The 122,999-nt window shown below is 35.7% G+C and overlaps 5 protein-coding genes across 11 annotated transcripts in view; 3 read left to right on the forward strand and 2 right to left on the reverse strand.

Moving 5' to 3' along the window:
• The window catches only part of LOC123564488 (actin, cytoplasmic-like), a 2,105-nt gene extending 657 nt beyond the window's left edge, over positions 1-1,448 (reverse strand). The window contains exons 1-2 of the mRNA XM_053537125.1: positions 1,315-1,448; positions 1-739 (exon numbers count right to left, since the gene is read on the reverse strand). The exon at positions 1-739 is cut by the window's left edge and continues 657 nt beyond it. Coding sequence (XP_053393100.1) covers positions 1-734 — 734 coding nt within the window. The 5' untranslated portion in view covers positions 735-739; positions 1,315-1,448. The remainder of the gene's footprint in view (positions 740-1,314) is intronic.
• A 5,463-nt stretch (positions 1,449-6,911) lies between these two features.
• Positions 6,912-31,397, reverse strand: LOC123562336 (diacylglycerol lipase-beta-like). 3 transcript variants are annotated; one of them, XM_053537127.1, is made up of 14 exons: positions 30,870-31,397; positions 30,201-30,394; positions 26,900-27,382; positions 24,865-24,955; positions 23,597-23,724; positions 21,172-21,357; positions 19,443-19,572; positions 15,793-15,876; positions 15,005-15,160; positions 14,299-14,426; positions 11,622-11,763; positions 10,555-10,701; positions 9,950-10,044; positions 6,912-8,957 (listed from the first exon to the last, which is right to left on the reverse strand). In XM_053537127.1, the coding sequence occupies exons 2-14, from the start codon at positions 30,293-30,295 to the stop codon at positions 8,747-8,749; spliced, it is 2,076 nt and encodes a 691-aa protein (XP_053393102.1). In that variant the 5' UTR covers positions 30,296-30,394; positions 30,870-31,397; the 3' UTR covers positions 6,912-8,746. The 3 variants fall into 3 exon arrangements, with proteins under 3 accessions (XP_053393102.1, XP_053393103.1, XP_053393101.1); XM_053537128.1 differs by having other exon boundaries at positions 23,609-23,724; positions 30,201-31,397; XM_053537126.1 differs by having other exon boundaries at positions 30,201-31,397.
• Positions 31,398-47,677: 16,280 nt separating this feature from the next.
• On the forward strand, positions 47,678-54,017 carry LOC128555263 (protein mab-21-like 3). Of its 2 annotated transcripts, none has more exons than XM_053537130.1 (5): positions 47,678-47,810; positions 51,102-51,833; positions 52,318-52,528; positions 52,727-53,109; positions 53,444-54,017. In XM_053537130.1, the coding sequence occupies exons 2-5, from the start codon at positions 51,627-51,629 to the stop codon at positions 53,696-53,698; spliced, it is 1,056 nt and encodes a 351-aa protein (XP_053393105.1). In that variant the 5' UTR covers positions 47,678-47,810; positions 51,102-51,626; the 3' UTR covers positions 53,699-54,017. The 2 variants fall into 2 exon arrangements, with proteins under 2 accessions (XP_053393105.1, XP_053393104.1); XM_053537129.1 differs by having other exon boundaries at positions 47,765-47,853.
• A 9,829-nt stretch (positions 54,018-63,846) lies between these two features.
• Positions 63,847-67,022, forward strand: LOC128555264 (protein mab-21-like 3). Its single transcript, XM_053537131.1, has 5 exons — positions 63,847-63,959; positions 64,310-65,037; positions 65,506-65,716; positions 65,916-66,298; positions 66,741-67,022. The coding sequence occupies exons 3-5, from the start codon at positions 65,530-65,532 to the stop codon at positions 66,993-66,995; spliced, it is 825 nt and encodes a 274-aa protein (XP_053393106.1). The 5' UTR covers positions 63,847-63,959; positions 64,310-65,037; positions 65,506-65,529; the 3' UTR covers positions 66,996-67,022.
• A 10,070-nt stretch (positions 67,023-77,092) lies between these two features.
• Positions 77,093-118,564, forward strand: LOC123564489 (myoneurin-like). 4 transcript variants are annotated; one of them, XM_053537132.1, is made up of 11 exons: positions 77,093-77,186; positions 85,305-85,407; positions 85,990-86,149; positions 87,568-87,672; positions 87,981-88,097; positions 88,807-88,921; positions 89,485-89,549; positions 90,163-90,195; positions 90,582-90,642; positions 91,136-91,286; positions 109,254-118,564. In XM_053537132.1, exons 2-11 carry the CDS (start codon positions 85,342-85,344, stop codon positions 110,730-110,732), a joined length of 2,352 nt encoding a protein of 783 aa, XP_053393107.1. In that variant the 5' UTR covers positions 77,093-77,186; positions 85,305-85,341; the 3' UTR covers positions 110,733-118,564. The 4 variants fall into 4 exon arrangements, with proteins under 4 accessions (XP_053393107.1, XP_053393110.1, XP_053393109.1 ...); XM_053537135.1 differs by lacking the exon at positions 109,254-118,564 and adding an exon at positions 102,160-106,911; XM_053537134.1 differs by lacking the exon at positions 109,254-118,564 and adding an exon at positions 91,817-96,880.
• Positions 118,565-122,999: the final 4,435 nt, after the last annotated feature.

Consider the following 122,999-nt stretch of genomic DNA (forward strand, 5'->3'; position numbering starts at 1 on the left):
TCGTAACTTTTTTCAGCAATTGACGACTTCGCGGCAGAACACATTTCTTGTTCAAATTCTAATGCAGAATAACACATTTTCTCTTTAATATCACGAACTATTTCCATCTCGGAAGAAGATGTAAAATTATACCCACGCTCATGAAGAATTCTGGACAAATATTTTGTCAGATCTCTCCCCGCCAAGTCCATCCGCTGAATTGCATGAGGCAAAGCATATCCTTCATAGATCGGTACAACGTGGGAGACGCCGTCGCCTGAATCAAACACAACTCCTGTTGTTCGACCGGCGGCATAAAGAGAAAGGACAGCTTGTATGGAAACGTGAAAGGCAGGAGCATTGAATGTCTCAAACATAATCTGAGTCATTCGTTCTCGGTTCGCCTTTGGATTCATTGGTGCTTCAGTGAGGAGTACGGGGTGTTCTTCTGGTGCAACACGGAGCTCATTATAGAAGGTATGATGCCAGATTTTCTCCATATCGTCCCAGTTTGTAACGATTCCATGTTCCACTGGATACCTCAGTGACAGGACACCGCGTTTACTTTGAGCTTCGTCACCGATGTAGGTTTCTTTTCCGCCCATCCCCGCCATTACTATATCATATCTTGGTCGGCCTGTTATCGCAGGGAATACGGCCCTAGGTGCATCGTCACCGGCGAATCCTGCCTTGCACATGCCGGACCCGTTGTCAATGACAACAGCAGAAACATCTTCTTCGTATGAATAACTCATTTTGTCTAAATAATAAAAAAAAAACATTTTTTTCAAATAGAAGGTTTTTCCGATGAAATCTGTTTTGAGATAAAATATATTTGTTTAAAGCCATGCAGGATTTAATTGAATGTTAAATAAACTCTGTAATCATATTTAACAGTCTAGCTTTTCAAAGGCAGTTTTATATCTATATAAAGCTTCTATATTCTACATTATGATTTTTATCGTGTTATAGACTAAACACTAAACATGACGTGCTATAAAAAACACGAATCTTTTACAGCAAGGCTATAAGCCTTTTAGAAAATACGAAACAGATATACTAGAGCTTATATTAGAAAATCACATTGCATGAATAATACGAATTTTACGAATACGAATTAATTAAACATATTTTTTTTCAAATGTAATACTAGAAAGGCCATAGTAACAGTGTTTGCATTAGAGGAAGTATATGAATACATGTATTATGTAAAAGAAATCACAATGCTTTATTACAGAATACAGTTTCGTTACATTTTTAAACAATGCGATCTTTTTAATAACAGCAAAATAAAATTCACGCCAATAATCTAGTATGAATAGTAAAATTACTTACAGTTACTTATGTCTGCCTATACTTTGCAATTTCTCTGGTGGAGTAGTTTATTTTGGTTAAATACATAGGATTTATCCATATTTATACCAAAAACTTAAAGGGCGTACTAGGAAAATGCATTTGTCACTTCAAAATTCTACGAAACTTGTCCCATATAAGGTACAAATGTCTTGTAATACTTCTATATTTACCTGTGACAGAGCCTGAGATTTAAACCTGGTTAGTCATTGTATACAACTGGTTTATTCATGAATGAAAAATTAGGTCACTGAACTATGTATAGACGTGATCGATAGTCTATAGTTGTAACTTGTATGATGTGACATTTTAGCTGGACATATTACTATATTGTTTAATAATATTCTGCATTCAGGTTGTTTCCCAGAGGTTTGGACTAAGGGTATTATAGTACCGCTATATAAAAAGGGAGATAAATGTAATGTCAACAATTATAGAGGTATTACCTTATTAAGCAATTTAGGCAAATTATTTACTTCTGTTTTAAATGCACGCATCACGAAATGGTCGGATGATAACAACATGATAGTTTTGATAGCACAGTTTGGTTTTAGGATAGAATTAGATCAACAGTAACGGATCTTTATACTAAACTGTTTGATACAAAACTTTATTAATAACAGCAAACGTTTATATTGTTGTTTTATTGATATGAAACGTTGTTTCGATTCTATCTATAGAAACGCATTGTGGTATAAATTGTATAATGGGTCTTAACGGGAAAATATTACGCATAGTTAGAAGTATGTATTCTTCAGTTAAATCATGTGTTCGTTCATTAGATACTGGTAGTTTTTCAGATTACTTCGAAATTGCAGTCGGCTTACGTCAAGGGGAGATAATTTCCCCGATTATGTTTTCTTTGTTTGTGGAAGATTTAGAATTGTATTTGCAAAAGAGAATAGATGTTGGGCTCTCTTTAAATGAATTATGTTTTATTTTATTGTTATTTGCTGACGACACGGTAATTTTAGCTGAAACACCTATTGATTTGCAGTTGTCTCTAGACACACTTTATGATTATTGTAATACTTGGGGCCTTGAAGTAAATGTAGACAAAACTAAATGTGTTGTGTTTAGAAAACGTGGAGGCTTGCTTAGAGGCGAATCTTGGTACTATGGAAACAACTCTTGTATTATGGAGACTGTAAATGAGTTTAATTATTTAGGGGTTACTCTGAATTATACAGGGAATTTTACATTAAACACCCAGACTATGTACGGAAAAGGCCTTAAAGCTATGAACACGCTAATTGCCAATTTAAAGAAACATGAAACATCACCAAAATTAGCATTGCAACTACTTGATTCCTTTGTGGGTTCCACAGTTAGCTACGGCTGTGAAATATGGGGACTTTCTAAGTCCAAACAGTTGGAAACTTTACATATTAAATTTCGCAAAACATTGTTGGGAGTTAGGCAATCCACATGTAATGTTGCAGTATATGGGGAATTGGGACGGTACCCTTTATATATTAATAGGTATGTGCGCATTGTAAAATATTGGTTAAAATTATGCCAGAGCAATAATATTATAACTAAAACCATTGTAAACTCCGAGCTTAATGATTCCGCCGTGGGCAAAGTAAATTGGTTTACTCATGTTAAAGATCTTTTGTCAAAATACGGGTCTTTATATAAATGGAATGATATTATAAATAATAGGCATCTGATGAAGAATGTAGATTCAGTATTTATTTCTATGTTTAAACAACGTCTGATAAACGAATTTACCCAAGAATGGCGAAATGGTGTTAATAGTATGGAAGTATTGACTCTGTATAAAAGTGTTAAAGAATCATTAGAACTGGAACCATATTTAAATAATATTGTGTCTCGCAATCTGCGCATTGCACTTACAAAACTTCGTGTGTCTGCTCATAGTCTAAGAATACAGACTGGCCGATATGGTCGAGACAGAATAGACAGAAATTTAAGGTTCTGTCAAATATGTAACAGCAATGATATAGAAGATGAATTTCATTTTGTATTTAAATGTTTCCCGTATGAACAAGTGAGACGTAAATATATCAAACATTATTATAGATCTAGACCAAGTATGTTTAAATTTACCCAACTGTTATCCACCAAAAATAAACCAGAACTATATATGTTAGCTAAATTTATCCAGGAAGCACTTGAAATACGTAGCTAAATTTATCCAGGAAGCACTTGAAATACGTAGCTAAATTTATCCAGGAAGCACTTGAAATACGTAGACTTAGACTCTAATATGAATTATTTTATGTATACCGGTAATTATGTTTGTGTTATTTGTAAATATAACGTCTGTTCTAAAGCAGCAGTGTACATGTATAATACTATTCTTGTATTTGAATGTGTATAGTAGACTGCGATCTTGCAGTGAGAAACAGGTTTGATTATAATGAAGTATATTGTTTTTATGCCATAAGGCTACTGTTTACAAAACACTAGAGTTAATGTGTAATATGCCAGATTATAAGACATATTGTGAGTTTTGGGCAGATATTTATATATGTATAATATTCGTTTCTGTCCAAGAGTAGATATTAAACATATTGTATAATGAAGGTGATACTAGTAGAAATATCAGCTTTAGACTGTATGTATATGTTATTGTACAGATATCGACACACATCAAACCGTTGTTAATTATGTATGTCCATCCGAAAATATTTTCCATCCATTCATTTGGACACATCTGTATTCTTAATGTCACATTTTCGTTATCACATGAATATTAAAATGTTTTTGCTTGTCACTAGAAACTCACTGTAATAGTTTTTGTGAGAAATAAAATATGTTCTGTTCTGTTCTGTTCTATGATCGGATATTTATACCCATTACTGTACATGTATATTCTCATATTTAAATCTATAGTGTGCTGTAAACATGATTGATCGAAAACAGAGATCAAAGGGAAAAGTTAAAATGAATATAAATGTGTTGAAATAAGAATGAACGTTAACATCTGAAAGTTTGAAGGTAAAATACAATCTTTATATTGGGACTTTTAAAAGAATGTAGAGTTTTGTTTTATCTTTTCTAACTTTTATTAAAGTCCTAACATTTGGTGTATTGTCTTCACTTGGAAGGAAAAGAAAGTTTTATTAATCAGATCTGTCCATTGTGCACTTTTTGAGGATCTCGTCGGTCGATTGTATACATGTACCCTGTTATCTGCACTTGCGATTCACGAGTGATACTAGTATTTCACACTGTCCTAACAAAAAGATAAAAGGATCAAGAAGGGGCTTTCTTTTCCGACAAGATTGTGACATATGCCCTTAATCAATTGGCTGACTTCAATCACTTTCCCCTCACTCTATAGGCTTGAAACTCCGACTAGGCTATAGAATTCTTATATGTAAGGAAGTCATCAAGTTTGCTTACAGGATGCTAGACGTTCTACCCTTTCCATAGATAAAAGCCAGAGGAGTATTAGATGTCTTCCTCTACCATCCCACCCCAGCTTTAGACACTTCAGTCTTTTAGCTACAATATGCGGAATTTAAACGCACTGGGAGCTAAAGAAATCATCCTTTCTTGCCTGCGTCTGACGTACATATCTGGTATAATTTACATTTTTAATAATCTGCATGAAGAACATTATATTATATCCTATTTTGTGTTATTATGCAACTTTTCATGTGTACAAATGTCCAAACCCTGTAGATTTTGAGGAAGTACGACAACTAACTAATACATTCTGTAGTAACTGGTACTAACATGTATAACCTTGGGGTAAGGACACATGTGTTTAGTACGTTTTCCCGACCGCTGACTTGAATGACTCCCCTGCTGATGCGCCGACTTGGCCTTCATCTAGGCGATTCGCTTACTGCTGCTTTCTTTTACAAAATAAGAGATTTTATACTCTCCAGTGTTATAAGATGGAAAAACAATGCAAGTCTTCGTGTTTCAATGTACTAAGTAAAGTCTTTATGTGCCAAAGTACTAAGAAACGTCTTATACTCTCCAGTGTTATAAGATGGAACAACAATGCAAGTCTTCGTGTGTCAATGTACTAAGTAAAGTCTTCATGTGCCAATGTACTAAGTAAAGTCTTTATGTGCCAAAGTAGATTCTACTAAGAAACGTCTTTATGAACCAATGTGCTAAGTAAAGTCTTCATGTAACAATGTACTAAGTAAAGTCTTCATGTGCCAATGTACTAAGTAAAGTCTGTATGTGCCAATGTAATAAGAAACGTCTTTATGTGCCAATGTACTAAGTAAGTCTTTATGTGTCAATGTACTGAGTAAAGTCTTCATGTGCCAATGTACTAAGTAAAGTCTTTATGTGCCAATGTACTAAGTAAAGTCTTTATATGCCAATGAACTAAGTAAAGTCTTTATGTGCCAATGTAATCAGAAACGTCTTTATGTGCCAATGTACTAAGTAAAGTCTTCATGTGCCAATGTACTAAGTAAAGTCTTTATGTGTCAATGTTCTAAGAAACGTCTTTATGTACCAGTGTACTAAGTAAAGTCTTCATGTGCCAATGTACTAAGTAAAGTCTTTAGGTGCCAATGTACTAAGTAAAGTCTTTATGTGCCAATATACTAAGTTAAGTCTTCATGTGCCAATGTACAAAATAAAGTCTTTATGTGCCGATGTACTAAGAAACGTCCTTATGTACTAATGTACTAAGTGAAGTTTTCATGTGCCAATGTACTAAGTAAAGTCTTTATGTACTAATGCACTAAGTAAAGTCTTTATGTGTCAATGTACTGAGTAAAGTCTTCATGTGCCAATGTACTAAGAAACGTCCTTATGTACTAATGTACTAAGTGAAGTTTTCATGTGCCAATGTACTAAGTAAAGTCTTTATGTACCAATGCACTAAGTAAGTCTTTATGTGTCAATGTACTGAGTAAAGTCTTCATGTGCCAATGTACTAAGAAACGTTTTTATGTGCCAATGTACTAAGTAAAGTCTTTATGTGCTAATGTACTAAGTAAAGTCTTTATGTGCCAATGTAATAAGTATGCTAATGTACTAAGTAAAGTCTTTATGTGCCAATGTAGTAAGTAAAGTATTTATGTGCCAATGAACTAAGTAAAGTCTTTATGTGCCAATGTATTAAGTAAAGTCTTCATGTGCCAATGTACAAAGTAAAGTCTTTATGTGCCAATGTACTAAGAAACGTCTTTATGTACCAATGTTCTAAGTAAAGTCTTCATGTGCCAATGTACTAAATAAAGTCTTCATGTGCCAACGTACTAAGTAAAGTCTTCTTTCTTCTTTACTTAGTACATTGGTACGTTAAGACATTTCTTAGTACATTGGCACATAAAGACTTTACTTAATTAAAACATTGTAATGTCTTCATGTGCCAATGTACTGAGTAAAGTTTTCATGTACCTATGTACAAAGTAAAGTCTTTATGTGCCAATGCACTAAGTAAATGATTTGGAAATAAATATGGGTTCTGTTCAGTTCTGTTGTGATGTAATGGCACATGTATTTCCTTTTCAGAACGTTTTTTCCTAAGTCTTGGAATAGAAGATCCAGTGTCGTGCGGACACACCAACACGTGGTTAAACGTCTCTTCTGAAAACTAAATAGATTTATTTTCATATCAACAAGTCACATAAGGAATGATTGTTTATTTTTTTCAAATACATATCTTATAAATATAACAAATTAAATATTTAATGTAAACACAACCTTGGAATTCTATGAACACAAAATAAAATTTTGTTTCCGTTTTTTGTTGGCCCATTGATTTTTTCGCCTGATATTTAATAAAACATAAAATAGCGACAAGCGTATTTCAATATGCAACAAAGACCATAGAATACTTGACAAAAAATACATAATACTACACACACATGTATATAAATCAGTCTAACTACTACAGAACTGAAACGTTTTTCGACGCCATTTCTCAATTAAGTACTGTACCCACCCCATTCACCTATCTGCGAAACAATTCGTAACATCTTTACAAATTGAAAAATACTTGCTAGAAATCAGAAGAATTACACATACAATATATGCAGTACATATTGAAATGCTTGTAAATCTTAGAACTATAAAGCAACGCATGCAAATTATGCTGTATAAAGTTATACAGCTGTGGCGTACGATTCTAATTTAAAGAAGATCACTGGTTGAAGGTGCAGATGGAAATTATCTGGCTCGAGGGTAACTGTATATGCGGTTACAAAGCTCCAAGTTACCAAAAAGAAACAAGAAAAAAAAACAGAAATCCGAGAGCCAGATATTTTCAACCCACCTTCAATTTGTGATATCGAGGGTTCAACGCAATAAGGGCGTATCTACAAATAATAATCATATGTAGATACGCCCTTATTGCGTTGAACCCTCGATATAGGATTGTTTTTCTTGCATACCGTTTTCCTCAGTTAATAGAAGAGAAGCTTTTCTTTTAAGCACTATTTTATTATAGTAGCGTATGAATTTACATATTCGAACCTACATTTCAGCCATCTTATACTCCGGGGATTGGGGAGGAGAAAGACCAGTTTTCCACACCGGCAAACACATGGGAAAATCCTGTCTGGTATGCAAGAAATGTCTTTCATATAAAGCATGACATGCATTCTTTAAATTTTCTTTAAGTACAACATGATAAAAAAAATATGATACAATTACACCGAAGTAATCATATACAGTCTTTGAGATGAAAATACGTCATGTCAATAAAATTAAATGGTCCACTTCTGTGAATGCGACTGTGCTTATCAGTTTTACAGACTAGAACACTAATTTAACAAACAAATATTCTTACGTGGCCTTCACAGACCATGTAAAGTGTTTGAAGCCAACTCCTCAGGTGAGTTAATTTGGGAAATTTTACCTCATAGGCCAATACTATTCATAACATAGGCTACATACTAAATTGTTCAGAAAAAGAATAATTTATACAAAGGCAAGCCTGTTTTAAAAGTTTTTGTCTTATATCACATGTACATCAACTGTGGACATGCTCCTTTGTAGAAACTACCAAACGTCTTTATTTTTTCATTTGCTTTGTTTTGGTTATGTTTGACAGCTCTACTTTCACTTTCATTTGGCAACTTTTGCAATGTTTTGAAATGAATGTTTTGAAAAACATTTTCAAACACCCAGTGTACCAGGACACAATAATTACAGATATAATTACAAAATAATTGTGAAAAAGAAGTTTGATATTATCTAACAAAAATGGAAAGTGGACAGCCGAAGTACATATGATATAGCAACCGGTATTGAAAGCCTCTTCTACTTGTTCTGAACATTTTGCTATACGTCTTAAGAAAACAAACACCTACGGCGTATAAACCTAAACCGAAAATTCACCCGAGGGAAGGTTCAGGAACTTTAATATTGCTGCACCAGCTCCCAATTGTATGAATACCCATTCTTGCCACAACTTGAAGTGACCTGACACAATTTCTGATTGGCCTAATGTTTTCTCATGTTACTCCACTGTTATTCTTGTATCAATTTTATCTTCCACTTTGGTCCGTGAAACAGGTTGTACAGGAGTATTCTTTTCACGTAATTCGTCAATGGCATCTAACAAAGCGTCCGGAAAATGATGTGCTAACATGTCTGGACTAACGATGATTTCTGTAAAAGTGTCGGGTAACTTCCAGGCTGCTGTGAAAGTCTCGTCACCACTGTCATGGCTGTAATATAAAAAATATTCATAGTTTAAAGAATAATGTAACAAGCATGTATCAATTAATTCAAACAAAAAGAATGACATATATTTCGCGCGGTCATATCCGTGTGAATTATTCCGTGCGGCTTGTGTTTAAAGACCCGCCATAGAATAACTATGTTCTTTTGTGTTTCCATGATGGTATTTATACATGATTTGCATTAAAAGTATCTAGTTACAAGCTGACAGTGGCATATATTATGTGAAGGCAATGTGGTTAATGTCTAAACATTTTACTGAATTATCGCAGCAGTATGCACTGTACTTGAAGTGTTTAATCAAGTTTAGACCATATTTTGTTTCTGTAGGGTGTAAGATAATTTATCTGTTTGAAAAAAGATTGACTGATCATGTGTGCAGATGCAGTTGTGAAAACAGACCTAAACTCTCCACCTATCATCATGTACATACATAAATGTATTATCAGAACTATTTTCATGAAGTGTATGTTGGGTAAAAAGTATGTCGCTAATTTGTGGGGCGTCCCTAAATTTTTCTCTTCATTAATATGTCGATTTTCATCATAATAGTACATCAAATAATGACACACTATTCCTTGGGATGGTGGCTACATGTAGATGGGCGGCATCCTAGATTAACTGGACTGTAAACATTGCTAAAAGACGCTACATTGCACACTGCTGCTTTAAAGTAACCTTTAGCATGTAGTTCAGTGTTAAAGTCTAGAATTTTGAATTCTGATTCCGCTATTCAACATTTTTCGAGTAAAATGTGGACATATTTCTGACAAATGATAAAATATAAAGTTAATTACAGACACGTTTAGATATATTCTGTACTGTGCATTGATACCGCCCTTCATAGCTCGAATATAATTGTAGACTAAGACCTCAAAGCACGTGCACATTTTGCTTGAAACGCTAGAGGACATACTTTAAGTGTAAGACACTGAGTCGTCATTACCACACAGAAGTATATACGCCGGAGCCTTCTTACCTTGGTTCAACATGAAGAATTTGCCCGGGTAAAACAAGAGGTTGATATGTACTTTTTATTTGTTGACTATGCGCCATGCATTCTGTAAGTGACATCTGAAAATTTACAGAAACTGATTTTTACATGCCTATATATACATTATATATAAGTTAAACCAGAAATCAGCCGAGTAACGTGAATCTTAAAAGATACGCCTAGAATATTCATGGGGAGTCTTACTAACACTTATATAGTATGCAATTACATTGCCAGAGGAAGAATAAAATCGACTTAAAATGACAATATTTCTTGGTAGATGATACTGCCACATACAAATGCACTTCTAACTTTTGTATTCAAAATTTACTATTGAAAGAACAAATTAGTTTAGTCATATTTTATTGCTCATATATAACTGTATATACAGAAACAAAACATTTACGATACAATGAAAAGCAAAAGGGTTGGGCCCAAGTTCTTACAACATTAGCGATCGGCCCTCTCCCAATAGATTGAACAAATGGACAAGACGTTCTGCCATGGGTGGCACTTTTATCTTTGTGTTGAATTTCTGTACATTGTTAGATCAAAAATGTTTCTAAGCTTAAATCTCAATCAAAACTTACTTCTAAACTGCATCTGTTCATTTCATATTTATTGCTATCTTTAGTTTTTGTGGAGCCATTTTCTATATGCCCGTACTCAATGTTTTCATCAAGAGTACCTGCTCTGCCACAACACATCCGCCAACATCCACTCGCAAATATTTGATACTAAAAATAAATATTATAAAATATTCTTGGACGATACTGTTTACTTTAAATGTATTTGCAAGCAATGTTATGTCGTATGGATACAGCTTGATAAGGGAACATACCAGTGCGAAAACTGTACCTATGCCGAAAGTAAAAAAAAAAAGCCTGCTCCTCTAAAATATGATTTAACCAACTCCAACGTGTAAGATATATTAATCTATTCTGTAAAGAGTTGACGAGAACCCCGGGGACATCACTGTCTTGGGTAACACCACACTATATTACATAATTAGTAATTAAATGAAAAAAAACCTGTTATGGTAGTATCTGTGGTATATAACAACTAAATTATATTTCTTTAACTCTCGGGATCAGGTACAAATTTTGCACCATTGCGTTAATTTCCGCTATACCAATTGAAAGAATCACATAAATGATTCCATATATATATATATATATAATTATGTTTCCATCAGTAATCAAGTTTCGTCAATAGCATTGATGAGGTTAATATAATATCCTCCAGCGACCGGAAAATATTTTACCTTCTAACGATACATATAGATTTATCTTGGGAAATCTTGCTTTATATGTGGAACTGATCATATGAATTATATGTAGTTACTTTCGGTTATCTAAATACAGGTTTGATGATATGAGCCGCACCATGAGAAAACCAACATAGTGTATATGCGATCAGCATGGATCCATACCAGCCTGCGCATCCGCGCAGTCTGGTCAGGATCCATGCTGTTCGCTAACAGTTTCTCTAATTGCAATAGGCTTTGAAAGCGAACAGCATGAATCCTGACCAGACTGCGCGGATGCACAGGCTGGTCTGAATACATGCTGGTCGCAAATGCACTATGTTGGTTTTCCCATGGCGCGGCTCATATTTATTTTATATAGTTAGTCTACAAATTATTTTGTGTACTTACCTTTGGTAGTCTCGTTTCGTGTATAGATTTGATAATATTAATTTTGAGATCATCCATCATCAACATGCCTTGCCTAGATATAATGTCGTCACCGAGGACAACTGAACACACGATATCTTCTGCATACTTTGAAACTGCAGGACTGAAATATTAAAGATCATGTTTAATTGTTATCGGTACATTTATTGCAAATATCAAAAGTAAAAATGAAATGGATTTTTTCTTGTTTGAAACATTTTTTTTATTCTTAAGCAAAACCTGTTTAACCCCACTCGAAATATATTAGTTTTATAAAAACAAGTAGGATTAGGAGTAGTTTTTTTCATTATCAAGAATATTCCTACTCGTATGTTGCTATCAATTCAATGTAAGTCTAAAGGGGTAACTGTTTCTTTTTTTCTTTTTATTCCACAGTAAGTAGTTAAAACAGAAGTTCTTTTGTTGTCATCTTATTGGAAATATTATAACCCATAAACACCCATTTACTAATTGCCAAAGGTGTTGCTTTACAGAAAATTAATCATTTGATTTAGTAACTCTGTTTCAGAAAGGGATTGAAAGGAAGAGACCATGATAGTGCTTGTGCATTTACATCAGTGAACAGCATGTTTAAATACATCAACAATCGGAATTGTAAAACTTAAAACAATTATGCGAATAATGTAACTATAGGTCAAACATTGTTATATAAAAAAAAACTGTCAGCTGTCATAGTATGGACCTCAAAGTTACATGAGAACTTGGCAGCCTAAGCCGTTTAAACAAGTTGTCCATATCTAACAAAGTACATCTGTAACATCGAGGCTCCAAATACAAATGCTACTGAAATCTGCGCATGTACACAAACATTTATCTGTAACAACGGATAATATTTCCGAATTGAGAACCTGAAACAATCTTGATTAAATATACTTTATAAGTCTGTGTAATACAAAAATACAGTTTCAAATTACAAATTACAAATAATTAGTACTTACTTCTTGAATGACTTGTCAGTCAATTTTCAAAATAATTTGCCCGAGGGTCTTCCTTCAGCACTCGGGCGAAAAGTTTTGAATGTTGACCGGCAAATCATTCAATAAATATTTTATTACATGACATCAGAAATAAACTTCGAAGTTTTTTTTCAGTTCTGACTTCAGCGCAACAAACCTGTGTAGAACAAATATCTCGTTCAAATGCACTAACCTAAAGCCGGCGATTTATGCAAAACGTTATGTACTATTCTTATTTAGTACATGACCGGTCTATATTCAAAAACTGTTTACTGGTCAAAACATTTTAGAAGATATGTGAATTATTTTTCTTTAGGACCTCGGAAATAGTTTTCACTATTTTCCGGCAAGCCAATCAGTAAGTGTATAATATCAACGCATAAAATAGTGTTCTATGTATAGTATTTGTAACTGTACACAAAATATGATACAGTAGTAATTAAAGATATGAGACGCACCATGAGAAAACCAACATAGCGCATTTGCGACCAGCATGGATCCAGATCAGCTTACGCATCCGCGCATTCTGGTCAGGATCCATGCTGTTCGCTAACGGTCTCTCTAATTGCAATAGGCTTTGAAAGCGAACAGCACGGATCCTGACCAGACTGCGCGGATGCGCAGGCTGATCTGGATCCATGCTGGTCGCAAATGCACTATGTTGGTTTTCTCATGATGCGGCTCATATGGAGTAGAAAGTGAAAGTCACCTTACATTATTACACACAACTAACTAAAAATGCTGTATCATGCTGCAATTTCCTCAAGTATTACAGAAATTCCAGAAATGCCGACTCTATAATTATATATTTCTTATATTGAATCTTACAAATTAACGCACAGGTTTCAGTGTGGTTGGGACGAACGAACAGGCAAACATTTTTCTTGAAAGTAAATGTATTTGGGAGGCTTGTTTTCAATTAGTCGATTTAAAGAATTCAGACTTGGTATCTGTCCACATTCTTATAGAAATTGAATACCAGACTGGCCTAGCATTCGTGGAAATTAAGAATTATTATATATTCCGAACAGTGATTTGTCACTGAATAAAATCAATGTTTGGAGCTCAAATGCTGAGGAATAATATCATAAGAGTGCAGCCAAGGTGATAGTAATACGCATCTAAACGATAAACAATAACTTCACTCATTGACAAGACCAAATCACTGTTTAAGATATATTATTTCGATTCTAACAATATATCACGGATTATTATGTACATCCTTCTCGACATCCACCAGCTATTTGCCAGTTTTGTGTGGGTTTCAAATGACATAGCGGTGCACTTGAAAAGAAACGCACACAAAACTGGTAAACAGTGTATTGCTGCGTAATAACACACAATTCTCTGCCTTCTTTGTTTAGTAGGAAAACCAGTTGGATCGTGTTAGAATCCGTATTAACTTTCCTGCAAGGAGTCAGTTTTGCATTTCACCAGTTTTGTATTTTGAGTATAAATATATCAACTTGGTTGTAAGCGGTCTCGCTACATATCCATACATAATTCAATATCTAAAAGTGTCTAGCTGTATATGATCCAAGATGGAATAATTATTGATAATCATATACTAGAACATGTAAATGCACGACTTAAAAGCGGCAAGTTTTTTTATAAAAAAGATACGAAAAATATTTTATTAAGTACGATGCTGCGACACCGAGAAATATAGGTTTCAGAAATACCTGACTAGTTCGCCTGGAGGAGAAAATGCAAAACATTTTAACTTCGGGTACGTGGGTTTTAAAAGAATAGCTAGCAAGGCTGCTGCCCCTGCTCCAAGACTGTGTCCTGTTATAACAAGGTCCGCACCCTGAATGAGGAAAAATAATGAATTTATTAACAAGAAATAATTGCTAAAAGTTTTTACCATTTTGAAATGATATAGCTAAAAAGGAATTTTTAATTCTGCCTTTATTTCTTAAAAATATGACTGAAAACATTAAAAATGTCTTATGTAATTTCTTTCATTTAAGGTATGATGCTGCATGTATGATATATCCTATACAGATCAACCTGAAAACAGTCTGTTTTAAAGGATAGGAGACTATGAATTATTTTTATATGTATCTAGATATGTTTTATTACCTAACCAGCATCTGTTTACGTGATTCAATTCGTTTAGACTCTTATATTTTATATCTTATTTAGCTTACAGATAAAAAACAGACATTAAACAAACACGGGAATGTTTCATTACAAGCATAACTTATCTTTATGAAGTTTATTGTCTATTTTAAAGTACACATCTTTCACGCACAATTTGTTCCCTATTCTCGTCTGGCATTTCAACGTTTATTCACCTGAGGTAGAGATTCTTGCATTAGTTCAGTTTGAGCGCATTTTATTTACTAGAATTACTTCAACTGTAATATAATATAAGCAATTTACCTCTGCCTGTGAGAATGCTGTCTCAAGAATAGCTTTTTTTTCTAGTGTCTGTTTTATGTACATGGCACTTTGCAAGATTCCATTGTGGGCGCACGCGCAGAGAACACCAGTAATGTCAAGGTTACCCCGTTCTATTACCAGGTCCGTGATGACATCCTACGAAAGAAATAAGCATAACATGAATATATGCTTGCAGCGATATTTTTTAATGAAACAGCAGTTTACTAAATCCTTACCCTGCTAAATTTCTTTAAGGAACGTATCCATCTTTCAATCTGGACGTTGCCGTAATGTCTTAAAAGAGCCGATTACCAAAAACGATACTGACTGAATGACGAATAGTGCAGAGTCTTGATCAGACTGCACGGATGTGCAGACTGGCCATGATCTACACTGGTCGCAATGGCAGAATCAGTCGTGTCCAAAACGATAAAGGTTAACGACAATATACAATTTTGCTCATTGTCGTTACGAATCAAAATGCATCTGTAAAGTATAAAAGACGACTGTCTCATCGTTCTATATAGATCAGATTTCAACCAAATAACGTGAAATACTTTTAGTAATGATAAATCAAGTTCTGAGGAATGAAATATGAGGCGTTTTAATTTAGCAAGGTAATACCAAGACTAGAATCTCATCTTTTACGCATGAATATTTGACAATAATCAAGTCTGAGTGTTTAATAACAGACGCTATATAACAGCTAAAGCGTTGTTCGGTAGAAGAATAAAGTAACTCGCAGTATTCTGTCTGCTTCATCCTTGTTTCTAAGGCACGTTTCTCACCTGCAAAGACAAGGTCCCTCTGATCGCAACCACAACCGAGTTTGAATCTCTGTCTATTACTACATAGAATGGCAGCTCATAAATCTAAAAAAAAAAAAACGTAAATATTATCAATTTATTATACAAAGTCCACACTGTTAACATTTTTCAAAATAATTAAAGAGACCTGACTCCAGATTGTGCCTGAATTGATCTCTCTTTAAAATTGAAGTTTGGTCATATTATGAATATTAGAAAATGAGATTTGTTTCTGAACTACATGTTAGTACGTCCTCTAGGATTATGGAAGCAAACTAAATTGTTTTTTTTATCAAAAAGCTAGGGCGTTACGACATCATATATAGCAATTTACAGATTGTGTGACACTAGCCACAAATATTTTATGAACGATAAACTAAATAGAACAGGAAAGATTTATGAAAAACAGATAACTCCATATTTCTTATCACTTTATATGAACAAGAGGACCATGATGGTCCTGAATATCTCACCTGTTCCCACATGACCCAGTTTTGAGTATGACGTCGTTTTTTCTATTATTTGACATAGTGACCTAGTTTGTGAGCTCATGTGACCCAGTTTTGAACTTGACCTAGATATCATCAAGATAAAAATTCTGACCAATTTTCATGAAGATCCATTGAAAAATATGGCCTCTAGAGAGGTCAAAAGATTTTTTTAATTTTAGACCTTCTGACCTAGTTTTTGACCGCAGTTGATCCAATTTCAAACTTGACCTAGATATCATCAAGATGAACATTCAGACAAACTTTCATACAGATCCCACGAAAAGTATGGCCTCTAGAGAGGTCACAAGGTTTTTTTATTATTTGACCTACTGACCTAGTTTAGATGGCACGTAACCCAGTTTCAAATTTGACCTAGATATCATCAAGGTGAACATTCTGACCAATTTTTATGAAGATCCATTCACAAGTATGGCCTCTAGAGAGGTCACAAGGTTTTTCTATTTTTAGACCTACTGACCTAGTTTTTGACCGCACGTGACCCAGTTTCAAACTTGACCTAGATATCATCAAGATGAACATTCTGACCAACTTTCATACAGATCCCATGAAAAATATGGCCTTTAGAGAGGTCACAAGGTTTTTCTATTATTTGACCTACTGACCTAGTTTTTGATGGCACGTATAAACTTGACCTAGATATCATCAAGGTGAACATTCTGACCAATTTTCATGAAGATCTTGTGAAATATATGGCCTCTAGAGAGGTCACAAGGTTTTTCTATTTTTAGACCTACTGACCTAGTTTTTGACCGCACGTGACCCAGTTTCGAACTTGACCTAGATATCATCAAGGTGAACATTCTGACCAATTTTCATAAAGACCCCATGAAAAATGTGACCTCTAGAGTGGTCACAAGCTAAAGTTTACGCACGCACGCACGGACGGACGACGGACGCCACGCGATCACAAAAGCTCACCTTATCACTTTGTGACAGGTGAGCTAATGAAAAGGTGAAGAAACTTCCCACAACGGATTTCTTTCTGGATTAAAAGCAGTGGACCTGCATCGAGGTGCGATCGCGAAACCCCTGACATCACCTGATCAACATCAATCGAGCAATTTCGAAACCACAAAGATATTTCATTCCAAAGTTCTATCACTTGAAAATTCCTGTTCGGGTCTGTATATCTTTCTATGCTAAGCGATATCTCCATTTAGAGTCAACTTTGAGTGTTTCTTTTTCTTCACGAGCATGCACATCATTCCAAAAATAAAACTTTACATATTTACAGAGACTTAATTACATAATTCTAATTTTGATCGCTAAATTATGGAGCTCAACCAAACAAAGAGTCTGCTTCAGATCAGCTGGCAAATCAAACAACCTTCCATTGCTAGTGGATATAACAGTACCAATCATCTTTGATTGAAATGCACTGAATATAACTATCTACTCGTAACTTAAAAGATAAACATATGCGCAGATTGGTTGCATTTCTTTTCGAACATTCCTCGAAGATATTAGTACATATTTTAAATCAAACGAAACTGCGAACCATATCACTATTTGACTGACTGTTAAAGAATGGCTTGCTATGCAAGCTTATACACTATTATGTCCGAGGTCGTGGGGGTATGTAGTGCCGGTGCTTCCACTGCATTGTTCACGTCCTTTGCAACCTTTTTTGACTATTACACGTACAATAAATCATTACATAACAGACGAGTTTTCCGAAATGGATGTATTGAATCTCCAGGCCTTGCATGGACGTTGGATTGGCAACCTCACCATTGAGACGATAAAAGCAACTGACGGCGATTTTTATGTCGTAAGAGCGGACGCAATGATCATGTGGTAACACTGTCTGACAAAACCAGGGGTCGCGAGTTCTAGTCCCCAGTCCTACGACTAAAAATTGTAAATATTGGGATAAGAGCCCCATGGATGGCACGCTTAAGAACCAGGGAAGCTTCTGGAACTGGAGATTCTTCAGTATCTTGTACTATCCCCTCACTACATTATTAGCAGTGTTCTGGAGTAGTTGCTCATATGAGATACCAGTGGCGACTACAAATAAGCTTACAAACACATCATATGTCATATGTTTGAATATAAGATGTCATTAATGGAGATGTTCAGATCATGTTTCAGTATCAATTTACACATCAGAAGCAAATGGTATCGTTATTATCAGTACAAGTGTGACATAATGGTTTGTTTAACAGAAGCCATGGAAACGACACTATATCTGGTCTCTTAAATGGAGATGCGAATGACATAGCAAAGGGCCCTAAAAATATTATCCAAATTTTCCTTTAAAGCCTCAAGATATTTGTCATTTTTCCGAAATTGAGGAAATGCTTTCATTACTTGTATAGTAATTACTGTACAGACATACAGATTCCGTACAGATAAGGAAGAATATTCCTTTAGTTGAATAAATATGTAGAATACTTATTTGATATGAAACAAAACGGATATAGCTGTACTTATATCATACACATTAAAATATCAACGACAAAGGCAGAACACGATCCGAAAATCTATGCTCGTTTAATTCTTGACCACATTTAAGACAGACAATAGAATGTTGAAATAAAATTTTATATTGGTCTATAGACTTTATTTCTTTGGAAACTTGTTTAATGTGTGCAGATGCATTTACGTGTTTACGAAGGCATTTCAAACCAAAATATAATTAGAATCTCCTCAAACCGGACTTGTATCCCATATATACAGTTTTATATCATTTTCACTGTTTATATTGATCTTCCAGGGCGGCATACTCTTTCATTGAAACTTTGAAACACATGAACTTGATATTCAATCAGAAAAAAAGGAACTATGTATCTTGGAAAAATGACCCCCACCTCGCCTCTATATAAAAATGTGCTCTGAAACGACAACTAATGGTGGCTTTTGAAACGGCATCTGGGCGTGAAAATTACGCCGCGCATCACATCGAGAGTTCTCCATGGAAAACATCCAGTAAAATGCACTTATGAAGACAAAAAGCGGATATCCGAGCGAAAGATCTCATAAAAGTTTCAGATTCAGTTCAATATAATTAAATGGATGAATATGGTTTTATTGAGAGAAGCGTATTTTAACTGTTTAACTATAATTATTGAGATATTAATGAAAAAAATAACATCTATCTAGCCGTGTTGAACTTACATCATTTTTAAAGCATGCGTAGACAATATCATCATGACGTAGACCTGTGGTTTTCTTGAAAGCGGCAGTATTGCACATACAACAGTTATCCTTGAACACAGAACCCTGGTCATCCCGACATGAAAAACATCTGTAAAAGTGTATATACATGTATCAATGTTAATTTATCTTTAACCTTGTCATTTGTTACTACTGTTGCTGTTGTTGTGTTTTCTCTTAGTGATGAGGATCTGTTATTAAATATTTCTGTATAAAATTGTTCTATAACAGCTGCTTAAAGCTACTCGCCCACAATTTTGGTGAAATTTCTCAACATGTTCATTTCCACCAAGTTTGACATAGAATGTATATATGACACTGAAAAAACAATAAAATTGAGTTGTAATAATTTAAAGTGTTAGATATTGGTAAATAGAGATGTGTCCATGGGACACAGATGCCCCCACTACGTGACAAAGGACACAGATCAACTTTGGGATTTTCTTAACTAAGTCAGGGGTCATAACTCCTACATGACTGAATGAATCCAGAGCGAAACCCCAGGTGCACAACTGCACATGCTGACCAACATTCCTGTAAACTTTGGTGACTCTAGGTCAAATACTTTTGGAGCTACGCGCGACACAACATTAAAATGAACAATTATTTACTAAGTCAGGGGCCATAACTCCTACATGACTGAATGAATCTGGACGCGAAACCCCAGATGCACAACTACACATGTTGACCAACATTCCTGTAAAGTTTTGTGACTCTAGGTCAAATACTTTTGGAGCTAGGCGCGACACAACACTAAAATGACAAATTTTTACAAAGTCATATGCCATAACTCCTACACGACTGAATGAATCCGGACGTCAAATACTTTTGGAGCTAGGCGCGACACAACATTCTCGGAAGGACGGACGGACGGACAAGGGCAAATCTATATGCCCCCCCCCCCCCCCCACACCAAAGTGGGGGCATAAAAATGCAAGAAGTGTGTAAATTGTCTGCATTATTTCAAAAGCGTTACAACGGTTTACTACCTTCTGCATAACATCTTCAGTTATCTATAAGAATATCTTGCAAAAATCTTAGGTCAATAAGTTTGTACCACTTGTCACTTTAAGAGTACTCATTTTAATGGATTTTGAGAGAAACTATATTTCGCCTAGATGTTAGGGTTAGTCCCTTTAAAGACAGTGTAAACAGTATACTTTAAACTAAACCGTCAACATTAACATGATTAAACGCATCAAAAATATATGTCATATTCTTTCATTCCAAAACAAATTATTATGTTATGACTCGTAAACTCTATTTATCTCCTCGATTAGTTACTGGTCACACGGAGGGTCATAGGAAGTGATCTTCACCGCAAAAAGTGATATTCTTATGTAAACAAAAACCCACGCGATATGATGGGTATATATTTACTTCAAATAGAAATCATACCTGCTTATTTTGCAATGTATGAGGATAAAAGACATCTCATACATTTTTTGACATTTTTTGACATTTCTAGTACATTACCAGCGTCTTCATATACCTGGTGTGGCTGCCTGTTAACATTTTTTTCCTCTTTACTACAAGGTACTAACCATACTGCTCTTTTTTTCAGAGTAGTCATAAAACTAAAATACTTATTACATGATAATATATGTGAATATCATCCACGTTTGATTTTATTGTTATTTTAAAATGGTATAACTGAAATTTGATATATACATGCAGTATAGAACCTTACTTGCACTGGGAACACAGGGAACACGCTCCTAATACCGGATTGACTAGGGTCACATAGAAGGGCCAGCCATAACTCCCAATAGCAAACTTGAGGAAGTGGCTCATATTATTCAACGTCATCCAATCTCTCTGCGCCGGTAAACACTCACAGATTACATCCGGGGCATCTACCATGTCTTCTGTTGGGCTAATAAATACAACAATACATTTATATTTAAAAATAATATATAGGAAAATCGTGCTTTAACGTTATTAATACATGAAAAAGAGGTTATACGTCCGCGGAATAATTTCATGAGGGCATAGCCAGAGTGAATGTTTATGGTGACGCTTAACCGATTTTGTGTGTACCATTAAAGTAAAACACGATTTTGCAATATATTATTTCGATTATAATATGCACTTTATCTAAAATTAACATGACGTCAAATGCATTCCATAAAATTTAATAATGGATCATACAACAACAGATTTACTCATTTGATTTGTTACAGAACTATCTAAAATAAAATGCAAAATCTACAAGCTTGAATTCTGGATTTTATTATTATTTCTGAGCACTGGTAAAATATAGAACAGGAAATGTAGTAAAAGGTCTAGAATACGAAATAAAGATATTTCAATTTTTATGCATTTTTTCAAATATTAACGTAAGCATGCCAAAAGTCAAATAATTAAAGGTTATTAACTTTGTATCGGGAAATATGCACGAGTTCTTTAGCGGAAATATTGCGCGACTTTAGGAGCGCAATATTCTTCCGCTAAAGAACGAGTGCATATTTTCCGATGCAAAGATAATAACCTTTTTATTACATACGCATCTACAAGCATAAATATAATGTTCCTATCATGAATTAGTTCAATAGCCTGAATAGGATTGACAATACTGAAATAAAAAAAAAATAGTGCAACAACACACACTAAATTACGTCAAGCACCCGATATGAAAGTTAGGCGTCAGTATATGGAAAAAATATTGACGTTTCCGGTACCAGTGTAACTTAACGGGGAATAGAAACGAGTATGTAATAAAGTCTGATTATTGAGATGACATACTGAGTAAATATATATATTTTTTCAGAACACCTTGAACCTATTCTCTTTGTTATGAAAAATATCAAAGTTAAATTTTGAATTTAATTATAATGTATTAGAATTAAACACAAATGTAAAAATAAAATGCAAAAAGTTTAAGGAAATGCAGTGTCAACATTATTTGCTTTTATTATAGTTAAACTGTTGTAAATGACAAGATTTGGGTACTTATGTTTGATTTTGGCTAATTTTAGTCATATCACTCTTTCTACCTTATCACAGTATGGTGGCGGTTAAGGAACTGTAACAAAAGAACATTAGTTATAAGGGCGATGATAATTCATCATTTGTGAAATAAAATGGTTCTTAGAAAATGTAATCAATTCTGACAAATTATCTGATAGATAGCCTTTCAATATCCCCTACAAACACTGGTCAATTATTTCTTCCGGGTAAATATGGCCTATCTAACACTAACACCGCAGCATTTGTTAAAAAACACACCCGAACCAACACACCAGATCAAACACACCCGAACCAACACACCCTATCGAACTACTCATACAACGATTTTCTATACAACAGACAGAACTATTCTATTTATTCAATCCTTACTTTCATAATATGTAAATAAAGTGGTTTGGCTTTTGATATACTATACAGGTGTTGATGCTGAGTCATTGGGGATAGGGCTTGTGTTTCGTTAAAACGTAAGTATGACTGAAGTGTTTAGTAATATCAGAGTGATACTGGGCGTATTTATTTGTTTCACTTACGGAATATCATTATATCTATTTGATACCTCTATTCGAACCTTAAGTATTTGATCTTACAAGTTTAGAACAGAGCTGTCAGTCTTCCTACTATTAGAAAGTCTAAGGGAAGGGTACATGGGATAGGATTTAGACAAGCTTTTAGATCTTCTACAAGAAAAAAATACTTACAGAAAAAGAAATACTTACGTTTCAAAATAATCTTTCAAAATAATCTATGTCAAAGACATTAATTTAAACATGTACAAAGGCATATAAAAAAATGACTGACTACGAGATTTATTTTTAAAATCTATCGACAGCAATGTATCAAAACTATTTTTCTTTCAAACTGCGTTGTACAGGATTAAACCTAATCAATGAATACTTTATTTTCAAATTCAATCATTAGAAATAGTAATGCTTTAATTCACAACGAGTATGAAATTATTCTTTTTAAATTTCAGTCACTTGTGAATGCTTTCTCGATTCTCAAAAGATTGACACAGCAAAGTTTAACTATAAAACAGATGTTAAACAAGAAGAGAACAGTGAAGAAGAGAAAAGGGCAGAACAGTATAGTTTAAAAAGGCATGCGGATCCCAAGTGTTTAAACTAGCATGCTGGGTGAGTACTAACACAGAACTATACCCTTTCTTTTCCTTATCGTCAGGGATATAAATTCTCAACTGTTGGCGCTTACGTTCTTGTTGCCGACTGAGGAGAATCAATCCGGCGATCACATCCGTCGGCACTAAATCTACGCCCTATAACAGACATAAGAAGTCAGTAAGGTATGGAAAATATTAACCAGTTATTAAGAACTAAAGCACGTAGAAGCATAATAAATGAATATTAAAGCATTGTGGAACACAAGAACACGAGAATAACTCACTTTATGGTACATACATGTTGTTAACTTATATTTTTAACCTAGGAGTACCATATGCCATAGATGTGGTAATTTTATCATAATTGTATAAAAACGGTATAAGTTTAAGATTTGACATTTAAAACATAGTACATTTAAAATAAAACTTTACTATGTAATACAATTGTATATTTTCCATCTATATTACTTTTGTTGAATTTACTAAATTTGGTGGATCGTGACTATTCGCCAGTGGCAGCCTCACAGAAGGTAAGGCTAGGGTAATGAACTAAGTTCTGTAGATTTAAGAAGTACAGATTCAAACAATTATATTTATGACACATAGGGTCTCACAACGTGATGTTTCATATGACTTAGAAATAACGATATTTTTTCCGCATATTTGATTTAATTCGTAAACGATGCACGGTCTTGCATATATTTTGCACAGTTTGTGGTTATATACATATACATCAATTCAGCATTACTTTAAATCTTTCCATATAAAACTGAATATGAGCGCCTTCCAAACATTTGAATTTGAATGTGACACAGAAATGCAGACTATCACCTCAACAACCAGTGAAATAAAGCTTATCTAAACGAAATTCATTACTTTAAGACTTTAGTTTCCACGGACAATATATGTTGTACACTTGTTCCTATGCATATCAAGCAATGCCACCAAATAGATGCAAACTTTATATATATAATTTTTTTTTAATATAAAATCTCTCTAGTGAAAAAAACGCAAATAATATTGAATTATAAGCTTTTAACCTATACCTTTGTTTTTTTCTTGTTAGATTGGAATTTTATCTCCCTTTTCAAAAGGGCAAGTTGCTAAATCAAATGCAGTCCAAACTTCAGTGATCAACTGTATCATAACTGGCGACCGATACCGTGAGATAATATTAGAATTCATTAGGATACTTGATTTATTAAACATCATGCATATCGAATTATGTATGTCTGTCAATGTTGATAAAACACATTTATGTTGTTAAATACACATCTATGTTGTTAAATACATTACCTTAAAGTAATCAGCGCTGAGCTCAGCCAGGGTGCTGAATACACTGGTACTTCTATCATCATCTCTCGCACAAATAAACATACATTTACACCTATCCAGGAAAGATATAAACATATATTTACACCTGGTGAGGAAATATATATGAGCGTAAAATAGATGTTCAATTAACTGTGTGAATGAGATTTCACTTACAAGGTGTGTATCATAAACAAGAGGGCCATGAAGGCCCTGTATCGCTCACCTGACCTACAGACCAAAAGATCATTAAGATTAACATTCTGACCAAGTTTCATTAAGATATGGTCATAAATGTGGCCTCTAAAGTGTTAACTAGCCATTCCTTTGATTTGACCCCGTGACCTAGTTTTTGACCCGACATGACCCAGATTCGAACTTGACCTAAAGATCATCAAGTTTAACATTCTGACTAAGTTTCATGAATATATAGTCATAAATGTGGCCTCTAGAGTGTTAACAAGGTTTTCCTTTGATATGACCTAGTGACCTAGTTTTTGACCCCAACTGACCCAGATTTAAACCTGACCTAAAGATCATCAAGATTAACATTCTGACAAAGTTTCATTAAGATATGGTCATAAATGTGGCCTCTAAAGTGTTAACTAGCTTTTCCTTTGATTTGACCTGGTGACCTAGTTTTTGAGCCGACATGACCCAGATTCAAACTTGCCCTAAAGATCATCAAGTTTAACATTCTGACTAAGTTTCATGAAGATATAATCATAAATATGGCCTCTACAGTGTTAATAAGCTTTTCCTTTGATCTGACCTAGTGACCTAGTTTTTGACCCCACCTGACCCAGATTTACACTTGACCTTAAGATCATCAAGATTAACATTCTGACCAAGTTTCATTATGATATGGTCATAAATGTGGCCTCTACAGTGTAAACTAGCTTTTCCTTTGATTTGACCAGGTGACCTAGTTTTTGATCCTACATGACCCAGATTCAAATTAGACCTTAAAATCATCAAGATTAACATTCTGGTCAAGTTTCATTAAGATTGGGCCAAAATTGTGACCTCTAGAGTGTTAACAAGCTTTTCCTTTGATTTGACCTGGTGACCTAGTTTTTGATCCCAGATGACCCAATATCAAACTCGTCCAAGATTTTATTGAGGGTAACATTCTGACCAAGTTTCATTAAGATTGGGCCAAAAATGTGACCTCTAGAGTGTTAACAAGCTTTTCCTTTGATTTGACCTGATGACCTAGTTTTTGAACCCAGATGACCCAATATCGAACTCGTCCAAGATTTTATTGAGGGTAACATTTTTACCAAGTTTCATTAAGATAGGGTCAAAAATGTGACCTCTAGAGTGTTAACAAGCTTTTCCTTTGATTTGCCTGATGACCTAGTTTTTGATCCCAGATGACCCAATATCAAACTCGTCCAAGATTTTATTGAGGGTAACATTCTGACCAAGTTTCATTAAGATTGGGCCAAAAATGTGACCTCTAGAGTGTTAACAAGCTTTTCCTTTGATTTGACCTGATGACCTAGTTTTTGATCCCAGACGACCCAATATCGAACTCGTCCAAGATTTTATTGAGGGTAACATTCTGACCAAGTTTCATTAAGATTGGGCCAAAAATGTGACCTCTAGAGTGTTAACAGTCAAATTGTTGACGACGGACGGACGGACGGACGGACGACGGACGACGACGGACGACGGACACAGGGCGATCACTAAAGCTCACCTTTGAGCACTTCGTGCTCAGGTGAGCTAAAAAACAATAGTGCGCAAAAGATCATTAATATCCTATGATATACCAGTATTCTAAAAAGTACTAGAACATAAGCGTTTGAAGCTATAATATTAAAATCAGCGCAGGATTTCTAACGAACTAGAGGATCTTGGCAATACATATCATTTTTATAGAATTTAGTTAGCTATAGTGTAGCTTCTTTTCTATAGAAATTGTATAATCTCCTCTGATATAATACCAACGAAACTATAAGTTGTCAAAAAAAAATTCTAGCTAGGAAACAAACAGACATATAAAACGATATACCTTTTCTCCCATTGCTTTGTGTGCGAAAAGGTCCGTCTTGAACCTCGCCGGAAGCTTCTCATCCCTATCCGCATTTGTTTCTTATTTTTACCCGTGTATAAATTGTATATTATAACACCAGCTATTACACAAATTATGAGAACAACCCAGCCAAAAAGAACTGTTCCTTTAGCGATGTTAACAATAGTCCTGTGACAATCGTGTGCTGTCACAAACGCCCAGTACGTTCCCAGTGCGTTCCAAACAATTTCCGGAACTGCGACGATCAGACGAGCGTAAAGAAATACCGGAAGTTTCCGACGCTTACCACTGTCTGCGATGGTTCCCTGCATACTGATGTGAACAATGGCTGCTCCAAGTACTGCCGTAATGACCAGGAAAACAAAAAGTCCGATGAAGTAGACGTGAAGGTATATACCGTTACTGCAGTCGTCATCTATGTCATTATTGTACACACAGTACATTACTAACACAACCACAAACCTAGAAAAGAAAAAAGGTGATAGTAATTTTATCATTCTGAGGAATGATCATTATGGACAGATTTGGTCCAACTTGTGACATAACTATCACTTTCATTTCAGTTCAGCCTGATGTATAAGAAAGTTCAGTCGTATAACGAATTTACCGAAGTAAAAAGTTTACCCAAACAGCTCAAATTTGTTACTGGGCGAAAATGGGCTACCTTTGTTATTAAATATAGGTTGAATAAAACCATACAATTGCAACCTGGAATGTTTTGGTGAATAGTAGCAATATATTTATATAAAAGTGACAAAGTTAAAATGTCGTTCTAGTATTAAACAGGACTGTCTTAAATGTAACAGGTTTTCGAGAAAGACAAAAAAAAAATATGTTGATTTTAGATTTTCTTTGAAGGTTCTGATATGTCAAGTGTCTTGTAATTCTTATTAAAATGACAACAATTAATGTTTTTATAAACTGTGTATTATTGTGTATACAATAATATATTACGGTATGTAATTGTGAATGAGACATAATGTGTAACGATAAAAAAATCTTTGCGTTCCGTAATACTACTCTCCAGTCTGGTATGGTGTAAATATAATAGCCGAATCTCCAGTCTGGTATGGTGTAAATATAATAGCCGAATCTCCAGTCTGGTATGGTGTAAATATAATAGCCGAATCTCCAGTCTGGTATGGTGTAAATATAATAGCCGAATCCAAATGTGAGTAGCCATCCTACGACTTTTGTTCAGTATTTTTCAAGCAAATACTTTGACATGGTTGAGATTTCGTTCCGGATGTGAGAAAAAAGTTTTTTGGAATGATGAAAGAAATAGCATCAATACATTTTTAAGGAGACAGGCTCTGATCAAAATGTCTGCGGACTGATCAAATGATAGTGTAATGAAAGGGGGCGCGAATAATACGGTTCCATTGCGGGTAGTTTTTTTTTTTTTTTTTTTTTTGTTTTTTTTTTTGTTGTTGTTTTTTCTTTTTAAACCGGAAAAGTTTCTGAAAGGATGCGATCTGTTTTATATATTACGTTATCTCTTATTTGGACTTTTTTCTCTCCCTTATTACACAATTAAGCAGTTTCTGTTACAAAATATCCGTGTAGATTTTATCAACAGTAACCTCGAGATATGTACTTTGACCTGAACCTAACATAAAGAATACATTGATACGTTACATAGCAACAAAGCAAAAAAATGTCCTACAGCTCAATATTGTCTGAATGAGATAGAGATAAACCTATCAACCGTAAAGTGTCATTGATTTCAAAATATTTGGGTAAACATAAGTACATGTATAAGGAAGAGGAAGTACAGTTCGTGTTTGTAAACATCGTGTTTGTAAACATCGTGTTTGTAAACATTAAAGATTACGTTTTGTAACCTTAACTCCGGCTTCCATAATTTAAAGTTTCTAGTATAAGAAAAACGTGAGCTCAAGTTAAAACAAAACATAATCAGAAAGTAGAAAGATCATTTTGTAAGTAGAGAAAGTTTAGTTTGAAAAAGTGTAAATACGCATGACCTAGTAAACGAACTGTATATCTTTGCCTAATGTACCTTCAATCAGGGTTTGCCTACAAATATCTAAATCTTTAAAGATTTAAAAAGTCTGTAAAATAGCTACAATCATATATAAATATTGCTTAATTAGTATCTGAAGAGTATAATACATAAATCTCCATTATATGGAGACGTGTCCTTTAACTGTGCTGCAAAATGAGTCGTGCGAAATGAGGTTTACAGACCCTTTGAACTTTATTTGTATTTCGTTGTATCATTAATAGTTTATATAATAATTTGCTTAACTATATGACCGTAGTATTGCCGATATGCCCTCTATAGAACTTACTTTGTCATATATGTGTTGAATACAATGCAGATAGATACTTCCATCTTAACCCTTATCATGCTGGACACGATTGATTCTGCCTTTGCGGCCAGTGTAGATCATGATCAGCCTTGCACATCGGTGCAGTCTGATCAAGATCTGCACTGTTCGCAAAGGCAGAATCAGTCGTGTCCAGCATGATAAGGGTTAATGGTACTGTCCAAATTGAAAGATGAACAAGTTCATTATAGAAACTTTGCAGGGTAAGGGTTAAAACAACATCTAGTCGGAATAAACTGAGCATAAATGGCGGTGTGTTATGATGTAGGTGGAAGATAGTGAGAAATAGAAGTACTTCGATCATAATCTGACATCTCAATAACACACTTGCTTTCGTTCGCTTGGTTTAAGTTTAGATTTACTATTTATACCTGAATTGAATGTATTTTGTCTTTAAATTTACATGTATTTGCATTATTTTGAAATCATAATTACATAGAGTTTGTTAAACACTTGCAAAGGTCATATATAAAATGTATATGAATACAAGCACGGCTTTTCCTCTCAATTATAAAGTCATTTCCACTGTTCTAATTAACAAAATTTGCATAATTAAACATTATGTGCGTGATAAAAGAGCTAGTGGTAACTATTTTTTCGCTTTACCCTCATCAGTGCAGTATTATTGTAACTGAAAATAAATGAAGATACAGATAAAATGGTTTCGCGCTGTCCAGAGCTCACACATTAAGTTAATATATCTATCGAACTTCATCTTTCCTGCAAGGGTCAGAGGCTAGTCAGAGTGAATGGACGTGGAGGAATGACAATGAATAGACTGAAAGGAACTGTACTTAAGTTAATTCGCGTTTACTGTAATCATTATACTGTTAAACACGCGTATTTAAAAGTCACTTGACCTCATTTAGCATATTAAACATCAATTATTAGAAAAACAGTGTAAGTAGAAACTAAATAAGCACACTTACCATGCAATCCTCAGAACGCAGTCAACCACTCCGGAAAAGACGAAATCATCACTGCCAATGTTCCAGCTCCGATTGAACAACACTAACTGTGGCATATTTTGATCTTCAATGAACCTTGTTAAAGGATTTAGACCACATCTAAACTGTGTATCAAGTATAATTTCCGAATCATCTTACAATGAATTATCTCTGTTCTGTAAAGGTGTTTTAAACTATAGTGTACATGTACAGCGGCGCGTGTTTTACATCGGGTTATAACCACTTTTGCTCTACAGGTACATACTTATTTTCCAAATAACAATACCTTTTTATTGTTGTATTAAACACTTAAAGATAACTGAAATATGTATGTCAAATACCTAAGATAAATAATGTCTACAATTTACACTTGTTCGATTGTATTAATAATTCCACTACGTTCTGCCCGAGTTCTGCTTGAGTTCTGCTAGATATGTTTGTATAGCTGATACTGGTAAGCGTCAATAATAAGCACCTCCCCTGTTAGAGATTCCACTAGCCTTTAATCAAAAGGTTAACCACTGATATTTCTCCAGCTATAAAACGTAAACATGGAAGTTCTTTCTCTTTTAAGTCCAGTTTTATAACTATCAATGAATATGTTATCTTATTTCAGGTATATAAAGAGATTAATTTCATAAAATAGAGCACCTGTCCATTAAACGGTTGTAAAATAGAAGTATTAATTAGCCGTCTAGCCGAAATACCACCGTCTGTCATTAATTAAGGCAATTTAAACCTTAAATGTCCATTGTAGTATAAATATCATGATTTAATAATCCAAACACTATAACAGAGAAACTTGCTTTTAATCCAGCAATATCCAAACCCAAATTTTACATCCGAATAAAGCAATGACCGTTAAATATCGTGTTTTTCCTTCTTTCTTTTTTTTGTAAACTAACCTCTAACCAATCCTTAACTCCTACTATAATCCTACATGATATTCAAATATCTTTGTAAACTTGAGATACTAAGGTAGGTAAGGTATGTTTAAACGTTTCAAATTTCACACTAGTAAACATGTATTTTTAGGTAATAAATTCTGTTTGTAGTATTTAAAACTTTTCGTCTAGAATTTTATTTCGAAAATCGCACGCATTTCAGTACATACATTGTATTAAACAACACCTTTGGCGTTAACACTTGCCAGTAATTACGCAACATTTTTGGTAATTTTGCAGTGTTTATTGATCAAATTTGTACTTACAATACAAAACAAACCAATAACATGTTTTCATCTTGCCCACTTAGTGACAGTTCAGTAGCATCCTGCACTTAAGTTATCTCTATAATCTTAATCTAGCCGAATATGCAATACTTAAAAACCTTGTACTTTTGAAATTGGTTTAAATATAATTATTATTATTATTTATTTTTTGGGGGGATTTAACGTCGCACCGACGCATGATAGGTCATATGGCGACTTTCCAGCTTTAATGGTGGAGGAAGGACCCAAGGTGCCCCTCCGTGCATTATTTAACACCACCGACCTTCCGTAAGCCAGCTGGATGGCTTCCTCACATGAAGTCAGCGACCTTAACCACTCGGCCACGGAGGCCCCTAAATATAATTAGTAGAGATAGGCCCTAAAATTTTCAATGATAGAATTACATTAAATAAAGTCTAGACATTAATTTCCAAGTCCTTGAAATAATCAAAAATGATTTCACAAATGTGAAGTTTATGATAGTTTTGTTAATATCAATAACAGAAGTTTTAATTTTTAATTTAAAGTTGTGATCCACAAAGAATGACAACTCTTGCCTTGGACTAGTACTTATAAGTAGAGATTTATTAGTTTACTTCCCTTGCAATTACACAATTGAGTGGAAAATGAAAACTGTTAAGACACAATATCATACTTTTTTGCACAACAAAATCATTAAGGATTTATTTATTTGTGTTTGATTTACCCCTCAAGACATGGTTCCTATGATTCTGTCAACTTACATATGGTAAAAAATTAACTTTTAACAAGCCAATAATAAAACGAAGTACCAGTAGGTAAATAATAGTGCAGATAATACAGTTTTGCTTGTATCAAAATGTCACAATAGATCCACTTTTGTAATACAGAACACCTGGTAGGATTAGTAAAGGTGCAATTATATTGATCTCTATTTCCTATGCCTAAAATTAGGATTATAGATTGGCTTATATAAGTTATTAAAGTGTTTTCTATTTAGGTTGTCAGCAAAATCGGCAAATGTGTCAACTTGGACCCAGGGCATATAAGATCTGCGGCGACCTGTTGGAATATATAGACTCTAGCCGGTTGGATCATGGTAAACGTATAACACATTGCAACAAGACGAAATCGTAACAAAAGCTCATGCAAGGAACAAACTTGGAAAGGGTGAATAAATAACAGATGAATGATGACATTTACTACAAATTTCTTTGTTTTTTGCATTTTCTTCTTCGTTATTCAGAAAGTTGCTTGAAAAGTCATTGGGCCTTTGTGCTATTCTATTCGTTACTGTTACCAATAGTAATAATTATATATCGTAATAAAACCTTTTGATTACCTGGCCATATAAACAATTGATAAAATCCAGATATAATTGTCATGCTGTCTATCTCTAATGGATAAATTGATTATTACGTTACAATTAGAACATAACGGGAACAATCAATTCTGTCCCCCTGGGGCAACTCTACATTGTTTTTCAGATTGTTTTACTGTGCTGTCCGGTCAGAGTGGACGAATGTAACCAACCGAATAGACTTTCCTATACAGAATATGCATTCAAACTAACCCATCTACATTTCTAAATTAGGATGCGTTGTTGGACTGTATATTATAATGGTCCCTACGGATAACGCTTCCAGGTGAGCGTCATACGTACCTCACATGGTAGCATACCACCAACTGTTTTCTCATATACTTCCATTATAATATTACGGCGTGTACGGCCTTCCTTTCATTAATCGAAACATGTTTATCTTTCCAGGAACTATCTTAGTTCTTCCAAAAAGATGACATGCATTTGCTTAAATTACTGAACATTTTTTTTTTTTTTTGGATTTAACGTCGCACCGACACATGATAGGTCATATGGCGACTTTCCAGCTTTTAATGGTGGAAGAAGAGCCCAGGTGACCCTCCGTGTATTATTTCATCACGAGCGGGCACCTGGGTAGAACCACCAACCTTCCGTAAGCCAGCTGGATGGCTTCCTCACATGAAGAATTCAACGCACCGAGTGAGGCTCGAAGCCACAACGATGAGGGGCAAGTGATTTGAAGTCAGCGACCTTAACCACTCGGCTACGGAGGCCCCGTACTGACCAATAAGAATGGACTAAACATTACCGTGTTTATGTATCGTCACATTTATGTCCGAATTACTGAAATTGTGTCTTACTATCTGCTAACTTACGATCATAATGTACCTTTTTCCATAGCTCCAACTTTACGAAGAGTGGATAATATTGGCTTATGTCCACTTACCGAACTCGTTAAGCAAAGTTACTGACGATAGTTCTTTAACTACGACAGTGACAGGTTTACAAGCTGTTACAGAGGAGGAACTATATAAAACTGACCAAAATATTGAGTGCTATTAATTGTTTCAACTTAAAATACGCGCAAGGTTTATAACTATCTGTCACTGCAGTTTTCGACCCGATATCGGTGCCGTATATCATGTAGGGACTAATACACGTTCTTTTGTGTATTACGTCTGCAGAAGCCCGCGGATTGTTTGTGACCGAGACCGAAGTCGAGTCACAAACTATCCCAAGGGTTCTGCAGCGTTAATACACAAAACAAACGTGTATTGTCGCTATTCTTGCATAAAAAACATTACACGCAGAAAATGCATTGTTTTATATGTGATAACTTGACGATTCCGGTACATTTTTTATATTACCATTCTTGTTGTTACTTGGAAACAGTAAACATGTTTCAATATCCATTACCGGGGCACCATAACAAACAACACAACTAAAGGCGTGATTTGAAGGTTTTGAGCATCTTATTTTTTTTTAAGTTATTACAAACGTTACATACATATATTTTTGCAATAACTAAAAAATTTGATAAACAGGAACACAATTATTTTAAGAATAACAACTTTACGTTCGAATTATTTTGAGTACGAACAAACAGAGTACGGATGAGTACGAAGCTAGTGACTAGCTTTCGATGTTTATTTTATGAATTCTGCGAACAATCAGGTAAAAACAAACCGACTGATACTAACAAAAACCATTAATATAATACCTAAAAACGGGCAATAGCACAAGTTACGCGCGATACTTATTTATTCACAGTTATTTACAATAACTGAACAGACGCTTTGTAAAGGGAGTAAACTCTAAGAGAAGCTAGTGCGTACATTGATGGGGGCAGTACGTTTGGGGTTGGAAACTGATACAGCTAAACATACTATGGATTACATTGTATCTATAATGCTACAAGAAGAGGTTATTATGGAAGAAACAAGATGCAGATGCCAAATATCAGTCTGCGCAGAAATACATACATACGTCCCTGGCAAAGCATTTCAAAAATAAAAATCATGTATTAACAGCACGTGAATTGCCTTGTTTGCACACGATTTTTCTCCCGTTTATACATGGGCGGATCCAGTGAAAAAAGTAGTTTTTATGCAAGAATCTTGATATACCGTCAGTTGATCATGTGACCAGTGATATACGGTCAGTTGATCATTTGACCTTATGGTCGATATTGTTGTCATAAGAAATTTTGCAACGAAACCATCATCATTGTGTTGGAAATGTCCGAACTAAGAAAATGAGTGGTCAAATAATGAGTTTTTATTCAAGAACGAAGAAGTTATTGCGATTTTGCCGGTAAGCACGTCATTATATAAGTGACGTCATTACGAATATGACGTCATTAAAGCGGTTGTGGCACACTTATTTTTGTAAAATAAATTGCCAAATATCGGATAATGAAGTAATGACAAGATAAATAGAATAATAGGTTAGTGCCTAAGATGGAGAAAGTTTATCTGGCTCGGCTCCGGACGTTATCAGGTTCGCCTTCGGCTCACCCGATAACCTCCTCCACCTCGCCAGATAAACTTTCTCATCTACGGCACTCACCTATTATTCTCTATTTCTTAGAATATTTAACCACAACGCGCTTGTCTTGATTACAGGAGGATGAACACACATTATGGAATAATTGTGACAAGGTAATGAAACCAATGAACAGCGAGATGTTTTCACAACAAGGTATGTCTCCCATGACTAAACACGCAGGCTTTCTAAAACGCCCCTAATGTAGCGCCATAACCCCGATGAAAATCACTGAAAAGAAAAAACACCATTCGAGCGATACACCCAACTAAGCTTGGCACTGATCACTCCTGTTAAATTTGGTGGAATTACAACCAGTGGTGTAGAAGAAGTAGCGGAGTCATCATAGAATTTGACGAGTCAAGGGTCATAACCCAACTGAAAATCATTTAATCGAAACATTTTGATGATATGCACAACTATGCTTCAAACTGATGGTTGAACTTCAGCCAAAAGGTATACGTCAAGTTGAGTAAAGACTATGAAATACAACAAATCAAGGGCCGTTACTGCGCTGAAAATTAATGAACATGCAGACAGTATGCACATTAAGGCTTAGCAATGATCTCTACTGTAAGCTTTAGTGGACATCCGCCGAGAAATATAAGAGAACTGGCCATAACGTCATGCAATTTGACGAATCAAGGGTCATCAGATCACTTAAATTCATCGGACCTAAACATAATGAAGATCTGCACAGCTAGGCTTGGCAATGATCACTTTCATGAAGTTTGATGTAAATCCTCCTGGTTGTATCAGAGCAGTTGTGCGGACAAGGTGAAAATACGATAGATTAAGGGCCATAACTCCACTGAAAATCACTGAACCTGAACATGCCGATACTATGCTTAATGAGACTTGGCACTGGTCACTCGTGTAAGGTTTGGTGAAAATCTGCCCAATTATATCAGAGAAGTGGCAAAACATCATAACATTTGACGAAGCAAGGGCCGTAACTCCACTGAAAATCACCGAACCGGAACATACCAGAGATATGCACAACTAGGCTTGGCAATGCTCATTTTTGTGAAGTTTGGTGCAAGTCTTCCTCGTGGTGTCAGAGGAGTTGTGCGGACAAAACTTTGTGACAGACAGACAGAGAGACAGACAGTACTAAAACAATCTATCTCCCTGGCATGTGGGAGACGTAATAGTTAAGATATATATCTTAAATATTAAGACATACCTTTCAAAGATCTATTGGCTTTATAAAACAAAAAGAACAACGGGAAAATACGTACAGTCACAAATCTATAATTCTACTGACCACATGAAGGAAATGCGTATAGTTTTATAATCACAGACATTTATTTGCAAAATGGTATGCGATTTTGTATCCATGGTAATTTAATGCTTTGGCATTACAATCACTTTAATAGTTTGTTTCCACCTGTATACGAGTTTGACTTTTGGTTTGATATGGTGGCATATTTCTGCCAACCACATATCCACTTTTTTATGTAGACAGTTTTCTCTAAAAATGTCACATATCCAGTTATTATCTGGCAAGTGGCAAAATTGCGTGTTACCCAGATAATTATGTTAACAGGACAAAACTGCCTGTAAGTGCCAACTTCTGCCATCCACATATTCACATAAATAAGTGGTTATTGTGAAAGTTTTCTTGATATCCAGTTAATATTCGTACCCAAATTTGCGATTAACGGTTAGACTTTGCGTCCCCTATACGGAATGAATGAGTGTATATCCACCTCGTCCCCAATCACTACCACCTATAATGGTTTGTGCAACTTACAGATATGATTTATAACATTCAGAATTTATTTTTTTTGGTTGAGTTTAACGTCCCACCGACACAACCATAGGTCATATGGCGACTTCCTAGCTTTGATGGTGGAGGAAGACCCCAGGTGCCCCTCCGGGCGTTATTTCACCACGAGCGGGCACCTGGGTACATGTAGAACCACTGGCCTTCCGTAAGCCAGCTGGATGGCTTCCCCACGCCCCAAGTGAGGCTCGAACCCACATCGATGAGGGACAAGTGATTTTGAAGTCAGCGACCTTAACCACTCGGCAATGGAGGCCCCTATAACATTCAGAAGGAATGATAAATTTGCATATCTATTATGCCCATTTATGTATTTCATTCATTCCGTAATGATAGGGGACGATTACGGGATATTACCAATCATAACTGACAAAATTCAAGATATCTAGTTAATGTAAATGAATATGTAGATGGCAGTAGTGGGCACTTACAGGCAGTTTTGTCCTGCTAAGATACCAAGGTGAATAACAGCAGTTTTGTCACTTGCCAGATAATAACTAAATAAGTGACATTTTACGAAATATTTCGAGATAAATAAGTGGATATGTGGTTGGCAGAAATATGCAACCATAGTTTGATGTTCGCCCCTCTGGTCAGATCGCTCTTTGTCTGTACTAGTAGAGGATGAATTTCGCGCCCTGTGTGGCTGCGTTTGCAATATGTAAAGCGCCTTTGAACGTGTTTATCATGAAAAGTGCGCTATATAAATCTGGTAGAATAATAATAATAATAATGTTCGATGTAGATCACCTCAGATATGCAAATGCTGTAGTGATTATTGCTCAGTATGAAACTGACTTGCAAAGAATGGTAGATGCTTTGGACAACTGGTGTACTATGAATCCAGCGTTTATGAATCCGGATAAAAGCAATATCGAATATACAGACAGCTAAATATATCAAATTCAGTTGTTGTTTTTTTTTTCTTGTGATGGTCGTACTATTCAAATTTTAGGACGATATACGTACATGTGTCTTTTCCTTAATAAATATTTAGATTTCAACAAACATATGGGAAAATTAGACCAATCGATTTTTCACACGAGTGAAAATATTTTATATAGCGCAAAGAAGGAGCCCTTTAGTTTATTTAAATTCATGGAAAAAGTATTATAGGTATTTTAGCTTTGCAAACGATGTGATAATATTCGATGCATTGTCTTTCTTATGAATATTTTATTTTAAAAATGAATTTTAAAGAAAATGGTCTTTTCTGCGTATACTTTATGTCTGTCTATCTACAGTTAGAAATATAGTAAAATATGGATAATTTGCTGAAATTTCTTCTGTTTAACAAAGAATAAATAGATTCTTATGTGTGCTTAAAGACCTTTGCAAACGACTTAGTAATCTATATTCATTTAGCTATTGTTTCATACTAATTTCAGTTTTCTAGGTGAAGAAGAAAATGGTCTTTTTTAAGCATTTTGCAGATGAGTAAAGGTTTTTTTTCCTTATCGGAAAGACTCGAACATTCCCGTATGTTTCCGTCAATTCTTACGGAATTTAAGCTCCTTAACGGTAAAGACAGATATCATCTCACCCGCTAAACAGTACGGATTTATAAATTAGTGGACGCTCCATAATATGGTTTGTTTACAGCCAATAGTCAATTTTAAACAGCTTGAGGATCGAAGTTCAAAATTTTAAACAGAAACTTTGAAATTTAAAGCGGCATATTTTGGGCAAGTTAGAAGCAGAAAATAAAAATTCAAATTTTGAAAGGATGATGTTGAATTTCGCTTATATTGAATTTCGCACTCGGAAATCGAAATTAAAATAAAAAGAATTCGTCGAATTGCGAGGCAGAATTGAAATTAGATCCAGCAGGATGACCGAAATTCAAATATTTTGAGGGGAGCGGTCGTCCAGTGAATAATGTGTCGGCCGCTCAACCCAGGGGTCGTGGGTTCGAGCATCTGTGAAAGGGGTCACGACCATGACTTCTCATATGACACCAGTACTGAGTTTTCCCGGAAGCTGGATGTTTAAAAGATAGTTTCATATTCAATACCAGTTTTAAATTCGATTGCTTTGAAAATTCGAGCATGCTTGAAATATAATACCGAGAATAATCTATTTAGATTTTTTTAACAAGGAGCTGTGTTCAATAAACGCTTGATGCCCCCCCCCCCCCCCCCCCCGTGGCATCCTTGTCGATACAAAGCAACCTAAGTCCAAAACGAGGTCAAGTTCAAGGTCAATGTCAAACTGAGGTCAGGTGATGTCTGAAGATGAGGAATTGTCACGGTATAGGACTTTAATATTAAAACGGGGAGAAAATGTGTAGGCGGCCGGGTAGCTCAGTCGGTAGAGCATCGGAACGGTATTCTGAGGCCCCGGGTTCTAGTCCCGGTCTGGCTGCACATTTTTCTCACCCTGTGACATTTGGCGCCCAACATGGGACCGTGACAGCATTACACTGGTTAGTCTCCGACGCCTGTAATTGCTTATATATAAAGTACTCGCTGAAATTCGAGGACGAATTTAAAATGGTGGGGAAATATGTCACGGTATAGGACTTGAATATTAAAACAGGGAGACAATGTGTAGGCGGCCGGGTAGCTCAGTCGGTAGAGCATCGGAACGGTATTCTGAGGCCCCGGGTTCGAGTCCCGGTCTGGCTGCACATTTTTCTCACCCTGTGACAGAATGGTCACAGGTTACATCAGCATTAGTATCAAGTCATTCTAGTAAGGGGTATTGATGCTGGACGAAACGGTCCCATTTGGTTAACCTCGTACGGATGGACGGACGGACAAACGAACGGACGGATGAACAATCACTATATGCCTCCCGCATCAGTAGATGCCGGGGGCATAAAAACTTGAATTTCGATATATCCGATCTTGCACGATTTTTAATCTTTGAATCTTGAGCAGATCGCAGTTTCAGTATTATACTGAAATTCAGCTTTTCAAAATTTGAAGTACGATTTTCGAGATGGCTCGACACTAATTGCTTGCTCGATATTTGACTTTTTCATTTCAATATCAATCTTGGAACAGGCTGTTCATTCAATACGAGATCGAAATTTGGCTTTTGGAATATTATAAATTTCGATCATTGAGCTGGCCCGAAATTAAAAGCTATTTTGCAATTTGACGTTTTTCGATCTTCAGGTGTAGCTTAGGATCAAAATTCGATAAGTTATGAAGTTGAATTTCGATCTTCGAGCTGGCATAAGATTCTAAGCTAGTTGGACACCGCTCACGACATAATAATAAATGTGCAGTTATTTGATTAAATAAAAAACTACTTAAATTCTTTATTTCATAATCATGAACATCAAAGAAAGTATTATAAAACCGAGTTTCCATCTGACTGTAAGAAAGAAGAAATTACTTTTGGAAAGTCATTGTTTGGTTTTATAATAATGTGTTTGTTGAGAATACCGTTATAAATGGTATTCTGATTAAACCACCAACAGCCATTTAGGTTTCTATTTTCTAATCTATCTTTGCAATCACTGTAAATTAGACTTAACAATATCCCTAAATCCATATGATCAAAAGTATTAATGTAACGGTACATTGGCGAAGAAGGGTTAGACATCGGCCTGAAATACGGAGTAGGCCGAAAACTAGCGAACAGTCTCGACAGCCGATTTACCTGGCCAAACGTATTATCGGCTTTTGTGGTGATTTTCACGATGGGTCTAATTTTCCCATATGACAGTCTAATGTTTAGTTTAGTGACCATGATGTTATGGTTGCTCATAGATCGGTATACTTCAATATAATGTTTGTTAAAGTACATGACTTACAGTGCGGCCATTTGAACAGGCTGGTAACATTGCCCGATCAGGCTTATGACACAAAAAGTAATATTTCTTGACAAATAATGAAGATATTTCTTTCAAACTTGGTCCATTTATTAAGCATTACATATAATGATTATCAAGATAGAAATAACTTTGTTGCCTTCAGTTTAGTTAGAATTACTTCCCTTTTTCAGATTTTTATGATGCATAATTTTTGAAGTCCAAAAATATTATGTTTTAATGCAATGTTTAAAACAGAAAAGGGTTCAATGGCTTTCTAGTGCTCCAAACTTGTGCGCCAATACCTTTTTTCTATATATTTAGGGTAAATACTTTGTTTCTAGTGCAGATATATGAGCAATTTTTTTAGGACTAACATTTCTCTATAATGTTGTAAGTGAAAGCAGAGTAAAATGCTTACATTCATGTACTAGCGCAATAATTTAAAGCATTAGAAAGCCATTTTACCCTTTTTTGTATTAAACTTAGCATTAGAACATTGTTTTTTTGAACTTCAAAGATTATGCGTCATAAAAATCTGAAAAGGGGAAATAATTCTACCAAAACTGAAGGCAACCAAGTTATTTTTATTCTAATTTGTATCATTTGTTATGCTTAACAAATGGACCAAGTTTGAAAGAAATATCTTCATTATTTTTCAAGAAATATTACTTTTTGTGTCATAAGCCCGATCGGGCAATGTTACCAGCCTGTTGAAAATATTGTCTATGAGCTCCAATATGGGATCAGAAGTCGTGCTTTTGTATAAATACTATACAGACGAGTGCTTCGAGTGCTTCTGCATACTGGAAGGATTCTGTAGCTAACAGTGAGTTGGTTTGGTGTTGTCTTGAATTTCCCGAACCGATCATGTACAAAAGAAGAATTGCCACTCTTGCTGTGGACGAAATATTTATTTTTTATTTCATTTTTTTTAAAGCTGTTAAACACCTGTGCAGTAGCACCAAAAAGTTATCTTTTGCATTTGTACATAATTATGGAGAATATACATCATTTCAGGTCATTATATGCGTAATATTATGGCAGTTCTTTTTAATACGCAAAATTTTAACAATGGTTCATAATTGAATTCTAATTTTGTACGCATCCAGGCAATTTTAAACTGTGTTACTGTTATCTATGCTAAAAAAGTAGTCCCAATACGTGACTCAAGTTACCTTCCCTGACGGTCCGTCCACAGACTGAAATGAAATGAAAGTGATAATTACGTCACGAGTTGGACTAGCTAAATTGATATGTTTTAAACAAAGTATTGCTTTCATCGTAAGCACAGTGGAGAGGTAGTTGGTACGTGTAAGGTTAATTACAAGGTTTTTAGCCCTCCCGCTGAATTTAAATAGGGAAAGCACAGATCTATGGATCAAGGGGTCGGTAGCACGATCTCCGAGAGTGGTGTAAGATCTCCGAGACGATTTCATAAAAGATATTGTGTCTGAAATCATTTTGTTCTCCATCCCTGAATCATTTGGAGATAATGACAGTTACAATTGGAAACAGGCTAGTATTAGTACGAAATCCAAAAACAGTGATTATTTTGACTACCAGCCGTAACATAACTGAAAGATTGTTTAAAACGGCGGTAAACCTAAAACAAATAAATAAACAAACTGTAGTAAACCAAGTTCCTCTCCATCTGCCCGGGACGAACACAGTTTACCGCGAGCTTGACAAGAAGAACTCAAATAGTTTTTGCAAGCGCGAACTGATGACCTTTTTGTCATAAAAACCTGACCTGCCCAGAATAAACGTGTAGTCCAAGGACAGTAATTAGCGTTCGACCTGAGCGTCTTTTTGTATTCGGATTTTTGGATCAAGTGCTCAGGAAGACCGACACTATTGACTTAATTATTTCAAGGAAAAGTCAAGATTCCTTTAAAAAAAACAATTTCTGGTTATTTCACAGCCTTTATGGTGCTAAATGCTGCAATACTAATTCATTTTTTACCTTGTTACCACACCACTTTGATTATAGCAGATATCAACACATGTAAAAAAACACACAAGAATAAGTCAATTTAATAAATCTGCTGTATTCTTTCATTCATAAACACACACACATTACTACAAAGTTCTAATTATCTATCAATAAATTGTACAATCACTGAAAATAATTAAAGCAATACACAAATTCTGCAATTTCGTTAATTTAATAATATGTATAAACATTATCACAAAATTCCAAAGTCATCACATACCTTTCAGATAATCTTAAGCAATCCACTCATAGATTTGGGTACTGTTTTATCAACCCTTGGATATGGTTCCTGCTTTTACCTTTTTGTCTTTTGACAGTTTCTATCATATGCAGGTTCCATAGCCTTAGATGCTTTCTCTTGATTATACATGTAGTTTGTTTAGTTATGCCCATTGTTTTCTCGTTTAGATTAAAACCCGTTATTTTAGCTGAGGACCGTAAGCCGCTTTTCATGTAATTTCACTTTGTGTATCATTGAATGTTCGATGTTCACCATCGTATGAACATAGCTTTGGATGTCTCTAATTATATTTTGATTACTTTAAACATGTGCAAATGTTCAGTTCTGATCAGAGGTGTGTTCTGTAACCTTCCATGTCCAGTCTCGCTTAAACCGAGTCTGCAAAATTCTCTCTTTTTTGTGTCTTGTTGGGCGACCTGTGGAGTTTCTTCTTTTTCTATTTAAACATTAAACTCCAAAGGTTCTTCAAATCGAAGAAGAAATGTTAAATAAATTCAATGTGTCAACTAACAGAGCAAAGAAATAAGTAATAAGCCCATGTTTATAGACAAGCACCAAAAATGTTGCTGACTGTCAATGACATTTTCTCAAAGATGAAAAATATCTCTCATCAAATGTAAGAAATATGATAAATGCCATTTAAATAAACATAAACTAGAGAAAAGACTCTATGTTATCATTATATTTCAAATTACAAAGAATGATTTAAAAGTGCTTTAAAACGTCAAATTTCTCCCAGAAGAAAAATATAAAAAAAAATTGGGCACCAAATAATGTCTTCATATCTATGAGCCATTTTTACGGATTACAAGAGAACAAGGGTTTTCAAAATCTGCAAAATTTAATATAACCCAAAAATAATATCCTTGACATGACAGTAAAATTTCAGTCCTGAAAAATATCCTTAGATACTTTAATAAATCAATTTCTTTGGTCAGTTCTAGCCATAAAAGAAACTGGCAGAAAGTGAACAAAGAGGCAGTTTTCAAGATTACATAGAACTGTCTAACTTTGGATGTGCGTGAAATTAGCCAGAGCAGCCAGAGTAGCCAGAGTTCAGCCAGGGTTTAGTCAGAGTAGCCAGAGTTTAGCCAGAGTAGCCAGAGAAGTCAGAACTCTGGTTACTCTGGCTAGTCTGAGTTCAGGCAGAGAAGTCATAACTCTGGTTACTCTGGCTGGCCAGAGTAGCCAGAGTTCAGCCAGAGAAGTCGTAACTCTGGTTTCTCTGGCTGGCCAGAGTAGCCCGAGTTCAGCCAGAGAAGACATAGCTCTCGTTACTCTGGCTGACCAGAGTAGCAAGAGTTCAGCAAGAGTAGTCAGAACTCTGGTTAGTTACTCTGGCTGGCCAGAGTAGTCAGAGTTTAGCAAGAGCATCCAGAGCTCATCCAGTATCTAGAACTCTGGTCACTCTGGCTGGCCAGAGTAGCCAGAATTTAACCAGGGTAGGCAGAGTTCTAGATTTTTAACATGTTCTGGCTACTATGGTCAGCCAAAGTAGCCACAGTAGTCCGTGTCACCAAGAAATCACTTGCTCTGGTTACTCTGGCTGTTTCTAACAGAGTAGCCAGAGTTCAGCCAGGATAGCTAGAGTTTCTAGGATTTTAACATTTTCTGGCTACTCTGGTCAGCCAGAGTAACCAGGTACCATGTTCGCAAAATATTTTCAGTCTTAGCTAAGTTTAATTATGAAACTTAATATGTCATTTCTATCTTAATAGCATATTTATTTTCATGTACATGTGTATTTTACTTTCAATTTGGTGCCATTTTTTAACAGAAGGAATATGAGACAATACACTGGGGATAAAATATGCCATGAATAAGATCCAGAATGGGTCAATGCAAAACAAAAGACCATGACAGCCAGGTCGCACTGCACTAAATCACAGTACAGTGTGGTATGGCATCAGCCGTATAAGTACTGAAGATCCAGGATGGATCGTTGTCGCTTCGTCGTATCTACCCTTCGTACTTTGTAAAATTACAACTTATATATACGATGTCCGACTTTCTACGGATTTACCCTATAAAAATAAAACATACCTAAGCATTATTTACACTGTATATAAACAAACAGCCTTTGCATAGACCCGTTTATTTTATTTTATTTTATTTTATATATGACCAGAGTAGCTAGAACATATTAAAATCCTAGAACGTCTGACTACTCTGGCTGCTGTCTTTTAAAAAATAAGACAATTTTTTGAAGTCCGTTTTATGAATCACTTGATACATATAAAATACTAAAAAATCAAACCTGAGATAACCAAAAGGGTCATTTCGCAATAGATATTACAGTATTTATTTTCTCTGGCTATTCGGGCTAGCCTGGGTAGCTAGAACCAATGGACATCTCGGAAATTCTGGCTGTTCTGACTAGCCAAGGTAGCCAGAGCAACTGACATCCTGGTTACTCGGCTACTCTGGCCAGCTGAAGTAACAAGGTTTCTGGCTACTCTGGCTACTCTGGCTGAACTCTGGTTACTCTGGCTAAACTCTGGCTGAACTCTGGCCAGCCATAGTGACCAGAGTTCTGGCTACTCTGGCTACTCTAAATAGCCGCTTGAAAACAGTTATTAACTTGAAATTCATTTTTAAACATGCTATTTAGACAGAAATGACATATGAATCGCGCCATGAGAGAACCAACATAGTGTGTTTGAGACCAGAATGGATCCAGACCAGCCTGCACGTCAGAATCCATGCTGTTCGCTGACAGATTCTCCAAGTCCAATACGCGTTTAAAGCGAACAACATGGATCCTGACCAGACTGCACGGATGCGCAGCCTGTTCTGGACCCATGCTGGTCGCAAAGCCACTATGTTTGTTTTTTTCATGGCACGGCTCAATTATTAAATTTCATAATCAAATTCAGCTAAGACTGAAATTTTTTTTGTGAACATGGGACCTGGTTACTCTGGCTACTCTGGCTGACCAGAGTTGCAAAAACATGTTCAAATCCTACAAACTCAGGCTACTCTGGCCAGCCAAAGTAACCAGAGCAAATAAAATCCTGGTGACTCGGGCTACTCCGGATACTCTGGCTAACCAGAGTAGTCAGAACATGTTAAAATCCTAGAAACTCTTGCTACTATGGCTGAACTTTGGCTGAAATCTGGCTGCTCTGGTTGAACTGTGGCTACTCTGGCCAGCCAGCCAGAGTAACAAGAGTTCTGGCTACTCTGGCTACTCTAAATAGTCACTTGAAAATATTAATTAACTTGAAATTCAGTTTAAGCATGCTATTGAGATAGAAATAACATGTTAAGTTTCATTATCAAATTCAACTAAGACGGAAAATGTTTGTGAACTATGTTACTCTGGCTATTTCTAAAATCCTTGAAACTCTGGCTACTCTGGCCAGCCAGACTAACCAAAGCAAATAAAATCCAGGAGACTCGGGCTATTCTGGATTCTATGGCTGACCAGAGTAGCCAGAACATTTTAACATCCTAGAAACTCTGGCTTTTCTTGCTGAACTCTGCCAGCCAGAGTAACCAGAGTTATGACTTCTCTTGCTGAACTCTGGCTGAACTCTGGCTGAACTCTGGCTACTCTGGCCAGCCAGAGTAACCAGAGTTATGATTTCTCTGGCTTAACTCTGGCTACTCTGGCCAGCCAGAGTAACCAGAGTTATGACTTCTCTGTCTGAACTCTGACTACTCTGGATGAACTCTGGCTACTCTGGCTGAACTCTGGCTAAACTCTGGTTACTCTGGCTGAACTCTGGCTACTCTGGCTGCTCTGGCTAATTTCACGCACATAACTGTGGAGCCAAATATTTACAACATTTTTGAAGATAGAAATATCCTGATGAAGTATATGATATTAATTTGAAACATGTATCTGTTTGGCAACTAGGTGGTTCCCAATCAGGACAAAGATGCCATTAGCACCTGTCTTTGACCATTACTTTATCAACACGAATCCGCACCAAAACAGTAAAAAGGTATGAATTCGCACAAAAAGCCAAAACATTCTTAGTCAACAAACATTGTTTTCAATACATTTATGTTGAAACGTTGTAAAAATGTAGGACTTGGCAATTTGAGTTTCACCGAAGTGTACTATAGAAATGTATCAATAAGCCATTTTATGTAGTTGTTAGAAAATGTAGCAGCTTATTATGAGTTTATGACTATAAGACTAGAAAATAAAAAAAACATGCATTGAATACACACTGTGTTAATAAGCAGAAAACGCTGCCCGAGTATTTCTCAGCTAACAAGTTACATTTGATATTTTATATAAATATGTGGTAGAAATAGGTTGCATGCTTCAAAACTGAACAAAGACATCGATGAATAAATCAATGTCCGGTACGTTTTTTCTAAGTTTGATTAGTTCTCCAATGATCTGGTTTAGCTATATGTTTTGATCTTATATACTGGTATACATAAATATCTATTATCTATTGTACACTGATAAAATGTAAATAGAATATTAATTTAACACCTTTAGATAACGCGTTTAGATAATGCGACCGAAAGTAGAGTTGTAATTACTAGACATGCACAGTTTCAAAACCGATTTAATATGGCATTGCACTTTAGCTATATGTTTCGCTATCACATATACATAAATATCTATTGTACACTGTTAAAATGTAAATACGTATATCGAATTACATTAGATGAACGCGACGCGAAATTGGAACCGAAAGTAGTGTACGTTCAACGGTAATTACTAGACATGCGCAGTGTAACAGTAGCTCTTTCTAAACCGAAAGTAGTCGTGCTGGCATTTTGGTGAGCGTAATTTTCTTCCAAGCCGAAAGAATACTGCTTACATGTTGGTGAAACTTTGATGTTCATTCATTTGAATGCAAATTATCTCTAAGTTTGCTGCATACGTAGTTACTTTTAGGCAATATATGTTTAAGTATTAATTAGGCAAAATCTGTCATTGTGTTGACAATAGATATAGATTTTAGCACATATTTTAGAATATTCAAATTATAGCAGTAACAGTTTAAAGGGCGTTTTCGCATTTCTTTAAATGTGTCAAATTTTGAACAGCGTTACCCAGTCTGTCAAAGTGTTATACACAGTGTTGAGTCCAAGGACACAAGCATCAAACTTTCAGGAAATCTTCATCAGGCCATAAGGTAAATTTTATTTACCGTCGCTTTGTGAAACAATGAACATAAGCTCTGTAGAGCTTTTGAGCGACCCTATTTTAAGAACAGATAAAACCAATTATACCTTACCCCTAGCAAGATGCTGGTACCCATTTACAGCTGGGTCGACTGAAGCAATCGTAATAAAGTGCCTTGCCCAAGGACACACCGCAGTGGGAGTAGCCAGAAATCGAACCAGGGGCCTTCACCTCCGTAGGAAAGGGTCTTGGCCTTCTCGACCAATGCGTCCACAGGCCCTGGTCCAGAAATATTTGATTTGGGTGGGGGACCAGTTTAGAACAAATGCATCACCGGCGAGCATAGCGTCGAAAGGGGGTCGGGACGGGAGGTGGGGTGGCCTCTGTCCGTATTAGGGAGGCGGGGTGGGGGGAAGAATCGGGTCTCCTCCTTGAAAGTGTTTGATATACAGGTATGAAATTGTGGCCTCTGGTGCTTTTTTGTCTAAATTTTGAGGTACTAGAGGGGTACATCCCCCATTTTAGGGGGGGAGGGGTCAGGTGGTTCCCTCAAGAAAATTTTTAAATACAGGTATGAAACGCTGGACTCTAGTGCATTTTTTGGTATGAATTTTGATGTATGGGAGCGGTATACCTGTTATTTTAGGAGGGTCAGAGGGCTGTCACCCTCGAAAATTTTGAAATACAGGTATGAAATGGCAGCATATGGTGTATTTTTTGTATAAATTTAAGGTTCTGGAGGGATAGTCCCCTCATGGGACTTAAGTGTATTTTTGGTATGGGAGGAGGTATCCCGATCATTTTAGGGGGCTCTCCCCCTGGAAAAGTTTGAAATACAGGTATAAAATAGTAGCCTCTGGTGCTTTTTTGGTCTAAATTTGACGTACTGGAGGGGTACTCCCCTCATTCCAGGGTGGTCAGGGGGTTGTCCCCCCTGATTTTTTTTAAATATAGGTATTAAATGGTGGCCTCTGTTGTGATTTAAATATTTAGGAAATACTATTTCTTTGCCAAAATAGTTTGGTGCAACTTTGAACTTTGATGTGTATAGGTCACTTCTCAGCCAACTGGGGGTGGGGGGGGGGGTGGGAGGCACGTGCCCCCTCGGCCTGGACCTGCGTGGGAGTCTCAAAACTGGAGTGGACCCAAAAATATTCCCTTCATTCAAGATGGCCGCCATTTTCAAAATGGCCGCCTAACATAAATACAAAACTATATATACAGATGGGATAAAACTATCGACAGTACTTGAAATTAGCTGAAATGGGTTAGATATGTCAAATTATAAAAGGAATAAACAAGTACTTTGAAATATAAAAAAAAAACAATATCAACATGTCCGCCATTTTCAAAATGACCATCAGAAATAAAACCTTTCAGTTTGTTATACAAAAAAATATGTAACATTTTACCAGATATTCATTGCTGCATGTAGAATTGTTATTTTTTCTAATTAACATGCATTGTTCACAGAATAAACAATTCTGTTCCAGATCTTTTTCTTATCAACATGGCTGCCATTTTTAACTTGACTATAACAAAAATATTGAGAGGGATCCTGCTCGCCATAGTGCCTGCGTCCGTGTTCTTACACTGGTTCAAATTTCGATGCCCTTTCACTATATCTGTGTTATTACTTGATGGATTTGCTTCAAACTTAAAATAATTTTTCATTACCCACATCATATAACACAAGGGCCACAACTTTCACACCACTATTACATGAATTATCCACCCTTTTCCTTATAATTTCTATTTAATGTTATTTTCACTCTATTTCTGTCATTAAAAATGTATTAGATTCAAACTTAAAATAATTGTTCTACAACATCATATGACACAAGGTTCATAACTCTTGTAACAATATTTTATGACTTATGACACTTTTTAATTAGAATTTCAGATTTAAGTTGTGATGCACATTTGCTTTATCTCTGTCATTTCTAAATTGATTTTATTCAAACTTAAAATAGTTGTTCCACATTATTAGCCACATGATATGATACCCAGTGCATGTTCCATGAATTATGTCCCTTTTATACTTAACTAATATGTTGATACACTTTCACTCTATCTCTTTTATTATTAACTACTTTTGACTCAGACTTAAACTATGGTCCAATATCGTCATCCACATTTGAGTCATTAAACACCTCAGTGGTTGCTCCAGCTTCCTAACACATGGCCTATTTTGCTATCCAGCACAGATATAATCAAGCACACTGTCACCTGTTACAGATCTTATTAATATAGCTGACTGATATTAGACCAGAAATATACATGCAATATATATGATCTTTCTCAAAATTCAGAATTATAAAACATGTCGCTTGATTTAAACAAGTTAAATTGTATACAAGCTAAAGAATTAAGCTATGACAGTAGTTATAAACAAGATGACTGCCTTTCACACAATAAATATAATTAAATTAACTGAAGCTGTGTCTAAATGTGACTATTTTTGAAAAGAAGTTTAACATTATAACAATTAATACTGAAAAACTAATATAATTATCATATATATTAAATGCGTTACAATTTAGACAAGTTATATATGTTGATGTATACATAAAGTTGTCTAAATTTTGGCAGCCATTTTTAAATCAGTGGCCATCTTGAATATAAGGATCTGTTATTCTATAATTACTTTCACTTGTTTTAATTATTTAATTAATTCTGAGTGATTTTAGAGCAAAAATGAATATTGAGATAGCTTTACCCCAGCTATATATCAAGTTTGTGTCTAATTTCAGGCGGCTATTTTGAAAATGGCGGCCATAGTGAATGAGGAGAGATATTTTGGGCCAACTTCACTTCTGAGGTTTCCAGGGTCTAGTGAAGAATTCCTGGAAGTTTCATTCTTGTATCACCATTTGCACTGTTTTCCTAATTTCTGCCCCACTATAGGTCAAAAGTAGTGATCACTCCCATATACATTTCAGTTTTATACAACATTTCTGTGGTCGGAATCAAGGATTGGGACTACGTCAAAAGGTTTCAAATATAGTTACAGTGTCTATATAAAATGCTGCAGAATAGATTCGTCAGATTATTGTTTGTGGTACTTGCAGTCCAAGGGTTGCTGATCATAGGTATTTTAAGCAAAAAACACTCCCGCAAAAACACTGAGAATGAAACCAAATTTGATATAAAATCGAAGCCAGGACAGTACACTTGTCCGTGTGGAAAATCCTTCAAAACACAAGATAGCCTTGCTCAACATATGTCAGCCACTGGACATGATAAGAAATATAACATAAATGTCAAAGACGATCCTGTTGTAAGAGAGAATCATCAAAAAAACAGATACAAAGCGACCAAAAGTGCAAAGGTCAAATAGTATCGACAGAGACGAGAAGGTTGATTCAACGAAGGCCCGAAGGAGATCTATTGATGAAATAGAAAAGGAGAACATAGCAATTGATAAAGAAGAGAAAAGAAATGCGAATGCCGAATACTCATACCACATGCGCAAAATTGTAGACCACATTCGTACCCAGAAGAATGGAAAGATATACTCTGCAGATTTTCGTAAAGCTGGGAGTTACTCCGTTAAAACCAAAGTTGGAAATGCTGATGAGTTTGATACGAATTTGGTACTGACGATCGATGTAGAAGAAGTGCTTACTGAACGAACATTGACATACATTTATGCTGATAAGAAAACATTCGACGTACGTATTGTTCAGACTGGAATTAGTTAATGTCAAAAATAACCTTTTTTCTGTTACAAAAACTAAATTTGTAACTTCAGATCCCTTCTCTAAATTCCAGTTTGTTTAGTTCTCTTCATTGTTTTCTCTAAAGGTGCAAACCCAAAATTTTAGACCATACGTCGCTTTTCACTGAACTGCACTCTATGTATCATTGAAGGCTCCATGTACAACGCCGTATGGGTACATCTGCGGAGTTCTCTAATTAGTAGTTTTGTCTCTGTAACATGTATGTTGGGTTCTGCTCAACGTGCGGGTAGAGGGCGTAGTCGGTAGCTTGCATTTCCGCAGACTCAAACAAACAGATCCTGCAACATTTACATTGATGTCGTGCTAGGCGACCTGTGGTTTTTCGCTTTTCCATCATATAATGACACATTTCTAAATATAACATACATAACGAAGATAGATCACTTGTACATGTTGAAAAAATATATATTTACAGGACAAGCGGTCGTTGCCGCGGCAAATGGAACATGACCGTCAACTTAAAGATATTGAAGAAAGGCGAATTCCTCATGGGCAAGCCGTAGTTAAAGTTAAGGACCCGTCGGTGCTACCACATCTAACATACAAGTCCGACCTAATACCCCATAAAGTACTACAAGATCTATATAATAAAGTGAAAACAGCTATTCGTCATCTCAAACTATCAGGCATGCGTATTTTTATTTTCTTTCAGAATGTTCCGATTTGTAAACTAATTTATTTAACTACTGTACGATATAAAATATAAAAGATATGACGGCTCACCAAATATCAATTTTTATTTAGCCTCGGGCAATAAGTGTATTGTTTATTTGTTGATATTATATAAACGTTTCTGATGCTCAATTTTGAACATTTGCTTTTAGACGTAAAACTGTCTCCTACGGCACAAGGACCTGCATTGACTATCACAATTAAACAAAAAAACTACAAAGACATCAGTGTGGACCTTGTACCATCACTGCCCTGCTCTCTGCCAGTAACAATGAATGGCTGGCCGAGGAAGGATACAAGACGTGCATTCGGTAAGAAAATCAATGCAATCGAGAAGGCGGGTCTCCATTTGGTGCCTAAAGGAGATGAAACTTGGGCAATTTCTTATTCCAAAGCTGAGCGAGAACTTCTGGATGGCATTGATGACCGGAATGAGTGTAGAAGAGAAGTCATGAAAATAATGAAACAGTTTCTGGAAACGTGTAAGGAGGAATCGTCAAATGGACTACCAGGGTTGTCTTCGCATATTGTCAAGGTAATGTTTAAAAACCTTAGTTTGATTACTATATCTATTATTCATCCTTATCAATGGCCATCTCAAAAAGGGCCTGAGGTCTTCAGACACAAACTACGGTAGTATTGATATGTTTACGCCAGATATAAAGGATATCAAAATTGCATCACAATGAATGAAATCTAGTAAATAATAAGAGGCTATTTCTAACTTCGGATAGTTATCTATGCTTGTCGCTAATTATATTACATCGAAATGCTGTTTTGTCACACTAATTTTTAACTATTTATCAATAAGCGTTACTTTTTGTTTTTTCTCAGCACTTTATAATTATTTCGCTTTGTTTAATTTTTAGACACAAATATTGTGGTCAAGTGAGAGGAAACTAGCGCCTGGATACTGGTCACAGAAATACAAGGACAGATGCCTTCTTGAGACAATCGATGATATGGTGTTGTCGTTAGAATCAGGAAACTTACCAGAATATTTTGACGAGAATATAAATATTCTTGCTCGCAAAGAACAGTTTGAGCTGCAGTATTTTGCACAGTGCTTGAAGAAACAAAAATCAGACATTAAAAATGTAGGTAAAATAAAGGATGAACTGTAGCACTTTGCACTTTTTATTTTCTAGTCTTCAACCCGGGCTATGTTATTAGACGATTATAAGACTGCTGATGGTATTCATTCATTCCTTCGTTTGGCTATAAGTGTTACTTCGTGAGTATCTACCTTCGGATCACTTGTTGACCATCACTGTGAGTTCCAGCCTATAAACAGCGGATGGTTTCGTTCATATGAAACTGAAACGATATTCAGATAGCTCTTTTGCCTTTCGTTCACCACAAATACATGTATATAGTGTATGCCGTTCATTATATTAGCTGCGTTTCCTGAATAAAAAAACTTACTTCTTGGAATCCAGAAAATCTATAACAATTTGTTTTAAACTTCATTTTTTTTGTTACAAATCTCTACATTTTACATTTTTATCTCACGGTAAGAAAGTAGTTTATGGACCCATATATGATCCATCCGCCCTTTCAGACACAATGAAGCAAAATTTCATTAATCTTAACTCCAGCTGTGTTACCTAACCTGTCATGTATTTTTAGCTCAGGGTGAGCTATTAGGATCGATGAATGTCCGTCGTCCGTTCACATTTAGTTTGTTTACATTCTAGCATCCACAATTTTGAAGCAATCTTAATTAAACTTGGTCACAATGTTTTTTGTCACAAGACCTCAGACGAGTTCGTTATAGGCTAGATCGGATCCGTATGTCCAAAGTTATATGTACCATTGATTGACAAGATTTGCTATATTTCACTTTGTTTACACTCTATCACTTTCTCATTTCTTCACCAATCCTAATCATATTTATACAGAATGTGTATGACTTTAAGATCTTGGATAAGTTAGATTATTAGCGAAATCGGGTAGCTAGGACAAGAGTTACGTGCCCTTGATTGACACAATTTGCTCTATTTTATCTTGTTTTAAGTCTAGCATCTTTATTCCTTCACCAATCCTAATATTAACAAAGAAAATGTATAACCTCAAGATGTTAGATGAGTTCGATTATAAGCAAAATCGGGCTGGTAGGACGGGAGTTATGTGCCCTTGATTTACAAAAATTACTATATTTTACGTTGTTTACACACTAGCACTTTCATTTCTTACCAGTCCAAAACATATTTACAAGGTATATGTATTGCCATAAGATCTTGGATGAGATCAATTCCGAACAAAATCAGAAGAAGGACCCGAGTTATGTGCCCTTGATTTTGCAAAAATCCCTACATTTTACCTTGTTTACACTATATCTACTTCATTCCTTCAGCAATCCAAATCATATTTATATAGAATGTGTAAGATCTCAGATGATCTCGATTATGAATGAAATCTGACCATTTGGACTAGAGTTACTCGCCCTTGATTTTACAGAAATTGCCATATTTCCCATTGTTTACACTCAAGCAACTTTGTGTATAATTAAAAAATCTTGGATGAGTTCCAAGAGCTAAATCAGTTTAGTTGGACCAGAGTTATGTGCCCTTGATTTACAAAAATTGCTATATTTCGCTTTGTTTTGCATTTTTCTTAATTTACCAGTCCCATTCATGTGTATGTGATTGATTTGAAAGTTCAAGTATATGTCTTCAGGTGGTCTCAGATTATCAGGGTAGATAACTCTGGACTGATTTTATTTCAAATTATCTCCCTTTGTCTTTAATTAAAATGAACATATTTTGGTAACTACGTGTACTTGCATGATTGGTTCCAAATTTCATTTATGAGATCAAGTGGACCCAGACAATCAGGGTAGACAACTCTGGGGAGAATTTTTGACATAACCTTCCTTTATTTTAATTTGAATGGATTCTGGCAAGACTGATTTGAAATTTCAACAGTGTCATCAGGGTACTCAGATGATCAAGTTAGAAACCTCTGGACAGATGTATGTCAGATTTGTTTTTTGCTCACGATGATTATCACTGTATGGTAACTACACCGGTAGCCGTGTGTTTGGATCTGTCCATTATGGCCTCTCCCGAGCAAAATAATGTCAAAAACATCATGTAAGTTTTGATGTTTTTTATGATTAAACACATATTTTTACATAAAGATTTATTCCGTTTTCAGTTCTCAGTCTAAGGTTTAAGTTATTCAATATAAAAAGATCAGATTAATTCAGTTTTAATTACTAAGTGATAAAAACGCGCAGATTATGGGAATCAAGAAGAGAAAACGAAACGTTTAAATGATGTTATCAAACCTCTTGCAACTGTATCATCAAAACAATTAATTAAGATGAAAGAAGAAACATTTTCCCATATCTAGTGATTGGTCTCTAATCTGAAAGTATAGTATTTTTTGCGAAAACATATCATCGTAAGTCAATCATATGTATCAAGTGTGTAACGGTTTCGATACAAGTAATTGAAAAGCAGTTAACGGTTTGGATTTAGTATTTGCACCGGTTTGGATAGCAACTAAATTCACATTCCTGCACGAAAAATCGGTATCAAAGTTGATAAAACCATATACAACCACATATATAAACCTCATAAACCTTAATATCTAAGCAAAAATTAAGAGATGTGTATAAACGATTCGAAATTGACACTGTACCTAGAGAAAAATGTGTTACGTTCAATAACGAATTTATTTCATGGAATATTTTCGAAATGAAACACTATATATCCTGATAGGTAGGTAAAACGAGTTTTAAAAAAGCAGCGTAAGAACGATTGAGTACCGGCTGGTTAGATATTCATGTCGATCGTTCTTGAAACCCTGGGTTCCATTTATCGTCTCCAGGGTTATTTGATTTGAATTCTTTTACAATAAATGTTCATTTGTTTATCACATTTGTAAATTGCTTGTTTAGAAGAGGGAATTAATAAATACTTAGAAAATAGGCCCAAATTAAACCAAAACGTTTATTTGCCCTAGCTTTCACCACTAACTTAAAAGCAACCCCTGTACTTCCGCATACTCTTTGTTAATTATTTGTAAGATGTTATAATGGGAAATTATTGAAACTAATTGTTCAATGTGATGATCTGACATGCCAAACAAATTTTCTATAATTCTAGTTTGCTTTGTTTTTACAAAGGTATGACTCTTTTTCCCGATTCACTAATTTGAATTTTGTTAGAATGGATTGTCTGCGAGGATCTAACATGCAAAGTAAGGATCAGTAAGTCGGACTTTAACTTCATTGCAGAGTTATGCCGCTTTATTGAGCTTTGCCTTGGTATGTAAGCAGGTACTACACATACCACTTTTACAAATGAAATGAAACTTCAAACACTTGTTCACTCTGATTGTGCGACATGCAATGCACAGGCTCAAATATTCTCATGTTTTTATTCAAAAAAGATTATCTCGCTATTTTGACTTGTCTTAGCAAGTTATGGTTCAGTTCATGTATGTAAGTATGTATCTTAGTGTTATTTAGCAGCAGAAGAGTGGAAATTTTTATGACTTAAACATACGTCTAAACAATATTCTTGGCCGTTTTGTAAGTGTTTATGACATTGATTCATTAAGTTAACTTTCTTTAGTGACATGGCATTTGAATAGTCGATCTTTATTGCCCCCTATTAAACTTGATACTGGCTCTTTTCCATCGGAATGTATATAAACAGTCGTAAAATTAAAACGGAAGTCAGTATATTATTAAACAACCTAGTGAATCATTCCTATTAAGAGCTCTGTTTAGAAATGTGAGATCGGGAGACAGGAAACAAAACTTTTAATGTGACCTATTGAACTAACAATCATACATAATCAACAGTAGTATGTATTCTTGCACTTGCGGTCTACCCTACTTAGTAATAGGCCTGTGAGTCATTGCTTTTCGTGGCCATTCCTCTCCCACTGGTGTTTTATATTGGAAAATTTCACTGCTACGCTTGAGAAAAGAAATTTTAAAAAGGGAAACATATCCAACAAGACAAAAACGCGAAAGCCTACAGCAGTGTATGCATAGATGTGAAAATTATTTAACTTTACTCAAAATATATAGATCTAGAGGATATTCTTTTGTTTTGAGTGAATATGGAATATATCTCACTGAGAAGTGAGAAAATTTTTTAATATTTTTACGAGCGCGCCATATTCACGAAAACAAACAAATTTTCTTTTTATTTTATGCTCAATTACGTTGAGATTGCATCTTGCAACTATTTTTAAACCGATGTAACTCATTGCAGACTTGGAGCGGTCTTCTGCTCATGCCCGAAAGTGATTATCAATTGTAGTGCACGGCAAAAATATGCATATTTTTGCATGTCCTCATGCATTTAGTGTACAATATGCATAAAATACTGACTAAAGGTTAGGGTTAGTATCACCATGGTTACTAAATATATACATTTATGATATTTTCGTTCAAATTTAGTTAATCCGGTATGTACCGAGTCTGTAATTTATACCGGCGCTCCAAGTCTGCATTGAGTCACAGTCTTTTTAAACTCAGGGCGGGAAACAGACGCGCGTAAACAGATATGACGTCAGACGTGCTGTGACGTTATAAAGATGCATACAACATTAAGTTCCATTTTATTTTATTTTTTGCTGCATAACGTTACGAAATTCTCTTTAGGTAAAATAATTTGAATCGAGAAATAAACTATAAAGAACAAAGTGCGACTACAATTTTCATCCTGTTTTAAGCAAACAATTTAAAATTCATACACAATGTGATTAGGGGGTGGACCTATATCTCTCACAGAGTGAAAATATAGATTTCATATTTTCACAGTGTGGCTGATGAAATATGAACATATTTAACTGATAGAATACAGTATTTTATTAGTTAGCATAAAATAAATAGACATACTATAACATATATTCAACGTAGGAGAAAGAAACAAACAAACATCTGGGCGTTGCCTTGGCACTGTCAATAGCAAAGCCACCACTGGAGTATAAACCTGAAAGGTGATAATGTGTACCAGTCGTGTGTTAGCCCTGTATAGCAAACATGTCGCTTTACGTATTTCCGGCAGATCATGGAGCTATGCTCGAGGATGTTCATTTGGGCAATTGCTAAAGAAAATATTTCTTGTGAGGTGTGCGTCAATATGTAGCGAACTGAGGTAATCTTCAGCATGCATTGACCGTTTGCTCAGTTTTAACACATTTTTTCTGGTCATTAGCAAGGATATGTGTATACTCAATTAAAAAATTCTTTAATGAAAAGTCTGGTTTCATAATTGTTACCAGCAACATCAGTTTGATTAAACACAATCTTAAAATAATCTAAAATAAATGCTTGATGGCCATTTTGGTTTGCCGGAAGACATATTTAAACATGTACCATTGTAAAAAATGAAAGCATTACTTAGAAACAAACATTATTTTAAAATTAGCAGTTAAAAGTGTTAGTCCAAACCGCAAACATCCAAAGAGATTAAGTCATCCAAACCGATGTACAGTTGTTATCCAAACCGTTAGGCCTACATTCATGTTTTCACGACACTATACGTTTCGTGTCCTGTTGAAGCTTAGGTGCTATGTACACATCATAGTTTATGCATACTTATACTAGAGCTTATCGTATGATATAAATATTGCATTCCTGAGAGGGTGATATGAATATTGACCGAGGCGCCAGCCGAGGTCTATATTCATATTTCGAGGGGTGAACATTTTTCATATCACCCTCTCAGGAATGCAATATTTATTTTATTATACCGTAAACGTATAAGGGTCAAAGCATTTACTGGAAAATCAACATAATAATGTATTTAACATTAAAAAGTAATTACTAACCAAATAATGAAGACAGAATTAAAGAGTCTTTACTTGTTAGCACCCAAAATTTGTAGCGACTTTGCTGTGTAATAAGAATTTTTTGATAGATTTAGTCGAGACGTTTACATATCGCTGACTCCTACAATCATTCTAATATTTCAACAATGCGTCAATCAGTAGCATTCGAAAAACGGCGATAACTTTCTGTTTTCTAAATGAAACATACAAGTGTGAGCACTCATTTTCTTAGTTAGATCATTTCCAAACTTATTGTGGTAGTTTCGATTCAATATTTGATGAAAAATTGTTTTTGAAATATTTTGCACGTAGCATAAAAAAGAAAATTCGGCCGTGTTTGCACATGCACGAGCACCAGAAAATGGTAATTTAATCCTAACTTATTGTTATATAAGCGCCTCGTCTGAAAATTTATCAACTCCGTCCTTTAATCAATGCCAAAGTATCAATCTCTCAACGGGTGATATGAAAAAATAATATCACATGCACAGAAAAAAACAAAATAACGCTGTTGCGCATGTGATATGAAATTATGGATCATATCACCTGCGCAGAAATTGAAAATAACGATTTTGCGCAGGCGATATAAAATCACTGGGGAATATGATATATTATTCAAGTTAAACTGATGGGAAATTTGCATTGGACATTTATGTGGGGTATAATAAAGTATATTAACATCCATTTAGTCCAAATAGTTTGATTTTATAAATAATAAAAATTAAATTCTGGAACATCTGACGCGAAATTGAACAATTTCCATGAGTTAATAAGATGTATTTATGCTAAGTACCCCTTTAAGTCAGAAGACAAAATCACAAACTCACTATTTTCTACAAAATGAAAAATCATTTAACTCCACAATATCTGCCTTCATTGGTACCTGAAACTGTTGCACAAACATCCGTATACAATCTTAGAAATACCGGCGATTCCAGAAACCTGCTTTGTCACACTCGGTTCTTTGCTAATTCCGTTCTGCCAGCAGCTACTGTTAGAAAACAGAAATTCTCCAACATTAAGTATCTTCAAAAGGCGGCTTTATTCTGATGTATTGAAAGTCCCAAGTCATTATTAATCAGGTGAACGTAAATTCCAGATTCTTCATGGCAGACTTAGGACACACTCTTAATAACATCCATTTTCAAAACATATTGTAAACAGTCCATTGGTGTAAACAATATTTTATTAATCACAATTCATTTACAACATGTATATTTATAAAAAAGCATACAGGATTGAGTAGGAAGCTGAAAGCTTATTTGAAACTCTCTCCTTAAACAGTCCATTTTGTGTATGTGGTGAGGTAGAAAATATGTATCATTTCTTTTTCAGCTGTCCCAATTATCAAAGAGTGAGTGAGTGAGTTTGGTTTTACGTCGAATCGACACAAAATGGCCATAATTATATCGCCGAGAAGAAGTTATATTGAAAATGCCAATTGTAAAGCATACCTTAAATCATTTATGTAAAAATATAAAGCATATATAAACTCATTTATTAAAAATGTAAAGCACATTATGTTAAAATGTAAAGCATATCTAAAATCATTTATGTAAAAATGTATATACGTATGTGTTAAAGTATCAGCTCCAAACATAATAATATTGCAAAAGATGTGAACAAAAATATGAAATGTTAGAGTTTTTGATAAATTCCTATCTGCTTTAAAAACGATAAAATATTTCCGATTGAAACTTTTTCAAATAACTCTTTCAAAAATTGAACGTCATAGTATGTACTGCGTTGTGGAGCAAAGTCCACACAGTCGATTAAAACATGTTTAATAGTTAGCGGTGTTTGACATTGTACACATTCGGATTGATCTTCTTTATTCAAAAGATAAGAATGAGTCAAACGGGTGTGACAACTTCCTCCCTGCGAACAGATCTGTTCCCTTGGTGTCATTCCCCTATTTCAACCTATTTTTAAAATTACAGTTGACAAATTTATGTCAAATAACATATAGATAAACGAAGAAACTGCAAGCAGAACATGGATGATGCCGGATTAATTATTTTGTTACCGTTGAAATTACATTATGTATACTAGGGAGACAGTTTCTAAAACAACTTTTAGCTTCCTACTCAATCCTCTATGTTTGTATATTTGTAAAACTGTAACACTTGTATCTATATCAATAAAAACTCCTTAAACAAAAAAATCTTAGTCACCAAACATTGTTTTCAATGCACATATGTTGAAACGTTGTAAAAATATAAACCTTGGGAATTTGAATTTTACTGAAGTGTTTAGAAAATTTATCAATAATTCATTTATATGTAGTTATTAGAAAATGTAGCAGCCACTTAGGGATTATAACTGTAAGACTAGAAAACGAAAAACATGTACATTTTGTTCATACTAAAGCAATCAGTGTTTACCAAATCATCAAATTTGGAAACCGATTGTGTTTGTAAGCAGAGGATGAAAAACTGATCCAAGAACTTAAAGGGAAAAAACACTGCCTGAGTATTCTTAAGCTTACATTTGGTATTTTATATAAATAGGTTGTAGAAATAGGTTGCATGTTTCAACACTGAACAAAGACATTGATGAATAAATCAATGTACAGTACATGCAGTTTGATTGTTTTTTCTAATTTGGTTGGTTCTCCAATGATGTGGAACCGTATTCATAAGTCATCTTAATTAATAAACAATATCAATAAGATCAGAATTTATTCTTGTATTTTAGATTTACAGTTTATGGTTTTTGGGTTGAAACCTATTATAACCGTATTCTGGATACTGCAAGAATTCAATAATGACAGTTTTCACTGAAGCAGATTAATCCGCCGTTCTAATTCCGCACTACTTTTATTGACTATTTACGAGAATACCGACCGCTTATCTCTCTACATAATTTCTATGTAAAAGTTCCTGGTCAGGTTTAACAATCATTTCAATGCACATGATAAGAGAAAATATATCAAATGATACATCTTTGAAAAGCCCTGATCGCAAGCTTTCTAAAGAGAAACTATGACACTCTTGCAGTTTAAAAATAGCAAATCTATAGATTTTAGCGTAAAGTAACCTCAAGATTTTGGCTAAAAATATCTTTCATCTCTTTCTTTCAAATTGAAGTTTTGTCATATTATGAATACGAGTTATTTTAAAATTCCAAATCAAGAAAAAAAGATGACCGCGTCGGGAATCGAACCCGGACCGTCGCGACAATAAAGAAGTTTTCCGGCTGTCGTTACCAATAGAGCTATAGGCTTTAGTGTTTAAAGCGTGTTAATATAGATATGTATAATGGAGACAGTTTATTTCGAGTAAACGCTTTTCGATTTCATTGTAAAAAGTAGTAAAAATATTCAATTCTCGTGTGTTTCCGTTACATATAGTCTGCCAGTAATTATGTTTCAAAGCATTCTTAAGAAATAAAGTATTTATTTCCAGATATCAAAAAATCTTCTCTTTTTTGTTGTCGAACGATCTGGAGGCCAGTGCCTTTAACTGTTCAATTTGTATACTAGTATCTAATATTTCTATTATCTATATTCTCTTTGTGAATATTTGTGTTTTAAATGAAACAGACACTCTATTTCTCATTGGTATCATTATAGTAAATTTTAATTAAGCCGATATAGGCTCGTCAGTGTGTTTCAAGACACTTGATGGTTTTAATCAGAGCAGAATTTAAAGTATATAATGTAACATGGATGCAAATGGTTTGAATGTTATACTGTTTCATGGTTCCAAGTGACTTGAACTATTACAGCGGAGTGGTTTATTGCACATCAAATGCGGGTTTCGCCCGCCCGCTTAGCTCAGTAGGTAAGAGCGTTGGATTACGGATCGCAGGGTCGCGAGTTCGATCCTCGGGCTGGGCGTATGTTCTCCGTGACTATTTGATAAACGACATTGTGTCTGAAATCATTAGTCCTCCACCTCTGATAATTCATGTGGGGAAGTTGGCAGTTACTTGTGGAGAACAGGTTTGTACTGGTACAGAATCCAGGAACACTGGTTAGGTTAACTGCCCGCCGTTACATGACTGGAATACTGTTGAAAAACGGCGTTAAACCCAAAACAAAGAAACAAACAAATGCGGGTTTCAACCTTTCTGTGCCGTCAGCGCTTTGATTATCATATTTTAACGGAAAAGTAAGAAGGTATATACATTTATCGATTATATTTATAATAAATTTGAATATGTATTCATAGAATTTGATTTATAAAAATTGTATACATGTAAAACATATCTAAAGTAAGATTTAACCAAGCCAGTACTTCTACCAAATAAAAACTTCTACTGTAATAATTTCCATAGTTTTACTTTATAATGTATGTTTGTATAATACAGTTGTGGTAACAAGTCTGCTATGATTTAATATGACATTGCACTTTCGCTATATGTTTCGCTATCACATATACATAAATATGTGTTGTACACCACTTAATATCGAATTACATTAGATGAACGCGATGCGAAATTGAAACCGAAAGTAGTTTACGATCAACGGTAATTACTAGACATGCGCAGTGGAACAGTAGCTTTCAAAACCGAAAGTAGTCGTGCTGGCATTTTGGCGAGTGTAATTTTCTTCGAAGTCGAAAGTAATACTGCTTACAGGTTGGTGAAACTTTGATGTTCAATGCAAATTATCTCTAAAGTTTGCTGCATATGTAGTTAGTTTTAAGCATTAGTCAAAAAACTGTTAATGTATTGACAATAGATTATAATTTTTTAGTATGTTTAAATTATAACAGTAACAAGTCAAAGGCCATTTTTGCATTTAGGGTTACTAGTACTTGTCAAATTTTGAACAGTATAATCCAGTCTGTAAAAGTGTTACACACTGTCACAGTGTGTTAAGTCCAATGTCAATTTGTTTTCAGATTGAACTGTAATATTACAAAAGTAAAAGTGAAAAGTAATCCAACGTAATTGTGTCGTTGTGATCACTCACATATACATTTCAGTTTGATACCACGTCTGTTGTCGAAGTCACGGATTGGGTCTACGTCGAATGGTGTCAGATGTAATTACAGTGTCTATATAAAATGTCGCAAAATAGATTCGTCAGATTATTGTTTGTGGTACTTGCTGTCCAAGGGTTGCTGATCATAGGAACTTTAAGCAAAAAACACTCCCGCAAAAACACTGAGAATGAACCCAAAGTTGATAAAGATTCGATGCCAGGACAGTACACTTGTCCGTGTGGAAAATCCTTCAAAACGCAAGATAGCCTTGCACAACATATGTCAGACACTGGACATGATAAGAAATATAACATAAATGTCAAAGAAGATACTGTTATAAAAGAGAATCATCAAAAAACAGTTCCAACGCGACCAAAACTCCAAAGATCAAACAGTATCGACAGAGACGAGAAGATTGATTCGACAAAGGCCCGAAGGAGATCTATTGATGAAATAGAAAAGGAGTATATAGCAATTGATAAAGATGAAAAAAGAAATGCGAATGCCGAATACTCATACCACATGCGCAAAATTGTAGACCACATTCGTACCCAGAAGAATGGAAAGATGTACTCAGCAGATTTTCGTAAAGCTGGGAGTTACTCTGTTAAAACCAAAGTTGGAAATGCTGATGAATTTGACACCAATTTAGTACTGAAGATCGATGTAAAAGAAGTGCTTACTGATGGAACATTGACATACATTTATGATGATAAAAAACTTTCAATGTAAGTATTGTGCTAGTGTTCAGATTTTTAATTAGACCCTGGAATAAGTTTATGTCAAAAATAGTCTTTTTTCTGTTACATAAACTACATTTTATAATTCTATTACCTCAGATCCCCTCTCTAAATTCTAGTTAATTAATGGCAGCCCGAGAGTAAAATTCCTAAAATGGCAACGGTACTATCCTTCTAAAGTTAAAAATGATGTCAAAACATCTGACACGTTAAATAATTCAAAATAATCTTTTATGAAAACTTGCGAGAGGTCTAAATTTTTCAAACCAGTCTAGCAAATAATCAAGCCCACGACCATAACTTTTTTGTTTGCTGAATTTTCTAAGTATATTCTGAAATTTTGAAAACTCAGGGTTTAATCAAATTTTACTTTGTAGAAAAACATTTGATATCTAACATAATTAATGAAAATTGATCGCTTGTTGAAGTACATGTTGCAAATATATATATTTACAGGACAAACGGTCGTTGCCGCGACAAATGGAACATGACCGTAAACTTAAAGATATTGAAGAAAGGCGAATTCCTCATGGACAAGCCGTAGTTAAAGTTAAGGACCCTTCTGTGCTACCACATCTAACATACAAGTCCGACCTTATACCCCATAAAGTACTACAAGATCTATATAATAAAGTGAAAACAGCTATTCGTGACCTCAAACTATCAAGTATGCGTACTTTGTATTTTCTTTCAGAATGTTCTGATAAGTAAACTTTTTAATTTAACTACTGTACGATATAACATATACAAGATATGACGGCTTACCAAATATCAATTTTTATTTAACCTCGGACAATAAGTGTCTTGTTCATTTGTTGATATTATATAAACGTTTCTGATGCCCAATTTTGAACATTTGCTTTTAGACGTAAAACTGTCTCCTGATGCAAAAGGACCTGCATTGACTATCACAATTAAACAAATAAACTACAACGACATCAGTGTGGACCTTGTACCATCACTGCCCTGCTCTCTGTCGGTAACCATGAATGGCTGGCCGAGGAAGGATACAAGAAGTGCATTCAGTAAGAAAATTAATGCAATCAAGAATGCGGGTCTCCATTTGGTACCTAAAGGAGATGAAACTTGGGCAATTTCTTATTCCAAAGCTGAGCGAGAACTTCTGGATGGTATTGATGAACAGAATGAGTGTAGAAGAGAAGTCATGAAAATAATGAAACAGTTTCTGGAAACGTGTAAGGAGGAATCGTCAAATGGACTACCTGGGTTGTCCTCGCATATTGTCAAGGTAATGTCAAATAAAAGTATTTTCATAAAACAGGTTTTGTTTCTTCTGTCTTGACAGCATTGTTTACTTTCACGTAGGAAACCGAGCAAGGCGAAAAAGTTGTAAACCTTGGTTTGGTTTGATGACCATTTCCGGTGTGCAGCTTTGTCATTGGCCGTCTCAAAAAGTGTCTGAAGTCTTCAGACACAAACTAGTATTGATATGATTACGCCAACTATAAAGGATATTAAAATTGCATCACAATGAATGAAATCTAATAAATAATAAGAGGGTCCTTGCTATGTCTAACTTCATGATCAGATAGTTATAGATATATGCTTTTCGCTAATTATATTACATCGAAATGCTGTTTTGTCACAATAATTCTTAACTTTTCATCAATAAGCGTTACATTTTGTTTTTCTCTGCACTTTATGAATATTTCGCTTTGTTTAACTTTTAGACTCAAATACTATGGTCAAGTGAGAGGAAACGAGCGCCTGGATACTGGTCACAGAAATACAAGGACAGATGCCTTCTTGAGACAATCGATGATATGGTGCTGTCGTTAGAGTCAGGAAACTTACCAGAATATTTTGACGAGAATATAAATATTCTTGCTCACAAAGAACAATTTGAGCTGCAGTATTTTGCACAATGCTTGAAGAAACAAAAATCAGACATTAAAAATGGAGGTAAAATAAAGGATGAACTGTAGCACTTTGTACTTCTTATTTTCTAGTTTTCAACCTGGCCTGTTATGAGACGATTATAAAACTGCTGATGGTATGCATTTAGTGTTTCATTTGACTGTAAGATTAACTTCTTGGGTATCTACCTGCCCGCCCGCTTAGCTCAGTAGGTAGAGCGTCGGTCTACGGATCGCGGGGTCGTGAGTTCGATCCTCGGGCGGGGCGTATGTTCTCGTGACTATTTGATAAACGACATTGTGTCTGAAATCATTAGTCCTCCACCTCTGATTCATGTGGGGAAGTTGGCAGTTACTTGCGGAGAACAGGTTTGTTCTGGTACAGATTCCAGGAACACTGGTTAGGTTAACTGCCCGCCGTTACATGACTGAAATACTGTTGAAAAACGGCGTTAAACCCAAAACAAACAAACAAACAAACCTTCGAGTACTTGTTGATCATCACTGTGAGTTCCAGCCTATAAACAGGGGATGGTTTCGTTCAAATGAAACGACGATTCGTGTTTGAAACAGTTGAAACAGTATTCGGATGGCTCGTTTGCTTTTCGTTAACCACAAATACAGAAATATAGTGGATGCCGTTCGGCATTCTATTAGCTGTATTTCCGGGGAAAAATGACATACTTCTAGACAAAATCCAGGAATTCGATAATAATTTGTTTTCAGCCTCATATTTTTGTTACAAATCTCAACAATTTACATTTTAATCACGGTAACTTAGAAAGTAGTTTATGGACCGAAAACGTCAGGCGAAACTGCATTAATCAAGTCAGTGTTTAAGTTTAATAACGGTCCATCAGCCCTTTCAGGCATAATGAATCGAAACTACATTAATCTTAACCTAACCTAAATGTAGTAAATTGTTTCCCGTCTCCATGTTTTGACTTTATTTCCATCAAAAGGGCTTGGTGCATAAGAGTATATATGCTGTCATTAAATGAAATATGCCAATGTAAACTTAGATACTATATCTGAATTTCTACCGTTCAATTTTTTCATTTGTCTTAATAAAATGTTTGTTTAACTTCTATATTTCTTAATTTCAAAATTTCCCGAACGGGAAATGTTGCTTTCCAATAGGGAAACATAGGTATGTGTGTTTACATTGAATTGCATAAAGCCAGAGTTATGACCCCTTTTCCACTCAGAAAATCTTCAGATTTTTCTCCAGGTCCGTATGAAGCTTTTAATGATGCATACTATTGCATAAAATCATTTTTGGCAGGTATAATTTTAAGCAGCATAAAATTAAAAACAAGAACTGCCTAGCTGTGTACGAGTATAAACTGCGTATTTGTCAGAAGTAAGTGTTGAATCATCAAGCAAAGCAATGTTAAAAAGTGTTTTCTTAGTGTTATTTGTGTAACTTAAAGTGAAGCAGTTCAATATAAATCTATATAATGAGCTTCTCAATCGGGAAGTTAAGTTTCCAATGCGGGAAATTTTGAAATTGAGTAATTTCAATGTTGAATAAATTTTCTATTAAGATATTTTTTTTTTAAATTGAATGTGTAGAAATGTACACATATTTCTCAAGTTTACAATGGTGTATTTCATTTATTAATGATGTCATGCATATTCTTATGCACTGGGTCTTTTGAATAAAACAAGTGAAAAAAAAGTGATTTTACTTCCCGTACGGGATGCAAATTACTATATTTAGTATCAAGTTTCCCGTCAGGAAGTAGGTAAAATCCCAGTGGTTGGCTTCCCGAACGGGGAGTTTCCCCTACTGCTCTGGAATAGAATTTATATTTGTGTACTATTTTTGTCAGTAAATTATCTCAAATATACATCTGTGTCTGTGCTGCAAAGTTATTCTACACATTTTTGTCTTAGTTTTGAAAGCAACCTAATATCAATTTTAAAAATTAGTTTTCTATTTTGCTTTATGTACTCTACACTAACATTTACATTATTGACCTGACCGGTACCTGCTATATACCTGTCTGAGGCAATTGTTGCCTTTCTTTGTACTCACAAGCATTAATTTATTCATATTAACAAAAAGAACAAGGAAAAACTAGAAAATGCTTTTGTAAAAAAGCGCATGTCTCCCCCAATGCAAAGTCCTATAGGCAAGAAGTGTATAGGGGTCAGGAGCGAAAGTCAAAGAGACACTGATGGTTGGCTGCAATAGGGATCATCTACTTGGCATGTCCAGTCATCCCGCTAAATTTCAACACTCGTGGCCTAGTGGTTCTCAAGTCACTGTTCAGGCTCCTGTGACCTTGACCTTTGATCAAGTGATCTCAAAATAAATAGGGGTCATCTACTCTGCATGTCCAATCATCCTATTAAGTTTCAACATTGTAGGTCAAGTGGTTCTCAAGTTATTTCCAAAAAATGATTTTACATGAACACGCCACTGTGACCTTGACCTTTCACAGAGTGACCCCAAAATCGTTAGGGGTCATCTACTCTTTATGACCAATCATCCTATGAAGTTTCAACATTCTGGGTCAAGTGGTTCTCAAGTTACTGACCGGAAATGGTTTTCAATGTTCAGGCCCCTGTGACCTTGACCTTTAATGGAGTGACCCCAAAATCGATAGGGGTCATCTACTTTGCATGTACAATCATCCTATGAAGTTTCAACATTCTGGGTCAAGTGGTTCTCTAGTTATTGATCAGAAATGGTTTTCAATGTTCAGGCCCCTGTGACCTTGACCTTTGACGGAGTGACCCCAAAATAAATAGGGATCATCTACTTTTCATGACCAATCATCCTATGAAGTTTCAACATTCTGGGTCAAGTGGTTCTCTAGTTATTGATCGGAAATGGTTTTCAATGTTCTGGCCCCTGTGACCTCGACCTTTGACGGAGTGACCCCTAAATCAATAGGGGCCATCTACTCTTATGACCAATCATCCTATGAAGTTTCAACATTCTGGGTCAAGTGGTTCTCTAGTTATTGATCGGAATTGGTTTTCAATGTTCAGGCCCCTGTGACCTTGACCTTTGATGGAGTGACCCCAAAAACAATAGGGTTCGTCTACTCCAGCAGCCCTACAACCCTATGAAGTTTGAAGGTTCTAGGTCAAATGGTTCTCCAGTTATTGCTCGGAAATGAAGTGTGACGTACGGACGGACGGACGGACGGACAGGGCAAAAACAATATGTCTCCTGGGGGAGACATAATATCCAACAGGGAAAGCCACGTTCCAAAAACGCAGCCTTCCCAAACGTCAAAGTCAGCACGCGGACGCGCACACAACCAACACACACACACACTCACACAAAGCAAACTCGGCAACACACACCCACACACAATGCAAACACAAACATAACGAGCAATTAAAGGAACATAGTGGGGCACCGCCTTGGAACGGTCAATGGCAAAACCACCACTGGGACGCTTAATCCGGTTTATGGTGCACCTAACCTCGCTCTTACCCCCACAATGTTCCAAAGTCACAGGACTGTGTAAATAAAAGGTATCCCTGCCAGGTGAAACCCTAACATATATGCAATAGTAACAGAAGGCATGTTATGTAAAACACGCACAAAAAACTTTCACATAAATAAGTTGGTAAAATAGTATTTTGCTAATTTGAGAGGTTTGGAAGTCCATTTCTGAGCTTTATGTCCTTTTTATTACTTCTTTTACATTTTAGATCCTGTTTTAAATATATAATTTATGGCTGCATTCAAACAAAGGGGGTGGGGAGGGGGCAACATTCATTCATATTTTTGCATATAAACAAAGGAAAACAGCTTTTATACATAACTGTTTAGTATCAAAGAATAAAAGTAACATCAGAAAAGATAATGTTTATTAGCAATTCGGACAATATATTCAATATGTCTTGTATATTATCGAGAGAGAGAAAAAACAACAATTAAGTGTCCAGTAGTGAATCCATAAAACGATTCATAGTACTTTGAATTTTGTCTCAATATAGATGTCAGGATTATATGAGTGTATATATTTTTATTTTTCTGTTCCAATTAACATCCCTTTTACGCGATGTAAACAATTATTTCACCATTTTCAAATATTTTTTGCGGCAATCTTGGATTTTGGCAACCATTTCGATTTTTCAATATTAATTGTAGACTCATTTGATGCGTAGTATAATATTCCATACTATACCAATGTCCAAGGTTTTGTTGGTTTTTTTTTGGCGTAATACGCACTTGTTTCAAATTGCCAAATTCTTACAAAAAAAAAAATGAATTATGGCTGCCGTCTTGTATTTTGGCAGTCATTTTGGATTTCCGCAAACCACTTCCCAGACTTAAAAGAAGCGTATTATATTTATCTACAACCGTGTCAAGTTCCATGCTTTTCACAGGAGGCGCACAATTTGCCTTTTTATGCACGGATTTCTTGTGAACTTGGTCAGTAATTTGCAAACTAAATTGCACGCAACTGAACCGCTGAGTTTGTTCAGTACAATAATTACATGTTGTTTGTTAAATTTAAAGTTCCTCGGTTGTCTCAATAGTCGCTACTTGATTTCCAAGATTTTATTTACAATCTGCACAAGTCCCACAATAATGGGAAACATCAGCATAGCACACAATATAACGTCATGATAAAACATCACGTGTAACAATGGAAAACGGCTACTTAATTGTAGTTAATTAACAAGTATAATGTGTAGCCTTTGTGTTTTATACAGAATTAATATAATCATTTGAACAACATATCAATTTACAAGAAGAAAAAAAAAAGAAACTTCAGACTGAAATGAAATGAAAGTGATAATTACGTTACAAGTTGGAAACTTCAGACTGAAATGAAATGAAAGTGATAATTACGTTACGAGTTGGAAACTTCAGACTGAAATGAAATGAAAGTGATAATTACGTTACGAGTTGGAAACATCAGACTGAAATGAAATGAAAGTGATAATTCCATTACGAGTTGGACTACACTACACTACACTACACTACACTTCACTACACTACACTACACTACACTACACTACACTACACTACACTACAATATAATACAATACAATACAATATAAATTTTATTTACTGTCGGTATGGTATAACAAATCAACATTAGCTATGAATAGCAATTGACCGACTCATTTAACAAATATATAACAATTAATACACAATTTTAGTATGAGTAAAAAGCATTTGCACACATATTATTGAAGCAAAACAGTGTAATAGCACAGAAAACCCGAGGTACTGGTGCTAAGCTTGATCGTAGCATAAAACTTGCCTTAAGATAAACATGGGATAAAAAACTGAAGATGAAAAACAGCACAAGTGTGTCTAAATTAAGAAAGTACTAAAACACCTATCTATTTAAATTAGATTCAAGGTGACCTGAGTAGCACCAGCATCTCGTTAGTTGCAGCAAACATAGCGTTATATAGCATGCATACAATCATAAAGCATAACACAAGTAATGCAGGTACAACAAAGAAGCAAGGAAAATCCTGTAATAAAAGACTATTAGAAATACTATGCATAGATAAAAGAAAGCACAACAAAATAAAAATCAGCAAATGCAAGATAAAAATAAGCATATAACAGAGGTTAACTCAAAACAGCACATAAAGAGCATCTGCAACTCTGTCCGCTCCAGGCATTGACCAGACTCCGGAACTGACTCCGGTTTGTTTCTTCGTGGAAATGCTGAGAGAGTGAGTTCCAAAGTCTGGGCGCTGCCGAGAGGAAAGTGTTTAGGCCATACCTTATGGTTCTAACTAGTGGAACCTCTGCAGTGTTGCTGTAACTAAAAGATTATGAATTTGTTTTTACTGTAATCAGGTCATGAAGATATACTGGAGCATGTTTGTTAATAATCTTAAATGTTTCTAAGGCAACAGTTCTTAATCTTCTAATCTTTAAAGTTGGTAGGTGGGAATAGAGATGTATAGCTTGATGTATAATCATTGTAAATAAACCGTAAAACTCTTTCTTGAATTTTCTCTATTTTGTTTGTATTTACTCCACCACAAAAATGCCAAGTTAAGGGGCAGAAGTTGAAATAAATAGTGTGGCATTGGTCTGCTGATGCGTCAAGTGTGGTGTGCTGTGTGTTGTGTGCTTGTCAACTTGAGAACTGCAGGGGACTCGGAGGAGATCTGCCCCCAGACATGTGGCATGCTAGGCCCACCGGTGTGTGGACACGCCCTGATGCCTATGAACAGACCCCCAGCTATGGGACAAATAGCTCCTATGTTCCCAGGATAGGGTTTTAACTCGGAACTAAGGGTGAGGTAACCCCGAAAGAAACCTAGAGAGTTGAAGACAGAGGTGCTGGGCCATTGGCACTCGCTTAACGAACAACAGCACCATGCAATATCGCTATGACTACACAGCCATCCGGTATTCAACAATGTGGTGCTGAATCTTTGAAGTCCCTCCAGGGGGATTCAGTGCCGGGCTCTGAGCCTCGACAGAGTCCACCCACAACTACTGGGGGTCCCTCCTTCAATCCACAACATGCAAAGAGAAGGAGGAGGAACATACCAAGGAGTAGAACCAATCCGCATCAACCTTTCAGGCTGATGCATTGGAATGCGGAGGGTGTCTTCAACAAGAAAGCTGAACTTGAACATATCCTCCATGAGAAAGACATCAATGTCTGTTGTATTCAGGAAACTCACCTACAGCCGGAGAAATCCTTCAAAGTCAGAGGATACCAGTGTTTTCGCTGTGACAGAATTGGCAGACGAAAAGGAGGCATCATGACATTGGTAAGGAACAACATCAGTTCTGTCCAGACCAACACGCATATGGATGACTCTGAGTTCCAAGTTCTGAGCCTCAGAAAGAACGAGTTAAATTTGAAACTTGTGAACATATACTCTCCAAGTGACAAAGCTCTGTCCCTTGACAAAGTTACAACTGATGAAACCAGGTTCATCATTGTAGGAGACTTCAACAGTCACTAACAAAGCTGGGGATATGACCACCTGGATAAACGTGGAGAGGAAGTGGAGACCTGGCAAGATGATAACAAGCTAAACCTCATCAACAAGCCAGATGATCCCCCAACCTTTTACTCCAGAAGCTGGCGAAGAACATCAACCCCTGATCTTGCTTTATGTACTGATGACATACATGGACCTGTCAAGCGGGAAGTCAATTAACAACTAGGAGGTAGCGACCATCGCCCAATCCAACTTACTATGGACCGTATCGCCTCTAATTCACCTAACATCCCCAGATGGAACTACAAGAAGGCCAGGTGGACCTTTTACCAAAGTCTGAGTGATGAGCTCTGTAAAGACATTAGAGTGGAAGGTAGAGACATCAACCGGGTTGTCAAAGACTTTAACGCCAGTATACTTAAGGCTGCTTACAGCGCCATTCCAAGGGGAGCAAGAAAGGACTATAAGCCCTACTGGAGTGATGAGTTGGAGAATCTACAGGCAAAGTTATCAGAAGCCAGGGAGGAAGCAGAAAACAATCCCTCACAAGAAAGTAACCTCATTCTACAGCAAGCCAAGGCAAAATTCCTTTAGGCACAAACGGGAAGCACAGGGTAAGAGCTGGAGAAACAAAACAGCCTCGTTCAACCTAGAGCGGGATGGCTAAAAGCTGTGGAGATTGACGAGACAGCTGAACGATGAAGAAACAGGAAGAGGCTCAGTAACATTGGAAGAGAATTGTGAACTGTTGACGGGTAAACAAGCAGCAAACACTTTAGTCACAAATGAAATGCTGACCCATCTAGGCACTGCAGCAATTTGCAAACTCCTGGAAATTTACAACTACAGCTGGACACAAGGACTGCTTCCTCAGATCTGGAAAGAGGCAGTTCTGATCCCCATCCACAAGAAAGGGAAGGGTCCAAAGAAGGCTGCAAGCTTTCGCCCAATCAGCCTTACCAGCTGTGTTGGAAAGACCATGGAGAGGATTGTGAATGCACGTCTGAAGTGGTACATGGAGACTAACAACCTATTCGCAACGCAACAAGCTGGCTTCAGACAATTTCGCTCCACTGAGGACCAGACCACTTGTATATCGCAAGAGATAGAGAACGCCTTCCAAGAGCAGAAAGTTGTGCTTACAGCATGGATTGATCTGCAGAGGGCGTTTGACAAAGTCTGGACTGATGGACTCCTCGTCAAGCTGATGAGGACTGGAGTAGGAGGTCACATGCTGAGGTGGATTAAGTCATACCTCCACAACAGGAGAGCAAGAGTCAATTTAGAACATGCCAGCAGTAGGAAGTTCCTGTTGCGTCATGGTGTCCCACAAGGCGGAGTCTTATCCCCTACACTCTTCTTGCTTTTCATCAATGATATGGTGTCTGAGCTACCGAAAGGAGTTAAGGCTGCTCTCTACGCTGACGATCTGGTGTTATCGTGGAAGGAAGAACATGCCACTACAGGATGCAAGAAGCCATCAACAAGCTTTCAGCTTGGGCTGAAGATTAGTGTGTATCGATCAATACAGAGAAATTGTCCACCACACTATTCTCCTTGTCGTAAAAGCACAGGGCGGGTAAAATCAATTAGTCAAGCAGAAGGGAAGGTCCGTAGGAAGCTTGCCATGATGCGCAAACTTGCTGGAACAACGTGGGGAGCCAATGAGCAAATATTAAAGACAGTATATCAGGGAACAGTGAGACCCCATTTAGAGTATAGCTCAACTGCCTGGTCCACTACTGCCAAAACTAACCAACAGGCTTTAGACAAGGTTCAGAACCAAGCATTGCGGATCATGACAGGTGCTACAAAGTCTACACCGATCTCCTTCATGGAGAAGTTAACAGGCACACAGCCGTTACAAGACAGAAGACATGCAAAGATTTTGCTTCAAGCAGAGAAGTTCAGGTCTTTTCAAGACCATCCCATGAAAGCCAAGTTAGATGGCTACACAAAGAATCGGCTCAAACGTAACAGCTTCGTACATGAGGCAAAGAAACTCAACCGAGAGTTCAAAACTGAGCTAAGCATACCAACGACTCCCCTAGGTAGTGAAGACAAGAGGGAAGCAAGAGGATGAAGGCATTCGGAAGAGCCTCACACTTGCTATGATCAATGAAGACTATCCTCCGGAATCATGGACTCATGTCTATACAGACGGATCAGCCACATACGCCGTCAAAGATGGAGGAGCAGGAGTTTTCATTCAATACCCATCTAGCAAGAGAGAAACACTACATGCAGCCACAGGAAAACACTGCAGCAATTACAAGGCAGAGACTGAAGCACTCATGAAGGCCGTCTCAATGGTTGAAGACTCGGCAGAAGAAAGCTCCTCAGTCGTCTTTCTCACAGATGCACTGTCTGTCATGGAAGCTCTGATCAACAATAAAGTTCCGCAGCTAGCCAGGAGAATGCAGAGCCTGTGTATAACCTGCAAAGTAGCACTTCAGTGGATTCCGTATATGAGGATAGGCTAGGATTACGGAAGTATTTAAGAGACATCAAAAATATGTTAGGACATGCATAAATGGTGTTGTAAAATTCTTATTTCACTTTATTAAAATAGTGATTTTTGATGCCACCTTATTATTCCGTGTTATCTATCCGCCATTTTGGGTTAGTATATAAACGCTATATTAATGGCGGCCCGCGGAAATATTATAGGAATATGAGGGTAAAGGTTATGTTTAAAAATATTCTATACTTTATTTTTTTTTATTTATAACCATATTGTATGTTATTAAAGACCATTTGTGTTAATTTGATGACAAAAATTGCAGGTATATATGAAAAATAGATAATTCTATAATATTTCCGCGCGCCACCATTAAGATTATACTAACCCAAAACAGCGGATCGATAGCACGAAATAATAGTGAAATAAGTAATTTTACAATGTCAGTTATGCATGTCCTAACATATATTTGATGCCTCTTAAATACTTCCATAATCCTAGCCTATCCTCATAGGGTTGTCTAGGAATACGGAACTTCCGTAATCCTAGAACCAGAGGCTAGGATTACGGTACCGTAATCGTAGCCACAGCCAAATTTAAATCTCCAATTAGCAACAAATTGCCATATTTATTTAAAGATTTGTCTAAGATAATATCACAATTACTAATGACATGCCAGTGACAGATTCTTATATTAATTCTGGAACAATGACCTCCAAGATCGCGAAGTTTGCGCTGAATAAGTAATGGACTACACTGTACGGTAAATATACGGTATGGTACGATACGGTACGGAAAATAAAACCAAATTAATAAGCAGAGGGCGCCAAAGGTCGTTCAAAACCCGCATTGTTGCGTGTCTAGCCCAAAGGAGCTTACGGTGTTTATTGGTAATTTCTGTATACAATGCGGAATTGTTTTTGTTTTGTTTTTTGATGTGATAGTATTTTTTTCATTGGGTTGTGATAGTGTTTTTAAAATCTTGAGTACTAGAGTCGACGACTGATAATTTTCATTCAAAATTTTCAACTGCCGTTTTCCGCCATTTTGTGTGTTTCCATTTCTTTGGTTTTGTTTCCTCAAAATGAATAGTTGAATGTTTCAATAGCGCCTTGTTGTTGATTATTTCTTATAGATTGTTTCATGTTTAATGTAAATAACATACTTGTATCATCTTTTAAGGTAAATATTGTTTTGCACGCGTTTATTTATGTTCTCCACAAAGGGAGATAACTACCGTCTCCTACTAGTCCCAGTATCTAGCTTTCCCAGGGGCGGCGAAATATGATTTTGACTTGCTTGTCCGTATTTGTAAATTGCTATTTTGTACTTGACCGTATGATAGTTATATAGTAAATTCTGGTCAAGTTTCACTCCTCCGTACAAGCTTTGAGATGACCTGGGCAATACGGACAATTGAATTTGCCGTCCCTGTTTCCTCAAACACAACACCAGTCTATATAGAAAAAGAAAGACCACCCTCAGTATAAAAACACCAGGAAATCTCCCTACAATATTAAAGGTCGCATTGTGAAACGATGAACATAAGCTCTGCTCAGGTGGCAGCCCAGCTAGCAAACATACATGGGACCCATATGGGTTCCCATATGGGACCTATATGGGCTACCCACATGGGACCCAGATGGGTTTTGCAAACCATTTTGGCATGGGTCCCATATGGGATATACAATATGGGACCAATGTGGGCCCCTTATGGGTCCCAGATCTTACAACCCATGTGGGACCTTTCTGGGTCCCATGTCGTATATATATAGTATGGGCCATTTAGGGGCGTTCTGGAATTGTATGGGTCTTATTGACTGATTCATATTGTCAATTGTCCGAAATATTGTAGCTGCCCATGTAGTTGTTTCAGAATCATTATGGGCCTTTTTATCTTGATCTATTGCATTTCCAACTCACTTCATCAGATTCTTTGTAAAGGCATTCTGTAAAGTAGAAAAAATAATGTCAGTCTGAGCATTTGTCCATGAAAATTTAGACTATTTGCAAAAAAGTAAGTCGTAATTTATAGCTTTAATATCACCTGAAATATATAAAATTGGAGTTTTTTTCATTTTTCAATTATAAAGTTTATAATTATCATTCATCATTTTCCCGTAAATTAAATAGAAATGCAAAAACAGTTTTGATAAATAAAGTACTGATTAAACATTTAATGGAAGCATTTAAACTATTATCAACATTTTCTGAGATGTTCTCTCTAAGTTTTAGTACGAGATATTTTTAAGGAAATAGAATGCAGATTAAAAAAAAAGGCTAATGATGTTAAAATAGATATCTTACAAATACGTCAAGTTATTGACGAATAATTATATAATTATTATGTTATAATAATGTTTAAAGTATTGTACTCACTTTTTCTGCATCGGTCCCTTCTGTACATAATGAATAAACTTGTTCTGTATTGCAGCTTAAACCTCCATCAAGTTAACTGAATAGTGTGTAAACCATTGGCGTGACTAATAGATAACATGTGTATAGAGAGATGGACCCTTAGTTACCATGGTTACAAACATGTATTATAAATATTCCCAATGTCCAGTATAGCTTTCTTGAATATTTTAAAATGAATGAATATTATTATTAAAAAGTAATTACACAATTTCGAAATAGCTCAGACAACAGTCGAATTTTGATAACAATTAGGAATAATTTCGAAGTGCAAAAAAAAAAATCATTTACTTGTATTAGTCAGTTTTCAAGATTTTGTCACCCTGGTAATGGGGATAATAAGCCAGCTACTCGCTAGGTGGCGCTAGTAAAATAAGGGGTAAACAATGCTGACCCAGATTCTTATCTCAAATGGATTCTTAGAGGAAATCAAAATATTTTGGATGGAAAGTTATACAATTACAGAGAGAATTAATAAAAAGAAGGGCATCAATCAAAGGCAGAAAGGAAGATTTGTTAACAAGGTATATTTTTTATGTTGTTATAATTAAATAATTCTCAGACAAATAGTATTAATCCATTTAAACCTTGAGAAACCAGTACACAGAGGCAAATTATTATGTCTTATATTAAATACATGTAGGTCATGGTGTGCATTGCAAGTTTTATTGGTGATATCTTTATTGCATCTTATTATTTGTAGATTTAGTGTTGCTTATATCAAGCAATAATACTGGAGAGTAGCCCTTTGGTTAACATTTTACAGGTTAATGATTTATGCTAGCACTATATCTTGTTTGAGGAATGTATGGTGTCTTTCTTTTTCTTACTTTCAGACTTGAAGCATATGACAGAAATCAAGACTTCAGGAATGAACCTATTCTCCTACCAGAACCTCAGGATTCAGACTGGTCCACTGAAGGGTTTCATCAACTGCAAGCAGACCATAGGATCCACTTCCCTAAATTGGGAAGCAATATGAAAAAACAGCAATTAAGAAACTTGAAAAGCATACGGAATATAGTGTCAACAACTGCGGTTTATTCACATGTAGAGAAAGTCCATATCTGGCTGCAACACCCGACGGAGTCGTCAATGACAAACAATAGTTGAGGTGAAATGTCCATATGCTGGGAAAGAGCAATTATCCAACTTGAAATTTTTTTCCATACTTGGATTATACGGACGAAAAAATGGAGCTAAAGAAAACTTCAAACTACTATTATCAGATACAGTGACAGATGTATATATATATTGCTTTTTCGTTGTGTATACATTCAAGGATATGTTTGTACAAAAAGTTGAACTAGATCATGAGTACTGTAAACACACCATTTTACCAAAGCTAGAGCTGTTCTACAAAATGTATCTGTGGAAATATATAGCTGAACATTTGTGAAATAACATTGATGATGATTAATGTAGACATTTGCAGTACAATATGATGTTCAGTCTATGAAATGCTATTACGCATTTGATAAATAACTGTTTGTAATTGAAATAAATATATAACAGTCCAGCATCAATAGTTCATATTTCTTGGTATTTCTGCACAAACAATAATAGTTATGCAAGTTTACCAAAAATACATCTACCGGGAATTAGCTATGTTGAAGTACACGAATGTAATCCTTGATTAAGTTTTGTTTTTGGCAAGTTCAAGATCTTAATATTTTGAAACAATATCGTGTTTACTGGGTTGCCACAGTTTTGTCTTATTCCCAGGATCTGCTTTTTTTACTGCTACTATCCATAAATCCTTTAAATGTTGTTCTTTTGGAAAATAAATTCTCCATAACCCTTACATAGTGGTACACAACAATACTGAACCATAATCAAATTTTTATTCGTTTCATCTATGAACTACTCAAAAATCCTTTAAATCAATGTATTTAAGTACTTATTTGACTATTTTCTAAAATTTTATTTTGTTCTGGGTCAAATACCAAGGAAATTGCAAATTAATTAGTGTTTAAGGTCAAATACCTAGGAAATTACAAATTAATTAGTGTTTATTATGAAGAATCTCTACAACATTCTATAGTAAATCTGAGGTCAGGCGGGATAATGTTTACCCTTTATTTCACCAGCGCCCTCTGTGGAGATAACCAGAGGTAACTCTGTTCTTATTATCCCCATTTTATTTTGAAAAAAAAAAAAACAATAGAAATGCTATACCCGTCCTTTCTATTATGAAGTAAGAAAATAATCAAACATTCGATCCAACATTCCGGTATGTCTAATAGCATAGTTGTTTTCTAACAGTTTATATTGTAAATGTTATTGCAGCTAAGAAGAACGAAAACTTGCATTTTCTTCTAGACAGAGACGGCTTTAAAACGTCTTTTAAAAGCCGTCTTTATTTCGTAGGTAAAACTACGAAAAAGATGACTTGACCATAAAACAACCAAATAAAGACGTCTTCAAGACGTGTTTTGTTTGCTGGGATGGGACCCATATGGGACCCTTCTGGGAAACATATTTTTTGAGACCAGAAAAAAGTACATGTATACAACACTTATAGTCTTAAAGTCAAGACGTTGCTGTATCACTTCAATGGGTCCCATATGGCTCTGATGTGTGCAAATATTTACAATATGGGACCCAGATGGGACCATTCTGGGAAACTTGTTTCTTTTTGAGAGAAAAGAAAACGTAGAGACATTCAGAGAAACCATAAAAAACTAGTTTCTATGCTAGATACACCACTTTTAAACTTAAAATGAATGCATTGGTATATCCATCGCTGAGTTATTGTGTATGGGTCCCATATGGGTCCAATGTGGGCAAATACTTACAATATGGGACCCAGATGGGACCCTTCTTGGAAACATGTTTCTTCTGATTCTTTAAAAAATGTACAAATTTTCGAAGAAAACTTAAAACATGAACTTATATACTGGTCACATCACATATAAACTTAAAATGAATACATTTGTAATTCACATCACTGGGGCATTATATATGGGTCCCATATGGGGCCAATACTTACAATAAGGGTCCCATGTGGGACCCGTATGGTACATTTACCCAGATATAGCCCATATGGGCCCCATATAGGCTTGCGTGCTGGGAGTAGTCCAAATAGGACGTTTCGGGACAGTGTGATCAGCTTGATAACTTTTGATTGTTGCTGTCTCCGTCATTCTGCATATTTCTGTTAGGAAATCCCCAATGAAACGTATGTGTATATGAATGTATATTTTGTGTTTTGTTTTTGCAATTTAGTGTCATCGGTAGTCTGTTGGTTATTGAAACCGCTGTCATGGTAGATATCTCCTCGCACCTGTCACTAATTTTCGAAGGTTTACGTCTCTGATTTAAAATTATGAATTAAATTAAGCCCATTTGAAGTTTCTACATGGATAATAATGTAAGGCTAAGGTATCTATGTATCTCTACTGCTTGACACCCCTTTCGGGTATAACTAGCATGTGCGTGTCTGTGCCAGAATAAAAGTTTAAAGAATGACAATAAGACGTCAAAGGAGGATATTGCAAGATAAAACAGTATTAAAATAATTAACAAGGATAAAAACAGGGTGTGGTCATTAAGTAGTAGTGTGATGCGTTAACAGCCTGTCTGAAATGTTCAGGATCAGGCTGTTTAACGATAAGGGGTGGCAGTTGATTCCATATGGTAACCGTAACAGTGTATGGAATGAAGGAGAACTTGAAAACATTAATGTTTGTATGGATCTGCCTGAGGGAATGGTCATATGCATATGACGAGTTTGTCTCAATGGCTGTACTAGATATGGAGGGATTGAAATAGCTACATAACCATGAACGATTTTGTAGAACATGAAAAGTCTAGCAATCGTCTGTCTGTCCTCGAGTGTCTGCCAACTAAGATCATTTAACATGTTTGTTACAGGTGGCAGTAACATACCAAGGATACAGTATGGGTCCATGAGCCATATACATTTCAATATGTTACAATTAGAATGTTTTCGGTGAAAAAAAAAGGCTCTTAATGTGATATTTTTACTAAAGCCAAAAATAGTCACAAATTTGCAGGGTCTGTTTCATTGCTAAGTCTGTTATAGATAGGTATGTCTAGCTCCTGTGAATGTTGGGGCCTGCATATAAATAAAATTTATCATTATTTCCAAAGTAGATGTCCAAATATAAATGATTTACAAGTCACAAAATGTCCTCTTGTGGATGAACAGACCTGGGATGAAATGGATATCTCTCGATACTAGTGACAGTCATGGCAAAAGCAATTCAAAATTTGTCTAACATTTGGTCAGATAACCTCTGATAATCTGTCTGACCAAATGGAAGCTCATCTGACTGAAAACATGTCGTAAAGAGTAAACAAAAACAATTATATTTGTTATTGGTCAGTGGTATTTTGCAGGAAGTAATGAAAAATAAACAGTTGCTAAAAAAACTGTTGTAAAACAACACTGGCAGTAGTACATACCGACCCACTACGTACGGTATCAGACATACTGACTGTCAGACACCCGACTCAATGCCGGACCTAGCCATTTTTAGTTCGACTATTCAAAGAATAGTCTAGCTATTCTACTCACCCTGGCGTCGGCGTCGCACCTTGTTTAAAGTTTCGCATGCAAGTACATATGGCTATCATTTAAAGACATATAGCTTTGAAACTTATTTTTAGCTCATCTGATTTTTTGGGAAAAAAATTATGAGTTCTTGTCATCACTTGATCGGCGTTGGTGTTGCCTGGTTAAGTTTTATGTTTAGGTCAGCTTTTCTCCTAAACTATCGAAGCTATTGCTTTGAAACTTGCTACACTTGTCTACCATCAATAGCTTACTCTGTACAGCAAGAAACATAATTCCATTTTGCTTTTTGCAAGAATTTATTGCCCCTTTTGGACGTAGAAAATATCAGAATTTTTGGTCAAGTTTTGGGTTTAGGTCAGCTTTCCTCCTCAATGGTCAAAGCTATTACGTTAAGGCTTAGAATTAGGCTTTCAGAAACAAAAATCAAACAACACCAAATCATAGAAAGAAAGAGTTGTTTGACATGAAAATTGAACAGTATGTAAAACATGTATATTACTTTACGAAACAAGTGCCAGGATTCTGATATAAACATTGAATTCCGGAAAAGGACTACCTAAAGGGACCCAACTTCCGGACAGTCAAACGCCTTTTAAAACTCACATTACAAAGAACTGTTCACCTGTTCATTTTGATGCATTTGCAATAGCGTGCGAGTGTGAAATTTACATATGGGGTGGAACACAGTTTTCAGCAATTGTTTATCTTTATTTCTTACAAATGGCATTCATTTTCAAGGGAGACAACTTTTCCGAATATTTTAAGTACAAATGGCATTTATTTCAAAGGAGACAACTTTTTCCGAATATTTTGAATATCAGTCGAGAAAAGTTTTCTCCCTTTGAAAATGAATGCCATTTGTAAAGAAATAAAGATAAACAATTGCTGAAAACTGTGTTCCACTTTGTTAGGTGAATTTTCACTACTCGCACTCTATTGCAAATGCATCAAAACAAACATGTGTAACAGTTCTTTGAAAATGGTGAGTTTTTAAAGGTGTTTGACTGTCCGGAAGTGGGGCCCCTTTAGGCAGTCCTTTTCCGGAATTCAATGGTATATCAGTATACTGACACATGTTTCGTAAGGTAATATACATGTTTTACATGCTGTGCAATTTTCATGTTAAACACCTATTTCTTCCTATGATTTGGTGCTGTTTGATTTTTGTTTCTCAAAGCCTAATTCTAAACCTTAAATCTTGGAGCAGTTATTCGCCATTAAAAGCTGCACAGCAAGTACTGTAACTCTACATCACTTTTTGCCAGAATTATGGGTCTTTTAGACTTAGAAAATCATGGGTAGGACAATATTTCTATTATATGGAGTAAAAAAAATCAGATGAGCGTCTGCACCCGCAAGCCGGTGCTCTTGTTTCTTGATCTCACAAGGTCAAGTCCCTTTACTCTGACATGTATTTTGGCCAATTTATGCCCCCTTTTGGAGTTTAAAGTTTTACATGCAAGTTTCTATCTCCAAAACAATTGAAACTTCACTTGTGGCTTCAGGGTTATGAAACTAGGTGATAGCATCAAGTCCCATAACTCTGACATGCAGTTTGGCCAAATTATGCCCCCTTTTTGACTTTGAAAATCCTGGTTAAAGTTTTGCGTGCAAGTAGAACTGTACATATGGCTATCATTTAAAAGCATATATAGCTTTGAAACTTATTTTTTCTTTTCTAGGCCAATAACCAAGCTCACTGGGTCAAGTCCCATAACTCTGACATGTATTTTGGGCAAATTATGCCCCCTTTTGGACTTAGAAAACTTCTGGTTAAAGTTTTGTTTGAAACTCTATTGATATTTTAACATTAGGTTAATATTCCTGCTTCTGTGACAACGATTTGAACATTAGGTTAATATTCCTGCTTCTGTGACAACGATTTGAATAGCCGAGCACTAGCTTTCTTATGGACAGCTCTTGTTTGTTGGACAGGTCGGACGGGATTTCACCATAATTCATAAATTGTGATATAGATCTAGACTAAGACTAGTCATGGATAGAACTGAAAAAGAATTTACTAACTGTAACAAAGGAAAATCTTTTACAGATTGCTACAGATTGTATTTGGAAATTCAGGAACAGTAATGGAAGACTCAGATGAATTCAAGTGGGCAGTGAAAGTTGTCATAAAGAGACAGATGAGGGACCTGGTAAGATTTAAGTGGACCTTATAGAGATACAACATAATAATCAGCTTTAATCTTATTAACCTTCATGTATGTACCATTGTTAGTTTGTCTATTCAAAGACAATTATTGCATAAAAACTTAAGACATCCTACTCATCAAATAACCAAGTACTGTACACATGGGGAATCTTAGTTGAATTCAGTTCAGATTGTTTTGACTTTGAAAATTTGGTTAAAGTTTTGTCATTGCCATTACAAAATTTTGATTTGTTATAATATTTTGAAATTAAAAGAGTTGTTTTTCCTTATGAAAGAGGCTGACGGTGATGGACAGCTTCTGTATTTTAATGACAAGGAAAATGATTTTTTTTTTAAAAAGGGTCTAATACATAATTATGCAAGTCTTTAAACTTGTGAACTTCAAAGGTTTTCTTGTGGCAAGAAAATATAAGAAATTAAATAAGACTGGCACTGACAACATTGATATGAAACATAATTTTTGCAGATTGTGCATTACACCTTATTAACCCCCAAAACAATTTCTGGTATTTTATAAATATTAAAAGCAGATAATATAAGTTAGTAATGCCAAATTATCTTTCAGATGGAGCAGTTGCGAGAGCGAGGTGAAGAGATTGCAATATTGACTGTAAACCTTGATGACAACTCTTGTTCTCACTTCGGATCACCCAGTGGTGAATGGTTCGTATCAGAACAGAAGAACCTGGCACAGAATTTTCTCAAGTTCTGCAAAAAAGAAAAAAGTGAGTCTACTGTTTATTGTTAATGTTATATGTTAAAGAGACTTTTATATAGTTCTATAAAATAATATTTGCAATTTGTTTTTTTTAATCTAGGACATGAAAATGGACTGGTTTATGAGCAAAACTATATTCTGTTTGTCATTTTATGTTTCAATTATATTTTAGGGATTTAAGCTTTTTCTCTTTTGTTGAATTTGTGTTCTGAATCGCCCTACTATGTACTTGAATGCATGATCAGGTTGTAGATTGGGACTTGCAATGGGGCAGATGATGATTTTGTTGTCTATCTCACCTTTTTGTTATACTTCATGAAACAAGAATGTCTTTTGCAAGTTGATTTCGATTGAGTTTTTAGCTCGACTATTCATAGAATAATAGAGCTATTGGACTCGCCCATGCGTCGGCGTCCGCGTCCCGATTTGGTTAAGTTTTTGTATGTAAGCTGGTATCTCAGCAACCATTTGTGGGAATGGATTGAAACTTCACACACTTATTCACTGTGATAAACTGACTTACATTGCACAGGTTCCATAACTCTGTTTTGCTTTTTTACAAAATTATGCCCCTTTTTTGACTTAGAAATTTTTGGTTAAGGTTTTGTATGTAAGCTGGTATCTCAGTAACCACTTGTGGGAATGGATTGAAACTTCACACACTTATTTACTGTGATAAACTGACTTACATTGCACAGGTTCCATAACTCTATTTTGCTTTTTCACAAAATTATGCCCCTTTTTCGACTTAGAATTTTTTGGTTAAGGTTTTGTATGTAAGCTGGTATCTCAGTACTCACTAATGAGAATGGATTGAAATTTCACACACTTGTTCACTGTCATGATCTGACATGCACAAACCAGGTCCCATAACTTTATTTTGCTTTTTTACAAAATTATGCCCCTTTTTCAACATAGAAATTTTTGGTTAAGTTTTTGTATGTAAGCTGGTATCTCAGTATCCACTAATGGGAAAGGATTGAAACTTCACATACTTGTTCACTGTCATGATATGACATGCAGTGCAAAGGGTCAATAACTCAACTTTGCATTTTACAAAATTATGCCCCTTTTTCAACTTAGGAGTTTTTGGGTTAAATTCTTATATGTAAGCTGGTATCTCAGTACCCACTAATGGGAATGGATTGAAACTTCATACACTTGTCCACTGTCATGAGCTGATAAGCACTATGCAGGTTCCATAACCCTATTTTACTTTTTTACTAAATTATGCCCCTTTTTCGACTTTCTTATTCATTCAAGCAACAAGGCTGTTAAATAGTCGAGCGTTGCTGTCCTCCGACAGCTCTTGTTTGTATTGGGCTTGCAGTATGAACAGATTTGCTTTGTAGTCAATAAATGCTGATAGAGCAGCTTTGCCTCTTACTTAAGATTCAGAGTGTCTGAAAAATCTTTGTCATATAGGAGGAGGTCGAAATGCTGATTCAGCCGCATCATCCCATACAGGCTTTGATACATTCTCAACTCCTCGATCCTCAACATTCAAACAGCGGACTGCACAATCTGCAGGTAAGTGATCTTACAGAAATAAAGATGATAAATGTTGTTGATTTGTTATGTTTTATCACTTTAGCTATATTTGTCCCTGCTGTTTTGCAGTAGCAGAGGATAATCAGACTGCTGAATTAGTTCGTTTGTGTTCTCTGCCAAGAACGTCATGTCACTTATGGAAGGACAAGGTTGTTTGTTCTATCTGGCACCTGGGATTGTGTATGCCATCAGAAACTGGAAATTTGACATATGACCGAAAAGTTTGCAGGTTTAACTTAAATTCAAAATCAGATCACTGTAAGATAAAAATCATGTATGTTTTACAGGGGCCCCAATATTAACTGTAACAGTACCAAAACAGTTGGCTGGAGACATTACAGAGGAAGAACTTGCTGCTCTAGTTGGTAGGGTAGTTGCCTCCCAACTGGCTGTACAGGAGAAAGGTAAGGTTATAATACATGAGACTTACTAGAACAAAGGAAATTGTCTATCTAATATACTATAGCTTTATGTAAGATTAAACCCAATATAGATTTTCAAGATATTGCTATAACAGCAAAATGAAAGGAATATTGTCAGTATAAATGGCTGAAAAATTCTGACATTTGTTTCTACTTATATTTTGCATGATTGCTCTTGATATGGTTTATGAAATGATTTTATTTAATGATGATAAACAAAGAAGTAGAATCTTGTTCAACTTGTGAAATAAGTCAGTTTGTGCCAGTGATAGGTGCTAGTTACTTTCAATTACAATCCAACATGTCAATATTTATCTATGAAAGTATCGTATATCAGTGAAATCAAAGTCTCATGTGAATGACATTGGACTAGCTTGTGATTTTGTACGCTTTGACTTTGTTTATGTAAAGGAAAGATTGTTGCTTGACTTCTTGTATAAAAATTGCCTGTCCATAGTTTGTGCTATTTTCGACGCCGGTTGCAATGTTTGTCAACACTTGAGAGAAGAAGGTTTGAAATTTACTTCTGATATCATTTAACAAAACACTAAATAACGTACCAGTCAATAGTAAAAAACTGTGAGACTTTGGGCAAAAGTTGTGGCTATTGACTGAGAAGACATTCATTAAGTATATTCTTTAATAGTTAAAGAAATGAATAGAAGTTAACCAAACAAGTGGACTGTTGTAGGTGATGGCTCTAGTGGTGGTACCAAGTTTGATTTATTAGTTGAAGCTGCAAACCAGTCCAAGAGTAAGGAGGGAACTGGCTCTGTTTTGTCTACACCATCAACAAGATCTACCAGGTCAGTTAAGTTGTCTTCGTAGAACTTGTGTTTCCTACTCTTCATGAAAAGGAGTATAAAGAGGATTGAAGGCTGTGCAAGACTGTAAGAGAGATGCTTACTTTGCAATCTGTAATTTAATACTGTGAAATCATTTAAATTCGCTGACATGAAATTTCACGCAAACGTGAGAAAGGACTGTTTCGCGCGGGCTTTAATTTGCGCATTTCAATAGAAATAAAAAAATATAATTAAAAAATAATAATATCGCGGTCTTAAATTCTTGCATTGGTCCTAGCGCGAAATACGCGAAAATTTGTCCTACGCGAATAAAAATGATTTCACAGTAATTGCTGTTTCCAGCTTGTCTATGCAAAGTATATGGAGAGCTATCCTACTCGACCTGGCATCTGCATCTGTTTTGCGACGTCTTCTGTTGATTCAAAGCGTTGCTGAAGTTGAGTATTGAAGGTTTCATTCTATGAGATTCATACAGACCGTTTGGTTTAATATTTTGTATAGATTGTTTACAAAACGTGTGTATTACCTCTATGCAATTATCAGTTTACAATAATGTATTGCAGGAAAAGGAAATTCACTCAGAAATACAAAGAAGGTATGAGCACACTCAAGAAAGGCAAAAAGTCAGGTATGTTATGCCAGCTATTGTAGGTTATAGTATTGTTGTGTACAGTTATTTATAAGGTAGTGGCTTATTAGACAGCATGCAAGCTTAATGTCTACAATCACAGGTTTGATGTCTGCAGGCTCAGTCTGTTTTTTGTTACAGCCTTTACCTGTTAACTTTCCTGCTTTTACATATTTTGCAAGAGCTTATAACTAATTTTAAGTCAGGATTTTAAGTTTCTGTATGAAGATTTCTAATGAGTATTTGTAAGAATACTGCAGATATGAATTTAGTGAATCTACCACCCCACAAGCTATGGATAAGAAAAACACACCCGAGGATATGCCTCAGGGTGAGGATGGGATTTCTCGTCCACATCCGAATTGTAGATATATTTTCTCACCGTTCCATTTACCATTCTCATGTTTATATATGTGAAATTGCACCAAATAAATGGCTTATTTAAATATTGTAGTTAGTAACACGTGCAGGTCAAAAGATGGGAGACAAGATTATCTCATTGGTAATTTATTCAGAATATTCTGACTCTTAGGTGAGAAAATTATATGAAAGTCATTGACTGATAATGTTATTTCACTGTATAATACTAGATTGTTTACTATGTATATTTCAGAGGAGGAGGATACTGGAAGCGATTATGAAACTGGTAAGATGATTTCCAGAAATTTGCATTTTTGAAAAAAATTGAATTTGCCTAAACATAATAGGAAATTGTTCATGGTGTACAAGTTTAGAATGTTTTCATTATTATTTAAACTTCTGAAAATCATTAAACTATCAAACTTTTTTAATGTGACTTATTATTAAGCATTATTTGGTTGAAGTATCAGCTATTCCTTCAATGCTGAATGTTTTCTTTATACTTAACAGCCTTCCGATACTATAAATATTAATTTCAAAGCAAACGAAAATCTGTTTTTGTAAAGTGCATTTAGTTTGCCCTGAAACTCTAAGAAATGTTAACTTCTGTAAAATAGAAGAAGAAATCTTTTTATTGTGATAAAATTCATACAAGTTATTAAATATTTGCAGGACACGATGAAAATGCTATTATCAACATCTTGGCAGAACTGAGTACACCTATCCTGAAGAGGTATGTTGTGCATATATTCATCTAAATTTATATGAAAAGGGTGTCCTTGGCAAGTAGTGAAGTTGGATCAGTATTCATGACATGCCTCACCAGAGATAGTATTCTTTCATGTTATAAAAGTTTTCTGGCTGTTGCTTTTCCCAGTTGCCTTAAATATTTGCAGACATATTTATGTAGGCGTAAACAGCCTTACACATAATGCAGAGCTTAGAGAATTTAAGTCTCCAGGGGAGGGTAATATGGTGATGGTATGCACAATCCCTTACGAGGTAACAAGTACTGGTCATAGTTCTAGGAAGTACTCATTGTATTGGATTGTGTTGGACATAGAGTGGTAAAACATCCTCTTCTGTTAGTGTAAACCTTCATATTGTAATACAGAAGTCTTTAGAAGGTATTTCTTGCAGTAAAACTTTCTTGATTGCCAAAGTTGATTGACATGAAATTGATGCCAGTTATGAAATGTCCATTAATGATGTGCACATTATTGTAGAGTGAAGGTGAAAACATCAGAAGAGGTACCAGTTAGCATTGAGAAGACTGTTTTAATGAGCTCAGATAACCTAGAGAGTCTAGCTGTACTGCTGATACAAGAACTGGATGAGATGGCTGGTGGTCTCCTTACAAAGGAAAAGCTGATACAGGTATGATACCATAATATTTCAAAACATCAGTTTAAACAATGAAATTTTGTAGAATTCTGTAACAAGTGGGGTATCTGTTACACAGAGATTGGTTTTGAAATACCTTGATTTATTTTTGCGTATGTTGCATTTTCCTTAAAAGCATATGGAACTTATTCTGTAAAATTTCATTGTATAGTTTTAAATAGTAAAGTTTCTTCTTTGCGACAAAAATGGTCCTACTTCTAAATAATGGGAGACATTTTTGCATTGTAATATCCTGAAAACATAAGTTTCGGTCTACTGTGCTTTTTAATGACAACAACTGTTGATGGTATTTCAAAAGTGAACTCTGTGTGGAGTTTGCCATGCTTTTTCAGATATTTATGCAAAATTTCATTGTTAAAAACTTAACCTGTTGAAACAGCTTGTGTTCTACAAAGGTCATGAAAAGCACAGTATGCCAGAAACAAAAGCATCAAACTCAATGATACAGTCATTGGAGTTTGTTTCGTGTATTTTCACCAACTTAAGTAAAGCAGCCATTTCAGGTGACAGTTTGTCTGGAGGAAGAAAATGCGGATACTAAGGTCACTGTAGAAGTAGAAGGTGTTGGTTTTGATAAAGTAAAGAATGAGGATATGGATGACTCTGACATGGAATATCTTGACCTCGATGCTCAAGCGGAAGATGAAGAAGAAAATAGTTTTATGGACGAGACAGATCCAGACTTTGATCCAAATGTTATTTCTACTGTGAAAACACCAAAGCTGGCAGCTGGAATTAAGGCTGGATCTAAAGATTTCCCGAACTCACTTCCTAATTCAGGTCTTAAAAGAAAGAAGAAAAGCAAAAAGCCGTTGTCTGAGACAATGCCAACCCCTTGTGAACATTGTGGAGTACATTTAGCAGGGAAAAGTAATCTTAAATCTCATATAAGACGTGTTCACTTAAAGCAGAAAGATAAAAAATGCACTATTTGTGGAAAAGGGTTTTGGTCAGGAACTGCTCGAGAAAGTCATATGCTTTCTGTGCATACAAGAAGATGTGAAGCATGCCAAGAGTATGTTGTGGAGTCAGTGCCATGGAACTCTGGTATGGATATGAGGATGAAGAGAGATGTTATCTGCACTTGTGGTGCCATTGTTAGCATTTACAGCACATTTGGGCGCAAAAGACAGTATCTCCGCGACGATGAACCAGACGAGGATGGCAACCTGCCAGAACCAGAGTCCAGAAGGAAGTCGAACACAGGGACCAAGTATGCTTGTGGTACATGTGGTAAATTGTTCATGAAAAAATCAAACTGTGAACGCCATTCCCGTGCACATACAGACTACAAAGGTATAGAGTGTGAATTGTGTGGCAGTCAGTTCTCGTATGAATCATCTCTGAAGAAGCATCTGCAGACGGAACATGGTATAACTAAACATGTTTGTGAAATCTGTGGAAAGAACTATAGTAATGAAACAGCTTTAAAGGTTCATTATGTAAAATATCATGCTCAGGAGAACTTGACAATAGGAGAGAATGTTGTCATGATAGTGAAGGAGAAAGGAAATGACACAGCTGACCTGGAGCAGCAGATGGAGGAGATAATGGAAGGTGAGGACGAGGGCGAAGAAGAACAGCACAATGGACAGATAACTCAGTTAGGAGAGGGGACAAGTCTAGTTGTAAGTGAGAGCGGACAGGTGGTAGTTACTCGGGGAGAGGGAGGTCAGATGACACTGACCACAGAAGAGGGTCACCCTGTAGGAGATTCAGAGGCAGCTCGAATAGTTCAGCAGGTTATACATGATGGACAGGTTGTAGCACAGGAAGGAAATATGTCTATAATTATAAAACAATTACCAGTGGATGAAATGGAATAAGCAGGAAAATCCAGAAATGATATAGATTGAAAATGCATGCAGATAATATTATAAAATAACGGTTGAAAAGTGTTTGTATGTTAAGTCTTTCTATTGAACCTTTGAAAATGGAATTATGTTGTTTGTTTGTTTTTTGTCAATTTATATTTAAGTTATTATTTGTTAACAGCAGTGTTTGATTGACAACAACATAGTAACAAACTGACAATGATCAGGTTTACAATATCATTGGACTGTGTATATGTATATAAAGATGGTAGTTTTAGTTAATGAATATATTTAATTCATTTAGGATATTATGTACATTTGATGATAAGACTTCCGCTTTGGAAATAAAATGCTGCACTTGTACTTAAATGCAGTCTTTGGCTTGTCTTCCTCACTGAGACAATTTTTTTTTTTTTAGCTCACCTGTCATGTAGTGACAAGGTGAGCTTTTGTGATCATCCGTCGTCCGTCCGTCCGTCTCGTGCGTCCGTCCGTCAACAATTTCTTGTCTGCACAATAATGGTTTCATTTATGATTTTATTTTAACTAAACTTGCACACAACTTGTATCACCATAAGAACTCGGTTCCTTTCTTGAACCGGCCAGATCCCATTACAGGTTCCAGAGTTATGGCCCCTGAAAGGGCCAAAATTAGCTATTTCGACATTGTCTGCACAATAGCAGCTTTATTTATAATTTGATTTTTACCAAACTGGCACACAACTTGTATCACCATAAGATCTCGAATCCTTTCTTGAACTGGTCAGATTCCATTATGGGTTCCAGAGTTATGGCCCCTGAAAGGGCCAGAATTAGCTATTTTGACCTTGTCTGCACAATAGCAGCTTCATTTATGATTTGATTTTAACCAAACTTGCACACAACTTGTATCACCATATGTTCTTGGTTCCTTTCTTGAACTGGCCAGATTTCTTTATAGGTTCCAGAGTGATGGCCCCTGAAAGGGCCAGAATTAGCTATTTTGACATTGTCTGCACAATAGCAGCTTCATTTATGATTTGATTTTAACGAAACATGCACAAAACTTGTATCACCACAAGATCTTGGTTCCTTTCTTGAACTGGCCAGATTCCTTCATGGGTTCCAGAGTTATGGCCCCTTAAAGGTCCAAAATTGGCTGTTTTGGCTTTTGCAGCCATATAGAGACTTCATTTATGGTTTGATTTGATACAAACTTCCAAAATATCTTCAACAACAATAAATCTTGGATTCCATGACAAATCAGATCCATTCATAGGTTCCAGAGTTATTTTATATCTGATTACCTCCCCTGATTGTAATCAAAATGAATTTATATCAGTAAGTACTTATAGGACTTATTTGAAATTTCATTATTGTCATTAGTTGGACTGAGCCAATCAGGGTAGATAACTATGGACTGATTTTATGTCAAATTACCTTCCTTTATTTCAAATTAAAATGGGTATATCTCTGTAACTAATGAAGATACTGATCTGAAATTTCATTTATGTCAACAGATTTATTTGGCAGATCCTTCTTTTGTTAACTTACAATCATTTTTTTTTAATTACTTCCCTTTAACGTTACTATAAATAGCTTGTTTTTAGGAACATTTTTATTATTGGCCGTATGGAAAAACCAAGACCACTTTTATGTGGTACAACATGGATGGTACCTCCAATTTTTATGTGTATTTTGACATAAATCTACCTTGTAAGAATTTTTTTTCTTTTTATACCCCCCCCCCCCGCAAACATGTTTGAGGGGGGTATATAGGAGTCAGTTTTGTCGCGTCCCGTCCCGAAATCTATTATCTCAGTTATTACCAAATGGATTTGATTCAAACTTAAAATACATGTTCCACCTTATCACCCACATCATGTGACACAAGGTGCATAACTCTTGACACCAAGTTTTCATGAATTATGTCCCCTTTTACTTAGAATTTAAGGTTAATTTTGTTGTATTTTCACTATATCTCAGTTATTACTAAATGGATTTGATTCAAACTTAAAATAGATGTTCCACCTCATCACCCACATCATGTGACACAAGGTGCATAACTCTGACACCAAGTTTTCATGAATTATGCCCCCTTTTACTTAGAATTTAAGGTTAATTTTGTTGTATTTTCACTATATCTCAGTTATTACTAAATGAATTTGATTAAAACTTAAAATAGTTGTTCCACCTCATCATCAAGATGATGTGACATAAGGTGCTTAACTCTGACGTAAATTTTTTATGAATTATGTCCCCTTTTACTTTAAATTTAAGGTTGATTTTGATGTATTTTCACTATATCTCAATTATTACAAAATGGATTTGATTCAAACTTAAAATAGATGTTCCACCTCATCACCCACATCATGTGACACAAGGTGCATAACTGACACCAATTTTTCATGAATTATGCCCCTTTTTACTTAGAATTTAAGGTTAATTTTGATGTATTTTCACTATATCTCAGTTACTACTGAATGGATTTGATTCAGACTTAAAATAGATGTTCCACCTCATCACCCACATCATGTGACACAAGGTGCATAACTCTGACACTAATTTTTCTTGAATTGTGTCCCCTTTTACCTAGAATTTAAGGTTAAATTTGATGTATTTTCACTATATCTCATTCTGATTGGCTTAGAGCCAAAGGGAAGTAACCTTTTTTAACTTTTGTACTGAGTTTCTTCCCCTTAAATTTCAGGAATAAGTCTATTTTTAGAAATCCTACTTTTAGATTTTCAATATTTTAGGTATTTTTCTAACTTTTTTATTATAAGTCCTATGTAAAAAGTAAAAACATCTTTCTGTGGTAACATGGGTCGGTAAGACACTTTTTTGTATTCACTTTTAGTGTATCTCTAATATTAGAGATTTATTATATTTACTAGTATTACTATACTAGTATTATACTAGTATTATACTAGTATTACTTATATGTGGAAGCCCAGGATGAAGTACTCCAAAGTATTTTTAAGATTTCTTATGGTTGCCATTCTTCTGTGACAAGACCGTATGGTGGGGGTATGAGTCACTCCTGTGACAGTTCTAGCTGGTTTAATTTCTTCCCTTTGTTGTTCCTGTCCTTTGGACTTAGATATTTTTTCTGAGGACCTTCTTGGTCCTCAAGTGCAATGATAACAGGTGAGCGATATAGGGCCATCATGGCCCTCTTGTTACTTTAGTTACATATGAGGAAATTTTTGAAAACAGAATTCACCATTATAGTAAAAAATCACCAAATTATAATAACATACATAATTAGGATTGATAAACAGTTTGAGTATGTTGCCTCATTCCTTTGAAGAGGATTTCATATAAGCACTCCAAACTTTTTGCTAGTTTAAGAAATTTCACCTCAAAATATATATTTTGTATATTGGATTGCAAAAGAATGTAGATAAATTAACACCACATGATAAAAATTGGCAAACTCGAGTCTGCCCAATACATGAAATATGCACACTATATAAAAACATCAATCAATGCATACTTTGTAAAATTATTGTCATTGAATGCATATTTACCATGTTTACTGAAGATTGAAAGTTGAAAGAAATGAAAATTGCCATCATTTCCATTACATTGTTTGCACTTGCATTTTTCATTTTTCACAAGCATTATGTGATGCAAGCTTAAATTCTAGTACAGGCTGTATCAGAAGATATTTGTAATGTTTTGTACACATCTTATGAAGAGGTATCTTGTCTCTGTTTTAATGTGTAAATGTTTGTAATTTTGATTTAAATATATTAAATATAAACATAATGTCATTTTTCTGTTTTTATTTTCCATTGATTAAAAGCGACTGTAGACTAATCCCCCCAATCTGTGGCTAAATATGAAATTATTTTAAAATTCCTTTTGATTTATCCATGTTTTCTTGAAATAGGATTATTTCGTTGCAAATGAGTAGATACTGGCCACAAAAATGATTGTATAATCAAAAATTATTTCAGCTTGTTTAAATGTAATTTGCTCGACTATTCGTAGAATAGTCTGAGCTATTCTGCTCACCCTGGTGTCGGCGTTAGCAATACCTAGTCGAGCATTGGCTGTCTTGCAGACAGCACTTGTTTAAGAAACAGCCTTGAAATTTGGATGACATGTACAGTTTTGTACACCGATCTTAAAACTTGATTTTCAGTTACCATGAATGTGACCTACTGACCTACCTTCTTAATATTTTAGCATCAGTTTGCCATTTGAAACATGTGGCTCAGATTACTCAGGTGAGTTATCCAGGGTCATCATGACCCTCTTGTATGCTAGATTTAGATGCAACTTGGCTTATGACAAAAATGGAACATTTGGGATTTTGCTGTGTAAGATTTGAGACTGGAGCATGTGAATGAATGTTGCATACTCATCTTCAATTCAGATGTTTTTGGGGTGAGCTATTGTGACCAGTCATTGTCTGGTGTGCGGCGTCTGTCAACATTTGCCTTGTGAACACTCTAGAGGTCACAGTTTTGACTCAATATTTATGATCAGAATGTTTGTCTTGATGACCTCTAGGTCACGTTCAAAACTGGGTCATGTGGGGTCAAAAACTAGGTCAGTAGGTCAGATGAAAGGAAAAGCTTGTGAACACTCTAGAGGCAACAGTTGTGTCTCAGTCTTTATGAAACTTGGTAAGAGTGTTTGTCTTGATGATTTCCAGGTCAAGTTCGAAACCGGGTCATTTAGGGTCAAAAACTAGGTCAGATGGCCAGATGAAAGGAAAAGCTTGTGAACATTAGAGGCCACAGTTGTGACTCAATTTTTAGCTCACCTGTCACAAAGTGACAAGGTGAGCTTTTGTGATCGCGCGATGTCCATCATCCGTCCGTGCGTCCGTAAACTTTTGCTTGTGACCACTCTAGAGGTCACATTTTTCATGGGATCTTTATGAAAGTTGGTCAGAATGTTCATCTTGATGATATCTAGGTCAAGTTCGAAACTGGGTCACGTGCCATCAAAAACTAGGTCAGTAGGTCTAAAAATAGAAAAACCTTGTGACCTCTCTAGAGGCCATATATTTCATAAGATCTTCATGAAAATTGGTCAGAATGTTCACCTTGATGATATCTAGGTCAAGTTCGAAACTGGGTCACGTGGGTTCAAAAACTAGGTCAGTAGGTCTAAAAATAGAAAAACCTTGTGACCTCTCTAGAGGCCATATTTTTCATGAGATCTTCATGAATATTGGTCAGAATGTTTACCTTGATGATATCTAGGTCAAGTTTGAAAGTGGGTCATGTAGGTTCAAAAACTAGGTCATTAGGTCTAAAAATAGAAAAACCTTGTTACCTCTCTAGAGGCCATATTTCTCAATGGATCTTCATGAAAATTGGTCAGAATGTTCACCTTGATGATATCTAGGTCAAGTTCGAAACTGGGTCACGTGGGGTTAAAAACTAGGTCAGTAGATCTAAAAATAGAAAAACCTTGTGACCTCTCTAGAGGCCATATTTTTCATGAGATCTTCATGAATATTGGTCAGAATGTTCACCTTGATGATATCTAGGTCAAGTTCGAAACTGGGTCATGTGGGGTCAAAAACTAGGTCAGTAGATCTAAAAATAGAAAACCTTTTGACCTCTCTAGAGGCCATATTTCTCAATGGATCTTCATGAAAATTGGTCAGAATGTTCACCTTGATGATATCTAGGTCAAGTTCGAAACTGGGTCACGTGGGTTCAAAAACTAGGTCAGTAGGTCTAAAAATAGAAAACCTTGTGACCTCTCTAGAGGCCATATTTCTCAATGGATCTTCATGAAAATTGGTCAGAATGTTCACCTTGATGATATCTAGGTCAAGTTCGAAACTGGGTCACGTGCGGTCAAAAACTAGGTCAGTAGGTCTAAAAATAGGAAAACCTTGTGACCTCTCTAGAGGCGATATTTTTCAATGGATCTTCATGAAAATTGGTCAGAGTGTTTACCTTGAAGATATCTAGGTCAAGTTCGAAACTGGGTCACGTGGGGTTAAAAACTAGGTCAGTAGGTCGAAAAATAGAAAAACCTTGTGACCTCTCTAGAGGCCATATTTTTCACGAGATCTTCATGAAAATTGGTGAGAATGTTCACCTTGATAATATCTAGGTCAAGTTTTAAAGTGGGTCACGTGCCTTCAAAAACTAGGCCATTAGGTCAAATAATAGAAAAACCTTGTGACCTCTCTAGAGGCCATATTTTTCAATAGATCTTCATGAAAATTGGTCAGAATTTTTTATCTTGATGATATCTAGGTCACATGTGCTCAAAAACTAGGTCACTATGTCAAATAATAGAAATAATGACGTCATACTCAGTTCAACACTGGGTCATGTGGGGATAGGTGAGCGATTCAGGACCATCATGGTCCTCTTGTTATGAAACTTGTTCAGAATGTTTGTCTTGATAATCCTTAGGTAAATTTCAAATCTAGGTCATGTGGGGTCAGAAACTAGGTCACCCGGTCAGATCGAAGGAAAAGCTTGTGAACACTCTAGAGGCCACAGTTGTGACCCAGTTTTTATGAAACTTGGTCAGAGTGTTTGTCTTGATGATTTCTAGGTCAAGTTCGAAACTGGGTCATGTTGGGTCAAAAACTAGGTCTCCTGGTCAAATCCAAGGAAAAGCTTGTTAACACTCTTAGAGGCCACAGTTGTTATCGTGTCTTTATGAAACTTTGTTAGAATGTTTGTCTTTATGATCTCCAGGTCAAGTTTGAAACTGGGTCATGTGGGTCTAAAACTATGTCACTAGGCCAGATCAACTCTGGTGAGCGATCTTGTTTTTTTTTTTTTTTGTGTGTGTTTTTTTTAAAATTATATTTTGGGGTTCTGTTCAGTTTAAAGACAATTTTAACTTGTATGGTTATTTTCGAGTCTCATTGTAGAGGCATACACCAGGTGGCCCTTAGAGTTTTGTTTTGTACAGACTTGATCTTCAGAACATGGTCACACTAGTTAAGCTGTTTAAAGCAAGTGCTTGGAGCAAATCTTTGGTTAAATATAGCACTGTCCTGTATAATATCAAAAGAATATTAAAATAGAATTGGATGACATTGAAGAGCTGATATAACATGAATGAAGGTTATTCAACAGAAGAGGATCCATAAAAAACTTAGGTAAGGACAGCATGTAGCAATGAAATTGTACATTATGCTCAACTGGTTTGAAATACTTGAAAAAATTTGGACTATATCACTTTCAAAATTGAAACTTACATATTGTTCTTGTGTTAATAGTAAGGAGTGTGTAAATAAATAAAGCATTACTGTGCTTTTCAGGACCTTTGTAGAGTTAGTTTTTGTCCAGTGTGTATGAAAATTGGCCATTGGTCATGAAACCGAATTTTATTTATTTGAGAAAATTCTATATATTTCATTAATATGTTCCTTTGTTCTGGCTGAAAAACAACAGTCTACAGAAGTACTGAAAAGGACAGTGTGTTAGTGTTTAATGACATACCAGTACAAGACCCATGCCGAGCAGGGTCTTTCTATACTGTGTGATGCTTTTATATGAAAACAATACTGTTTGTGGTTCATTTTGAGCTTCTTTGAAGGCTCAGTGTCCACCATCAATACTTTCTGTTAATACTCTGGAGATCATTGAAGCTTGGTCAGATTTGTTCCTTCAATACATTCTCAAATGAATTGTTTACGGGATCTTCCCGGGTCAAAAACTAGGCCACTGGGTCAGTTAATAGGAAAACCTTGTTTTAAAAACACAACTATAGAGACCACACTTTTCTTCACATCTTTATAAAACATTGTCAGAGTGTTTGTCTATGCAATCTAGATCAGATTTGAAACTGTGTTACCTGAGGCCTTAACTAGGTCTAGGTCAGATCATAGAAAATTCTTGTTAACACTCATTCTCTTCTTAATCGTCATAAAAGTTTGTAGGAATGTTTGTCTCTGTGACATCTATGTCAAAATATAGAAAGACCTAGTTAACACTGAACGGGCACGTTCACACTGATCATCATGATACTTTATCAGAATGTTTGCCTGTTTAAAATTTAGGATAAGAACTAGGTCACAGGGTCAAATCATTGAAAAACTTGGTTTATGATTAGTCTGATTTATATTATTGTCATGAAATTTGGTCAATGTTGGTCTCTATGAAATCAAAATAATATAGAAGAAATGTTCCTTTGGTGACCCTATACAAAGCTTGTTCAAATTATTCCAGTTTGTGGAAAACATGGCCAGCAGTGGGGGTAGTCACATTTTCATACATGTTTACAGTCATTCCAATATTCTTATAATGGATACCGGTACCTGTCCAAAAATGCTGAGCCTGTTTCAAAATAATTTCACGGACATTGTCTGCTCGAAATTCTGTACTCAAATTGTTCATGCAATCTGTTAGACTGTAATCTTGTGATCAATCAGTCATCATGGCCTGCTTGTTGATGTTTGAAAATTTAATTACATACTGATCACACTTTAAGGAAATGTAAGATTTTGATCTTTTAAAATTACCTTCAGAAGTAACAAGTCCTGACAAGCCAGATGATTTTGTCAGACAGGCATAGTTCATTTCAGATTTTATTCACTTTCATTGACATTTATTGTTGCAATGGTTTCTGGTTAGTTCAGTAGGGAAGGTCTCTGGATTTCCAGGACTACACTCTGTGACAGTATGAGAGAAGGTAATGCATGTATGTCATGAGTCATTCATCCCATCACATGTGATTCATGTTCAGAAGACATTTCCATTTGAAAAACGAGTTAGTGCTGGTATTGAAACACAAAAAAAGTTACCTTACCACTGTATTTAACCCTTGTCATGCTGAACATTATATATTCTGCCTTTGCGACCAGTGTAGATCATGATCAGCACAGTCTGATCATGTTCTGTACTGTTTGCTTTAATCAGTATATTTTTGGTAATCACCCCTTTTAACACTTAATGGTACTGTCCAAATTGAAAGTTCATTATGGAAATTCAGCAGGGTAAGGGTTAAATACATGTATTGTAAAATGCCATTAAAGTTCTGTAAGCTCAAACATTTAACCTAATTGCACAATAGAATGCTGTAACTTTTGGAACTTTCCTTTATTTCAGGTCATAGTCTACATTAATGAGTACAGTGACCTCTTTGATACCATACATGTGGAATTGAATGGAGTTGGAAAAAAATGTACTGAAGACCCAGACTTCAGCTTAAAATCTGATCTGTTGGACAATTGTTATGGAGACAGTGATATGGAGGAAATTCTTCCAGAACAGACTGTTGACACTTTAAAATTCTTGATGGAGGCGGCTGTAAAAAACAAACCTGCTCCTGTCAAATTGAAAAAACGACCAAAGAAGAAAAGACCTTTGTCAAAAATCACACCATTTCCGTGTGAGCATTGTGGCAAAACTTTGATAGGTAGAGGAAATCTTGTGGCACATATTAAAAGAATACATTACAGACAAAAGGACCACAAATGTAGTGTTTGTCCAAAGGCTTTCAATACGAGTTCTGCACTAGAGAGTCACATGCTAGCTGTTCATACACGTAGATGTGAGGCCTGTCAGGAATATGTGATAGAGTCTGTTCCTTGGCCAGAAGGAATGGACATGAAAACTAAACGACAAGTCACATGCGTGTGTGGAGAGATTGTAGACATTTACTGTCATTTTGGACGCAGGAGAATGTATGAAGATGATGATGAGGAAGAGAAAAAAAACAAACGTAGATATAACGACCAAACAAAATACGCTTGTCAACACTGTGGTAAACTGTTTACTAGGAAGTCTCATTGTGTACGTCACACAAAAATGCACACAGGAGTACGAGATATTCACTGTCAGTACTGTCCAGAAACTTTTAGATATGAAGTGTCCCTGAAAAAACATCTCCAGTCTGAACACAAAATATTTAAAGATTTCGTTTGCAAAGTTTGCAAACAGAAATTTGCAACTGGCAGAGAATTGGAAAAGCATGACAGAGAGAATCATAGAGAAGACTCTACAGCAGCTGCAGAGACCACAGATAAGTTAAATGTTCAGCCAAATACAGCAGTGACTGTGATCACTAGAGAGATGCCAGCACTAACACAGAAAGTTATAACTGTTCCAGCCGAGTCCGGAGCAAATTTACGCAGTTTCACAGAAGCATGTCAGAAGGAAGCAGCTGGACACAGTCAGTCAGGGATGACTTTACCCAGTCTGCAGACAATGCAGGGAGCCAGTCGAAAAGCACAAGAATCAGAGGTTTCTATGACAGCAGTGAGTGAACAATCTCTCGACAAAGCTACGTATGAGATTGTGCAACAAGCATTACAAGGAGAGCAGTTCTCTGGAGGAAACACCATCATTATTAGGACTGTACATGATTAATTTGTCAGCCTTGTACATTTGTATTTCTTTTTCTTGCAGTTTTGCCAGTTTTTAGCTCCTCTGAGCAATGCTATGGTTAGCTATTGTGATCACGCTGTGTCTGTCATGCTTGCATCCGTCGTCAACAATTGTGTTTAAAAGACATCTCCAAAAACACTGAATGGATTTTGATGAAACTTGGCATGGATGTTCCTTGGATGGTCCTCTGCCAAAGTTGTTCAAATGGTCCTGCTTGGTTGCACATAGGGGCTGCCAGAGCAAAAAAAATAGAAAAGTCTTCGAACGACATCTCCTCCTAAACAGATGGTCCAAATTTGAAATAATTTCACGCAAATGATCCTTATGTCACACTCTACCAAGATTGTTCAAATTATACTGAAATTATACCGATTCGTCAAAAAACATGGCTGCCAGGGGACGTAGTCACTTTTCCCTATATATGTAGAGAGAGTGGAAATTTAAAATATCTTCTTGTGTGGAACTGCAGGCCCGATTTTAGAATAATTTTACACAAATGGTCCTTGTATGACCCTCTGCCAAGATTGTTCAAATTATTTTGATTCCCCAAAAAACATGGCTGCCAGGGGGCATGGTCACTTTTCCCTTTATGTATATAGTAGAAATTTTCTTATATAAAACAAATGGCCTGATTTTAAAATAACTTCACACAAATTGTCTTTGTATGACCTTCTGCAAATAGTGTTCAAATTTTTCTGATTTGTCAAAAAACATAGCTGCCAGAGTACATGGTCACTTTTCACCAACAATTTCTTTAACAACATCTTCAAAACCACTGAATGGATTTTAATGAAACTTTACACAAATGATCTCTTTGTAGCCCTCTTTCAAAATTGTTGAAATGGTTCCGGTTCATTGAACATATGGGTCTTTTTGGTTAAAAATAGGTTTTCAGCTATCAAACTTTAAAAATCCTTTCTTCTAGAGCTTTGATATTTAGAATGTGATACAAGAGTTTGACTCTCCTCCATAAAAGAAACTTTGAAAATCTTCTCTAAATCAATAATAGCTAGAGCCTTGATATTTCGCGTGTGATATCAGATTTGTAATGTCTACCGCAATTGTTCAAATTATTGCCCTAGGTTCAAAAATATGTGTGACATGTATATAATATAAGCTAACATAGAAGAAACCCAACTCTGTACTTATACAAACACACTTGAAGCCTTGTACACAGGTGAGCACTATAGGGTCAATGACCCTCCTGTTTTCTTCAATATTTCTCTGTGTTTTAACAAACTTTTTTGCCTCAGTTCACTTATATTTTTTGATGTGTGTGATACATAGAAACATAAATACAATAGCCCTAGTTGGAAGTATTACGGTTTACACAATACATACCGAGATGAAAAGATAAAAAAATCAAGATAGAGTCTATTAGCAAATGAAATTTCATCAAATTTATTAAGCTATTTTCAACAATTTTTACATTCAGAAGTTTTTTAGTATGAACATCTCAAATGTATTAAACTCATTCAGCTTAACTGCCTACTCTACAACCAGCAGAACTAAAAAAGAAAAACCATTTGAGCCATGCCATGAGAAAACCAACAAAGTGGCTTTGCGACCAGCATGGATCCAGACCAGCCTGCACATCCGTGCAGTCTGGTCAGGATCCATGCTTTCGCTTTCAAAGCCTATTGCAATTAGAGAAACTGTTAGCGTACAGCATGGATCCTGACCAGACTGTGCGGATGCACAGGCTGGTCTTGATCAATGCTGGTGGCAAAGCCACTATGTTGGTTTTCTCATGGCGCGGCTCAATTAAAGACCTTATTGAACTTGAAAAAAACGGACTGAAAATCCTCCTTGCAATGATGCAAAGATCTTTCTCAAATTCTCCTTGCAATGATGCAAAGATCTTTCTCAAATTCTCCTTGCAATGATGCAAAGATCTTTCTCAAATCCTCCTTGCAATGATCCAAAGATCTTTTTCAAATTCATTTTAATTGCATTATTTGACTGCATCAGAGCCAACAACTGTAAAACAACTTGGTTGCATGAACTGCTTGATAGATGCAAACAACCCTCTCAGTTGGACCTTTCTCACATGTTTTCGAATGGTTCCACTTTACTATAAATCAGGGCTGCCAGAGCTAATAAGAGAAGAAACAACTCGCAAACGACTTGATAAATATTCACAAAACTTTGTCAAAAGCATCCTTGCATGGACCTTTCTCAAGTTTGTTCATCATAGATCTGCTTTATATCTTTTAGGGGCCAACAGAGATAAAAATAGGAAGAAAGAACTTGAAATGTCTTGCCATGAAGTGCTTGTTTTCCCACCTTCCAAACGCTTTTGATTTTATGAAAATACATTAATGATAAGGAAATTGTAAGCAGAAACATTACATGGATTGAGGGATTTTTTCCTGTGTATACGTTACAAAATTAACATGGGTTGGCCTCCCAGTAAGAGGGGCCATGAAAACTGGGATCTGTTCGGGTGAGCAAATTGTTTTCTGTTTGTATCGTTTGTTATGTAGCAAGTCAGTTTTGTATTGAAGGAATGTATTTAAAAAAATTCTGTACCATGTCTTGTTAAAATTGTTGAATTTGAAGTTTTACCTTCTACTGTCTTTATTTATAGTTCTAATGTTTATGCAGATAAAAAGTTTTATATATACGTAGTGATCATTGTTGCAAGTTAAAGAAAAAGTCCTAAATGGTTTCAGGTTTTGTAGCAAAGTTCCTTAGCAGACATGCATTGGTCCAAAATATTTTGAGAAGTGTTGCAAAGTTATTTTGTTAAATAATCTCCGGTGGAAAATTATTGGAGTTAAAAGGAAAGACATTGTAGGGTTAAATATGATTTTAATGATAAGAAATGGGCGGATAACTGTGTGAAAAGTGTTATTTAGACTCTTTGAAATTGTCACATCCCTCAATTGAGGGATGTATTATAAGAATGTATCACTAGTTGAAGATGCAGTTGGAAATACTTGCCTCAAGGGGAACTGTTTAGTAGGTAACAAGACTCTTCAGCTACTGATTTCATTCATCAATTACAGCATGGGAGTCGTCTTACACCCTGGAGTGTAAGATGAGTTTTTCCAGCAGTGGCAAATACACAGAAAAAAACTGTCTGGCATGCAAGATATGGGATTTATATATTGTATGCATTTACCATCTCATTTGCAACTTTGTAAAAAGGCAGACTGAAATGAAATTACAACTGTTTAGGCTGACAACAAGATTTTATTTATATTATTCCCGCTATACAGATGCATGTTTTTTCTCACTTATTTGTCTCCATTCCAGGGAGAGAGAAAAAGAAAACAGCAGATTTAGAATTATAGATCCTACATATTCATGCTACATTTGTTTTCAAGGTATCTTGGTAAAATATACAGTTTCTTTGAAATTAATTATGTTTTGAATTGTTATCAGTTGATGATTAAAGTAACCTTTAAAATCATTTTTGCTTTGTGTGTAATTTTCTGATTATAACAATAAAATAACAAAAATGGATTAATTCTTCCTTGTTATAGCATACAGTCTCCTGACCAAAATCCTGATCACATCATTTTATAGAAAATCTCTTGATTTTTACTGTGACAAATCTTCATAGTAAAGCATATCACTTACGAGGCACAGTTATCAAGTTAAACTACTGTGCTATATCTAGTGTTAAACTACCATGCTATGTTTAGTGTTACACTACCGTGCTATGTCTAGTGTTTGATCTCTGGTAGTGACTGATGTCCCGGCTTGTCTGGCTTGTGTTCAGTTCTTGGCGGTACTTAAATTGGTACTGTTACCAGCAGTATTGCCAAAAAGCGGATGCTGTAGAGGTAAATATGACACCTAGCATGAGTTTGACTGAAAATAAGTTCCATCCATTCCAGGTGGGGACTTAATTGGTCATCTTACCATGAGAAATAAGAAATCTTTTACATGTTACTTCAGAAGTGATAGTTTTTCCCTGTCTATCCTAATTAACTTGAAAAAGTTAAATATCAGGAGAAATTTTGGATATAATCATTTTTGTGGTGCCCACTGGCAGTGAGCTTGACATACAGTCAAACCAGCTTAAGAGACCACCAGACTGTCCTGTATTGAGCAAAAAACCTGTGTTAAAAGACCATTAGTTTTAGGTCCATCTATAGTGCATTTCATGTAGATTGAACCTGTATTAAAAGATCATCTGTCTTATGAGACCACTTTTTTGCTCCCCCTTAAGTTGTCACAATCGTGGTTCAGTGTATGTGCGTGCGTCTGTTTGTCTGGGCTGTAACTTATCCATGGATCAAGGGATTCTTAAATAACTTGGCACAATTGTTTGCCTCAATGAGACAGTCTGTCAGGCATAAGTAGTTGAAAGGTCAATGTCACACTTAGGGGTCAAAGGTCAAAAGTTGATGCAGTTTCTCTTGTCTGGGCTGTAGCTTAGCCGTGGATGGAGGTGTTCTTAAATAACTTGGCAGAAATGTTTGCCGCAGTCATTTCTGTTGCTGTCAAATAGTATCATAAATGTTAGTCCTTTTGACAGTTGGCGGGCTTGACATGTTGCTACTGAGTGGGAATCTAGTGATTATTACAAATAACACCAGCTTCAAAACATTTATTGCAAGTGGTTTTGATGCGTATTCATGTAGGGGCAGTAAGGCTAAATAGTACCAGTTTTGCCACTTGATAATTATAATAATTTTCTCACATGGAGATAATAGTAGTTGGTCTCTAAGTTCTGTAGACAGTAATAATTTTGCCCCTTGGAATTGGAACATTTTCAAATCATAATGCATAAATAACAGTATTGAGGATTCATATCTTATTGCTAGTGTCGATGCCTAGTAGTATTATGTTACTTTAAATGGAAAAGCAAATACATCAGCTCATTAATATTTGTGAGGATTTACCATGACTGAGTCTGTCAAATACTTTAAATCCCAAAGAACAAGTGAAATTAGTATTCATTTTATGTTCAATTGAAATCCACTACCAGTAATTCATATTGCCAGAAAACAGCCCATTTTACCCAAACAATGACATATAATGCTCACATAAATGATTTTACAGTATTCAAGGAAAACATTAACAGTTCTGTTTTTCGAAATAATTCCAGATAATAGACATCACTGTTGTTGTTGTCATCTTACCATATTATGTTACATGTTCATTTGTAATTATATGAGCCGTGCCATGAGAAAACCAACATAGTGGGTGTGCGACCAGCATGGATCCAGACCAGCCTGCGCATCCACGCAGTCTGGTCAGGCTCCATGCTGTTCGCTTTTAAAGCCTATTGGCTTTGGAGAAACTGTTAGCGAACAGCATGGATCCTGACCAGACTGCGCGGATGCGCAGGCTGGTCTGGATCCATGCTGGTCGCAAAGCCACTATGTTGATTTTCTCATGGCACGGCTCATATGCTGTGCTTTTCAAGACTCCAAACATTGCATGAGCTCTGTTATAGAGAACGGAGCAGAATATGCTTTAGCTTGTTACATCAGTCTTAGAGAATATGTTGATTGTAACTTTAAGTCATGATAAAACTAAACTAATTTTCTTCATTTGATCTAATTACCATTGAGGATAAAATGCTGAATGACCTTAGAAACTTTTTTCAACTTGGATTGTGTTTTCTCCAAAATATATTCATTTTATAATTCATTTCATCAAACATGTAGATTTGGTCAATTTTTTATGCGTTAGCTGACATTTGTATAAAAAGTATTACTGACAAAAGCAATTTTGAACTACAGAGCAAAACGGTTTTATATTTTATCTTGCAGTCTGATAAGGATTAAAAGGATAATATTACATTTTTACCTCTATATATGACTTAAATGAAAGTAAAATCTTTACTTCAGGTGCAGCTAATAATAGATGAAGACAATGAAGAAGAAAAGATAATTGTTGAACTTGACTGTGTCCAGACAAGTCGGACAAAGGCAGAAGAGATGGACGACTCAGACATGGAATATCTTGATCTACCAGAGGAAAACGAGTACAGAGATAAGAAGTTTGGAGAAGATCAGGATCTTTCTGCAGGTCAGTCAGACAAAGATGATTCCGACAATGACGCAGATTTTGATCCTGGTGCGTCTTTCGAAAAGAAGGACACAAATTTAATACTTCGTGGCACAGATGATCAAAGAAAGAGAGGTAGACCTAGGTCAGCAAAGCCCAGAAGGAAAAAGAAGAAACCATTGTCTGAGTGTACTCCAATACAGTGTGATCAGTGTGACACTGTACTAACTGGCGTTAGCAGCCTTAAGGCTCATGTGAAAAGAATGCATTTGAAACAGCATGATTTCACATGTCATATATGCTCTAAGGCATTCTTCACAACCACACACAGGGAAGATCATATTATATCGGTCCACACCAGAAAATGTGAAGTCTGTAGTAGAGATGTTGTTGAATCAGAACCTTGGGAAGAGGGAATAACTAAAAAGAATTTGCGTATAGCTAAGTGCCCATGTGGTAATGACATACATTATATTTCAAAAGTGGGACGTGTTAAGGCTCCAATAGAAGACGAATTCCAGGATAGGCCTAAGAAGAGAAGATCATTGGCAGAAAGTACCCATATGACCTGTGAGGAATGTGGCAAAGTTGTTATAGGCAAGAGCACCCTCTTGGCACATATAAAACGTCAGCATTTGAAGGCATTTGAACACAAATGTACTATATGTTCTAAAGAGTTCTTTACATCTACTCACTTGAGAGCACATGTTTTGTCACTGCATACTAGGAAATGCAAAAATTGCGATGCCTTTGTAATGGAAGAAGAACCATGGTCTGAAAATATGGATAGAACGAATGAGAGAATTGTGACTTGTAAATGTGGGACTCCTGTGACTATATTTACTAAGTTAGGACCAAAACATCGCATTGGTAATGGGGAATCTCCGCCTAGGAAAAAAAAGAAGCAATCATCAGATACAAGATATGTGTGTGGAACATGTGGCAAAATCTTTTTGAAGAAAAGTAATGCAATGTCGCATACATGTATGAATAAAGAAGCTGAAAAGTCAATAGACAAAACAGTACAATGTACCTTATGTGAGCAAAGTTTCGCTGATGAAAGCGAAATGAAAGAACATTATAAACAAAGTCATGAATCGAAATTTGTTGTTCAAGCAGAAAATGTGGAGTTTAAGGTAGAGGGAGATGACTACGTGTTGGAGGAGGGAAGTCAGGTGGTAATGTACGAACCTTCCGATGACCGATCAGCTTCAGCTATAACTAGTATCCAGATTATGCATGATGGGAAACTAGTCCCAGCAGACCAAGTTATAGATGAACACGGAAATGTGTCGTTTGTATTGAAAAATGTCCAGTAAAACAAGGAAGGAAAGGGACAGAAAATACATATTTATATACTTTTTACATTGATCTGTTACCATATTTCAAGTATTAACAAAGTTGTTTTTTTAGCTCACCTGTCACATAGTGACAGGGTGAGCTTTTGTGATCACCCTTTGTCCGTTGTCCGTCGGTCGTCCGTCCACAATTTCCTTGTGCACACGATAGAGACCACATTTTGTATTTGATTTTAATCAGACTTGCCTTCAACTTGTATGGGCATAATATCTCGGTTCCTTTTGAAAACTGGCCAGATACCATCATGGGTTCCAGAGTTATGGCCCCTTAAAGGGCCAAAATTTGCTATTTTTGGCTTGTGAACACGATAGAGACAACAGTTTGCAATCAACTTTAATAAAACTTGCACACAACTTGTATTGGCATAATATCTTAGTTCCTTTCGAAAACTGGCCTAATCCTATCATGGGTTTCAGAGTTATGGCCCCTTAAAGGGCCAAAATTTGCCATTTTTGGCTTGTGAACATGAAAGGGACCACATTTTGCAATCAACTTTAATCAAACTTGCACGCAACTTGTATTGGCATAATATTTCGGTTCCTTTTGAAAACTGGAGTTATTTTATATCTGATTACCTCCCCTGATTTTAATCAAAATGGATTTATATCAGTAAGTACTTATAGGACTCATTTGAAATTTCATTATTGTCATAAGTTGGACTTTGACAATCAGGGTAGATGAATAAGGACTGATTTTATGTCAAATTACCTCCCTTTATTTCAAATTAAAATGGGTATATCTCCATAACTAATGAAGATACTGATCTGAAATTTCATTTATGTCATCAGATGGACTAGGACAATTAGTGAAGATACATATTGACAGAATTTATGACAAATTACCTCCCTTTATTTTTTATGTAAATGAATATACCTAGCAGCTTCTAATGAGATTGGTTTGAAACATTATTTATGTCTTCCATGGTAAGAAATTTCTACTTTTACTTACTTTTCTAATATATTGTTGAATCGTCTGCATGCATATACTGATGCATGGTTACCTCCCTTGATTTTATTAAAAATGGATTTATCTCAGTAAGTATTTATAGGACTCATTTAATTTCACTATTGTCATTAGTTAGACTAAGACAATTAGGGTAGACAACTATGGACTGATTTTATGTCAAATTACTTCCCGTTGTTTCAAACTAAAATGGGTGTATCTCAGTAACCAAAGAAGATACTGATTTGAAATGTCATTTATGCCATCAAATGGACTCGGACAATCAGGGTAGATAACTTTTGACTGAATTTATGACAAATTACCTCCTTTTATTTTATGAAAATGAATATACCTCAGCAGCATCTAATGAGATTGGTTTTAAATTTTATTTAAGTCTTCCAGGGTAAGGAATAGTCATGCTAGTACAAAAATGCAGTATTTGAGCCAAGGACCCTCAAACCTGGTATGGCAAATGGCTATGACTAGTATGTGACCCATAGGTCAAAAGGAACTGTTACAAGAAAATATTTATCCTGATTATATTTAAAGTGTATGCCTATGTGATCTATGCAAAACTTGATCTTATCGTTAAGAGCAATGGTACTCAGGTGAGCGATATAGGGCCATCATGGCCCTCTTGTTTTAATAAGTTGTCAGTTCTTATATATAAATTCCTTTTACAAACTTTTTTAACTTGCCTAACCAAAGGTTCAAGGTGAGCTATAGGTATAGGTGGATGGTGAGACGTCCATTGTCTCATCAACATTAATTTAAACATCTGCAGCTCTAAAATTACTTGACAGAACTATACCAAACTTTGTCTGTAGCATCATGGCAAGATTCTCTTTCAAATTTATTCAAACGCTTCTGCTTGACTCCTTTTAATGGGCTGCTTGAGCTAAAAATAGGAAAACCTCTGAAAAATTTCATCTCTTGAACCGTTAGATGGATATTCATCAGATTAGATCAGTAGCATCAGTTATAAGGCCCTGTCCCAAATTTATGCAAATGGGGGTTCTCAGCCATTTGGGGGCCACTATAGCTAGAAATAGAAATACTTTTTTAAAAAAAACATCTTTTCGTGATCCACCTGATCGAACTTAATCAAACTTGGTAACTAGCATCATGATAAGGTCTTCTCCAAACGTGTATAAATGGGGGCAAATTGTCCATTTTAGGAGCCATTAGAGTTAAAAATAGAAAAAACCTTCAAACATTTCCTCTGATCAGTTTGATGGAACTTAATCAAACTTCGCCTGTAGCATCATTATGAGGTCATTTCCCAGATCTGTTCAGATGGGGCACTTGGCCCCATTAAGGGGAACAATAGAAAATCACCTTTAAACAATTTTGCATGAACTGCTCGATGGATCTTCATCAAATTTTGGTCTGTAGCATCATTATAAAGTCATCTTTAAAATTTGTTTGAAAAGGGGCACTTGGCCCTCTCTTAGAAACTGCTAGTGCACTTGATAATTCTTGATCAAATTTGGTCTGTAACATCATTATAAAGTCATTTTATTATATTATTTGGTACAAATGGGGGAACGTAGCCCTATGGGCTGGTGCTACTAGAGGAAAACCTAAACAACATGTTAAGTGCTTGATGGATCTGTGGTCTGTAGCATTCTTATAAAGGCTTCTGTTAAATTTCTTCGAATGGGGGCACTTTGTCCTTTTAAGGGGACACTACAACTAAGACGTAGAAATATCTTGAAATGATTTTTCCCCCTTGAACTGCTTGAGCGTCCTTATTAGGTCTTCTCTCAGATTTTTTTTCAAATGGTGGAACTTTCAGTTTATGGGTTTTTTTAGCTCACCTGAGCCAAAGGCTCATGGTGAGCTATTGTGACTGCTCAATGTCCGTCGTGCGGTATGCGTTGTCCATCCGTCAACATTTCCTAAAAAAATCTTCTTCTTGAAAACCACTGGGCAGAATTACACCAAACTTCACAGGAATGATCTTTGGGTGGCCCCCTTTCAAAATTGTTCAAAGAATTGAATTCCATGCAGAACTCTGGTTGCCATGGCAACCGAAAGGAAAAACTTAAAAAATCTTCTTGTCCAAAACCACAGATATCTGGTGTGTAGCATCATCTAGTGGTCCTCTACCAAAATTATTCAAATTATCCCCCTAGGGTCAAATATGGCCCCACCCCGGGGGTCACATGGTTTATATAAACTTATATAGGAAAAACATAGAAAATCTTCTTGTACAAAACCACATGGCCTAGGGCTTGATATTTGGTATGTTGCATCATCTAGTGGTCCTCTGCCAAGATTGTTCAAATTATCCCCCTAGGGTCAAATATGGCCCTGCCCCGGGGGTCACATGGTTTATATAGAGTTATAAAGGGAAAACTTTGAAAATCTTCTTGTACAAAACCACATGGCCTAGGGCTTTGATATTTGGTATGTAGCATCATCTAGTGGTCCTCTACCAATATTGTTCAAATTATCCCCCTAGGGTCAAGTATGGCCCTGCCCTGGGGGTCGCAAGTTTTACATAGACTTATATAGGAAAAAAAGTTTAAATATCTTCTTGTCTGAAACCACAACTCTTAGACCTTTGATATTTGGTTTGTAGCATTGTCTTATGGTCCTCAACCATAATTGTTCAAATTGTACCCCTGGGGTGAAAAGAGGCCCTGCCCTGGGGGTCCCAAGTTTTATATAGACTTATATAGGAAAAAGCTTTAAAAATCTTCTTGTCAGAAATCATACGACCTAAGCTTTTGATATTTGGTATGATGCGTTGTCTAGTAGTCCTCTACCAAAATTGTTCAAATTATGCTCCTGGGGTTAAAAGAGGCCCCGCCCTGTGGTCACTTAATTATTATGTGAGTTATATAGGAAAAATACTTAAAAAATCATCTGATCCTATTTCCAAGACTATTTAATTATAATTACCTGATGACCCCAGGTAAAATGATGTCACTTGATTGTGACCTTGACCTACTGACCTACTTACTTGTTTTTTTAAGATACAGTCTTGAAATTTTGATGACTTACACAGTTTTGCACACAAATCGTAAAACTGAATTTCATTGACCATGAATGTTACCTACTGACTTTCTTAATATTTTATCATCAGTTTGACATTTGAAACATGTAGCTCATATTACTCAGGTGAGCGATCCAGTGTCATCATGACCCTCTTGTTTTATACTTGACATGGTTGTTACCATGCATGATTTAGTATGTCCTACAGATATTCAAGATCAAATAGTCAAGGTTAGGTGAGTGACTTTGGGCCACTATGGCCTTCTTGTTTACCTTTATTCAGATGAATTGAAGTATGTAAAAAATATTGTGGTTTTCATATGTACAAGTGTAATATACAGTACTGGTTGTCCAGCAGGAGTCAGTACCAGCATTGTCTTACAAAGTACAACACTGGTTAGAATTCCATTGCCGGTCATAATTTTTTAGAACATATAATCATAGAAAAATGATTTTCACTCATTGTTTAGTTAGCAATGCTGAATCATACCAAATCTGGCAAATACTGTTAAAGCAGACAATTTCACGAGGGTTTAATTTTTGCTTTATTCGGAAGGTCCTAAAACTTGTGGAAATTAATTCTCGTGTAAATATTCACCATTAGTATAATTCAGATTCAATTAGGATACCATTTATACAATTTCGCGAATATTAAACTTCTCGAAAGTACTCAAAATTTGAAATTCACAACATTTTAACCGGTAGTAGTTGGTTCTTTTTCATTTTGGATTTCTTTGTTGAAGAAATAGGTCAGTATATACAAAATAGAAAAAAGGTTAATAAATAGGAGTCTACAGTAAACTTTACATTAAACTTGGTACTTCGGTATCTTGCACAGAGACTAAGGTTCAGTTGCACTTTAGTTTGCTGTTGAGGTCATTTTTCCTTGCAAAATGGTTTTACTCAATAGCTTCTGTAAGAAATTATGTACTTTTACTAAAAATATGTAAGCTTTTTCAGCTAATTAACTTTAGTAAAAAATTGGTATGTTGGGTCCAACCTTGTATCCATTTTGAAAATGAGTATTGCTGTTTTTTTTTTGTAGGTAGAGAATGCCCTTCTAAGGGCGGGTTCCTTGTCCCTTTTTGTGGGAGACATCAATGCACTCGGGTTTGCTTATTGTTATTTCAACTGTAAAATTGTTCTGTACAGGAGTTGTGCTTAGCAGCTCATTTTGGGGTAGAATTGTTTGTAATATACTGTAGGTTTTTCAAGAACATTTCGTTGTAGTTATTCTCATAGTAAGTGTTTAAGATGACGTCAGTACAAAGTTTTTTTTCTACCATGTTTACTTTATCTCACAGCAGGAAAAGACTCTAGGTTAGCTATTTATAATATGGAGCCGTGGTACTCTCAATATATTTTGTAATACCATTTGTTGTGATTGACAGCTTCTTCCAGAATTTTTCTGTAGCATCCTTGGTTTGGACCTCTCGGTAGATCCAGGGTGTTTGGCTCCAATGTGTAGTGGGATTACCATAGCTGGCAATAGAAGAAACATTTAAAGGACTTTCTTTAAGATAGCAGTTTAGAGCCAACTTGATCAACATGATTTTCTTAACTATTGATACATAACTTTTTTATTAATCCCCCGCCGTGGCGGAGGGATTATAGGAATGGTCTGCGTCCGCCCGTCCGTCCTTCCGTCCGTAACAAAATCGTGTCCGGTCCATATCTCCTAAACCTCTTGAAGGATTTTCATGAAACTTTTCAAATGATCACCTCATCAAGACGATGTGCAGAACTCATGAGTCAGCCTTGTCGGTTCAAGGTCAAGGTCACAACTCAAGGTCAAAGGTTTGAGCCTGCTATTTTGTGTCCGCTCTATATCTCCTAAACCCCTTGAAGGAATTTTATAAAACTTGGGTCAGATGATCACCTCATCAAGACAATGTGCAGAACCTATGAGTAAGCCATGCCGGCTCAAGGTCAAGGTCACAACTCAAGGACAAAGGTTTGAACCTTCCATTTTGTGTCCGCTCTATATCTCCTAAACCCCTTGAAGGAATTTTATAAAACTTGGGTCAAATGATCACCTTATCAAGACGATGTGCAGAACCCATGAGTCAGTCATGCCAGCTCAAGGTCAAGGTCACAACTTAGGGTCAAAGATTTGAACCTTCCATTTTGTGTCCGCTCTATATCTCCTAAACTCCTTGAAGGATTTTCATCAAACTTGGGTCAAACGATCACTTCATCAAGGCGATGTGCAGAACTTATGAGTCAGCCATGTCGGCTCAAGGTCAAGGTCACAACTGAAGGTCAAAGGCTTGAGCCTTCCATTTCGTGTCCGCACTATATCTCCTAAACCCCTTGAAGGAATTTTATAAAACTTGGGTCAAATGATTACCTCATCAGAATGATGTGCAGAAATTATGAGTCACCCATGCCAGCTCAAGGTCAAGGTCACAACTAAGGGTTGAAGGTTTGAGCCTTCCATTTGGTGTCCACTCTGTATCTCCTTAACCCCTTGAAGGACTTTCATCAAACTTGGGTCAAATGATCTCCTCATCAAGAACTCATGAGTCAGCCATGTCAACTCAAGGTCCAGGTCACAACTGAAGGTCAAAGGTTTCAGCTCTGTATCTCCTAAACCCCTTGAAGGATTTTCATGAAACTTTGGTCAAATGATTACCTCATCAAGACGTTGTGCAGAATTCATGAGTCAGCCATGTCAGTTCAAGGTCAAGGTCACAGCTAAAATCAAAGGTTTTACCCTTTCACTATCCATAGCAGTGGCGGGGGATTTAGCTGTCTTTCAGACTGCCTTGTTCAATTGATCAGGACCTTATTCATCTGTGTTTAATGTGAGGAACTTGTCTTAGACATAAAACAGCAAATGCTTAATTTGCCATTACTTTCTTAAGTAATATAAAAGCAGTTTTGTCCTGATAAAATTTTACTTGGGGGAATGCATATTCATGTTAAGTTCTTGAAAATTTTATTGAAATTAAGATATTATAGCAGTTTCGAATCTTAGACTTTAAACATAGATAGATATGGACACAGACTGATTTCTGATTGTAACAACATTGCACATTTTGTCAAAGTTGGCAAATAAGTTTCCAGAGGTCCTGGGGGGATGTTTGCAGGAACAGTTTGAATTTTGAAAAAAATACCAAGGACATGATAATTGATAAAGGAACTATTCACATAAGCTGTATATTGTTTGGCAAGTAACTATCTTTATTTCATAAATTTGAATCACCAGCATGTTAAATAGCAAAAAAGCTCGATCATTTTTATCAAGTCCTAGTAATATACAGGCACTGTCATAAGAAAGGATCACATTGTTTTTCTTTGAGGCCAATGGCTTGTAATAGCTGAAGTTCCAAAGTTAATCCTACCTTTTTCACCATGTCTTGTTATTCATCACTATTTTTATTATGTCTTTCTTTGACATAATTTAATTATTTACTTTCTTCATATATGTGAATCTGTATGTTTTTAAACTGTGTATAAATGACTTTGATTTTTTTTTCTTGTATTATAACGGCTTTAGAAAGTGTTTTCCTGGCAGTTAAATTCATAGCTTCATAGAGTATATGAAAATCTTCTGTTACATCACTGTTTTCAGGAAACACTGTAACAAATTTAAAGTTTTTGCTGCAGAAATAGTCTTGTCACTGATTTTTGAACTTACACAGCAAAATATCAGTTAAAAATCAATTAGTGTACTTTAGTTTTGAGCTGCATTGTTATTATTAAGAAAAGTAGAACTGCTTAGTAGCTCAGTATGTTATGGGGGTTCCAACTTGTCTCATTATGTTTATTTGAAATAACTAAGAAAACGTCTTTTTCATATATGATATCAGCTGTACACATTTTAATAAATGTTCTACATTAAGTCAATCTCCTGTTAATTTTTTGTTGCGGGTTTATCCCGCTACCAAAGTTAAACTGTATTTCTGACAATCATAGCATCTTTATTTTATTCCGAATCACATCCAAAGGATGTTCATGTGCTACACAAAATAGTCCCATTCATGAGCAATGCAGATGAGTTATCAATGAACAAGTAGTTCTTATTCAACCTGTATCCACTCACAGTGACCATTTAGATTATATAAGATCTATCAATGATATCCAGCCCATGCCGGGTTACATCACAAACTGGGTCAGGTAGAGTTCATCTTAGATATGAGGCACATTAAATTTGTATTTGTATCTCATTCATGTTTATTCATAGACTGGCATTTAAACAGAAACTAAATCTACCAAATCTACCAAAAACCCGCAACCATCAGACATTTCAAGGCTTTGATTTTATTTAGCCCACTTTATGCAGTACAGATGATGCAATTTTCACAGCAGTATAAAAAGCCTAATCTCTCCTGCATATTGTGATGTCCCACCACAAAACTACTGCTCCAGTGTGTTTCCATAATGGTACTTCTGGTACTTGTACATGATGTGCATAGAAAAAATGAGATAATAAATCTACTTCATATAGTTGCAAAGTGACATTCTTGAGCCCTTGAAGACTTGTGTTTCTGAATGTTTTATTGAATAAATTTGTCAGTGTACGCAATACTTAATGTATTTAGTTCAGATCTACAGTGCAAGATATTATTGTCATTTTTAGCTCATCTGATTTTTTGAAAAAAAATGATGAGTTATTGTCATCACTTGAGCGGTTGTCGGCGTCGTCGTCTGCGTCAGCGTTGCCTGGTTAAGTTTTATGTTTAGGTCAGCTTTTCTCCTAAACTATCAAAGCTATTGCTTTGAAACTTGGAATACTTGTTCACCATCATAAGCTGACCCTGTATAGCAAGAAACATAACTCCATCTTGCTTTTTGCAAGATTTATGGCCCCTTTTGTACTTAGAAAATTTCAGATTTCTTGGTTAAGTTTTATGTTTAGGTCAACTTTTCTCCTAAACTATCAAAGCTATTGCTTTGAAACCTGGAATACTTGTTCACCATCATAAGCTGACCCTGTACATCAAGAAACATAACTCCATCTTGCTTTTTGCAAGATTTATTGCCCCTTTTGGACTTAGAAAATCAGTTTTCTTGGTTAAGTTTTATGTTTAGGTCAGCTTTTATCCTAAACTATCAAAGCTATTGCTTTAAAACTTGCAACACTTGTTCACCATCATAAGTTGACCCTGTATAGCAAGAAACATAACTCCGTCCTGCTTTTTGCAAGATTTATGGACCCTTTTGGACTTAGAAAATATCAGATTTCTTGGTTAAGTTTTATGTTTAGGTCAACTTTTTCTCTTAAACTATCAAAGCTATTGCTTTGAAACTTGCAACACTTGTTCACCATCATAAGCTGACCCTGTACAGCAAGCAACATAACTCCATCCTGCTTTTTGCAATAATTATTGCCCCTTTTGGACTTAGAAAATCATTTTCTTGGTTGAGTATTATGTTTAAGTCAACTTTTCTCATAAACTATCAAAGCTATTGCTTTAAAACTTGCAACAGTTTTTCACCATCATAAGTGGACACTGTACATCAAGAAACATAACTCTATCCTGCTTTTTGCAAGAATGATGGCCCTTTTTAGACTTAGAAAATCATGGGTTGGACAATATTTCTGTTACACAAAAAAAAATCAGATGAGCGTCAGCACCCGCAAGGCGGTGCTCTTGTTTAATTCTGCTTGAGCCCCTTAGAGTCCATTGGAGTGAAAAATAGAAAAAATCTACAAACAATTTATCATGAACGGTGATTGATCTTGGTGAAACTTGGTCTGTAGAAGCACTTTGGCCCTTTTAGGGGCTAGCAGAGGTTAACATAACAAAACCTTTTAAACTGCTTCTCGTGAACCACTTGATGGATCTTCACCAAACATGAAAAACATTGTTAAGTACCCTCCTAATTGTTTTTTAGCTCATCTGATTTTTTGAAAAAAAATGATGAGTTATTGTCATCACTTGAGCGGTTGTCGGCGTCGGCGTCTGCGTCGGCGTTGCCTGGTTAAGTTTTATGTTTAGGTCAACTTTTCTCCTAAACTATCAAAGCTATTGCTTTGAAACTTGGAATACTTGTTCACCATCATAAGCTGACCCTGTATAGCAAGAAACATAACTCCATCTTGCTTTTTGCAAGATTTATGGCCCCTTTTGTACTTAGAAAATTTCAGATTTCTTGGTTAAGTTTTATGTTTAGGTCAACTTTTCTCCTAAACTATCAAAGCTATTGCTTTGAAACTTGGAATACTTGTTCACCATCATAAGCTGACCCTGTACATCAAGAAACATAACTCCATCTTGCTTTTTGCAAGATTTATTGCCCCTTTTGGACTTAGAAAATCAGTTTTCTTGGTTAAGTTTTATGTTTAGGTCAGCTTTTATCCTAAACTATCAAAGCTATTGCTTTAAAACTTGCAACACTTGTTCACCATCATAAGTTGACCCTGTATAGCAAGAAACATAACTCCGTCCTGCTTTTTGCAAGATTTATGGACCCTTTTGGACTTAGAAAATATCAGATTTCTTGGTTAAGTTTTATGTTTAGGTCAACTTTTTCTCTTAAACTATCAAAGCTATTGCTTTGAAACTTGCAACACTTGTTCACCATCATAAGCTGACCCTGTACAGCAAGCAACATAACTCCATCCTGCTTTTTGCAATAATTATTGCCCCTTTTGGACTTAGAAAATCATTTTCTTGGTTGAGTATTATGTTTAAGTCAACTTTTCTCATAAACTATCAAAGCTATTGCTTTAAAACTTGCAACAGTTTTTCACCATCATAAGTGGACACTGTACATCAAGAAACATAACTCTATCCTGCTTTTTGCAAGAATGATGGCCCTTTTTAGACTTAGAAAATCATGGGTTGGACAATATTTCTGTTACACAAAAAAAAATTAGATGAGCGTCAGCACCCGCAAGGCGGTGCTCTTGTTTAATTCTGCTTGAGCCCCTTAGAGTCCATTGGAGTGAAAAATAGAAAAAATCTACAAACAATTTATCATGAACGGTGATTGATCTTGGTGAAACTTGGTCTGTAGAAGCACTTTGGCCCTTTTAGGGGCTAGCAGAGGTTAACATAACAAAACCTTTTAAACTGCTTCTCGTGAACCACTTGATGGATCTTCACCAAACATGAAAAACATTGTTAAGTACCCTCCTAATTGTTTTTTAGCTCATCTGATTTTTTGAAAAAAAATGATGAGTTATTGTCATCACTTGAGCGGTTGTCGGCGTCGGCGTCTGCGTCGGCGTTGCCTGGTTAAGTTTTATGTTTAGGTCAACTTTTCTCCTAAACTATCAAAGCTATTGCTTTGAAACTTGGAATACTTGTTCACCATCATAAGCTGACCCTGTATAGCAAGAAACATAACTCCATCTTGATTTTTGCAAGATTTATGGCCCCTTTTGTACTTAGAAAATATCAGATTTCTTGGTTAAGTTTTATGTTTAGGTCAACTTTTCTCCTAAACTGTCAAAGCTATTGCTTTGAAACTTGGAATACTTGTTCACCATCATAAGCAGACCCTGTACATCAAGAAACATAACTCCATTTTGCTTTTTGCAAGAATTATTGCCCCTTTTGGACTTAGAAAATCAGTTTTCTTGGTTAAGTTTTATGTTTAGGTCAGCTTTTCTCCTAAACTGTCAAAGCTATTGCTTTAAAACTTGCAACACTTGTTCACCATCATAAGTTGACCCTGTACAGCAAGAGACATAACTCCATCCTGCTTTTTGCAAGATTTATGGCCCTTTTTGGACTTAGAAAATATCAGATTTCTTGGTTAAGTTTTATGTTTAGGTCAACTTTTCTCCTTAACTATCAAAGCTATTGCTTTAAAACTTGCAGCACTTGTTCACCATCATAAGCTGACCCTGTACAGCAAGCAACATAACTCCATCCTGCTTTTTGCAATAATTATTGCCCCTTTTGGACTTAGAAAATCATTTTCTTGGTTGAGTATTATGTTTAAGTCAACTTTTCTCATAAACTATCAAAGCTATTGCTTTAAAACTTGCAACAGTTTTTCACCATCATAAGTGGACACTGAACATCAAGAAACATAACTCTATCCTGCTTTTTGCAAGAATGATGGCCCTTTTTAGACTTAGAAAATCATGGGTAGGACAATATTTCTATTACACAAAAAAAAATCAGATGAGCGTCAGCACCCGCAAGGCGGTGCTCTTGTTTTTAAATGGAGGCCAATGGCCCCTTTTAAGGGACCATAGGAGCTGGAAATAGAACCAGTTCTTATGAACTACTTGATCTTTATCAAACTTTCACCATAGTATCATTGTAAGGTCCACTCTAATTTGGTCAAATTGTGACACTTGGCCCATTGTAGGGGGC

Source organism: Mercenaria mercenaria, chromosome 2 (assembly GCF_021730395.1).
Source record: "Mercenaria mercenaria strain notata chromosome 2, MADL_Memer_1, whole genome shotgun sequence".
NCBI classification, from domain to species: domain Eukaryota; kingdom Metazoa; phylum Mollusca; class Bivalvia; order Venerida; family Veneridae; genus Mercenaria; species Mercenaria mercenaria.

Excerpts from the sequence above, each read along its gene's own strand:
- LOC128555263 (XM_053537130.1), top strand. The coding sequence starts at position 51,627 with ATGCGCAAAATTGTAGACCACATTCGTACCCAGAAGAATGGAAAGATA. Across the intron at positions 51,834-52,317 it reads CTGATAAGAAAACATTCGAC|GACAAGCGGTCGTTGCCGCG; the intron begins GTACGTATTGTT and ends ATATATTTACAG. Across the intron at positions 53,110-53,443 it reads TGTCTTCGCATATTGTCAAG|ACACAAATATTGTGGTCAAG; the intron begins GTAATGTTTAAA and ends TTTAATTTTTAG.
- LOC123562336 (XM_053537127.1), bottom strand. The coding sequence starts at position 30,295 with ATGCCACAGTTAGTGTTGTTCAATCGGAGCTGGAACATTGGCAGTGAT. Across the intron at positions 23,725-24,864 it reads TCAGCGCTGATTACTTTAAG|GGCGTAGATTTAGTGCCGAC; the intron begins GTAATGTATTTA and ends TGTCTGTTATAG. Across the intron at positions 15,877-19,442 it reads ACGCATGCTTTAAAAATGAT|ATTTATGAGCTGCCATTCTA; the intron begins GTAAGTTCAACA and ends TTTTTTTTTTAG.
- LOC128555264 (XM_053537131.1), top strand. The coding sequence starts at position 65,530 with ATGGAACATGACCGTAAACTTAAAGATATTGAAGAAAGGCGAATTCCT. Across the intron at positions 65,717-65,915 it reads TCGTGACCTCAAACTATCAA|ACGTAAAACTGTCTCCTGAT; the intron begins GTATGCGTACTT and ends ATTTGCTTTTAG. Across the intron at positions 66,299-66,740 it reads TGTCCTCGCATATTGTCAAG|ACTCAAATACTATGGTCAAG; the intron begins GTAATGTCAAAT and ends TTTAACTTTTAG.
- LOC123564489 (XM_053537132.1), top strand. The coding sequence starts at position 85,342 with ATGGAAGACTCAGATGAATTCAAGTGGGCAGTGAAAGTTGTCATAAAG. Across the intron at positions 85,408-85,989 it reads AGAGACAGATGAGGGACCTG|ATGGAGCAGTTGCGAGAGCG; the intron begins GTAAGATTTAAG and ends ATTATCTTTCAG. Across the intron at positions 91,287-109,253 it reads CAAAGGAAAAGCTGATACAG|GTGCAGCTAATAATAGATGA; the intron begins GTATGATACCAT and ends TCTTTACTTCAG.